At 40.7% G+C, this 107,652-nt stretch overlaps 4 protein-coding genes across 6 annotated transcripts; all 4 read right to left on the reverse strand.

Annotated features, from left to right (window-relative positions):
- Positions 1–14,578: 14,578 nt before the first annotated feature.
- Positions 14,579–68,312, reverse strand: col12a1a (collagen, type XII, alpha 1a). Of its 3 annotated transcripts, none has more exons than XM_029460201.1 (66): positions 68,151–68,312; positions 66,694–66,799; positions 63,060–63,176; positions 62,804–62,947; positions 62,151–62,204; positions 60,615–60,878; positions 60,349–60,513; positions 59,933–60,106; positions 59,464–59,754; positions 58,742–59,344; positions 57,656–57,934; positions 57,296–57,571; positions 56,940–57,212; positions 52,126–52,395; positions 50,299–50,565; positions 49,860–50,052; positions 49,638–49,762; positions 47,900–48,049; positions 47,692–47,811; positions 47,403–47,567; positions 47,150–47,296; positions 46,444–46,583; positions 45,681–45,810; positions 44,742–44,887; positions 44,075–44,204; positions 43,758–43,894; positions 42,567–42,696; positions 42,319–42,458; positions 41,929–42,061; positions 41,717–41,749; positions 40,791–40,930; positions 38,382–38,511; positions 38,088–38,227; positions 37,826–37,955; positions 35,983–36,125; positions 34,465–34,594; positions 34,140–34,282; positions 33,914–34,043; positions 33,301–33,420; positions 33,031–33,177; positions 32,772–32,888; positions 32,520–32,672; positions 32,316–32,390; positions 32,074–32,213; positions 31,828–31,951; positions 31,594–31,737; positions 31,057–31,221; positions 30,794–30,832; positions 30,530–30,668; positions 29,715–29,857; positions 29,152–29,261; positions 24,041–24,199; positions 23,686–23,763; positions 22,687–22,773; positions 22,227–22,280; positions 21,777–21,872; positions 21,378–21,431; positions 20,356–20,409; positions 19,997–20,050; positions 19,452–19,523; positions 19,311–19,346; positions 19,143–19,209; positions 18,866–19,048; positions 18,489–18,566; positions 17,153–17,329; positions 14,579–15,464 (listed from the first exon to the last, which is right to left on the reverse strand). In XM_029460201.1, exons 2-66 carry the CDS (start codon positions 66,761–66,763, stop codon positions 15,316–15,318), a joined length of 9,366 nt encoding a protein of 3,121 aa, XP_029316061.1. In that variant the 5' UTR covers positions 66,764–66,799; positions 68,151–68,312; the 3' UTR covers positions 14,579–15,315. The 3 variants fall into 3 exon arrangements, with proteins under 3 accessions (XP_029316061.1, XP_029316062.1, XP_029316063.1); XM_029460203.1 differs by lacking the exon at positions 14,579–15,464 and adding an exon at positions 15,629–16,344; XM_029460202.1 differs by lacking the exon at positions 41,717–41,749.
- Positions 68,313–69,113: 801 nt separating this feature from the next.
- On the reverse strand, positions 69,114–71,788 carry cox7a2a (cytochrome c oxidase subunit 7A2a). Its single transcript, XM_029460875.1, has 4 exons — positions 71,665–71,788; positions 70,540–70,629; positions 69,600–69,684; positions 69,114–69,359 (listed from the first exon to the last, which is right to left on the reverse strand). Exons 1-4 carry the CDS (start codon positions 71,680–71,682, stop codon positions 69,301–69,303), a joined length of 252 nt encoding a protein of 83 aa, XP_029316735.1. The 5' UTR covers positions 71,683–71,788; the 3' UTR covers positions 69,114–69,300.
- A 185-nt stretch (positions 71,789–71,973) lies between these two features.
- tmem30aa (transmembrane protein 30Aa) lies at positions 71,974–77,354 on the reverse strand. Its single transcript, XM_029461326.1, has 7 exons — positions 76,870–77,354; positions 75,900–76,019; positions 75,051–75,158; positions 74,867–74,954; positions 74,521–74,664; positions 74,220–74,429; positions 71,974–73,161 (listed from the first exon to the last, which is right to left on the reverse strand). The coding sequence occupies exons 1-7, from the start codon at positions 77,116–77,118 to the stop codon at positions 72,968–72,970; spliced, it is 1,113 nt and encodes a 370-aa protein (XP_029317186.1). The 5' UTR covers positions 77,119–77,354; the 3' UTR covers positions 71,974–72,967.
- A 1,091-nt stretch (positions 77,355–78,445) lies between these two features.
- On the reverse strand, positions 78,446–101,467 carry LOC115027393 (filamin-A-interacting protein 1-like). The gene is made up of 6 exons (XM_029460702.1): positions 101,276–101,467; positions 90,536–90,830; positions 89,405–89,569; positions 89,002–89,180; positions 80,306–83,063; positions 78,446–79,082 (listed from the first exon to the last, which is right to left on the reverse strand). The coding sequence occupies exons 2-6, from the start codon at positions 90,821–90,823 to the stop codon at positions 78,876–78,878; spliced, it is 3,597 nt and encodes a 1,198-aa protein (XP_029316562.1). The 5' UTR covers positions 90,824–90,830; positions 101,276–101,467; the 3' UTR covers positions 78,446–78,875.
- Between the last annotated feature and the right edge of the window lie 6,185 nt (positions 101,468–107,652).

A 107,652-nucleotide genomic window follows, 5' to 3' on the forward strand; every position in this document is an offset into this window, starting at 1 on the left:
TCGTCCAGAGGCTGGTCCTGTGTGCAGGTGTTCTTGTAAAATAATACAGGAGGCATCCTGAGGATTAGCCTGGAACTAGCTTGAATCACGTGAAGGCCACAACTTCTCTCGTTACTCTGGGAAGAAATGATCATCATCTAACTGTACAGAGACCTAAGTAAAGCCAGAGGGGGGAGAGATACGGCGTACACTTCCACTGCACTCTTTCCGATTTAATCCAAGCTGTTGTACATGGTAAACCCTCGTGGGGTGTAGGAAATTGAAGAAAACCAAACCAAAGACATCTGCTGAAACCTGGCTTCATTGAAGTACTACAGCTAGCATTGGATAATGGAGTACACATGGGCAGCGGTGTGTTTTCATAGATAGGTGAATAATGAATGGGAGGGGAGATGCCATGTATTTAGAACTGTGCTGCCGTGTACGATGTGACCATGACCAGAGCACCAGCTGAAGGCTCAATCTTTAATATTCTGGCTGTCACCGAACAAACCAAGCCCAAATCTGAGTCATCTTCTCCAAAGCAGAGAAATTCCAACGCACAGCCTTGTTCACTGTATTGGTGTTTTTACGCTGGCAGCATCAACTCCTAAAGCTTGTAGGCCAACATAGAATATCTACAACGCAAGGTAGTTAGAACTATAAAGTGGTATTACACGGCATTATAAACCCGCTAAGTATGAAGCAACATCCAGGAGAGCTTAGCTTGCTCTAAAACTCAGTAAGTAACACTTTACATCACATTTGTTAAAGTGTACGCCTACTATGATTTGTTGTATCAAATGACATATGTGCATTTTGTTACATTTGAAGAGAGCCAGACTAAACTGTTTCCTCATGTTTCCAGTCTTTATGCTAAGCTAAGCTAACCACTTCCTGCCTGTACCTAAATATTTGGCGTACAAGCACCAGAGCGGTATCAATCTCCTCAACTAACTCTTGGAAAGATAGCAAATAAGCATGTAAATTGTCTTTTTGAGTATTATTTCGAATACATAGGCCTATAATATGAGTTTGGCTTAGGCTATAGAAAGACTGGTAGAAAAACTGGACTTGACAGCAATGTTAGCATGCAGCTTTAAAGTTTCCTGGTTGTTCATGTTTTTGTCTTCTTTGGCTCCTGAACAATACAGCAGAAGGTGGTAGCTGCACATTGTATCATACTTCCTCTGAGTAGCAGCAAAACTGGCCTACAAAACCACAAAATAAACTCTGTGGAGGAAGAAGGTCAGACACATGAGACTGCTCAGTCCAAGTTAACAACGGCCTCTTGCTGTTACATGGACGTGAAGACATCTCTACAAAAATAATCAGTGGATACATTTGTTTTCTCCAGGATTTCAAAATGATTACAAAGGTCAAACTAGAGAGGGAAACAAGACAGATTTGAAGGGCACATGATATACTGTAGGCTCAGAGCCAGATTTCATAGGGCGCACATCTTAAACCACAAAGTCACCAGGTCAACTTAAATGAGTCAGGATCAGTTTCAGTGGGCAAGTTGTGTAACAAACCTCTAAAATGGAATCGCAGTGAAAACAGCCCAGAGGGAGCTTTAAACCCATAAGCTCAGCAGAAGAAAATGTGAGGTTTGCAGACAAGAAAATCACCTCCACTGTTGGGAGTCTCTGGTGTCTCCTGCCTGTAACTAAATTCTGCCTGAGCGGAGGAAACTTTGGATCTTTAAGTTACAAAAGTATGAAGACAAAGTCAAAACATTTACAGAAAGCAATGGAAAAGCTCCATGAACCCTGACCAACCCCCAGCTACAGTATAGTTTGGCCCAAAGCTCAAGTCATGATAGACATGCTAAGTGAAAATAGATACATTTTGACAGAATAATTGGAGAGCCTGAGGGGTTTAGAGATGGAAGGCCATCATGTTATCATCTTTCCTGTCACTTATTGCCAGTGAGTGAAGATCTGCTGGAGATATTGAAGATTCACAATTTAAACAAGATTATGCTTCAAGTGGTATTTGGATGAATTGTTTATTCAGTAAATGCCTTCACGCCATATCATAGCCACCTACACACTGGGTATGTGCAGCAAATGTGAAATTGTCCTCCTAAATAGAAAGCCAAATGAATTAACATTGAGGCATTGCAGAGGAGTTTTTATGGTTTCAGAAATGAAGATAATATAATCGAGACAAATGTTTCATATCAGAGAATAATTTACAAAGATAGAGAGATAGAATGTGAATAAGCTATATCAGGCTTAGGCTTCACAGACTTTACCTGGAACACGTCACACAATACTTTTTTTTCTATTCATAGGATATGTTGACTGTAAGTCAAAAAACACACTTAAGACCCTTTAAGTTAGTTGGGGTCAGAGGTGAGGTCAATTGAAAAGTTCAACCACCATTTCATTTAATCTGTAAACAAGTAAAAAAGAATAAAACTGAAATCAGTTTTAATGATATTTTAATCTGGAAGAAATAACTTGTAGATTGGTGCCATTTGAATATATTTGAGGACAAAACCAGAACCACCGAACCGCCAAAACAGTCTTTTAATGACCAGTCATCTGACATCTTGGGCTGAAATTGAGGCCCAAATTACAAATGTCATCAGACATCAAAACCTTCCATTCATGATTCATTCTAAAAGCATCATGAGGTCACACAGTGATTTGACAATTTTATCCAGCAGCGGTGCAAAAAAATAAAACAAAACATTTGATTAACTTTGGCAAAATGGTCAAACAGCCAGTAAAAATGACAGAGGACTCTCAGCCTTAATCACATTAAACCAATGAGTTGGTTTCTGTAAGATTACATGGCTGTGCTTTTCCTAGAATCCTGAAAAAAATGTCAAAATGTGATTTGCCAAAAAACAAAGCACCGTGCTGCGTGAGACAAAGTGAGGGGACGCATCAGGCTACACTTCAAGCAACTGGCTTTGTTCTCTTAAGTCGTAAAAAGACAAGTTGTACATGTTTGTAATTTTTATATTAAACTATAGGCTGATCATATTTTTAAACTCGTTCAATTAATCTTTAGTTTATTAAATCCACAACTGCATTTCATTTTTATGGACTTATGGTTCTGCATCTGGTGTGTGCTTTCCCAGAGCTGGGATGTCTTTTCAAATAGTAAGAAGAAATAGTGAGAAGAAAAGACCTTTGTTGTACAGATGAAGATCTATTAGACCATTGAAGAATGATGAGTCATTTTGTTTGAAAAGGACCTGGCCCTAATTGCAGTAGTTAGACTAAATTACAGGGATAATATGCTGTGTTCTGGTATTACTGTTCACCTCATATTGAAACAAGAAAAGCAAAGAACATCATGAATCAGACTTGTAATGCCTGGGGCCTAACACAACAATATCAGATGACCTATCGGTGGGATTCGCTGATTGACCGTTCACTACACCCTCCCCCAAACATAGATTGTCTAGTCATAGCTTTGCAACCGCAACTATGCACAACCGACGAGCTTTGGCTTTCTCCACATATTGACACAGTACATGGAGCTCGAGTAAAAGTGATATTTGAAAGAAAGAATTTGGAGGGTTGTGTCATTTCTAGCAGGAAACCGGTGGATTGCCTGCTCCGGGTAGGGAATGAGCCTTTACCCCAAGTGAAGGAGTTCAAGTACCTCGGGGTCTTGTTCGTGAGTGAGGGGACGATGGAGCGAGAGATTGGCCGGAGAATCAGAGCAGCGGGGGCGGTATTACAATCACTTTACCGCACCGTTGTGACAAAAAGAGAGCTGAGCCAGAAGGCAAAGCTCTCGATCTACCGGTCGATCTTCGTTCCTAGCCTCACCTATGGTCATGAAGGCTGGGTCATGACCGAAAGAACGAGATTGCGGGTACAAGCGGCCAAAATGGGTTTTCTCAGACGGGTGGCTGGTGTCTCCCTTAGAGATAGGGTGAGAAGCTCAGCCATCCGTGAGAGACTCGGAGTAGAGCCGCCGCTCCTTTACGTTGAAAGGAGCCAGTTGAGTTGAGTCCAGCTGGGAGGAGACCCCAGGAAAGACCCAGGACTCAGTGGAGAGATTATATTTCCTCACTGGCCTGGGAAAACCTCGGGATCCCCCAGTCGGAGCTGGAGGATGTGGCCTGGAGAAGGGAAGATTGGGGTTCCTTACTGGAGCTGCTGCCCCCGCGACCCGACCCCGGATAAGTGGTAGACGATGGATGGATGGATGGTGTCATTTGTAACCCTTTCCCAAAACCAAAATAAAAGAGCAAAAGTGTAAAAATGGTTTAAACAGTGACATTATATTACAGGTCATTATCTGCCCTAACGTAAGCTGCAATTGTTAGCACGTCCGGCTAACTAGCAGTAGTAACGAAGCGTTACTTCCCAGGCCAAGGAGCACATCATTAATGAACTATTTTAAAAAGCCTGTTCCAATTAGCACTGTGTGGTGGCCGGTCCTGGGAGCTGTCAGAGAGTAGGCTAATGCTCTCTAGCAAAACTCAGCTAACGATAGCAGAGCTTGTGCTACATTTGACAGAAACATTGGTTAGTTCTTATTCTAAAAACCTTTTTTAACGTTAAAAGTTAAAACACACTGTTGGAAAATATGTAAAAGTATGCAAGGTAAGCAGCCAAACAGGGTTATGTGAGAATCAAATGACAATCTGATACATTTTTCCTTAGCGTATGCTTTTTACTAGGACGATCTGGCTCGGCCTTGCCCAGCTTTAAGCTGAGTCTTTCAGTATAAGGCTACATCATGTAGCCTATGTAACATATTTAAGACTCTTTTCACAAGATTGTTGTTTAAAACAAGTCCACAGGAAACATTTATAAAACATCTGCGCAGAGACAGTGCTTTCAATCAACTTCTGGAGTTAATTATAGCATGATTACTTAGCTAGCTTCGGCGGATAAAATCTGCCAATCTACTTCAGTGTGCCGTCAACGAGGCATTGTTTAAAAAATGTGGCAGTTGTGTGTTAGGTTGAAGAGCTTGACAAGCATAGCAACAGTAACGAATGGTCAATAGCACATTAATACATTTCACGCTTTATATGTGAATGTTGATAATGTTGTTTATGTATATGCAGCGCATTTAAGTGTAATGTGTTGAAATATTGTCAATATAATAAATTCGAAGCTGGATCACCTGCTGCCATTACACATTATTATTTGGTGAGGACATGTGCTTCATTGGGGAAGAGAGGGGGTGGAAAGGGGAAGACCACAACTCTTCCAGTTTTCATCCGGTTCCTCTGTAACGGCACAGCAGTGAACAGCAGACAGTGATCGTCTGTGAAATCCATCACTGATAGGAACATGATTATAAAACCTCCATTTTCATCCACTAGGAATGTCCCTCCCACACAGATAAGGACCCCAAACCCCAATAGTCTGAGGAAGAAATGACTCATGTCTCTCTGCGGGAAAGTTCAAAAGAGGGAACGATAGAGGATTCATGTATAATTTAAGTTGTTTGATGTATGATAATAACACACAGAAAAACCTTTTCCAAATGCATTTTCATCATTAAAATACAGGCTGTACATTTCATCATGGTGACAACTTTAAAAGCCGCAATGGAAACACCATGTCAACGCACAAAGTCATGATGTACTATATGTTCTGTAACCTCAAACTAACATGTTCCACGAGACGTTCGACAATGACTTCAGTGTGAAGCAGTAAAATGCCCTCAAATGACCAGCGAGGGACACATGTAACGGCTGCTGCGCCTGTAGTTTTATTCCGCTGGCTGTTCACTACTTGTTAACTGCTGCAGTATGGATGGAATTAGGACTGCTTTCTCAGTCTTATAGAAACAACGTGAAGCCTTAATTCAAGTATTCTGCTGTCATTTAGCTGCCATTTCCTTCCTAGCTAGAATCAAAATAAATCCGTTCTCCAATCTGTCACAGTGTCAAGACTCTCTTTGCTGAGCCAGTCCAAATAAGACAATTGGATTTGTCTCAGCTTCTGTTTAAGATGGAGTATATGGACCTATCCGTCAAACTAACAGGAATAATTTAAACAAATAAAAACCTCTTTCCTTAATTAAATTTTGCCAATGGGCCGAGCCTATTGGTGTTTTCACACCAAACGCGGAATTACGTTTTTGCAACGATGCAAAATCGCAATGGTGACGCAAATCAATGTTTTTCAACTCTAGCGACAAATCCACGTCTTGCTGTCTCTCAGCTTCATAGCTTCTTCTGACGACACGGACATTGTTGAATCAGTAATGGAGGAAAAACTATGCATAGCCGTCTGTGTGGACGTGTAATCAATAATAAACATCTTAAATGCCTGTGAGTTTATATAACTTTAAAGTTACACAGTAGATATCTATATATGTGTATTATCAATAATGTCGCTGCCATATTTACTCCTAATTTAGATGACTTTGTTTTGTGTGTTGATGGAGTAGCTAAAATATTAGCAAAGCCCTGATTGATCCAAACTCCATTCAGAAAACAAAGCATTTTAGAAGTTGTTTGCTTGTCAGTTTGTGTGCACACCTGACAAAGCTTGAATTCAGACTTTTTACAAATCAGCATCTCAATGTAGTTATTTTGGCCAGTTTATTGCAATTAAATCACAGAAAAATCTGTTTAATTTGGGTTCCGCTGTAGTAAACCAGATAGCTGTGCAAATAAACACAAATGATCTTGTGAACAAACAAAAGTTCACTTTGCATTTGGCGTGAACACAGTTTAAGGATTACAATGTTGGCATGTAAATTGGTCTATCCAACATTCAGGTCCAAAATCAGATTACCATGAAATTAGGCATGAATAATTTCTGGTTCCAGATGATATTATAATGATTTGAAGGCTCCCCTGTTGTTTCTTCTATACCAAAAGTCTTTTGTATGTCTCCCTAAAGAGAAATCCTTGTTGTGGTGAACTTCTGACCTTACCTTTAACACCAACCATTCATCCATCTATTTTATGATGCTTATCCGAAGTCTGGGTCACGTAAACTACAGGCTCAGCAGAGCAGTCTTTACATCCTTCTCCCTGGCCACATCCTCCAGATCTCCCTGGGGTATCACAAAGCTCACTCTCATCAACTCTTGGGTTTTTAATGACCCCGTGGCCTTTCCTCTGGCAAACTTTAACATTTTTTGCTCACTACATATAAGTTTTATAAACATAAATCCTCTCAGGTCAACTAGTAAAATGGTTTTCATGGACAATTACCAGATCTGTTATCTGTGAACCATGAAACGTGTATACTATATTCACACATGCCTCAGAGATGAAAACATTACTGTCACCTGAAACATAGTAGAGTTAGAAAGTTCATTCTTGATCTCTAAGTAGATTTGTTCTGAGCTTTCAACTACATTTTAAAGAAAGTGTACTTTATCTGTAAATGTAGACCGTCAGATGCATTAAGTTCAAAAATATATATATACATATTTGAAACGTGGTAGTCCAGAATGGGGTTTTCGTAATTAATCTATAACTCTAAAATACCACTTGATTGAACATCGGAACAGTTTTCTTCTTTTTGAAGCAGCTTTATTTATCTTAACAATAATGTATTATTTATACCAATTTCCTTTCAGCTAAAAGAAAAAGGAAAACATAATTGGTGGTGACACATTTTCATTCTTTTCTTTTTTTGGTCTTTCCCAGAACAGCAGGTCCTTTTTCTTTTCTCCTTGACATTCTGAGACACCTCTGGGAGCTGAGTCACAGAGACTCTTCCTCCGTTTGGGGTTCACAGGTCATCATGACGGCTGCTCTGCCAGCTGCTGCGGCCTGGAGGGGAAACTGAGGATGTTCTCCAAGTCGCTGTGCAAGGAAACAGTGACACAGCATTACGTTGACCGTAGGAAGCGTTTTTTCTCACTTCCCTCTGGGGAGCTAAGGTCCTAACTGTCCAAGCCAACACAATCAGACACCCACATCATCACACACAGACACATCTGAATGACCTCAGAGTGTAATGTCTTTAATGTTCACCTCTTCCCCAGCTATTCTGATATTTAGCTTTTTTTATGCCTGTGTTTCCACTGGGTCACATATCATTCACCAATAATATTCCATGACTGATTTTGATTGGTATCCAACCTTAGGGATGGGACCTCCCAAGATAAATCCGAGGGGTCACAAGATGATTAAAGGGATAAAGGAAAAATATCTGGAACAGTAAGTCGTTTATTTTTCTAACTTTTTTACTTTCTTTTGGGGGTTTTTTCTTGTGAAATACCGGATACTTTAAACTCTTCAGGCCCCTAAAAGTCCTTGAAATACATTTGAGTGAAATACTAGTTTCACATCTTAAGGACTGTGAAAATGTCTCCGTTAATTATGAAGTCATACCCACTGGACAAACAGGGGGAAACAGCTAGTCTGGCTCTGTCCGAAGGTAAAAAAGTCTGCCTGCCTACACCGCCAAGTTTTATTGCTCATGATATTGGCAAATAGTCTGATATTAATCCCCCTATAAAACCACAACCTGTTGTTTTTACACTGTTTTCTTACACATTGTGTACCTATTAAACAAAGAATATGTCTTAATAAGTGAGCTTTAGGGCCTGGTCACGCCAGGATTTTAAATAGCTAGCAGATCCTCTGATCGTTGCATTGAATTAAAAGTTCCTTGATCAGAGGATCTGCTCGAGGAGACAAATGTTCTGCACAGATTTCAACTTTGCGCCGTACACAGACATGTCTTCTCTCCTGTTAGGATTTATCCCTCGCAAGTTTTTCATTTTAGTGTGCTCATCTTTGAAGAGAGATGTGGAATGCCTACTAACAGATATCTGACGTCATTTAGTGCTTGTTTATAGGAGCATCCTGTCCCAGCTCAGCCGAACTGTGTTAAGTCTTGTGGCTGTATCGTGAACATACTCTATCCTCCAAAGTATACCGTTGATTTCATCTCATCTTATTTTACATTCAACAACTGATTGCATGAATACATGTGTCCTCCTCTGGACCACCTCAGAGGACTGTTGTTTGGCGTGCCACAAACTTTCCCCTGTCCTGCCATGGAATCACTTTAACAAGTGGTTGCAACGTAATCAATAGAAGATGACACAGATGATATCTTCCCACGATATTTATCACACTTCATTCTCGACTCATGCTAGATCACGCTGACAAGCAGCTGCATGGGGATGTCTGATATCTTTAGTGAGACATGCTAACCAGATGCACTGTGTGCTGCCACAAGACTCTTGATTACTGCATCTTTTGGTTTGTAATACTGTGAAACCTGAAAGCACTGAAAAATAAGGCTGAAATAAGCGAGCTGTAATAGAAGCAGATGGATCGTTTCAGAATTTGAGATGACTTACTTCAATAAAATAGTTCACAGCTGCCTGGGAGCATTAAAGTAACCCCACAAAGGAATGAATAAACATGTAAACTGAGAAACATTTCAAGGAAAATGGCGTTGGAGAAGGTCGAATAAATCAGGTTGTAGACACCTACGCTCTTGGATGAATTGAGGATGTAAAAGATGTTGAATTTTACATTACAATGTGCCGACCTCCAACATCGAACCACTATTATTGTCTTCACAAAGATCCCCTGGATGAGTTTCACCTCATTAGCTTTCCAGTCACAACAACACGACATCTGAGACCACCCTCATCTCTCAATAAATACACCATCAAAGCTCACTTTGTGAAAAGATCAGACTCTTCACAAACATCAGTGCAACCTTTTGTGGGATAGGCAGAGGAATCAAAACACGTATTGGCCTTCAACCAGTGATCTCCACAGCTGTGCTCTCCATGCGCTGCCTCCCGCCACAGAGGGCAGAGCACTGCACTGGGTTGAGGACTTTCAGAGGCTCTCCTGCCTTGCAAAAAAGATGATTTAAACAGGACAGTTTAAAGTTATAGTCCACAAGATTTCCATTTAATCAAACCACGTTTCAGATGTTATTTATGGTCTTCATTGTTTTAGCAATAGCTATTCAACATATTTATATTCTGTAACTAGAAGGGCACTCGGAGAGCACAGAGCTTCACTAAGGCCGAATGCTATATCTCGCAAATTAAAAAATAATTTATGATTTGGAAATGCTCCAATATTTTATATGTCCTTCTTTGGCCAATGCTACACCCTTCCACCACGTTTCATGAAAATCGTGGTTTTTCAGTAATCCTGGTGACAAACAGAAAAACAAACAAACTCAACTGAAGCTCCTTGGCAGAGATAGTTTTTATTGTTCGTGGTGGAATCCATCATTCCGGCGCTGTTTTTTAATTTGATCTCTAACTTTCCCACAGCCGTATCAGAGCTGTATAAAGTTACTTCTAATTCAAACATAACAGTTCCTGCTGCTGTTGCACATTAAAAGCAACAAAAACAGGGTTGCTTATATTGTCAAGCAGCCACAGGAAACACATTGTATGTATCCCAGAGGTTAGCGCTTACGTTCACAAAACAAGACAATTCTTTCATCAGCAAATTATTTTAAGTTTTGCATGGAAGGAGCACCAATGAGCTGTTACATGAAGAGTTGCAGGCTTTTCTGCCAGGTAACTTTACATTGCCCTGTTGTGCAAAACTACTTGTGCCATGTGCAGCATAGAATCTGATAGTGGTTTGGATTATTCTGGACTGACTTTTTTATTGAAACAACGTGTTAGTTTGGCTGCACTGTAAACAAATACAGCAGTTGCTCTTCTTATGCATTTCTGACAAAGTAGCTGCTCAAACAGTGTTTCCTGCACATTCTCTTATCACAGTAATACAAAAAGACTACAAACTCATTATATTATATAACCAGGCTGATTTCTAAACGGAGTGTTTTCTTTTGAGAGTTTTATATCTCATATTAGTGATTTAAGTTATACGATACAACAGGCGGCAGTAAAAGGGACCATTGGAAGGGATCAAGTATTATATTTATCTAGAGAAAGCGCTGCATAGTTGTTTTATTTCCCGTCTGGGGGACGCTTTGGTGACAGGTAACGATGCAAATGAGGACACAGGTTTTTAAGAGGAATAATTCACAATCAAAGCTTAGTTTTTACAAGGTCAGCTGGAGAGCTGTTGGCTCTCCTCTTCCCATATTCAAAGGGGAGTGCTGCTCCGCTGTTGCTTTTGGCGCCTCAGTCTGTGGAAATCTACTGTCTGAATGCTGACTGAATATTTGCCTTCTGAGGAGTCAACCCCCCTTCAAGTTCAAAAGGAATACTTCATTCCTTCCTTAGGTTTTGGTTGGCAAGAATCAAAGCCACTCCGTTCTAATGGGCGGCTGCTTCAGGCGAAGACATCCATATACATTTGTGTCTGGTTCCCTTTGTGCAGTGAGTTCCTCTCTAAACCACATTAAAGCTGAGCTGAGATCAGACACAGTATGATATGATGGCAATGTTTACTGGAATATCATAACTCACTGTAAATTGGTTTTGTTGAGTTTTGAGTTTTCTGATGGGATTCCACAAACATATCCATACTATTAAATTATTAGTAAAACCCATAAATTGTAAAAACCCATATTGGTCAGGCTCTCCTGTTATCCCATTAGTCTGAAGCCTCAGCTCAACGGTATAAAGTATACAGACACGTAATATGCGTAATGCGTAATATGTTATGTTGCATGTGTGATGGAGCCCATGGTGAAGCTCATCTGACAGCATGTGTCCACCCTGCTGATGGGTCTTTCAGCGAAACTTTGGGTTCTTGCATGGGGGAAATTCTTCCTTGCCATGAGTTAGATGAGCAGATTGATACCACTCTCATGTCTGTACTCTAAATATAAAGCTACAGCCAGTTAGCTTAGCTTAGCATAATGAGAGGAAACAGGGGAAATAGCTAGCCTGGCCTTGTCCAAAAAAAAACATTCAGCACCTCGAAAGCAAAAGCCAAAGTATATGTTTTTTTCGGTTTTTGTGCAGATTAAACAAACAAGATATAATGTGTCCATAAGTGAGCTTTGGAGCTGTCCACACTGTAAATGAGGCATGGGTAGATGTTGGCCCGGAGACAACTTCATGACGGTGTTCTCTATCTCCGTAGGGTCTGCATTGTAATGATTAATGTAGTGTAGTGTAGGTTACATTATGAATAAAACTACAACACGTTTTTAGGAAAATAGGAAAACTTTCCACATGTGTCTGTGTTCCGCAGGATGTGATCGCCATCATTTAGCTGTCATCCCACCAGTTCTCATGCTGGTGCTTTCATAGCAGTGCTAAAAGTCCAAATAAAATTCCACTTTTCAATCACTTATGATTGCTTTTCAATACGAGGTTAATTCATCTCATCTGCTGCCCATTGCCCATGCATGGTTCCATTCTATTATGGCACTGAATCATTATAAAACGGCGTGCAAGAATTCAACCGTAAATTTATGCTGCTCGATTAATGTCATGAAATGTATCGTAAATTGTTTAACAAAGATACAAAAAAAAGGTCTTTTTTTCAGTAACGCAGTTCCAAGGTAAATCAACTGCCGTGGTGAGGTTTGCTTCCTTTGAACCTGTGTTTTGACTCTGATATCACATCACATCACGATTGATATGAATTTGTCGTGTGATGTAATGTACTGAAACAGTGTGTAAAAACCTTTGAAAGTTTGATGTTGTCCGACCTTTTATAACAGGATCAACGCTTTTTAAGAAATTACGCAAAACAAGCCTTACACAGATCCATCCTCCCATCCAACATCACCTCTATTGACAACATGGTAAGAGTTCCCAGATTTCACTTTTCTACTGGTGAAGAGCCTCAGCATCAACTGTGTAAAGTAATAGTGATGAGTCCGCACAGGGAATTATCCCCCATCTCAGTTCCCCACAGCTCTGTGGAGCATGTTAGCATCTCTCAGCTCGTTGTTTTGGTTTTAATTCTGGAAACTGTAGTATTTTAATTTAGTGTTATTGTTGTTATCGGTATTGTTTCCAGCAGAAAATCTCTAATAAACCCAACATATGCTACCTGCTAGCACCAAACAGCAGGCAGACACTGTTAGTGATTTGCTGCTGAACATAGTTTAGCATTTAGCAGCTAAAGTAAAGTAAAGTAATTTCCCTCAGGAGTTGATAGAGAGTTAAAATCAGTGTAAATATCAAACTTGCATTTGCCAAGTAAGTGCTAATATCTGGTGGATGTGTAAGTATTGTAGGCAACTGTTGCCGAACGTGTTAGCTAACAAGGGGATTTGTAAGGGGTTAATATGTTACAGTTTGTTTCCGCTGACCCTTAGCGCCAGAAAATCAGTTAATGCAGGTTAAAGGCTTAATTTATAATTTAAATGCCACATTAGGCCACCAATAGTCCGACCAACTGCTGTGGAAGAGACACATTGTCTGCTGTTTGCGAGGGTACAACCGGAGATAAAACAGGTTAGTTAAAATCTGTAACAACCGCAGACTCTGAAACAGCCCACTTGAAACTCTTGCCACAAAGTGAACACAGATGCACACTGGATGGATTGTCAACAAACTCAAATACATCAGCAGACAGAAACCAGACAGGGTTACGGTGAGGATCGTATCAGGCATCACTGAAGACAGATTATTTTATGTGACTATAGAAGGAAACACGGTATGATCGGTTCTGGTAGAAGAAAGGGGACTTAAAGGCTACAGCGGGTCTCGGACAGACAGTGTCGTAAAAATGACGTAAAAAAAAAAATCAGAGCCTGATGGTCAGAGCCAGGTGTGAATGTATTTCATCAAGGCCAGCATGGCTCAGAGAATGTCGCTGTGAGGTCAGTGATGGCGGTATGCCACATCATGAAGTGTGCACTGAGACCATATCTATGGCTTTTTGTTATGTTCTCCCATATATGACAATGTCTTGTTAAAGGGAGATTTAAATGGCAGACTGTCTACATTTATCCTCCTGTAAGCTCTTTTCTGTATGTTAAATGCGTTACAGACTTGTTCCCTCTCCTTGACGTCTAACACGTACCAGCTGTTCAGACACTCGTACTGTACTTTACCGGCAAGAATTCCCAACTGATGATGAAATATAAACTTCTATATAATCTATTTGAGGCGCTTCGTAAATTGCTTGTGCACTTAAAGTAAAAGTAACAAATGAAAGGGTTTCCATAGAGGACTTCTCCCTTGGTGGTAAACTCAACCTTGATACCTCACTCCTCCAGTTTTATCTCTGGCATTTGTGCAAAAACTCCTCCTCGGACATGCTTTCCCTTCATCACGATAAAAAGAAATGGCGTGAGTTGTTCCTTACCTCATACTCTTATGTCACCATTAGATATGTTTAATATGTGGAAATTGTGTGAGTTTTTCCAGCCGGTATCTGCCCAATCTCATGTGCTTTGCTTCCTCACGCAGTCTTTGCATAATCATTACAAAGTGATAGGACAAAAGCCAAATGGTTGCATGTAAAAGACTGTGAAGCAGCACACATGTTGGAAATGTTTGTTTTCTCTCTCTCCTTTCTCTTCGTGTTGCCCTGATATCTTTAGCTGTCAAAATAAATAAAGGTTCAAACTTCAAAGCGTATTTCTCAAGGCCTAATGTTGGTAAGAAACAGTTTTGTCACAGAAGATCAAATAAACTCTGTTTGGTTTGCAGGCGTTTAATATAAAAAGGAAGATGGTTGCATGTTGAGGTTGTAATGTGCAGATAATGTGAGAAGGTAAATAATTAACAGCAAGAGACGAAATGACTGGAAAGCTGAAACAAATGCTACATTTTCAGTAGTTTTATTGAAAAATGCCTCTTCTGTTTCAGAAATAAATAAGAAAATAAGGCTGTGTGGAATTCACAAAGTGTGCAGTTAAAACATGAGAAAAGCAATTCTATGTCCATAGTCTTGCAACCAAGTCCAAACTGCATAGATAGAAAACATCAACTATATTCTGACTTAGAAATCCTTAGTAAATATACAACACAAACATGCAATTCCACCTTTGGTAACAAAATAAAATAAAATAAAAAATACATTTGGTTTGTAGTCAGATTATCATTTGGTTTAAAGGCCTAAACGTCACAATGAACATTTCTTTAGGGATCAAATTAATTGTCCTTTTTTTTTAATATGAAACAGCTTTACATGAAGTTTAACAAAAAACAAGGACAGTCTGGAAGTGTTCAAAAACACACACACTGTCCTTATTTTGAGATATTTTCTGCTGGTTTGTACATGATACGTGCATTACACACTGGAGTCCGATAAACACTTGCAGTTATATTACAAGCAGACACTTAAGGGGAACACTTAGCAAGCACACAGGTTTGTAATGAAAGAACATTTAGGTTTGTATTCATTTTGCTTAACTTTCTCATGTCAAAGAAATATAAGTTCAATATAGCCAGGGGTATCAAACCCATAAGTACTTTTGTTTGGGAAAATCCCTTCATCATCACATACGTGACCACGGAAGTTATTTCAATATTACACTTTCTGAGAACTCCTTATTGTAGCTATGACGCTAGTGTTTCTGTATTGTCTTGTTGTAGTGATCTCTTTCCTCGTTGGTCTCGTGAGTAACCGGGGGACTGTATTGCCTCAAACTCTCCAGCTGGCTCCACAGGTAGAGACTCTACCTCAGGTTCAGGCTGGAAGTTGTTGGCTAGAAAAGTATTTGGGACGGCCAATCAAAATAAAATGTCTTTCACATGCACAATTTAAATTATATTGCACCTTGGAATTCCAAAACAAAATACCTTGTGTCAAACTATCGCTTTCTATAGCACCATAAAAGCTTAATAAAAAATATTTTTTCCAAATTCTGTGATGACATTTACAATAAAATCCATCAAGCTATTGGATAATAAGACGTAGTAAAATAACCAGCTTATACTACAAAGTACACATGGAAATGGCAAGCAGACCAGCACTGATTTGGTTGACGTACGCAAAGAAATATGATGATTAAAAGTACAAATGGAACATGCTTTAGTCTGGACCAGAGCCGTCTAAGTCACTAAAGGCGTCGTAAACAGAGGTTATGCTGATGGTAAGTAAGCAGAGAGTTATGAGGCACGAGCTCAATACAGATGTTAACTTGATTTTTAGTGAAAATGTCCTGGTTCATACAATCATTTACAAGGCACACAAATTAGTTTTATTTACACATATCACCTCTACATTATTGCTTTCAGTTATGAGATCCTCTTTGTTAGTAGTTGTTTTGGGTGGTATTTGTACATGCTCCTTCCTTCGTAGAAATTCTCAGTCTCTGTTTAGTTTTTTTCCCCAACGGTTTGTGGTTCAAGATGCAAACAGGCCAGCAGGTTGCCATCACTGTAGCTTGTAGCTGTGAGATGATGTTAGTGCCAGTCTGCTCCGTTCTGTGATTTTTGGCTTTGGTAATGTTTGTGTTAAGTGTTCAATAATTATGTCCATGGTGATTATCCTTACATGCCCCATAGCAAGCGGGCAAACATCTCAGAAACAGGACTTCAAAGTGTAAGCGGCAAAGGTGACTTAGAACGTTTACTATGCCGCACCTGCAAATAGTTCAAAGAGGGTGTGAGTTTTCTCTGTGGAACAAAGTTATATGCATCCTATTTGATTTAATGTAAGTCATCATACAATATAAGCTAGAATGCTTTACATGCCAGTTTTAAAATGGTACATCAAATGTATGGAGGTATTGGAATATAGTGGCTCCTCACTGACCGTTCACTAAACCCGTTTCCTGTAGCCTACTGTCTAATCCTAGTTTAGCGACAGATTTAGCAACAGTAGGCCTACAGTGTTTAACAGCTCTGCGTGTAGCCATCAATTGAATGTTTGAGACCTTTTTACAGGGTTCTCATGTCAGCCATAGAAAGCATTTTCAACCAACTCATGAAGCTAACATTAGCTTAATTAGCTAGCTAGCTACAGCTGATAAAATCTGCACAGTTGTCATTACAGTCAGAAAAATCAATGGTTTTGGACAAGAAATGAAAAGCCTTCTTTTGTCTACCTCTGTCTAACATGTAAGACCTATTGCTTCAAAAATGACTACGAATTTTGATGGTAAATTTGCCATTGTTATCATTTTAAACTGCATTATGTTCCATGCGAGAACAAAAAGCTTGACGTAGTAAGTGGGGCGGGGCTCCGCAAACGGTCAGTTGAACTTCTTACATAAATAAGTTATAACAGCTTTCTGTTCAAACATTAATACTCTGGAACACTTACATTCATATCTCCATACATTATCAAAGAAAGAAGTAGCGCACTGAGTTGCAAATGTAATTAGTCTGCATACACTTAGTCTTTTATCTAATGTACTACCATGCAGGACCTAGCCAGTGTTAAGTGTACCTGTGTATCCTTGTCCATGTCCATTGTAGGGTATGCCAACGCACTGAGAGGAGTCGCAATATCCAGAGGGTCCTGATGGTCCCCTCACCCCTGAAGTACCCTGGCGACCTGGAGGGCCACGAGGCCCAGCGGAGCCAGAAGTACCTGGGGGTCCTGATCTTGACTCTCCTGCTTGCCCTGCAGAGGAGAGCGAGAGAGTGAGTGAGACCAGTTGGAAAAGTCTCTGGAGCTCTGACACCCCCCCTCACCCCAAATCTTCAGTGGGGGGTTATACGGGGCTGCAGCACGATAATTTGAATTTCTCAATGGCTCAATTAAAAAGCTTGACCAAGAAAAAGAAAAAGTCTGGGGCTGTGTGGAGTTACCCCCCGGCCCCGTATGTCTAGACGGTAAAAACTCATGATGGAATTTTCCCCCTCTCTCTTTTTCTCTTCCCTAAGTGAGCCCATGTGTTGTCAATGAAGCCACCAAAGAAAGCTCATTGTACAACAATCACACGCACACATATACATTACTAACACACACACACACACGCACACACACAAACACACACACACACACACACACACACACACACACACACACACACACACACACACACACAGGTGAGTCATCATGTGGACTTCCTCCTACTGGTTCTCAGTTCATTCTCTCACTTCATTCACAGAAACAGACATAGTAGTGTTTGGTGATGTGGGGTCGACATCAATAGAAGGTTCCTGCTGTTTTGTTTTGCTTCCCTAGGGAAGGGAAATCTTCTGAAGTGGTTTATTTAGACAAAACATGTTGGATTTCATTTGGAGAAGCTCTGGTATTTTTGAAACTCATCAGTCTATTAAGATTTTTGAACAATTGTTTATCAAACTGTATCAGGACCATGGCTGAAGATTGTCTAAACTCAATGCAGATATTCTCACCTTAATGATGAACGTAAATACCTTCCATGTACTGTATAATATTTAAAATGTGCACTGTGTTTGGATAAGCTCAATATACACGAGACATAAATCTGTTTGGGCAATTCATGCAGTGCAGCTGCCCAAACGAAGGTGCCTGAGACACATATACTGTAGGTACATTTTGGTCTCTGGTTGGAATGTGTCGTTTTTATTGGAGCACCGGGAGTACTGTGTCCTGGAAAGGTCCACAAAAAAACTGTCACTGGAACTGTGTTTTAGTGTAAAGTTAAAGTTGTAAGAGAATAGTGAGTCTGCAGCTGCTGGAGAACAATGCTCAACACAAAAATGTGGCCGCTTGTGTTCCCTGCCTCATAGTGATCGAAGATTGAACAAAAATGGGTTATTTTAACAAAAAAGTTGAGAACCATGTGTTTTACCTGGGGGTCCATTTGGACCTCTTTGTCCTCTGATACCAATTCCTTGGGATCCTCTCTCTCCCTTCTCTCCTGACAAACCTACATGAACCAGAGAAAAGAGGAAACATCACTGTCACACCAACAAAGCATGTTTTCAGGAGAAATCACCAATATCTGGAAATGAGTAGAAATCTAAAGGGCAGGTATGAAACACAATGAGATTCAGGATGGAATAATATTTCACAATGCTTGCATCATATGTAGACTACACAAGGTAATGCAGTTTTGTTTTGTTTTCCACTCATGTTAGACCAACACTGCAAACTACAGAGTCAATATCAGCATGACATTAAGTCATTGCTTGCCATTAACAAAAAAAAAGAAGAGAGATAAAGTACCTCTTTCTCCTGAACCTCCAGGTGAACCTGGGTTTCCAGGGAAACCAGTTCGACCAGATTGTCCAGGCTCTCCACGGGCTCCCTGGTCGCCAGCAGGGCCGGGAGGACCGATTGGCCCTGGAGTGTTGCTACGATACCCAGAAGGAATCTGGTTGAGCATCATGTCAATTCTGCTCATCTGACCTGCAAGAGAAGAACAACATCAGTTGGATTTGGATTTGATTTATGCTTTAACGACTTTAGAATATCTGTAAAGATGAAGGAACATTTTGCTCACCATTCACAAGCTGTTCACAAACTTGTCTGGCAATGGAGCGCATCATGCTCTGGGATGCAAAGTCTCCCTGGAAAACAAAGACGTTTTTCATTTAAAGATTGCATTGCTTTTCTCATCAGTGATGCATGATGACTGGTATATGGTCATTTTATAAAATATAATACATACCTTCTCTCCTTTCTCTCCTTTAATGCCAACAGTTCCCTGTTAACGAGAAGAACAGTGTTAGAACAAGCAACAACCTTGTTTTCGACCTCTCCTGAACATTGTCATGTGACCATTATTTGTGTCCTGTCATTCGGTACATACTGGGTTTCCTGTGTCTCCTGATTTCCCTGGTTTTCCAGTTATTCCTTGTACACCTGGATTCCCAGGGCTTCCCTGAAAATAAAATAAATAACACGTGTGGCATAAGCTGCCAAGAACACTAAAAATGAGATGGAAACATACACATGCCCAACAGCCAACCGGGGATAGGATGCACGCACGCACACACACTCACACACATACATACAAAAACCAGCCATCAGGAACTGCTAATGGGTCTTGGAGCACTCAGGATGGTATAGTGCGTGTGAATGCTATACTGGCATGTTGCCTGTTGGCATGATGGCTGGGTTAAGTAGATTCAGACCTCTCCAAACTACAGAAGAAGAAAATTAGATGCATGCACCATCCTAGTAACAGCGGAGGGGCTTACAGACTGCAGTCTTTTTTTATGTGCTGTTCCGCACAGTGCAACTGTGGAGCCGGAGAAGTAATTGTTGCAGATATATCGGGAAGTAAAGCACGCTCCGAGGAATATTTATTTGGCTTTTTCTGCAACACACAGAGAGACAAACACACACACTCACCATGGGGCCTGATGGGCCTCTGGGTCCAGATTGTCCCTCCTTTCCTGGTGGCCCCTATGTAGAAACAACATATAATTACACATGGGTTACAACACTCTGGGGACCCCACTCATGCAATACATCAGTGTCATGCCTTTCAGCCTTGAGTCTGTCTTTTTTAATTATATGTATAAGTTAGTGGCTCAATTATCTTTGGCTGAACATGCAGTGCAAGTGCGAAAACTACACGCCGGTACTTCTGTAGGCGCTGAGCTAAGTGGGTGATCACATTGCATAACATGCGTTTAACTAAGTGTTGGATGCATCTGTCGGCTTTGAATGCAGTGTGTACACTAAGCAGGCATGGAGGTAGATCTTACCCGCACTCCGCTTGGTCCAACGGGGCCCAGAGGACCGCGTGGCCCGGGAGTACCCTGGGAAAAAAAGCACACTTAGTCAAACGCTAATGATCAGGAACAACACGTTTTATACAGCTCCCTATTGCCTAGAAGTAAAGTAGAATTTACAGACAAAAGATCCTGCAGTTTCCCAGTTCTTTAGCCAAAGACAATATATCATCGTGTTACTAAAAACTGGAACAATTTCCCTCTTGTCTGTTGACACATGATGTCTACTAGAGATCTGAATAGAGAGTGCTACTATAACAAGTTTTATTGTGTAAAGACGATGCGGCCAATAAGCTCTGAGTAGGACTTTCTCCCATGTCTGAATTTGCTTATTCAGAGGCCAGAATAACCAGTGGTGATGGTGGGAGTCAGATGACTGATCTCAGCCAGATGAATGAATGAACCCTTGCTAGGTCAAGAAATGGCCATGTAATGCCAGTCCACTTAAAAATACTCCATAAAAAAAATTCCATAAAAAAGTTCATCTCTAATGTGAAATGAGTTTAGCTTGTATTCAAATCTGCTTCTGACTTGACAGAGCAGTAATATTAATAACCTCAAAACACTTCTGAATGTGATGGTAATAGTAAGTCTGGTTTTATTTGATTTCATTTTCATCCATGAAGTCCACAGAATGACAACTACTGTAAGTCAAACATGCTCATACTTCAAAAATCTATACTAAGTCACGATCGCCTTCAATTACATGGCTGGGGAAAAACATTTTCCATTCCCTATTTCCCCTTTGGTAACATGACTCTGCACTCCTTAATAATTTAACTGCATCCCCGGCCTTCTACTGTTTGTCAATCAACGGGCTGATTCAAGAGTGTGGGTCTCCCTGAGGATGGCATGGTAAACCTCCCACTCCAAGTGTGGTTTCAATCTCAGCATGTGGACCGAATCCAGTCCAGGCTCCAGTAGCAACGCTGCTCTCTATGGATTGTCTCCTGTTTCCTGTTCATAAACCACAAAATGAGAGGGGGAGTACATACTTGCATGCCAGACAGGCCTGGGTCTCCAGCATCTCCCTTTGGTCCTGGGCGACCCTGAAGGTGGATAAGGAGGGAAAAGGAAAGGTTTGAGACAAGCTTTAGTCATTGTTTAATCCTTTTTAGTTGGTGATTGTGATTGATTTCATGTTTTGAAAATAAAACATTTGCAAGTAAGAAAATAAATTAGCTGGATGGAAGTAGAGCAGAGTGTAGTGTGTTTTGACTTTAGCTTTAAATCCCACTGGTGGATCAACAACAAAGACACACTAACTGCCCTTTTATATCAGCACGATCACTAACCATTAGGGATAGTGTCTGTCATAGACATTAAACTCTATCTAGCACAAATTCTTAACTATATCTCCCCTGGCTGGACTTTTGTGCTGTAGGTTAACTTACAGGTTCTCCGGGCAGAGACAGTCCGTTGGGGCCCTGTGGACCCGGTGGTCCCATTGAGCCTGGGGATCCTAACTCACCACGTGGACCCATTGGACCCTACAGCAATACCCAGAAAAAAAGAAAAGATGTTTCATAGCCACACTCAAAAGAACAATTTTGTCAACAGTAGAAATGGGCCTTATAAGCCACCTTTAAATCAAGTTGAGGAAAGATACAGTCGATAACTGAATTTAGATGTGTGCGATTTGCTTTGACTAATAGTGCAAGCTAACGTAAGGCCGGAGCAGAGCAGTAATAGCCTCTGAAATACAATGACAGTGTTTGGATTTAGTATTATTGATAATGTCAGCCAGCTTCATTGGCTTTGGACAGGTTCCATTTATTATCTTGCAGAAAAAACAATTACAAAATATTCGAAGCCTGCTTAAAGTGATATAAAGCGTTACTCACAGGGTTGCCGTGTTCTCCTCTATCTCCTCGCGGTCCCTTAGAACCTGGGCCTCCCTGGAAAAGCAAGAGGTCACATACATAGAGTGAGTGTAACAACAGGAGGAGATTCCAAAAGCCCTAAAACAACAAGTCCTACCAAATCCTCATAGGGGCTTAGTGATATTATATTCCAGACTTCTCCTCAAGACTTTTTTACTGTGTGTTTTTCCGACAGGCATTTATCTTTTGACACTTCTTCCTGCGCCCACATGTCATTGCATGCCACTGGTCTCATCCTCATCTGCTCTTTCCGAAGGAAAACAAAATACCAGTCTACTTAAATTCAAACTGTGTAGCCGTACAGTCATTATAACACTAGCAGAGAAACGTATGGCTTTATCATCATCATCACATTTAAACAGACAGAGGTGGAGGAGGTGAAGGCAGAGGACAGAAGACGAGGAGGGATGAGAGTCTTTACCGTAGGTCCAGAAGGCCCCTGTGGGCCGATGCTGTCCTGTGTGCATGTGCAAGAGTGGGGAAGAGATGGACACTTGGCTTCATCTCTCTGAAATGGAAGATTGAGAAATTAGAAAAGAGACAAAAAAGGCACACATACACTCTAGAGAAATATTCATATAGTCCATTTCACACCCGCCCACTGATAATTGAGACCATGTCTTGGCAATCAGAACACAAGGGGTGAAAAAAGGAAAATCCTCGATATAATTTTGTGACAGTATCTGGGCAGACAGAGAGTTTTGATTTGCTTGGAGTTTAAGAAGAAGAGACAGTCAAGAAAAGGTCATGACGGAACAGTGGCTCAGGCAGAGTCAGTGTGGGGCTTTAAGACCAGATGCTCACTGACAGCTGCAAACTTTGTCCACATTTTCGGAAATGAGTCTTTGTCAAAACCAGTTATATAACAATCATTGACCTGATGTATTAATATCTGATGCAAATTATAGATGAATTACACATAATTGGATTAATGTGCATGCGTCCGGTATTTACCATACTTAGTCAAAATAAATGTGATTTACTGTCAGCTCAGTGATTTACTGTAAAGGAGCGCTTGTTTTCATGTCATTTGGAGAACGCACTGGCAACAGTCCGATTAGCACAATTACACAGGAAACAAGGTTCTATTCAGTTGAGCTGAGACGCTCTCTTTTTAAACTGCAATCTAGTTATCAGTCATGCATTTAGCCTAATAACTACATACCAGCATACGTAAACATCTGAGAAGGTACGCATGCATAGGGTTAGAGAACCATTGTATTTAGTGTATATACTATACACTAAATACAATGGTTCTTCTAAGGTCATTCTAAGAACCAACAAAGTCAATTATTCATGATCCTATTTAACTACAAATGCAATTACATCAAAACGTATGAAATAAATCTATCAAATAATCCCTCGAGTGCACCTATAGATGGCTTTTGGAGTTAAATGATTCTAAAATGTCACTTCTTACTGTGGCGGGCAGGTCGCAGCATCTGTCTCGGCTGATCCAGCTCAAGCTGCAAATAATATCGAACATCTGGAGCTGGAACTGCACAACAGAAGAAGAGGGGTGTTACAAATGGCTCTCATTTTTGATGAACATTAATACTATTGAAAGCAACAACAACAACAACGAGACCCTCGGAGAAATAGAAAAGATGCAGGCTTTCATCCTTCCAGCAGTCGCTGGGAGCAGTTAAAACTGAATTGTGCATCTAAGCACAAGAGGATTTGGATATTCATTCTTTGGAAAGCTGTGAGATGCTCTTCCAAAACGTCAAAAACCCAAATGCGTGGAAAAGCACAAGGTTTATTTTTTCGCTTACTGTCGCAGACTGCCTCTTTCCGCCTCCAGACTTGGCCAACTTGCCAAGCACTTCATAGCCGTCCACTGTGATGTTGTTGGCCTCCTTGATGGGCTTCTCTGCCACCTCCTGGCAGTCCACGTTGAGCTTTATTTTCTCCGGAGAGATGCTGATGTGGAGCTGCGGGAGGGAGAGGATGGAGAGAGGGCACAATTAACAAAACACTCTTGTCTTCTTAATACTTCACAGCTGCCAGCTTTGTTGCAACACAATTACTTGGCAAATACTACTAAGAACACTAGAGCTTTTGTAAAGCTGGGTTTGGCATTCATTTGCATTTGGTAAAGCGCCCTGATTGCACTGTTAAAGAGAAGGGAAATTCTTTAAGAAAGTGCAACCATAAGGCCAGGAACAACTTCACTGAACCCTTTTAAACCATGTTGTCTGAAGCTTCTAAAGATGCTGATACTGTATTCCACATAATTGCTAGATCGAGTGAATTGTTTAGTCTTTGCAGAACCATGTTAATTATAGATTCTGATATTACCCCAAAGTGGTTACTGATTTGGCTTGAGACTGCTGTTTGATGCCTCTACAGATGAATGGACCATAAAAAAAAGGAAATATACAAAAGTTGGCATTTCTATGCAGCTTTAAAGTCTGTGATTGTATAACAACACAGAATGACAAAGTGCCAGCTTTTGAAGCTTCCTGTCCAGAGAACCCTGCTCCACATCTTGAAGCAATATCATTTGCGGCGTGCCATCACATGTTCTACACTTTCCATACTTTCCCCCTCACTGTTGCACATTTTCCCGGTTCAACAGTCAGACAAGCTTTCTTTATGTCAGGAAAAGCAAGCTACCATTTCTTTCAACAAAACCATACCAACCACAGACTAGGCCATAGCTCTTGGCAACCAATCACAAAATTACAGTTGACTTCCTTGGCAACATAACAAACTATCTGGTGGACCACAAAGAGAGAGGGGTGTCGTTTATCCCGGGGTCCTGGCATTGGATATATTATACCATGATGCGCCTGAGGGCTAACCAAAACAGCTTTGGATGATATACTGGGACGGTAAATAATGAGCATGTATATATTACCTCACTGACCAATAAGCAAACACAACAAAAACAGTGTAGTTACTGGAAAATAAGGCCTCAGAAAAGCTAGCTTTCTAGTTACCACTGCTCCCCTCAGTTGATGCTATTTGCTGCTAAGTGATCTCTACTGCAGCAAAGTGTTGACATATGAACAGTTTTCATTCATCCATTGTTAACACAGAAGGTTTCACTGCGCTTCGCTGTGTCAACACTCAGTCATATATGGTAAGATTTCAGGCGGACACTGTCTCCGCTCCAATGCACTTGAAATATTTCCTTGATTGCTATCAGACTAGATTTTATTGTTCTTGGCTCGGTCCTGACTTTTCCTTAGTTTTCATAATCCTGGAACTTAATTTCATGCGTGCACTAATAATTAGGTGCGAGTCTTCTCTATAAAAATGCATTAAATTAGCTTTCATTGAGTCATAATCAGTATGAATCTCCATTAGATTGGTGTTTCAATGCAAACAGTCCTGTGACTGATGCTGAAATCCCCAGTTGGGCTGATCCTTTTCATTGTATCATTCGATATGCAAAGCTCCCATGTCTGATCTGGCACCTGCGAACAGACGAGGCACTGTGGATGTCTGTGGTAAGAGAAGTTAATATATAATTTCCTGTATTTCTACTGTGTTTTTCAGGGTCAGTAAGTCTTCTTGTCCAGCTCACAGAAAGAAGACGTCTTCGTGTCAAAAGAAAGTCGTCACAAATGAAGAGTACAATGAGTGCAGTCAGTGGACAATTTGGCTTAATGAGTGAATGCGTATATTGGCATAACCATCCCAACAAAGTCCACGAAAGGAAAGTTTGAGGGACTTGTTCAGGACTTATCAAAGAACAATAAGGTTTGTGTGTTTTTTTTAGCATGGAGGTAAACTATTGTGCACTGTTCAGTGATTACAGCAACACACACACTCAAACTTCTACCAGAGTAGCTCTGATGACATGACTTGTCATTATGGCTTATGGAAAATGTCTTCTTCACTTCAGTCAACAAGAAAGTTCCCTCTACGGGCTCCCACCCTTGGAGTGTGGGAGGGGATTCCCCAGTGGGCTAGTGAGTGGCTAGCATCTGCTATAGTCATCTCTGAGAGCTTTCCCACATGTTCTATTAGCGGTAGACCACGACCTCTCCAGCCTGGGTTACTTTTTATTAACTAGCCTGAGAAGAAAAGCACTCTCTGACCCAGCACTGTGGAATGAATACACATAAAGTGCATCTAACACTGCAGTTCAAGTGGCAGAAATTCTGAATGAAATTGCCGCTAAAAACCATTGCAGCAATTTAGAAATGAGGCCAGGAAATCCATGATTTAAAGTACTGAACATGTAGTATCCAACCCTAGTACTGTCAGACTATGAAAATGTACTGGAATGGTTGGTAATAGAGCTGAAACGATTAGTAGATAATGCGATTGACAGAAAATGAATTTTTCAAACATTTTGATAGTGGATTGAAGTCATTATTTTAGCAACGATGGCAAAATTGCACTTGTTCCAGCTTCTCAAATGTAAACATTTTCCTGTTTCTTAGTTTCATAAGTACCGAATATCTTTGCAAGATGTCACCCTTGGCTTTGGGAACATATTATGGGCATTTTTTTAACCTTTACCAAGGAGGTTATGTTTTCAGATCGGTTTGTTTGAATTACTGTCATGAAATTTGTTGGAAGGGTGTAGCATGGGCCAAGGAAGAACTCATTACATTTTGGAGCAGATCCGAATCACAAGGCAAATGCACAAATAATTGTATCATTTAGTTTAGTTAAGATTGCAAGATAGGGCATGGGCTTGGCGGAGGACTGCGCTCACCGAGTGTCCTTTTAGTTTACCATTTGCTGACATTTTAAAGACTTAAGAATTAATAAAATAATTAAGGAAATAATCTGTAGATTAATCAATAATGAAGAGCATCCTTAGTACTTTGTTAACCTAAAACTTAAATGTCAACATGTTAGTTTATTGGGTTTTGTTTTGGTTATCTTCACACTCCAATAAGTAGCCATTTGTGACAACCCACATCATTGATCACTCTGGTTTCAGCAGAAACACACACACACACACACACACTTTATTACAGAGGTCCCTCTGTAATAGCCACAGACAAAGTGTTGGGAAGCCACTGACAACATGTAAACACACACCACCACAGCTGTTAGAAGTGGCACTTACCTAGCAGGCCAGCAAATAAGCATCTAGTTAGACCGATGCAGACTCACCAGCTCATGGAGCAACAACTACTGCACCGCAAACTAGCCATCCAGTGTACATACATACTACAGTCTCCATCATGGCCACAGACTGAGAGCACACACTCACACACACACACACACACACACACACACACACACACACACACACACACACACACACACACACACACACACACAATGTCCAACGAGACCAGCAGTGATGTCATTTACATTCACGACCCTGATCCAACATTTTCCAGGGTCCCATTCATTCATGAGGTTACCCTTCAATTAGTTGTGTAGATGCTAAGTGGTCAAACTGAAAAGCCATTTACAGTACGCTCTGATCTTGGGGCCAATATATCGCTCTCATCTGTTCCTCAGTTAAAAAAACTGTACTTTGTAATATCAGGAAGTGGGCGAACTTTGATGTTGGATAAGACCCTGGTACATTGTAAAGGCTCATTCATTTTGATTACCTTAGAATTAGGGGGAGGAAAGAAACTTGTGTGCTAAATAAGCGCCACGCTGTCCTTGGGAACAAAGTCAAATGCAATTAGACGTGACTTTTAGTACATTGGAACCAGTCGTTTTCCCTCCAGCATCCTAAGTCATTCAAGGTTGGTATGAAAATATACTGTCCCCCATTGTTCTATTCTCTAGACTCTACTGTGGTGGAACATAATAAAGGATGTTTTATATTCACTGCTGCTTGACTTGGACATAAAGGCAATTTGATGTCTCTTTTTACCTCTTGCTGTGGCCACAAGAGACTCCATACAATACAAATGGCGTTTTGTAAGCTTGGCAGGTGGGCCTACTGTAGTGGTTAAACCACTGAAAAGAAACAGAGAGTTTGCAAAACAATAACACCATTGTGAGTGGTTATTTCAAGTTATCTGAGAGCTTTTGACGGATTGTTTGGCGAGCAGTTAATGAAAGTCTAACGAAAGATGCTATTGAGTTTCATTATGGGAAATGTAGGATCCAGTACTTTTGACGATTGACCAATACTAGGAACTAAACATCAGGATATCTTGGCCTCAGTTGTATCAACTTTATCGATGTGTCTCCCGACTTTCTGTAAACTAAATCTCCAGAGAATGTCTTCAAAGAAATACCATAAAGTCTGCTCATTTAGTGAAACATATGCAGACTTTGGGATCTATTATTGAAATACCTCATGCAATTTTTGAATCCAATGTTGAAATTGATCCAGTTGCCAGACCTGTGCTTTAGTTAGGAGCAGACTGCTTTGGAATTTACTTAACAACTACCAGGATAGTCTCCAGTCTTGATGTGGGCAAACCTACATGGTTAACTGTAACTGTTTGCACATTATGCCGAGTCACTGAGGAATCAGAATTCCCCCCCCAACCTCTCTTTAAATTTATTCATAGCCTTCGCCACCCATTCATCAAATGAACTGCCCGGTCTTAAAAAACAAACAGCTTAATGTCAAATCATAAAAAAAGGCCCAAAGGCCACTTTGACAGCAGACCGACACTCTAAGATGGATTGCAGGGAGCTTTTGACAGATAACATGATACGGCTACATGGCGTTGGCTGTTTGTCAAATCTTCACATTACAAAGTAAACTTAAAAGTAGCATAAAAGTCACACAGAGACATATGAAATGGTATAAAACCAACATGTGTGAAAAGAAGTGAAAACAATATTCTGTATGTAAAAGGATCCGAAAAGGATCGTCAGCCCACAGATGACCACACCAGATTCTCAGTCTGTCCTGTTAAAGCCCAACTTGAATAATATCACTATGTGGTGAGCAGAGTTACTCCTCTCTTTAAGAATCATGCATTATATTTACCTTGTGGAAGCTCCCGTGGAAAACCCGCTTCACTTGTTCCTCATTAAACGAGGCTCTCTGGATCTCTCCTCGGGTGTCCTTGTTGTAGAATGTGATTGTTTTGCTGGAAGCTGAAAAGAGAAGAGTCTTTGATGAATCCCTGACAGTGCGTTACAATGCGGTGGCACGCAAAGCACAGGACTATAGAGAACACATGGTTGTAGAGAGCGGATCAGGATAAAGGGAATGCTTGGAGGGATATAGTGCATGCCCACAACTATTTGCATGCATTTACCACGTGTGTAAGCGCACATTTGTAAAAGATTCTTGTAAAAAAGTTGAGCCAAATCCAAAATCACAATGTAATTGTGGTCAAATTTACTTCAATATGCTTCCACTGCCTTATTTGCTGCCTATCTTATCTGAAAAAAGATTAATTAACTTTGGCTTTCTGTAAATTAGGTAATAGAGAGAAAGAAAGCAGCTTATGTTGTTAATAAAGAGTGTACAGCTGTGTCTATGTTGGGTCAGGTACAGCAGCTTCCCCCTCTAGCTGAGGGGCCACAACAGGATGAGAGGCTTACGGTTGACGGTGACCCCGACCTCGGGGTTGTTGTTTTTGTCGGCAATCTGCCAGATATCAAAAGGTTCAGAGCCTGTGTCGGGCAGCAGGCGGAAGAGCAGGACGATGGTGTAGGCTGGGGGAAGACCCTCTGGATGGATCTCCCTGTTAGCATTAAAAACATACATCGTCATGAGTCATGAGTCAGTGCCCTCATCACCCTAGCAGTCAGAATATCACGTTAGAAATGAAGACAATTAAATCTTGCTACTATGATGGAGCATCCAGTCTGTCACACCAGCTGCAGACCCTGTAAATGATTGCCAGTTTTCCCCCTGGCCTTGCAGAAATTACCCACATATTGAAAGTATTTTATGTCTCCTCTCTTTTGCTGCAGTTCGAAGTGTTTCCATTTGTGCGCCCAGGCACACAAAGTATGCATCATTATTAACATATTAAGAAAGTATGTTGAAGAGGTTTAGAGACTCCCGCAGTCCTGCAATTTCCCAACGCCACTTAAATGAGGTCCAATAAAGGGACAAAGCTCTTGACCCAGGAGTGATTTGTTGGCTCCCAGGTGGGAGGAGGGCTTGGTCCAGGAACTTTTTAATTCTACAACCACATTTTTGTGTTTCTAGCTAGCACCTCATATTCCTCAAGCTGTCTGCTTTTTCCAAATGGCACTGGGGAAACCCCTATTGAACATCATTATGAATAATGGCTGTGGGCTGGGCAGGATTATAGTGCACAGGAGATAAGGCCAACAGGCTGGAAACATGCACATAGTGAGACTCACACTCCCTGTTTGACACACACTAATACTATTGAGGATCTTACTTGGTGGGCTCGTTTAGGAAGGAATCCTTGTGCAGCCTGTAGGCAATGTAGCTGTTGAAGGAGCCTGTCTCCATGGACACGCCGTTCACATCAGCGAATGTCCGGTCTGTGACGTTGAAAGCCTCCAGCATCCTGAAGCCTGGAAGGGATAAATAACAGAAGACATGATGAGAGCATGGAAATAGAATAGTGAAACCTTCTAATAAAAGCATAAAAGCTTGAGGAGGGATTCATTCATGTGTAAGGTGTATGCTGAAAACTTACCAGGTGTTGTGAACCCATTGATGTAGATCAGAGGGCAAGCTGAAACATGATACAATGTTGTTGAGGGTTGGGAAAACAGATTAAGGCTTAAAGAAAGTGATCTGCTTGTACATTTCCTTTCAGTTAAAATGTGAGCTTCCTGTTACCTCTGCAGGCAAACTAATCAACCACAATGGAACTTACAAAACCTCAGTCAAAGGAAATGTTTTCTTCTTGTTTTCAGAATTGCTAAACTATAATGGTGTTTTTGTGATATGCCTTACTGGAAGTGGCCGTTTCGCAGATGAAGGTGATCAGGTTGTCCTGGATCTTGGCAAAAGCGTCATAGTCGTCCACCACGAACACATGTCTCTCACTGGGCTTGCTGCCGATTTGTCTCAGTTCTGTCATGTCCACATCGGCCACTCCAACCACAAACACACTGAAGCCTGCGGGGTGAAACACACACACGCACGCACGCACGCACGCACGCACGCACGCACGCACGCACCACACACACACACACACACACACACACACACACACACACACACACACACACACACACACACACACACACACACACACACACACACACACACAAACAAAGACCATTGTTAAGCTTCCATTAACCACAGGCAAGTTTTATCACTGCAGGGATTGTTACAAGAGTTTATTAAATCAGCCATAAAACTGTGGCTCTGATGAAGGAAATTGAGGTTTGGGTGCTAACAAGAGTATTATTAATTCAAAACAGCTCTGCTAAATACAGTATGGACTGTACATACACACATGGCAATGATTATTAATTACACACATACCAGAATGCTGCAGTTTTTCTGCACTCTTCTTGACGTCATCCTGGGAGCGTCCATCTGTGACAACCACCAGCACCTTCGGGACGTTTTTCCTCATGCCACTGTCTGAGGTGAACACCTTCTCATAGACGTGCTTCAGAGCGACGCCTGAGTGAAGGAGGAAGATGAGAAGGCAGGGATGAAGAATGTATCTTCTTTAGAACAATTTGTTTGCTAAAATGCCACTCAGTTGTGTACCTGTCTTGGTGTTGCCTCCTCTGTAGCGCACATTCTGAATAGCTGATATCACTACACCCTTGTTGTGGTAGGTGTTCAGCTTGAACTCGGTCTTGGCGTCATCACTGTACTGCACAAATGAAACCTGTTTGAAGAGAACAAAAATTATAAGAGGGTGACAATTGACACACACACCCACATTGCATATTGTCAGTTTGTCAGTACAGAGAAATAAACATTAAAGACAGCACTAAGGTTTGTGCTTACCTGCATTCCGCCACTGCTGATATCTTCAAAGGCTCCGGTCATGCTCTGGACAAACTGGATGACCTTGTTGAAGCTATCATCTCCAATACTCCAGGAGCCATCAATGAGGAAGACCACGTCTGCCTTGGCACCTTTGCACACTGTGGCGCAGGTACAACGATGTTAATGTGAAGTCTTATCTCGGCTAAGCCTTAAGAATTAACATTTCAGCACACTGATGAAAATGTCAAAGCTCTCCTCACCATCTAGCGCAGGGGGGAATGTTGCCGGAGCAGGGGGGGTGGGAGGCTCGGTTGGCACCTCTGTGGGTTTGACCACTGCGAGACGAAACAGAAACACGTGCACAACATTTAGAGTGACATACTACGCTGTGGCTGGTGAGGGCATATTTGTGTAACTTGGAGGTTCCAGTAGCTAACATTAAATAGCATAGAAGATCATCTTACATGTCCTCTCCTTTATGCTGACTCCAGGTCCCTCCAGGTTGGGGGTTTGGGTGTACACTGTGGCTTCATAGAGAGAGTCAGGGGTCAAGCCATCAAAGCAGTAGCTACTCTCCGAGCCTCTGACGGTGATCTCCTGAGCTCCACGCTTGGAGGCTAGAAGAGAGGAAAGAGAATCCAGATTCAGGTTGTGGTTATCTTACAAACTAAAAGTCAACAAGGAATTTAAAGTGCGTAACTGAGTAAAGCACTTACCATCAATAGGATTGACTTTGAGTCTGTAGGAGGTGGCTGCTCTGTGAGGGGTCCATCGGATGCAGTAGGACTCATAGCCAATATTGTAGGTGGTCAGGTCTGTCACATTCAGGTACACTAAAGGGAAGCATTATTCTCAGTTCATATTGTTACACAACACTTTCATTTGCAAGACAATGGATTGATTGGCAGTACGAATTAGAATTATCCATTTAATTTTGTGCAGATAAGTGTGTTAACTAATAATTGATCAGCTTACATGTGGTGCCTTGTCCAATGAGAGGCGCACTGAGACCTGTTGCGTACTGTGCCAGCACCTTCACGTCATATGTGGTTCCAGGTTTCAAGTTATGCAGTTGGTGGGAGGTCACGTCTCCGGCAAACACCTCAAAGGACTCATCAGAGCCTGAAAGGAGACATACACGTAAAAAAAAGTCTCCATATGTGTTTGTATTAAAAAAGAATGTTACTTTGAACCATACTATTAAAACGCATATTTTCTTTTATCCCTATGACAACATGTCCATACCCTCAGGCTGGTAGATAAGCTTGTATCCATTAACCCTGGAGGGGGCGGCGTCCCAGGACACCCTGAAGCGGGTGTACCACTCATCAGAAACAAGGAGGTTCCTGGGTCCGAGCATACCCACTGTGGGAAACAAGACAGGGCAGCACAGTCAACACAGGCTTCTTTTCATCACGATTGGATGGAATTCCAGCATATTGTCAGCAGGGTAATTACTGTATTATAGCTTTTTGCTCATGACTTTTGAATTATGGGTGAATTATCTCAACGTGTAATTGAGGGGAAGATAAATTCAACCACATCAAAGAAATTACTAAAATAAATAAATAAATAAGGAGCGGTGTAATAAGGCTTCTTTTGTTTGAAAGGTAAAATTAGGCAAGACCCTGGCCAGCACTGGAAGCATGAGATCTCAGTCAGTTCATAATAACCTGGCAAAGGCTCTTGGTGCATTTGGCCTCCACCAAAAGTTAAGAATTTGACTTTTGCAACAATGATTCATGATCCTAATCAATGCTGTGGATTCCTCACTCGTGCATGTGTGCACTGCATGATATCCTTAATACGTGTCAGTATGCTTAGTTTCATGTCCTCAAATTATCTCTGCAGTTTGTACCTGTGCGTCCATCTCCTTCCAGCTGTCCTCCTGCTCCATCAGCATACATGGCAGTCACTTTGATATTGTAAGGAGTGTCTGGATCCAGGTTCTGCAGGATCACATTGTTTCTGTTTCCTGGTACTACAGTCTGTAATAAAAAAACAAACCAAGAGCATATTAGGAATACATTTTTATTAATATCTGTGATTCATGAGAAATTATGTGGAATTAAAAACATCCTTACAAATTCCTCAATGGGGTCTCCTGTGGTCTGGGCGTAGGTGATGCGGTATTGCGTAACAGGACCTTCGGCATGTTCCCAGCTCACAGAGAGAGTACTGGTGGTGGGATCATATACACGCATGTTCCTTGGGCCACTGCGGGGCACTGAGCGAGGAAGCATGAGAAAAAAAGTGTTTGTGCTGTACATACTTTCAAAACATCTCCAAGATGTCGTCTTTTTGTGTACTAAAAAATGCGGCTGATTGTTGATTATTGAAATACCTATACTAGAGCTGCACTTGGGGTCCTACGTTTTTTTTTCTTTAAACACAGGCCAAGTTTCTTACATGTCTTTCCATCGTCACTGATAGCGGGTCCTTCGCCGTCGCTATAGAGGGCAACCACACCAACACTGTAACCAGTATCTGGGAGCAGCTGCTTCAGCAAGGCCTCGTTGGTGTTCCCTGGTACCAGAACCTGGATAGAGACACCGAGCATGTCAGGAAAAGACACTTTTGAAGAGTTTCTCTGCAGCATGTGTAGACCTAGGTCCTAAATCAGTCAAATCAGACAGAGTTAATAGCAAATGTGTTTATTTTAACAGTTTTAGCAGCTGCTTGTGTTGAACACTCCCTTTGACACCTTCCTTTAAACAGCCCCTTTACTGTCAGCACTAAGTGAAAGGAAGAACCAGAAAATCCTTTGATGTTTGACAGGCGGCATTGCTGTTTAACCCAGCCCGACAGTGAGTCCACCTCCTGCTCCTCACTCTCTCTCTCTGTCTGTGGGTAAGTTCGTTGGACAGAGTAAAGTCAGCATTTCTCGGGCTGGTGATAACCTCTGTGAGTGAGTGAGGAAGGATAAACACTTGTGTAGGTGCTCACAATGTAAATATAGAAAAGTGTGGGGGGGTTGTGTTAGAGAGGGAACACATGTGAGGTTTAGACCGGCAAATGGGTTGGTGAATCTGCTTATTATCATTTCATGGCCCATGTAAATACAACAACAATGTCCTTTTGTCTGCAGACAGCTCCCATCTGTCCTTGTCTATAATTTACTGAAGTGCTTGAGATTCTCAGAATGAAAATAACATCACAGGCGATATCGGTGAAGCTGGGAATTCATGCTACAAATCTCCAGCTGGTGTTAAATTTGATGGTGGCCACATTGGCTCCAGTCATGGAAAAGGCCTGAGCCTGCAATAAATATGCGTAAATGTCTCTATCAATAAACTGGAATATGCCTCCCTCTTCAAAGACCATAGAGTTCAGTGAACAAAACCTTTCTTAATGGTGCAATCTTTTCGGCAGATGCTGGAGAGAGCTAAAGGTGGTAACATGTCAAAAGTTGCTTGTGGATTCTTTAAGCAACCCAGAAATCCTGAAGATGTGGGCACACTGGCTCCAGATGCTACATATCGTGTCAAGAACAGGAGTTGCAATTTAATGAAAGCAGTCTTGGTTCAAATCTTTAGCGGTGAGTAAAAGAGAAGAATTCAGCTGGCAGTAACTGCTCACAAACACACTCACATCGACCATTTGGTGAACAGACTACTGGATGTTTAATTCCTGATCACATAAGGTAAACTATAAATGAGGGTCTAACATTTTAATTGGTTGTTGTTTGGGCGACATGTGCTTACACCTCCAGCTCTCTGCTTTAATTCTCCTCTCTCTATACAAACCATCAGTGTTTGCATGTGTATAATGATGATTTAAGGTCATTAGCAATAAGATGGTCACTGATAGGTTGTGTTAAGACAATAAAGAAGTAGTTACGGGTGCCATTGTGCATAAAAATTGTTCTTTCTTTTGATGCATATGTGCTATGTTACACTTCTTCCCACACAGTGGATGGAAACTCACCGACTCAGAGGGACTGGCGCCATTCAGAGGAGCATAGACCACCCGGTACTGCTGGACTGGGCCCGTGGCAGGCTCCCAGCGAACGTTCAGAGTGTTGGTAGACGGGTTGAAAACCTTGATGTTTTTGACGGGGCTACGCTCCACTGAAGAGCCACGAATGTTGGGTGGATAGAAGTATAGAAGGAGATACCGAAGTGAAAGGTTTAGGTGAGGATCGGGGTGAGGTCAAGTTAAGACAGGGTATCAGTGGACAGAGGAACGATGAGAGGTTAGGTACTCTAAGTGGGGAATGGACAGAGGTCTGCAAACCATCAATAACATACATAATAAGAATACCCATAATATTGATACACAAATGCATGCAGTATGTTAGTATTTGTATTTGACCTTTTGTAGTTTCAAAGGGGTTATTTACAAGTTTGTGTCAGTCTCCTAATTAGTAGAACTACCTATGTCTCATTTATTAGACAAAACAGTCCAATGACTAAATGAGAACATTTCAATGAAATGGGAACAATGCTGGCCAGCAACCAACAGAGACAAGTTTAAGACATTATTTAACAATAGTGCTATCAACATGACGCTTCCTGTCAGTGCCCTGAAGGTTAATGAAAAGGAGATGCAAGGCAAATGTGCAGCACTGTGTGAAACCTGCCTTCTAAAAAATCCAAAACAGATGTTTAGAATCTTTGTGCCGCTCCTCATTACAACCCCATAAATGCATGGGAAAACACAGTGAGTGAGCTTCCGTACTTTAAAGTTACACAAACCAAAGCCTGTTGCCTAGGAACCTGCTTTGAATTTTAAGGCACAATCAACAGTCAGTGGCTTGCAAAGTTAGCTCAAATAGTGAGAGCAGAGCCTTCCTTAAAAAGGGGAGAATACATTGAGTTGAATAGAGATGGCAATATATTCCACAGAGGCATCAAAGTTTCAAGGTTAGCGGTAAATAGTTTTGTCGCCGTATGATCTGATATACTGTACTTACTGTATAAAAGTTTGGTTAACATTTCGAGGAAAAAGCCACAGAACATGAAGGAGCATTGCTCAAGAAGGGAAAATGGGGGTAACAGTAGCAGGCATGGAGCATGACCTTAGCCAAGTGGGTTGAGAGCCATAAAACATATAATGCTCTCCATTCATTTCTAACACCACCCCCCCCCCCCCCCCACACTTTCTTTTTCTTTTTCCCAAAGGAGAGCCAATTACTCAATATACCTCCTCCCCCATTCCCCAGCCCCACCATTATCCTGACCACTCCAACCTATAAATGGACAATATTACGGTAAAGAGAGAGGAGACACCATTATAATGTTGCCAGCATGGAGGAATTCCTTCCTATGCAATCACCCCGCAAAATGCTGACTCATTCCCAGCAGAGATTTATGGTTTGAAATTGTGGGAGAAACTAGAAAATCTGTGTTTTTCAATGAAGTTCAAACTAAGCTGATATTTTATGTTAAGTCTCACGTTACATTTTACACGTAAGGTGTGCAATAATTCACCTCAACAAATGGCATTTGATGGGTTTGGCTTGGAGCTTGTGAAAGGATTTGGATGATATGAAGCAATATAAATGGCAGCCTTATTGAAGGTTCCTGACAGAGAATGACATCAAGCCAGCAATCGAGGCCACTGAATTCATTCTGGAAGAACATGAATGGATTCCTGAAATCCCACTGCTGTCATGCAGTATATCATCCTCAGAGGTCCTCTTCTCACTATGCCTGGGCTATTCTCGACCCTAAAAGCTGTCTTCCAAGGAAGTCAACTGCTTCTGAACGTCCCTGCATGGACCACTATTGTAGCCTGTGAACAATGATTATATGCGTGTAGTGCTTACAGGTTTTGCCATTCTCAGACATGCGCTGTCCCTCTCCAGCGGAGTAGACTGGAACCACAGTTACTGTATAGACAGTATCAGACTGCAGGTTCTTCAGCACAGTGTTGTAGGTGCTGCCTGATACCTGGCTCTGGGTGGAAGTAGAACAAGACATACATCAGGTTGTGCTCTGGCTACTACATGTAAGGCCTAATTGTGATTATAAAACAAAGAACTTTTCACTTCACGTGGTCTAATGCTCTGGAACAATTGTCCAGCTTACCATCTGTTCCTCTCCTCCAGCTGCAGGGACATAGAAGATCCTGTACTGACGCACGTTGCCCTCAGCAGCCTCCCACAAGACATTCAGGGTGCTGGTAGTGGGGTCAGTGACCCGCAGGTTCCTAACACCGCCTAAAGGCTCTGGAGTGAGATAAAAGTAGGATATAGTTGAACTGTCATACCCAAATAGTGTCAGTAAGCTCTCATGCTCTGAGAAAGTGCACAGCTACAACTGTATGCATATATCATGTTATCCCTTGTCATTTGGGAGCACCCAAGGTGGAGGACAACTCACTGGTATTTCCAAGGCCATTGAGCTCCCCGCTGAGTCCTTTGGCGTAGACTGCCACCACGGTGATGGAGTATTCAGTGTCAGGGGTCAGTTTGGGAAGCAGGACAGTAGTTTTCTTCCCTCCAACCTGGGTCTAGTTGGGGAAGAATAAATGTCAGCTTTCTTGACTTAAATATATATATTTTTTATATTTAAATCACTGATGCTGTCACATTTTTGCAAACCCTAGATGATCATCATTTTAGCCGGTAGGCCAGTTCAGTAATCCATCCATGGACATGATGAATCTAACTTCTCGAACAGTTTATCTATTCTCTTAAAAAGCATTTGCATTTTCTACAAAATACATCTGTCTTGCAATTGCTTTCAACAAATTTGAGTAACTCTAGGTTGCACTGAGGGGAAAGATATTTGATCTGTAAATCAGATGGGATGAAGAGAACTCTCCATGGGTGCCTTAAATTGATGTCAATAACCTGATGGAAAGAACTCTACCTGAAAACTACTGGACTGTCAATATCTCAGAGAGGAATGTTTTGAGTATTTTGACATGATTAATACACAGCACACTGGCCAAGGTAAATCTCTACACTGATGGCTGAAACAGTCGGATGTCTTGTCATAACAGTCATGACTGATGATGAATTTAATATATTACTTCTGGCTGTGTTTTGTGTCTTTGCATGTGGATTTGAGTATGATATTGTATGCACAATTTTAATCCTCTATAAATTTCTTTAATCACTGTACAGCTCTGTCTGGCTGAATCTTTTATCAGTAAAAAAGGAAGGAAGTTTTATCATCAGCACTGGAGTAGTTTTCCTGTACACTAGTGCCCAATTTGTGTGAGACATTTCCGTAAGCAGACTTCTTGTCCCAGACGACATAATGCAGAACTCCCCATGGAAGCTATATTTGCTGAAATCAGTGAGCCAAGACGACTTGGCTGAAGCTAGCCTGTTAGCTTCCAGTTTTCCATCAACCTTTCAGTGTGATATCACGAAGGCAATCAGTGCAACTAAATCTTATCAAGAGCTTATGACGAAAACATTCCACCTCACGTCAAAAAGGTAACTAATGGTCAACTAGTCAAAACTTCTGAACTTCGGGTAAGTTATAAGGAGAGAAAATGAGCTTAAACCTTTAGCTGCCCTTTGTAGTATGACACATGTTGGATGTCATCTGGACCTTATTATAACATGTGAAAGAACAGTCAACCTATAGCAAGATTTGTGAGCGCAGCAACTTTGTGCAGACTTTAAACACAATCCACTGTAAAACATATGACACCCGTGGCAGAGTACTCTCTCATTACACAAACATACACTGACCTGACAGGGCAAGTGCATTCCATTTTCCATGGACACATAAACACACACACACACACACACACACATTCTCTGAAGTGTTCACTTTCTCGCAATAGAGCTGTTAAATGATCAGCCCAAAAAATGTGGCATGCAAACTTTTTACGACTTCCAATGTTGATCTCGCAACTTCTCACAACCCATAAATGCAAATTAGTATGGACAAACTATCTTTTTATCAAAGTTGTTTAGAACATCTATCATTGATTGAAGGTTTATTTTCGCAGCTTATTAGTCCTATCAGTCTGTACAGTCTTGTGCACGGGCATGTGCATAAAGCACCATTTGGCTCGCTTGCTTTTAGGTCTTGATTGTGGACGCAATGAGACATGTCTGAAAGCTAATTGAAACCAAATATTCAACTGTTATCCAAAAAGACTTTTTGCACATTCAGCAAGGCAGCCAAAAATGCATGACCAGTGGGAGACAGTCTGCAGGAAATATTTAGAAAAACTAGGAAGGGTTTTGTCCGCATTAATGCTGCCATATCCAAACAACAAATTAAGAGATTTGACCTGAACTAAAATAATGCAATACCAGTGGCAGAGCTTCAGTTGTGCACATATATTTATTGGAGGCAAATAAGCTTGGGATGAAAAAGCAAATCCAGTAATTGAGTCAAAGCTCAAGGAGCCATAAACGGCAGTTGGCCTGGCTAAGTAATGCTGGACTGAAATCCAGTGAAGAAGGCGGGGAGCAGAAGATTAAGGAGTAAGTATCTAATATTTGAAAGCCTAGTACTGCTGCGACTGGTGTATTTTAGAATAATAGGTGTAAAGTAGGTGTAAAGTTTGAATTTAAACTGAATAAACTTTCAGCAATTCTAGTTTGAACTCTAACTTTGTTCCTTCGTCATTACCTACCAGAGCATTTCTGCCTTTGAGTAACGCTTATTTTACTAAAACCTCAATCTCCTCTTTGGTGTTGAGAGTTTCCTTGCATGACAGATAAAAGCACCTTGCAAATAAATACTATATGTCTTATGTTTAATTTTAGGAAATACAATAGTTACACAAAGCAGTGTGTTGGTTTTTATGCGACTTACTGTCTGGCTCCTGCCTCCGGCTGTGGGGACGTAAGTGATCTTGTAGTTCTGGACGCGTCCTGGAGCTGGATTCCACCTGGTGTTCAGAGTAGTAGTGGTTTCGTTGAACACAACCAGGTTGGTGGGAGGTCCATTAGGTACTGGAAAATGCACGCACATATCACAATTACAGCCATGTCAATGTGTCTATCCGTTATATGTAGTAAGAGCACTTTTTCCATGGATTTCCTTGAAAACATCTTTTAAAGACACAGTCCTTGATATCACGTCAGCTCATGGTAAAATGTCTACTCAAATATCAGTTAATTTAGTGCTAGATAATTCACTTTCTTTACTTTATGGTTAAACAAAGCAGGGTTATCACTGGTTTGTATCAAGGATTGCAGCTTTAAAGAAGAAAAGATAATCATCCTCTAGGATTTTGTCTTTTCTGAAGCAGTGATGGATTGATGGAAAGATGATGAGGGATGGACTGATAAATGCATGGATGAATGCAATGGATAGATGGATGGATGGATAGATGGATAGATGGATGGATAGATGGATAGATGGATAGATGATGGATTGATGGAATGTGCTTCAAAAACAAGGATTCAAATCCCTGTTTTGCACGGCATGCATTGGTCAAATACATCTTCAGCCATTTAATGTGTCATTTGACTGAGTAAGAACAGATTCATGAACAGCCATGGGATGAATGGTATGGACAATGGGACAAACACAGGACAAGGACAGACAAACTTGGCCGTGGCAGGTGCATCACAGCACCACTGGAGCGGCGGATGGGTTAAGGGCCTTGCTTGATGATGTAATGATGGTTGTTCAATGAACAAAAGTGAAGATGACGATGATGGTTGAAATAATAAAACATGCGTTTGTCACTTGAAAGAAAAAGCATCCTCTTGCTTTACCACAAATATACTTACGTCTGTTACCACCTTGCGTGGACCCTATAGGCACTAAAGGCAGAAATAAAAAGGTATGATGGGCATACCCTTGCATAACATTTCACTCAGCATATTTCCAATGGGAAAAAAACACCGAAAGGTTCATCATAAGTCTAGCCTTAAATCAAAGATCCAACAAATATTCTTTCAAATTATTCAGTCGTCATCACAGAGTTGCTGGGGTGTCTTACATGTCCTCTCAGTGCCCAGCAGATCCTCACTCTCTGATTCATCTGGATAGATTGCGGTGACAGACACGTCATAGGGTGAGTCTGGATCCAAGTTCTCCAGAACGTGGCTTATCTCATCATTGTTCAGAATGGCCTGATGAGGAAAACATAATCACAGCGTGAGGAAAGGTGCTTGACTGAAATTTAAGCCTAAAAGACGAGCAACACAAGATCCATATTAGAAGGATTATAATTGGATTGGTGCAAAAATCTGTTTTTTAGATGTTCCGCATGCCTCCACAGGAACTCTTTTTCAAAGCATCGCCAAAGCAATTTCTGTGGGATTCGTCAAGAAATCCCTAAATTAATTATTTGGAATTTAAACATAATGGACAGCTGTTTTTCTCTTACATATTGGAAGTTGGTATCTCCCTTCTTGGTCCAGCCAATGCGGTACAGAGCCACATCAGGGGCTCCGTGGTCCCAGGTGGTTCTGAAGCTAGTCTGGGTAACTTCTGAGAACTGCAGGTTCTGTGGGGCAGGAACCACATCTACAGGACAAAGGAGAGAAGTTAAGTGGGATCTCTATCTCAGTGAGAAGCAGGCAAACGGGGACATTGCGATATACATGATGTCATAATCATGATTTTCATTCTTACCAGTGATTGCATCTCCCAACATCGGCTGACCAGGTCCCTCATCATAGATCGGAGTAACAGCCAGGCCATACTCTGTCTGCGAGATCAGGTTGTCCAATATTCTGGTTGTCAGACTTCCATCCACCTCCAGCTATAAAACAATCAAATACGCTTGTTAAGAATTATAACGCAAAATCAATAATGCAGACATATACACTGATGCTTGAAAGCACATAGAACTTGTTTTTCTCATCAGCTGCATTTTGCCAAGTCTTGCAAAACTTTAATTCCGTTCACAGCACGAGTTTCCAGGATCACTGGCAACAGCGAAATGTGCTCCTAATAAGACTCGTAGGAATTTTAACCAGAAGGTATAAAACGGTGCTTGATTCCAGAAGAGAATTGGAACAAACAAACGCAACAAAAACAAAAAAGGCAGCAAACAAAACCACCTGGAATAATTAAAGGAAGCACCACACTGGGTTTACTGCTCTTGATCCCATTAAGTTGTATTTGCTGAATTTTAATTAATTGAACTAAAGGGATTCATTCTAAACACGCATTAACTTGCATTTTTATTTTGAGTAAGAAGTCTGAACGCACCATATTTGTCTCTCTGGACCATAAAACCATGCATAATGCGTAACCTGGAGGGAATATGTACTGTGGTCAAATTGTGAGTCACTGTCACTTATTGTGCTCTATCACACAATCCATTAGGTCAAACATGACATTCTGCTACTTTCTAGGCAGTAAACTTTTCCTTCCCACGCACTGCATTTTTGACAATCGCATCCTCCTCCCGTGAGTCACTTTCACATGTGTGTTTCCATCAGAGGGGCTTTGAGGATCACCTCCACCTGATTTATAGCTGAGGAAGTAGCAAAACGCAGAACACAGAGTTTGCTGCTGTGGCCCAAGAACTCCTAAAAGGGGGACATGCAACCATAAAGTAGCAGTCCAATCCGCCCTTTAACTCGCGCAAAACCACATCTTCATAGTTTCATAATGTTTTCATTGGACTCCAAAACATCCCCTAATGTCCATCCAAGCAGCTGCAGTCTCCATTATGTGGTCTCAACCAATATACAAAGGGATCAGTGATACATAGCTATATAAATTCATCACCATCAAACCTAATGGCTCAAACAGACAAAAGGTAGCGAAAGTTCATAAGCAAAACATGAGAGCTAAACAGAATTGGAAACTCACTTCCTTCGCATCTCCTTCCTCGGACTTGTAGGTGATGAGGTACTTGCGAACAAGACCAGGAGCAGCATCCCAAATGAGCCTCATGGTGCTGTGGGTGACGTCACGGACCGTAAGTTTGCCCGCAGGAGGCAGGGGCACTGAACAAAGGGGGCAGGATGTTAGTGTAAGTTTCAGTATTATCATTAAGCATTCATGAAGACAATGTTGAGTCCACAGTGGCCCCCATGGACCTACTGTCAGATATCACCAATAAACACTATAAGCCATATCAGCTTCATGAATTACTGTACATGGTACATTAATGATTCAGTACATACTGGTGACTCCCTGCTGGGTTAGTGGTTCACTGGCTGACTCCCCATGCAGGGCGAAGAGGGAGAGTGAGTAGGCTGTGTTAGGGAGTAACTTCACCAGCTGGACCTCAGTTGTATCTCCTCCCACTCTGATCTGCAAGGGGGCCAGACCAAACCAACAACATGAGGTCAGAGGGGAAGTGGATGACAGAGACTGCTCAGTGACACAGATGAAGACATTTGGATGAGAACAGTGGGAGAAATATTATGGTGGCGGCACATCTGCCGATTCCGGTTTTGACCCACTGAGGTTTGACACCTCATGAGCAAATGATGATGTTCCCTTGGCAGAGTGAGCTCATGGTTCACCCACCCCTTAGTGACGAACAATGTTCCTCTGTATTTACCCTTTTGCCTTGTCTGCTGAACAACGAGGCAAACACTGGTGGCTTTGTAAAACATTATTTCAGTGTGTGACGTCTGTATTTGGTCAAGAACTGCTGACAGAAGTGTTTGGTCACTTCCAGTGTTTGTGTGTGTTTTGGTGCATGTGAATATTTTCTTATATCCATAATAATAATACATTTAATTAACATTTCTAGCTACACAAAGATGCTTAAAGTATCCACAGCTGATTGGCTGTATGCCCTTTTTTTGAAAATTAAAACTGTGTTCCGATGATGTCTCTTACCTCCTGCTCGAGGGTGGGCTGAGAGGCATTGATGGCGCTGTAGAGCAGCATGTAGCCAGTAGCACCCGCAGCCTCCTCCCATCTCACCCGCATGGTGGTGGTCTGCTCGTCAAAAATGTTCATTCTCCTCACGGCACTCAGGGGCACTAGATAACCAGACAAGGATGTTAAGGGCAGATTATTGGCAGAGGTTATAACAATTGCCTGTACTTTTGAATACACACACAGACTGCATATAGTCAAAGTTAGCAAACTTACATCTATGCTCACAGGGACACATACGTACATTTTTTGTTCTTTGTCAGACCTTGTTGTATCACATTCACACTGCGCAAACTCAACAATCAGTGCTGTTTTATATTAGCTTTTATAGATACTATATAACTCTATTGAATCCCCTCCACTCTTGAGAGCACCAGTAAAACAGAAATTAACAACATCTTAAAAGAAAAGTCAAATTTGCGCTTGAAACCCAGTGTAATCATGTAAATTGCCTTTTAATTGGCATGTAATTAAGATTTACTATTGCTATCTTTTTGCAGCCACATATGGTATTATAAACAAGACCAAGATATTACCTTTGACCGTGTATTAATGGGGACCACGCAGTGAGTGCATATAATTTGTGTTATGGAACTGAGCCAGAGAGATTCAGTGATGGGCGCTGACTGAAAGGGGAACTGCTGTTGATAGAAGGCAGGGGGTTCATAAGTGCTCAAAAGCCTGCTGAAGTTATTTTAACAAGCTCATTTATCTGGGTTTTCTTTAGTGGAAAATGGTCATATCTACGACTAAAGACCAGTCAGACCATTTTTGTTAGTTTAGTGAAGGTGGTTTACATTCCCACTGACAAGTTTTACCATACATAGATTTTTTAAAGTGGATCTCTTTAAATCAAATGATATGGGCCGAGATTAAAGCCAAAAAGAAAAGACATACGTGTGGTCTCGACTCCTTTGAGAGGCTCGCTGCTCTCCTCTTCCACCACTGAGTAGACGTTGACCAGGTACTCTGTTAGAGGGATGAGGCTCTGGAGAACCACCGTGGTCTCAGTGCCATCCACAAACACCTAATGCAGACGGGATAGTTAGAAGATTGCACCTGAAGGAGTACTCATACGGTACAGTGGTAATGGGCAATTATCAATTTAGAAGCATAACAATCAAAAGTTATATCTCCAGCTAAAGCTCTCCAATCAAAACCAGAAATACATCTGATAAGTTTTTACGGGACAAAAACTGAACATGTGCTTCAATTCCAGATTCATAAACAACAATGAAACCTCATTCACTATTTAACAAAATCATGGGAACTTGACGAAAATAAACATCTTCTACATGCAATTAGATTCAGACACAAACAAATGAATCTATTCCACACATTGTGGAGCCAAGACCCTGCTGGCTAATGGAGCCATCACTTGTGAAGTCATTATTTGCTTTCTAATCCTCTGAACTTAGAGCTGTGTGTTTTTGTTTCCTAGCCCAGTGTCAGATCATTTTGTAATTAGACTCCCAAACAGCGAGAGGCCAACACAAACAGGAGGCTGGAAATAGACATTTTGAGTGGAGTTTTCCATTAGTTTCACAAACAGAACAAATTAAAGCCAATATTCCCCTCAACACCTGCACAGGGAGATGCGCTACACTCATTTTTAGCGTTGTTGTGCATTATTGTACTGTTCTGTATGTGGCAGGTATACCTGTTGTGGCCGTCCAGACACAGTCATGTACTCCACACGGTACTTCTCCGCCGGGCTTTCTGGGGCGGTCCAGGTGGCTCGGAAGGAATGGTGAGTCACCTCTGATGTCACCAGGTCAGTGGGAGCATCGGGTGCACCTCCTATTCAGGTGTAAGCATAAAAAGACGAAAACTGCAATCTGGGCCATCACAGTAAACATTATAACATTAAGGAGCGGGTGACAAACTAAATGTGGCAACAGATAAAAGCATGTGCATTTAGCAACAAGTCCCAACAGAACTGTATACATGCCACAGTACTTATTGAGACTATAAAGCCACATCCTCTCCAAGGAGTTCCCCTACAGTATCCAATAGCAGCTCTTTAATTTGATTAACGAGCTGACAATTTCCTATTCCAGGGAGTCAGAGAGAATATTAGAGGAAAAAGAAAATAATAGATCTGCTATCGTTTCAAGAGCTTGGATGGTTCTTTGTTTCTAGTGTTGCTTTCCATGGTGGGCCAGACATGTAGCTGTCTGTGGGTGTGGGATGCTATACACTATATTTATACAGCGTCTTAAATGTCTGGGAATGAAGCAGTTGGTGAAGTTATATGTGGTTATTATTTTTTAGTACAAGGTGTCTGTCCTTGCAAAACCAATGTACTGTTCCTCAGTGATTCCTTTGCGTGATCAGTCAGTTGTTTTGCTATAACTCATACATACCTGGCCCCTTGACACTGTTACAGAGGTTATCAGTAAGGTTGTCAACGATGTCCAACAGGAAGGAGAAGTCAGCCACGTTGTACATGTGAATACTATCTGGATCAGTGGCAATGGACCTCAACTCGTTCTCATCAGCATTCTTCACACCTAAAGAGCAATAAGGAAGACAGTAGTGATTAGCACTTTGATACATGTGACAGCTGCACTTCATACATTGAGTGTGTGCACGCAAACAAAAATGATTTTCCCTTACCGATGGCGTAGAGCTCAATGCCCTGATCGCGCAAGCTCTGAGAGTTGAAGATGACATCGTCCTGGGATTTGCCATCAGTGATCAACACACCGATCTTTCTGGATTTGGGTCGCATCCCAACGTTCTCTTTGAAATTGTTCTGAAGGAGGTAGTTCAAAGCCAGACCTGCAATGAAGACATGGATGTTTATTTTTCATCCTGATATTCACACAATAAAAAATTTACTACTCTGTTTATTGAAGTAGAACCGCTCCCACAAGCAAAACATGGAATAAATAGATCAAAGTACCAGTCAAGGTGTTTCCTCCTTTGTAGGGCAGGTTAGACACAGCATCCAGGAGAGAGTCCCGGGTTGCATGAGCATCCAAGTGCCATTCAGTCTTTGGATCTCCACTGTACTGAGCAAGACCTGAAGACACCAAAAAAGGTTATACCTATGTCGAGTGACCTCTTAGTAATAACCAGTCAAATGTAATGTGTATTCTGAGGAGACCCACCAATTTGGACCCTTTCAGGGCCAATGTCAAAGACTCCCACCATACGGGAGATGAAGGCACGAATGGTCTTGAAGTTGAGACGTCCAATACTCCAGGAGCCATCCACCAGCAGCACAATGTCAGCCTGTGCTTTGGTCTTACACATCACACCTGAGAGGGTAATATTTCAGTGTCACAATTGGACCGAAGTTGAAAGTATAAAATGACTTGACACAAGTCCATGTCCAACTGTTATGTATACACAATAGTATGTGTCGTGAATTGTAATAAAAGAGGTGCTCATAGAGGTGTGAGAATAAAAGGAAAGAAGGAGAGGTGACAAACAAACAACATATTCACAAGCAAGTAATAAAACATTTCATCTTTTCAGTTATTTTATCAGACAACTTTTATTTTCCAGGTGTTGTAATTATTATCTTCTTGTCTTGTGGCGTGTCGAGGCAGTATTTCTCTTGTTTGTTCTTTTCAGATCCACGGGATCCAGGGGCAAATCAGGAGAGCACACCCATAGTGGCCCTTGACATATCAAAGGCCTCCATTGGATAGATTACTGTGCCCTCCAGAGCAGCAAGGTAATATTCAGATTTTCCAAACACCTGTGTGATGACAAGGAAGGCATCCAATCCTTGGTACCTAAAAGAAGGCTGCAGATGTTGCACTAACTGCCACTGTCTGCAACTGAAAACAGGTTACATGTTTGATTTACAGATTGTTTTGTTCACACAGAAACCCCAAACCCAGGCCCCATGACTGACAACCAGCTGTCAAGCGTATACCAACAGCAATGTAGAGAATACAGAGAAAGAATGCAGAGGTGCAAAAACATGGCTGCTCATACTGTATCTCCAACAAGTAGGTACTCGAAAGGTATATCGACAAAAAGAAGAAGGAATAATATCTGAGCCTGCTGACTATCTGTTGGCTGGGATAAAAAGGCCAAAGTGGGGAAATTATGTAAAGGTAAATTGCGGTAATAATTTATGTTCTACTGTGATTTTAAAATAATTTTTGGTTACTTACTTTCGCCACACCTAAAACTTTCTTTGCCCTCAAGCTCCAGAGGCTTGTTGAGAACTGGCCCGTTGTCAATACATGGTTCAGTGGAGAGCGTGATTCTCTCACCTGTTCAAATCTTCTGTAGCTGTCACTGAACTTGCGTCTGCCTCCTTATTAGTACCCAGCCTGCAGACACAACATTTTTCCTTCTTCTCACTCTTACTGCCTGCCTCGCTCTGACTCAAGAGGTAGTAAAAACATGTTATAACTGCAAACAGATCATACGCGTATGGCTCGAATCTACACTGGCCTGTACTTGGACTGGAAATAAAAAAGCGGAAGCCCAAAGTGTCACAATGAAGAAAGCGAGGAACGGGCCGACAGATGGAGTAGCCATTACATCTGTTATTTCGTGAAACAATTAGCTTTGAGGAAAGGCATTTAGGGAAACTCTTCAGCTTTTATGGGGCATGGGTTTAGAGCGTATTTTTCCTAAGCAAAAATGTACTATGTGATACAGTCTCCAATGTTTGACTGTTGCTGCCCAGAGACATAACATACTGGAGACACTGCCTTCAAGGTGATGACAGGCTTAGTAACAGAATGACTTAAACCATTTCAGTTGTTCGTGTTCTACTTAGTTTAAGCCTAAAACATGTGTTTAATGTTATTCCTTTGATGATAAGGGACAGTTTTATTATTATTGATATGTTGTTTAGGAGTGAATGATTGATTACTTTACCTGATGCCTCATAAGGAGGAGGCTCAGGTGCATCCATGAGAGTGGTTCTCTCCTCTCCAGCCAATGGCATACTCTCACCTCCATCAAACATACCAAACACATTCACTGTGTATTTGGTACCCGCTCTGGAGAATAAAAAATACATATAATTTCAGATTTCTTTCTACATGCTATACTGGAGAATATTGTTCCATGAGATTGAAAATGAGAAATCAGCCATACCTCAGCTCCTCTAGCACCACAGTGTTGTCATAGGGACCAACCAGAAGTTGTCCCAGGTCAATGTCTTCGCCTATAGGGTGGAAAGTGACTTTGTAGCCCTTCACAGCGCCAGGAGCATGGTCCCAGGTCACACGGAAACTGGTCTTGGCAGGCTCTGAAGTCTGGAGGTTCCTAGGACCTTTATAAGGTGACACTAGGGAGAAAAGAGAAATACGTACATTTGCTAAATGAGAAACTGAAAGATGAAATATTCTAAACTAAGTAATGTAAGTGCTTTATAATGATGATGATGATGAAGAACAAAAGGGTACTGTTATTTTGCTTTAGTCATTTAGTATGAGACGGTTATGATTAGTTTTTAATGGATAATCAAGCTTTTCCTAAACATGGCAATAGAAAGAGCAACATTTGTGGTTTAGTGAATGATAAACCAACGTACGTGTTGTTCCTTCCCCTTGCCTTGCTTTGCCTTCTCCGGAACGGTACACCGGCAGAACAGTGATGTCGTAGGTGGTGAGGGGGGTAAGGCGTCTCAAGACAGTAAAGGTGGTGCCACCGGGCACCTTGGCTGCAAGCTGGCGCCCTCCTGACTTCGGTTTGTAGGTAACGCGGTAGTTGAGTACGTTTCCAGGTGCCGGTTGCCAATCCACCTTCATACTCTTCTCCGTCTCCTCAGAGACAACAATCGTTCTGCCAGCGGTCGAGACTGCAAGGAAGGGAAAAGAGAAACAAAGGTTAAAAGAGGAGAGATGATGAATGGATGGTCTGAGGGAAAATGTAGACTTTGGGCCTTGTTCAGGTGGGAATCTGTGCTAAATGTGTGTTTAACCACGTATTTTCTCCAGCTATACCTTTGGAAATATAAGCAGCATGGCTTTCCTGCTGGTAAGTAAACTAAACAGTGACACGCTTGGCTACCACACAGTCTTTCATCTGGATATCTGCTCAGTTTCCACAGGCGTGTGGACACAAACCTACCCAAATATTTCATTTTTAGAAGTATACATTAAACAGGCCCGAATTTACATGATTGATCATGTTTAGTTGCCGGCTTGGGCAGCCAAACATAGATGTCTTTGAGAATTTGAGCAAAACCATAGTTCTCATTTTCCATTGTGCTCCATGGAGTGTTATTTATTTCCAGAGCAGAAAGGGCAAGTGTGAATTGTCAGCGGCCTCGAAACGAGCTGAGGAAAATATTTAGAATGCTCTACTTCAGAGGGAGGACTTTTATTAACGGAAAAAAAAGAGCCCAAAGAGTCCGTTGATTTGTGTAGCACGAGAAAATGGAGAAACAGATAGTGGGTGCGGAGCGAAGGAAGGAATGAGCAAAAGTGAACATTTTAGTTTACAAAGGTTGTATTCGGTGTGTAATGCCACGTTTCTTGCTTGCCAGAATCAATAAACAGTAATGATGGTTGGAAATATTTTTTCCTTGAGCACATTCCATTTCACTAACTGGCAGACAAATTCCCTCCCAACTGGTGCGATTTTCCGCTCAATGTGCTTTTCTCATCCAAGCGTGAGTGTAGTCTAACAAGGGAGAGGCCAGTGTCTCTCTGTACTGCATCTCCCATGAAAACCGGGTGCAGGTGTCCTGGACATTACGTCACCTCAGTACGAACATATAACACACACGCACAGTCTTAAAGATGTGCATGTGAATGCTCTATATTCTTGATGGCCCGGCGAATGCCAATAGCTATGACGGTATCTCTTAGCTCAATAGAATGAGCACAACAGTAAGTAAAGTATTCCTACATAGCACCCAAAAATGGAGCGTACAGTCAAACTGTATTTCCTGGATCTTTTGTTTTTAAAACCCGCATTGCTGCCCCATATTTTTAAGTGATCATCTGAATTATATCTCTAACTTTACAGGCGTTTGAAACTATAAAGCTTAAAATGTGTTTATGACAAGAACAGCTAGACCTGCATTCATGACTTTAAAAATGATCTTCTTAACAGTTACACATGGGGAGAAAAATGTACGACTGTCCCTTTGTGGTCATTGAGCTTTTATGGCTTATAAGGTCATCAAGTTAAATCACAATCGCCTTAGCATCACACTCTCTAGGTAATCCTAAAACGAAAGGTTCAGAAACTCAGAAGAGGGAAAAACAAAAGAGAGAGGGAAAGCATTGGAAAAATACCCCAGAAAAAGAAAGAAACATAAAAAGAAGCGAGCAGATGTAGAAAAGAGGAGAGAAGAGAAGGATATAAGTGGTTGGTGAAAAAGTTCATGCTTGTAAAGTAATCAACTTACTATCCGTGGTTTCCTCTCCAACCAATGGCTGCCCCTCTCCATGGCCATAGCGAGCAAACACAGAGACCTGATAGCGTGTCTCTGGGGTGAGACCCTCCAGGACTGTGGCTGTGGTGTCTCCTGGTATCGTCTTTTCCCCAGCCTCTTCAGTGAACAGGGACTTCCACCTGATCCGGTACTGACGAACATTACCGGGGGCCGCGGCCCAAGACACAGCGAAACTGGTGTCAGTGACGTCTTTGGTCACCAAGTCTCTGGGTGAACCAAGCTCTGTGGATGAATGAAGAGGAACAGCATTAGAAAAAAAGCCTGTGCGTAATGGATATGGAAATGGAAAATAAGTAGCACTCCAGCTTTACTTTTGTTTACCTAAAGAATTTCCTCAGATTTTTCTTTGTTTTGAGTTGCTCCGATGCATAATAATTGAACTAAGATGGCAGTGTTAGTGCTAAGGTACAAAAAGGCTTTAGGGAGTTCCAGCCCAGTGATGGCTTTGTTCAGGTGGTGTTGATTTCTAATGCATATATACGGATATTGAGGAAGTGAGCAAGACACAAAATGGACAAAACTAAGAACCCTAGCGATAAACCATGAACAATAACTCATCTGTCTCTGCTTTAACCCCTGAACAACCTGATTTTCTCCCTTCATAATCAGAAACTGCTGGAAAAATCTCTGCAAAACTAATCATAAATCACATTTCCTCAGCGCCTCTCCAGGCTGCACTTTAATTTTCCATCGAAACAGAGGAAACCCGATCCACAAAAGTGTGTTTGCTAAAATTGCAGATGTTACGCTCTCCCTTTCGCCCCTCCACTCACTTTTCTTGAGAGACCATCATGAAAGGAGAAAGGCACAGAAATACAGAGGAGGGAATTTTGTGGTGGCGTTTTGTATTGGGCAGCCAGCACATGCTTGGCTGAGAGGGATGCCCATATTGACATGGACTCAACACTCAGGTCTGGCTGCCATAGAAAGGAGCTGTATCAACCACATGAGGATACGCTGCCACATATAGCCACCCACACAACCTCCGGGATCCTGATCTTGAATCAAGCCCCTAAGCCCCTACATGCCAGCACCTAATAGCATTATAATCACAGGCAGAGCAGTGCAGCTGGGTGGTCTCTCTCAAACCCCATTCATCAAACAAAAAAAGCCGAATGCAAAGAACGAGATGCAAGTGTAATGCATGATAATGTGGAAATGTTAAGCAACTGTATAGCAGAAAAAGGCAGCCACTATATCTATCACCCTATAAGTCCTTCTCAGCATCCATCTATTTCAGATGAATTGGAAACTGATCTGAACAGAAATAACAGCAGCAGCCCTGCCTGCCAAGAAGAGTGATCTTCAATTTAAAAGCGGAGGCCAGATATGAAGAGTAATGGCAACGACCACAAACTAATGAAGAGTTCCAGATTTTGGAGGACCATGAAAACAGTGTGGGCCACTTATAAATACTTGGATCATTCCATCAAAAGGGTTATCCTTGCCAAAGGCAAAGGATGAACGTGAACTTTTCCGGCTGTGTGTGAACCAAGGGCAAAAGAATCACAAGATAATGACTTCTGCAGACAGTGGCTCACTTTTCATCAGTACTCGAAGACAAGCTAAAGAGAAGGGGCCACTCCTGGGAGCAAAGCCCACATACATGAAAGACATGGTCCACAGACCTAGAAAAAAAACTTTGGCTTGCATGTAATATATACATTTACACAATATCAATGTATTATTTGTCAATTATTTTATTTTATGTTCAGTTACAACCAGTATTTTTAGATATAGCTACATGGTTGGTTAAAAAGAAGAATTACAGAGTCTTCTATCTATATAAACAACTAAATATAATGGAAATACAATAAAAAAACAAAAACAATATTGTTTAATACTAATGAAAACATTCTGGATCTTTCTCAACCCCTCATACTGCATCCCACCTTTCAAGAAGAAGAGAACTCTCAAATTACAACCTTAGACAAAGACCAGATCACAAATGCAAATTAAAGCCTCACCCACTTCTCTGGGCAACCACATATGACACAATTGACGAACATGTAAGAGATTTCCTGCAGGGCATGTGCTGACATAACCTTCACATCTGCAGCCAAAGATGTCTAAAACTTGAAAATATAAATGACAGCACTTGAAACAAATGCCAGCAGGCAAACAAAATGTACGAGAAACACTACTGGCTTATGCTTTTATATAATTATACAAAATAAATGTTTTTATGGCTGTTGGATCCCTTAATCCATGAGGCCAATAAACATCTTGATTCACAACCATTGCATTGGGTAGTCAGACACTGAGTTAAAAGCCCCAGCTAGATCAGATTTAGTATTCTCTCCAACATCACTGCAGGAAACAAATCGTTCTTTCAAAGTGCCATCTCAGCACTGGGACCTCAATTCAAACATCCCTTACTCCCTTGTTGCTCTTGGTTCACTAAAACATACATCTGAGCCACCAACCTGAAGCCTTCAGTGTCTATGTGCCAACGGTTAGCTGTCTCTGGCTTATTACCTCAAAAGGACCTTTAGAGTGTTGGAGAAAAACAGTCTGGAGGCATCACTGAAAGAGTTTGGCACTGCCTAAACGTTCCCAAAGGCATCAATGTAAGAGGAAATCAAACCAAGATGCTACCATTTCATATGCTATTGTGCTGAGCTCCAAGTTAAAGATAGTAAAAAAAAGAATCCACATGTGAAAACATTTGCTTTGTCATGCAAGAGGTTAATTATTAAGGTATTGGTACAATGGCTGCTTCAGGGGCTGAACTTACAGTATGACCCCTTAGGAATGGGCTGAGCTTTTTATAATTTTTCACTAATCCTCTCTCTCTGTCTCTGCCTGTCTATTGCTCCACCCTGGGGGAAGAAGAACAGACAATTCACACAACTTTCAAGGTCCTCTTAGGTAACGTCTTCCACATGCTGGATAAAACTCCCTCTTCTTAAGTAAATAATTTAACCATGTTTGTGTATAATATCCACATTTGGGATGTTCATCTAAGCATTTCTATGACACCTTCTTTGTCCTCCTTCTGAGTCATTTCAGGATGTTTTAATTCTGTCCTACTCAAGGCTTCTGTATTGGCTACCATTCACAGTTAGCCACAAGGGATGACTTTGTGCAAGCCACTCTCTTCCAGTTCTCGCCTACATGGACTTCACAGAGGGTCACTCAAAGTGAGTGGCACTCCAAACAATGAGATCAGTGTTGAGGTCTCCTGACGTCATGACAGCTTAATAAAGCTGTCTAAACAAATGGCTTTGTCATGGAACTTTTTCCTGTGGGGGTGTATGGTTGATGACAGCACATATTTGACATGTAGAAACTAACTGTATGATCAAAACCAAGCCCTTTGGTCAATGTGGGAATAGAGGAAAACACAGCAAAACAAACATGTCTTCCATCCAAATGTACACAAACATGCATTATTTAAATTCATGGTTAAAAAACTTCTATAGGACACAGTATGAGCCAAAGACCTTTTACTCAACCTAGTGCACAGATTCATGTGGTCTGCAATAAATGTCCCTGTTAAGTAGGGACACGCCAGGCACTGAGGACCTCACTACTGCCAAGAGTATAAGGAGGGAACATCAAGGAACAAGAACTCCACTCTTGCTGTTATGATTATTAGGATAGCTTTGATGTGTCCGTGGGCTGAAAGTGTTTTCAAAGAGGAGTCCATTTGAGGTTGAGCTATGTATGGACATGATAAAAGACAGACACTGTGCTGTTTTCATTTTCGAACACAAAAAATAACTATAAAACAAAGTAACAGTTCTTTAGTATTGGTGCTTTCGGATTATCATTCCAATGCACAGCCCAGGCTACGAAGGACCATTCCATACAGTACAGCATAGTGGGGCTAACTCCTCACTATAATTGAATACATGGCCAGGTATGCTCTTCTGATTTCATACAGTTTGCCGGTTAAGCAGCCATAATGGGAACTAACTGAAAGCCAGAGATATTCTCCTCTGTGGGATACAGTACCTTGATTGTTGTTTTGTCCCCCCAGAGCTAGGACCTCCCCCCATCTCTCTTAAAAAAAAATCCTTTGGACTGCCTTTCCTGTGTTGTGACATTAAAACAATCTCTCTTCCTACTCTGCATCAACAGAAGACCTGCCCGCTGTTGTGTCTTCTACAGATCTTCTATAGATCTAAGATGCACCAACACAGGTTTGTATCATCTTCAGTTAAGAGTATGATGAACCTTGTCAGATGTACTGAATTTAAGATGGCCAATCCTTAATTCCACATAAAAAAGATGACATAATGATCAAATATTCCACATATACATTATATGTATGAGCCAGGTCAAGATGTAAAGGTATTACCCAGCAGGCATATGACTGTCAGAGTCTGTTCCAAGCCATTTCATAAATTCTCTAGGTTTACAAGCTTCCCCCACCCATTTCCATCTCAATGTCTTCATGGGCGGCAAAGCCACCCTAACCTAGACTCTATATGCCAAAAGAATTACATCAAGTGCCACATTCCTGTCTTTTCCCCTTTAACCACGGCCCATATACTCAACCAACCTTGTAAAGTAAAAGTTCCTTAACTCTGATGTGAGAAATGATGTAAGAAATACCAGATGGTGGATTCTTGGCGGTACTTGGAGGTAGACAACTGAACTAATTTCAGTAGTTTTACATCATGCAGAATGTCATAAATTTAGCACTACCAACTTGCTGAGACCACAGCCACAAAGCACGCTTCACATTTCTGTCACACATTTGCTGTAGAAATAATTCTACCATCTACCTACATTAGCAATGGGACATTCTCTCTTACCTTCTAAGGTGGTTCCTGTGCCCAGAAGAGGATCACCCGAACCAGAAGAGTAGCGAGCACTAACAAACAGCTCATATTCAGTGGCTGGTTGGAGGTTCTTCAGAAGAGCCTGGGTAGTATCTCCCTTGACGGATATCTCCTTCCTGTCACCGCCCTCGGCAGGTTTGAAGGCAATGCGGTACTGAAGGACATTTCCTGGAGCAGCTTCCCATGCCAGTTTCATTGTAGATATGGTCTCGTTAAAGACGCGAAGGTCACGAGGAGATCCACGGACTGAAAGCAAAGAAAAATGGATCAGACACTAAATCAAACCAAAGTTTCTGTTTGCAAAAATAAACATAGTTTTCCTGACTCACCTTCTTTAGTGGTTCCATCCACTTGCATCTCGTTCCCTACGCCTGTAGCATACTCAGCAGACACTGACACACGGTAGGTGGTAATGGGGAAAAGCTCATGGAGAACTATGGTAGTGTCCGGTCCATTGGTTTGGGTCTCCAGTATTTCCCCAGTGCCACTCATTGGGACATAGGACAGATGATACCTGATCACCGAACCTGGAGCAGATTGCCATGAGACCCTGAAACTGTTGGTTGTCTCCTCAGTAACTCGTAGATTCCGTACACTCCCTTGCTCTGAAAAGGAAAGAATATTTTAGATAAAAAATATTCTCATTTTGACTATCACAGCATTGGGTGAGGTCCAAGTAAATCTTTTACCTTCTAGAGTGGTCTCTTCGTCAGTTAAAGGGAAACTGTCTCCTTTCTCATACTGAGCAAAGACGTTGACCTCGTAGGCGGTGAGGGGGAATAGGTGAGGCAGAACGGCAGTGGTGGTATCACCAGGCACTGCCATGGAAATGTAGTCTCCAGTGACGTCTTCAGCCTTGCGGAAACGCACCAGGTAAGACATGACAATGGCAGAAGGAGCTTCCCAGGTTGCACGGAAGCTTCTGGAATTAATCTCAGAAAACGCCAAGTCTCTGGGTGGAAGCAGACCTGAAAATAAAAGGTTACTTGTTATGAATGTTTGTCATTAAAAGGCAGTGCACAGGAGTAAATCATGTAAAGGTTTCAAATTAGTACTACCATTAACATATTATACCATAACCATAAATAAAGATTTATGGGGCTACTATATATTTTATTCCTTTCTCCTCTCTGCACATGACTCAGCCATGGGCATTACCTTTAATTACTGGCAGCAATGAAAATCAAAGCGTTGTTGTAACCCTGTTCAGCTAACAAGGTTAGAAATAATGTAAAGTTGCCAAGCGTTGAATGCTATACAAACTAAGTTTTGTGAGTTTAAGGACTACAGGCTTCAGTATCAATAAGCAAAGTGTGCGGTGTGGTGTCATTCTACCACTGGGTGGAACAGCCAAAGCTATACTGGGGTAGCCTTTTGCATTGGTCAAGTCGAAATAGCGCTGTTGTAAGTGTTGTAAACAGTAAGTGATACAAATGGTGTGATAGCACTCATTCAATAAGTATGTATGTGGTTTTGTGGTTTTATTGGCAGACTTTGGTCAAATGAATTGATTAAATTCACAGCAATTTAAACAGTATTATACTGCAATGGTTCACCTTTTCTCTCTGGCTATATTGCATTGGCTCCTTGCCATTACCCTAACTCTTGAAGACTGGGACAACTGACAGTCAGATGTTACATTGTCTAATAAGGACAGTATGGACCAACATGGTAGGTTCTACCATACTGAAGTGAACAAATAGTAGTCATCCAAAAATGTAGCTAAACTCATGGGCATAGTTATTGGGTTATAGATATTCTACCCTCCTACTTACTTCTCTTTTTGATGTTAAGCAGTTCCTGTTCAATCCTTAGACAGATGGACTGAGTCAGCTCCTTTGAGATCCTCTGGAAGGCATCAAAGTCCTCCACCTCATAGACATGAGTGTCTGATGGTTGATTAGCAATGGCCTCCAGCTCTGACCTCACTGCATCCTTGACACCAACTGCAAAGATCTCTGCATCAATATTCCTCAGGCCTGTGGCCGCATCCTTAAACGAGTCTGATGACTTTCCATCTGTGATCAGGACCACGACGCGGGGGACATTCTGTCTCGCTCCACGGTTAGGGATATAGATCTTCTCTCTCACATATGTCATAGCCCTGCCAGTGTTAGTAGAGCCTCCACGGTAGGGGAAAGTGCGCACAGCTTTGACAACTGTACTGATGTCATGGTGGGTGTTGAGGGCAAACTCAGTGTGTGGATCGCGACTGTACTGGACCAAGCTAAGCTGAACCTTGCTGGGTCCAATGTCAAATGAATTGACCAGAACCTCCAAGAAAGCACGGACTTTGGCAAAGTTTTGTAATCCGATACTGTAAGAGCCGTCAACCAGTATGACCACATCAGCCTGCACATCCACTCCCAGAGAGCACTCTGCCAAAAGACAGAAAATAATGGGTTTATTAAAGGCCTTGTATGGCTTCCACGATGAAACAAGGTAACTATTCAAGGAATAGTCAAGGAAGGATGACATGCACAACAAATAATCTTACCAGTTGACACCTTGACAGGCTGGGTCTTCTCCATTGCCATGATGGCTTCACTGGGAGTAAGACCTTTGAGGGCAAACAGGCTGATCTCATACTCAGTCTCAGGGGAAAGGTCACGGACATTGATGGATGTCTGGGTGGGCCCAATGTACAGCTCTTGGCGTTTCATTCCAGATAGCATGGGGTTTAGGTTGAGCTTGTAGCCTGTGATTTCCCCCAGGGAGGAATCCCATGTTACTCTCATTGATTTAGATGCAATTTCTGTGACCTGCAGGTTAGAAGCTGGCTCCACCACTAAGGGGAAGAAATGCAGGAAATGTATTATTAAATGAGCTTTCTAGATGTATTCAGCATCAAAATGTTTGTTGGGCTGTGAATTAACAATGACAAAACTTCCTATTAGGACATTTTCATGTCAAAATTATAGAACCCAATATAATGTAACACATTTGATGAAGATATTTTAACTTACTTTCTTCCCCGCTGACGAGAGAGCCGAGCTGCTCGTCAACACCGGAGCACACCTCTGTGATAATACTTTTCTGTACCTCTTGGATCATGTCAAAGTTGGGAACATTGTACACATGTTTGTTGTGAGGTGTGGAGGCCATTTCCTTGAGTTCATCCTCATCTGCTCCTTTGATACCTGAGGGGGAACATGTGAACGACATCAGCTCATATGTTCTTTACTCAGGGCTGCAATACAGATGTGAAAGAATGTTGACGGTTTTAGAGTATTGCATATGTTAGAAAGATCAACAGTACTTGGTTTTTACCAAGTCAAAAATGGAAATGACAAATCAATGGAAAATCATACGGTTTCCAAGAACAGACAGACTTTCACATGGGAGAGCACTATTTAACAAAACACTGAATAATAAACCATACCTAGGACAAATACTTCCACTCCAATGTTCCTAAGCCTTTTAGCATACTCCTCCACTGGGTCCTGGGATTTTCCATCAGTGATGATCATGGCTACCTTAGGAAAACCTTTCCTGGATCCAGCTGCTTCCGTAAAGACGTTTTGCAGCAGGTAATCTATGGCATCACCTTAAGATAGAAATGTGTATGTTTAACTTTAATTTAAGTAAAAAAATTAAGAAATGCACACCTTTACATCTCTGTACCTCCTTCTGGAATAAACACCTTACCTGTCATAGTATTTCCCCCTTTGTATGGCAGGGAGTTGATGGCTTGGAGCAGGTCTCCTCTTCTCTCATATCGGGTGAGGGGGAACTCTGTGCGAGTGTCTGTACTGTACTGAACCACGGCCACCCGGGTCTTTTCTGCGCCAATGTCAAAGGCCCCTGCCAAGGCGGCGATGAAACTACGGATGTGTTTAAAGTTTTCTCTGCCCACACTCCATGAACCGTCCACCAGAAAAACCAAATCCGCTAATGCACTGACCGAACACTCTGGGGAAAGAGAGTGGAGAAATATAAGTCAGTCAGGAATAGGACCATTAAAAAAGAATATAGCAGGTTTTGATTGTGTCAGATTAGGAAAGTAAAAACTTGTAAAAACTTAAAATGCAGAAAAATCACATCCTTTACTGTATGTCTCAAATTTAACCAATATCTAGGCCAGACGTGCCAATAACGGTATGGCAGCCTCAGCTGGGCCTTGGAACAATATTCTTACACTGGCTCATTTCTTCTCCTGTCTGTCTAAGCAAAATCAAATCCATGACAGTTAGTTGGATGGCTCAGAGATATGCATTCTGACATCAAAGGAAATATTAGCCAGTGCCAAACAGTGGGCTGGTATAGTCATTCCGGCAGACAGAGGCAAAAATGGGGCTTTATAGACTAAACATTTAGCAGAGGTTCCACCAGAAATATTCACTTTATACTTTCAAATCCTACGGGGCTTTAAATCATTGATGGAATTCACTGGAACACTTGAGATGTCTCTATTGATACAATTGGCAGGGCTTATGTAGATAGACTTTAATCCTCATTTCTCTAAGGTCTCGTTGACTCTGAAGTATGTTCGTCATATCTCATGAGAATCATTCTTAAAAGGGCATGTTTTCTCAAAACTCCCTGTCCCAATTTTGAAAATGATGGCATCAAAGTAGGGTCTAGTCAAACTCTTTGGGTGGTTGAGAAAGAGCTATTTCTGAGTGCTTAACCATGATCAAGGGTTTAGGAGAATCTGGAAGTGTGGGTATAGTTTCCAGAAGAATCAACAGGTGGGGGTGGAAAGTGAGCATGTCCTTCTGTAAATTCACACAGATTGGTCTCACAATATGAGCAGAAGACAGTTTGACAAGGGGATATCATATTAAGAACTGCCATATATTGTAACAGTTTAAGGGACAGCACTGGCCTCCATGTGGCACAATGAATACGTCATTGCTTGACAACCCCCTCCTGCTCCCCTCCACTCACTGACTCATAACAGAACCCATGTCTCCTAGCGTCAAGCCTTTTCTTTCCTTTGTTCTTGATGTGTTGACTGGTTTCAATTATAGGAATCAATGTGTGCCCTCCCAGTCCCTGTCTGCTTACCCAGTGACAACCCCAACAGAAGGTAAAATGTACGCCTGACCAAATTATTCCTTGGGAAAAAATATTTTGATGACAGTCATGAAGAGAAGAAAATATATTTTTTTAAATCTGGAAAGCCTCATGAAGGACAAGCCCTATTTAGATTTTGGTTGACACTGCAGTAAACATACTCACTGATTGCATTTGACTGTGGCTTCCTGACTCGTCCGGTGGTGTTACTGGACTGGACTGAAACACAGAAACACTAGGTGAGTTAGCACCGCATAGTGCCTACCTCACTGTGGGCTTTTTCACAGGCAAGAGAATCAACACATCATATAAGCTGGTCAAAACCACATTTACACAAACACACAGCGTTATGCTGCATTAACTATAAACAGAGAGCAATTCAAGAGTCAGTAAACAGATGTGATTTCTCCCTACTTTCTTAGGTCTCAATTAGCTAGATGAAAATGCTACATGGAATAAGTTATACTCTTATTAAAGGGAAATATCTACTTCTATTCCTTTGTTGTCTGTCTGTCTGGATAGTCTGATATTAGTGAACATCCCTCTCATCTTTTATTCTTAATGTCACACAAGTGAAAATCTGCATATACAGTATAATGAATAAGAAGGCAATGGAAACGTTTATTGACAGTATTTAAAGAGAAATCTCTAGATACAAGCGTACCTTTTGTGCTTACAATGACTGTAACATTGCACTCATGCTAGTGCTTGTGTCTTGTGGTAAGAGTAATTGTTCACTTCCATTTTTCAATTGAACATTTTAAGTTGTACATTTTTCCAAACTATCTAAATGAACCCTCTGTGAAGAATGTTCTTACTAGTCAGTTGTCCAAAGATGGGAATACTCTCATCTGGCCCATAATAGGAGTTTATGGACACCGAATAGTCCAAGTCAGGAGTCAGGTCAGTGATTTTGGTCACCGTGGCATATGCATCAAGCGTAAAGTCTCTGGATGGTTCATCTAGGAGAGGGAATTAAAGAGTAAATCAACTGTTGTGTGTGTATAGACTGTGTGTATACACAGTCAGGGTTCAGATCTCCAACGTACTGCAAGTCCTGACTCCCATACTGACCTGCATCTGATATAACTTGTAGTCTGAAGCCCTCTATGCTTGACGAGGGTCTTGTCCATGACATTTCCACTGTATTCTCATTGAGAATTTTAAATTTCAAGTCTGAGGGGGGTTCCACTGCAAATAAGAGGTGACACAATGTTAAATCTCAACAAATAAAACATATGTAAATATGATTATATTTATGATCAAATCAAAGTTAGACGTTTTTTAAAAAGCATTCACATTGATCCCAACGACAAACACTTCATGACTGAAGTGGGCTTGTTCGTTGTTGGGGACAGACACATAGCACTGACGTCCATTTGTGAGGATGACAAGTAAAGAATATGTGACAACATTGAAAAAAGTGTGAGAAGCCATTTTGGAGTAAAATGGCATTTGTTTGAGTTGCTCAACCGAGGAGGCCAGCAACTCAAGCACTGGCATACGCAACATGTGCACGACTCCACGCAGACTCTACCAAAGTGCAAACATTGAGTGAACCATCCAACACATGCTGAGTGCAGTCAATACAACGCATGCCTCAACCTCATACTAAACTGCTTTTACGATGGAGTTGATCCCAGCATTACAAAAATACAACAGTTACTGATTATACAATGGAATTAAGGTTGCCATATAGTTGTTGAAGTAACTCTTGACAAAATTAAACACCATATGTTATATATACACATTGTATATAAACATATTTCAAAGAGGTAAAGTGGTTTGATTCGGTTAAAACTCTTTGCACAAGTGAGTGGCACACATCCATTGCAAACCTTTTAAAAAGAATACACAATTCGTCGCCGGAGACCGTTGTGTACTTTTTCATTGGCAGCGTAATGCATTCGTCAAGAGAGAACACAATTACTGTAGACAATCTAGAGACGGATCAGATGTACTGTAATAGAGAAAGTGTGTACATCAAAATAAATATAGGAAAACATATACAGTGGGACAAGGCCACAAGGCTCACAAGGCTCTTTACATCGAGCTGACTTGATCACAGCTTCATGCATGATGTACATGAGAAAGTTGTTTGGCTCAACAACTTTGATTGACTGGACGGTAGTTTCCACGTACAGTTGGGACCACACAGACAGAGATGACAAACATATTTTAAAATGATATTCTTTTTTACAGCTTCTACGTAAGTACCCAGTCAAAGAACTGTGTGCTAACATTTAGTATGTGTTATTTACATGCATAAAAGTTTGAGTTGTTTCCATTTTTATTAACAAAGTTATCCATTGTCATTTAAAAAATGTTAGTTTTAAATGTGTGTCTTAACTACTTCATTCATTAGATAATAAGCTAAGCTAAATTCTTGCTTCATGCGACTCAGCTCAATTAGTGAAGTTAACAAATGACTTTTCAAAGACAAATAATCTTCATATTTACACAATGACTAATGATCAATAGAAATTAATATTGTGAGATGTTAATGAGGTTAGTGTGACGTAAATTGCACTGACTTGTGCTAAGCCAAGCCTTCATTTATCCACAGTGGTAGCATACCATGATGGGGTGATGTTAGGTAAGTGAGCATGCATTGGACTGTAAGGCATCAGCAAAGAGCTTTGCCTTGTGAGTTCATGCTAGCTGTAAAGTAAAGTAAGAGTGCCATGAGAGGCAAGAATATCATTGTAAAATACACTGTGAGGAGGAAGTCATAGCTTGGGACACACTGAATGCACAGGCAGATGACAAACAGGAGCCCACCAAATAATTAAAAACTGGGATTTGAGGATCACCAACCTGACTTATCAACTCAAGGGACCCCGATGGGCCGCGTTCCACCTGTTTTCTCCGTGAGTACTCATCTCCAACACCGCATGGTAAGGGTTATGGAAGTGTGTGTGGGTGTGGGTGTAGGAGTGGGGGGTAGGTAGCAAGTAGCGATGGCTTGTAGATTGAAAAATGTGGATATGTGGATTGTTTTAGGCGGGGGGATCCCACGTTTGTTCGTTGCATGAGCATGTCATTTCAATTTGTTACAATTTCTTCGACCATATGTTTTGTCAAACTAACAACCTCTGGTTATTTGGAACTTGTGGTTGCTTTTGTTATATGGATCTCTGTCCCATCAGCTCCTAATAAAGGACACCTCTGGCTCCCAGGGGCCGGAGTCTGGCTACTGTTCTGTTAGTAACCTCAGTCTCCAGCCAGCTATCCTGGCCTGAGCTACTGCCAGGAGGAGAGACCAAGAAGAGGAGGAAAGAACACCGACTCTCCCAAAGAGGCAGGACAGATGCCAAAGTAATTCCACAACATGTGCTAACATTAAACATTACTGCATATTAACTTTCCATATGTATTGCAACGCAGCGTTTTTGCGAATGCCCGCAAAGAAGCCCTAGAAAGGCTCTTTGTCTTTGTGCTGTCTGAGGATTAATTTGCTATTCTCGTATTTCATCTTTCCATTCCGTTGGTGGAGATATGTGAGAGTCGACGTTAGACTCCTCTCACGCTGCCAGAGTGCTTTCAAGGGAAAAAAATCAGAGGGTTTCCATACCATATTTCCATATTTGCCATTATGTTGGATTGAAATGTTTGCATTTGAAATTACTTTGAGTCATTTTCTGTCAAAACTCCTGACAGATTGTTAACAGTCTATGACATGTTGGCTCTTGTGACATGTACAGCAAAACGTATTTAATAACTACTTAAACAGCAATATAAGCACAAAATCAAACATGGAAAGTAACAAAGATATAAGTACAGTTTCGAAGCATTTGCTGTTTCCTTATATATTTCCATTTATTATACTTTCTACCAACCAAACTATCTTACATTGCGCTACTTTTACGCTTCTTGCAGTTTAAACCTTTCAATGTATTTTCAATTATTGTACTGTGTTTCAACTATTGTACTATTATGAGGTTGCAAGAGTAGCTTAATTACTTAAAACACTGTATTTACTTGCTGCTTAAAGACGAGAATTATACAGGTTTACAAGATCTTACTACAACCTCAGCATAATTATAAATATGTGATTTAGCATTTTAATGCCTAATTACCAAGGACTTGGCAATCTTCCATATTTTGCTTTGTAAAAAGTGCAGAGGCTTGCTACTATAAAACTGAAACGGCAACAGCCCTGCTAAGACATTAATGGGGAAACATATAACCATAAAATGACTTGTGCTTTACTCTGTGGCCTGCTGTTAAATGCATTCAATTAGAAATTGGAAATTAAATAAACCTACTAGCGTGCTTGTTTTTTACATTTGCCAAATCTGAATGAGAAAATTGCTCAAAAAGTATTGGTTTAAACCATCTAAATTGCAGCCTTAATACGAGTAAATCAGATCTGGATTTGGATTTTACATCAAAGCCTGTAATGAGTCCAGACAGATAAATCTGCCAAAAATATGCTACAAATGAGGGATAAAAGCATCAAGGAATAAGTCAGCAGTCCAAAAGTCACATAGTCATATAACATACACATGAAATAAGAAAATCTTTATTCAGTTTATCAATACAAAGAGTTCAGTGTCCATGTGATGACTCTATAAAGTAAAAGACTAATTCCTATAACACAGAGAACCAATATAGATGTACAGGAGAAAGAAGAGAAGCAGGAGATAAAGAGACAGAGTGGGATAGTGTGTGTGTGAGTGCATTGAGGCCAAGAGCTTTCGTTTACCTTGAGCATCTATGGAGGACAGCAGGGCTGCAAAGAAGGCAGCCGTGGCCAGTGACAGCCCTATTTTCATGTTTGGTCCTGAAGGGTCGGCAGAGCCTCAATCAGTCTGAGGACAAAGAGAGAAAGTGTGATTAGGATGCAGGTTTATAACAACGTTCACGTGTGACAAGGCACCACAGGCGATACATTTATGTGTAATTTAACAGATTCAGCTCGAGCTGAAGAATGCCAAGTTTCCCTTTCACTTAAAGTCCATGATGCATTCATAATTATGTTTTTTTAACGGAATTATAATTTATAGCTCTTATCATTTAATCATTACTCTCCTTTATGACAGTCTGCAAGATCCATCTAGACTCCTTTACAAAACAAGGGCCACACCTGGCTGCTTCTAGTGGATTCCCACCCCCTGAGGAGGGTACTTATTGTAGGTATTTGGTAATGAGGGACTGAAACGATTTTTAACACATGTTCATCCGTTTGATTTTCTTCAGCATGATCGGGAAATATATTGCCCTCCAGCTGTCCTGATCATTTTAGTGGATCGCTATGCAGCTCACTACATATGGTATAGTCTTACCTGTGGTTCTCACTCACTTTAACCCCACTTGGATGGTGTCTGGTTGAAACTCACCATATCATAGGATACTTATTGGTATTTTTAATGTATTTGAATGTATAAAATATTATGGAGCGTCTTGATTGCAGTCTCTTTTGTACAAATCATTTATTTAGTGTCTCAAATTTGAAAATTGCCTCTCGTTTCCTTGGACCAGATCTATTTATTTACGGTTAAATTACAGAAATCACTGAAGGACTATAGCTTTTGCATGGAATCACATAAAATCATTTAAATAGAATAATACAATGTATTCATCTCATGCCATGGGGTAACCCTTTTTACTGAAATATAAGTAGACCACATCCACACAGTACAGTCTGAACTCTTCTGTAAGTTTCTGTCTATATTTACCACAGGCTGTGTGCCCCGCCTGGTGCACGAGCACGAAAACTGCAACTACAAGGGGCCGAAATGTCTGTTGGCCCCTCGGACACAATTGAGTCTCAATCATCTAATTAAAATTACAAGTAAAGCACAATAGCTATGAAAAGTGCTATGAAACGCTGCATGGTTATATCTCACATTGACTTTGCTTTACTTCCAGATTTCAGTTGCATTTTCATTCAATTCAGTTCAACAACGTGATTGAAAATAATCTTTAAAAACAGTCATTTATATATTTAAAAAAAAGTTAAAGTTATTTTGCTTATCTTAATGGAGTTCATCTAAAAACAAAATTGCATCCAGCCGACATGTGGTCAAAGTGTTGTTAAAAACACTGTCCTAAAGTAGCCTACAAAACTTCGACAAAAATGACGATAAGATAAATAGTTATTTATATTCTTAAAAGTGCCGAAAAAGCATTTTATAAATAAATAAAAGCTAGTCAACTCACCAATTCAACCCCCCCAAAAAATGGACCGACCAAATTGCAGAGCAGCCTGCTTGAAGCCTCCCCCTCTAGAAGGTAAAGTAATAATGTCAGGAGCTGCGGCTGGACCCCTCTCTCTTCTCTCTGGCTACTGGAAGCTCCGCCAGCAGATGTCCAAGAAGGAAAAGCCTCTTTCCAAGTGGGAAGAATCTTTCCACCATCGGCTACTTAATAGGTGGGCAGTTCCCAACTCAGTTTACCATCATATGGGTATCTTACGAAATCTCAGCCTGTCAGTTGATGTATGTCCCCCACTAAGACCGATCCAATGTTTGGAAATTTAAAAAAAATGTCCTGCATTCTTTTGGTTTGGTGATTTAATGAGTTTCCAGTGCCAATGTGACTTCACAGCAGGGTAACAGTTGGCCAGACAGCACTGAGAAGGGAAGTGTTTATATGCGCAACAGGAAACTTTTCCAATATATTTACTCAGAAGTCGACTGAAATAAAAGTGTTTCGCTTTAAAAACAACAACCTCTCGGCTGATTGTATCATAACGTGTATTTTTTTCTCACAACGCAAGATGCTCAAATAAACAAAAACAAGTGTAAAAATGTCTGTATATATATGTCACAAGTGTATTAATAATGTAGGAATCAATGAAAAATTGACTTTTCTTGGGAAAAGCGAAGTATTTCAGAAACAGCTGCTACTCACTGCCACGATGAGGCTTCGGACTGGCTTATGGTGCCCTCTAGTGCTCAAACCAGAGACCTACAAGAGATACAGGTTTGGATTGGTGAAGATAATCCACTCGTCTGATTAAAAATCCACCAGTTACAAACAAACTGCAATATCCTGCTAAAATCAAATTCTGGGTGAAGAATGAAAATGTATTTCCTGAAGCACTTAGGCTCAATGGAAGCTTGTAGCAGAATTGACCAAACATCTACAGCATCAAGTTTAACAAAGTGATACAATTTCACAACATAAATATCTTTATTACAATTAAGAGCTCATGATTTGTACAATCAATACATATTTCAAACATGACACTTACTGATATTATTGATAAGACAAATTATTTTCCAGATTACATATCTGAGCAATGCGGACTTGATGAATTACATGCAGCATGTGCATGATTGTTTTTGGCAGATAGTCCAATCCTGTTTCACTGTGCCTTCTTGGGCATTGCAGCACTAAACAGCTCAAACACGACATATCCAAAGCCTGTGAAGAGAGCAGACACGTATCACAGATGTGCCGGAGATACAACACAACTAATTATCCTGACTTCAAACGACCCTTCATGATTCATCTTGAAATTACAGTAATTTGACTTTGGAAATCAGTTTCAGTAATAACATTGGGGTCAGGCATATGGCAAGAGATGTGTCTATATACAATTGACAGACTGAGACATGTGGAGTGAGCCTGACTCATGAAATCTCAATACAAATGCTGACATACCAAACACAGTGAGAGTCATTGTGGCTCTGTAAAGCAGAGCGTCCCTCGTCCCGCCCTTCAGATGGATTGGCATACCGCTATCCTCCTGTTCAAAGAGCCAAAATTGAAGGCGTATAGTTATTTAAAAAGAGACATCAATACCTCAAGGGTATGTTAGGGACTTTGTTTCTGTTTCTATGGTATTGAAATTTTTGTAGAGCTCATCTCTGGTTAACCATAGCAATTAAGTGGTGGCTTACAGTACACTATGCAACGAAGCAGTGCTTGCTCTGGGATTTAGAAGCAACGGTAGGCTATTTGTCAACTATGACTACAGTAATTTCTAGCGCTATGCATGGATCAGCAAAGCCCGCCACACTGGAACGTTGATTTTGCAATGGCTTCTAATTAATTGGCAGCTTGCAAGCATAATTAGTATAACTCCAGCCCCAGCTACAGGCGTAGGTCATTTAAACATTGTAAGGGGGGAAACCCACTGATACTTATCTGTCAGGCTACAACAGGATAAAACTAGATTCTGTCTCCAGAACCTGGGAATAAAGTAGAAGCTTTAACATGATCAGTATAAGAACAAACGAGTTTTCACATTACAAGTCAAACAGGCACATACTTACCTTAAAAGCATGACAAAAGGTACCTAAATTAAGATTGGGATTTTACCTCACACTGTTAAAAACTGTCTTGTACAAACAATGCTTCATAAATCAGACGTTTACTATTTAGGGTAAGTGAATGCATTAATTTCACTTCACATATATAACCTTTCATCAGATATGTCATTCAAAATGTCAGAAAGATATTTCTTTACAAGACTCGACTAAACGTGTGGATTACAGGACTCACATTGCTTCTGATACACTGTTACAAAGATCAGATGGGATATTGATGTGATCATAATGTTTACAGATGTCATCCTTGTCCTCAAAAGCAATAACCCTACCTGAAACAGCTTTTGTTTTTCCTTAACAGAGTTATCAATCTGTCTGCGGGCACTGCTTGTGATGGTCCGCCTGGATAGCTGCTGAAGTCCCTGGTGGCACAAACACTTAACTGAAGATTTTAAAGTTCAAACAGTTATAATCTAGGCATGACAAACAGGGGGAAATGGTGTTAACTATCAAGTGACACAAAGTTAGCATGGTTTAAATGACTTGTGATGATGGAAATGTCTGTAACACTAAACCACTTTGAAGCAAGTGTGCTAAAAATAGTGTATTGTTTCAAAGCTTTTAACAGTCAAAATGGTGACACCTGATGGCCAACTTTATGTATTGCATTTGTATGAAGGATTAAATGCAAGACAGTGAGTCAAAACAGAGGTCAACTATATATATATATATTCATGTCCAAAAATATGTGATGATAGGTCTTGGTTTGGTAATATGTTATAAATTGCACGTTATAGCAATAATCGTGGATGGATTGATGGTGACCCCAATGAAAAGTGTTCGTCTACCTACATAAACATATTTAAAAGTTACCTGAAATCTCAAACTTTACCTTGTTTTCCTCAAAATGCTGGTGGCTGCCTGTCTTCTCAATTTACTGTATACAGCTAAAGGTAAACCTTCAGTGTGTGGGAGGGATTCTGAGTTTCACACGCTGTGACAGATTGACAACATCCCCGATACACGTCTGTAGTGGTCAAGCAATCGATACACATACAGGTCGGTACCTGGAGTATTTAGCTTCAAGCGTATCATCCCTAACTTCAACCTGACTGGATTTAATGCTCGACTTGTTGCTTAACCTGCCAGGTAGCCGGCGTCCTGACAAAAGGGCAAATGCAAAACACATATTATATAACGAGAATGACATATGTAACGTTATATCTTTAATTAAATAACTTAATTTCTAATGATTTGCTCTCAACTGCTAGCTTGGTAAATTAGAACAGTTAAATTAAACGTTTGAAGTTACGCCAGTTATGGACCGTTACTCGTCATTAGGAACGAACCAAGCAAAACTTTACGAAATAATTACACATAATAACCCAAATTAAACACTTAAATGACAAAAACTGGAACTTGTTATGGTGAATACATAGTTTAAACGTTTGTCTTACCATAAGTTGTCTGTACATTTTGGCAATCTTCTGTTGTGTGAAGCTAAGAGGTTAAGGTACAGCACAAGGACGAGCACTGGCAGACTTCCCACAATCCCTTGGTGGCCTGTAACATCCGGTTTCGTGAGATTGTTTATTAATTAACTAGTTTTATTTACTAATAAATAATAATAATAATCATAATCATAATGATGAATTATATTTAAACAAAAAGGTCAGAATACACCCACACAAAAACAGTAGTGGTAGTGCTATGGTAACAGTTATGGCTGTGATAGTGATCTGCAATAAAATCACAAAGTACACCAATACATTCACCAAGTTGTTTAATTGGACCCTAAAAACCTTATAAAAACCCATAAATTTCAAATTTAAACAATTTACTTAATAAATCAAGAATGCAATATTGTAACAGAAGATGAAGTGAAACAAGGAGGGAAACTAACAAATGTGACACTTTTAAAGTGCATATCATTTGGTCAACATTGAAGAACGCAAGATAATCTAACACTCAGGCCAAACTTTAGAAATTAAATAGTTGTTGTGCTCTAATCAGCCTGAGACACTGCCCAGAGTCTTAGAATTACAAATACTGACTATAGTTGTGTAGAATAATGTTCCAATCACTATTACGCATCAGATTGTACATTTAAAAGATGCCTTATGACTGGCTGAGTCTCTCTATACAAGCAGTCACAGGGTAAATGACCACACTTTTTGTACTACTCGTCATGAGTATTCTATGACTCTGCAAGGATAACATACTTCTTGTTAAATATCAGTGGTGCTTTCGATAATTAACAGCACACAAGCAATGATTTCCCCATCTTATATTCAAGGTAATCTCAAAATCCACGGAGGTATGTTAATGAAATATAATGGTACATTCATCAGCAGGACATACTACAGTACATAATACAGACAAAAACTTGCATTAAAAATACATACATCCTTCAGTAATTAGCCATTCGCAAAGCACTGCTAAAATAAAAACAGATACTTTGATATTTTATAGATAAATAGAAGATAAATACATTTTTTTGAAGACAGGAAATGACATTCTCAGAAGCTGACTTGTAGCTTTATGCACAGAGACGCAGACTCTAGCATCCTTCTTTTGCCTTAGTGGCCCTACACAAAAACACAGCTTTTGATGAGACACTGAAGACAATGCTGTCATTACACAAACATACAACAATTACAGAGACCAGTGTATTCACGCTAAAGTCAACAAGCAGCCCAAAAGGGACCCGTTGGGGTCACCCATGCATGCATAGACAAGAAAACGTGATAAAAGAACAGTTTAGTTTGGAATATCTGCACTGTTGTTGCGGGTGTCATATTTATGGTGGATGATGAGCAGTACCACACCCAGGAAGAAGCAGATGGAGCCCACAGTGATGTAGGCAATGCCAAGGAAGGGGTTCTTCCCTCCCATCCAGGAGATGGTGCTCAGGATCATCCGCTTGCGACCATCAAAGCTGAGCACGGGGTAATCTGATGGTCACATGGTTAAAAGAAAAATGATTGGAGCTTCTGGCTTCATTTATGTTTTTAAAAACACAGCTTGCATAGAATCATTCATTTCTACAAATAATTGTAAAACACTAATAAAATAATCATATCACCATATGTATCCACTGGAAGTCAATAAGCAATTAATTTAACCCCCAATCATTGGTTAGGCGTTTTTAATGGTCATCAATGTCACATGACGTAATGTGAGCCACACATTTTCCATTTAGCTCTGAGGAGTTACACTAGTTTTAATATAACTTGTTAACGTGTTGGTTTTAGGAACTTGCAGGATGTGTCTGCACATGACTGACAAGCATCTACAGCGGGGGTCTCTTTCCAGAAGCTGGTTTACTGAGATACATGGATCATTTTGCTGAGTAAAACCCAGATCTCGCTCTAATCTGGAAAATGTGTCAATATAAAATGACCTGTTTTGGGTTTTAGTACTCAGCATAGTCTTCCAGAAACCAGTTTCTTCAAAAAAGAACAGAACTGAAATCAGCACAGTACACAAAACAGACAAAAAGCTCAATTCAATTTGTTCAAATATTAATGTTGTTGTAAGCCAGGGGTGCACAAAAGGTAGATCGCACACCGCTAAAAAGATAAATATATATTCCCCCAACGGAACCCCTCGCCCCCTGAAATTGAAGTCTTTTGTTTTTTTCTTGCCTTGCGCGTTCACATTCCCTCCGCTCGCTCCCACCCACACACACCTACAGTCAAAGACATAGCGGAGGAAAGGAGAAGAGTGAACTCTCCCCCCCTTGCAGCATTTTTAATACAGGTAGATCACTTGGACCTGGTCATTTTCAAAGTAGCTCACAAGCCATAAAAGTGTGGGCACCCCTGTTGTAGGCCTTTGGTTGTTTGAAGTATTTAAGATGATCTCAGATTAATGTGTTTCTACATTATAATCCTACCCTGTGAAGCTTTATATAAAAGGAAATACAAATCATACAAGCCAACCCTGCAGACTAAGACTAGCTCTAGTTTTGATTGTGCAGTACAGCTTTTGGCTGTAATTCAAAGGATACTGTAAGTGATGTTCAAGACGTATTTGCCACTGGGTAGAGTGGGGGTCGTGCTAGACTTCTTTTGGATGATGCGATAGAGCTTGCGAAAGGTAGGCAACGCAGCCGTGCGCATCCACACAATGAAGTCCTCGTTGATAAAGCCGTTGTTGTCAGGATCTTCTGGGTCCAAGTCGAACACTGGCTTCCTCCAGTTCACCGGCTTAGATGTGCCTGAGAAAGAGAAAGGCAAAACCAAGCAAGTGAATGCAACTTCAGTTTTTATGAGCCGAAAAGAATCTGTGCACAGTTTGCTAAAAATCACCTTGGAAAGCTACAGTAAGGTTGTCGTTTCCTCCAGGGTTCCTGAATTTCACATGTTTGTCCGTCCACCACGCAATTCCTTTCTTTACCAGAGGAATTTCATTTCTGCTACCATTGGAATCAATATGATACAGCTCCAGAGTGTCTGAAACAAAAAAACATTACATTCAATATTGTTCCATTAAGTAAGTGCAGATAATGAGGTAAACTTCTGCAAACTGATGTATGAGTTTTGTTATGTAAAAAAGCTTTTAGCAGAAGTGAAACCTTTGCTGAACACAAGAGTAGCAATAATCCTTACACTGCCGAGGAGAAAAATGTGAGGTTGATCACGGTGTCTCACTTACCATTGAAAAGGCTGTTAGCTATCGCCCCGCATGGAGCAATAGGCTGTCCTTCACTTGTACGGTACGGTTCACATTCCTTGCTGGGGCTCTGTAAAAAAAAAAGCAGCTAATGTTAAACTGATGCAAAGGGCATTTATTGAAATTCCTGCAAGTTATAATGGTACAACATTTCCAAAGATTATACCTTTAAAGCAGACCGGTCACCATTCAGCTGGCTGTCATCCCTGGACTTCACATAGCGTCTGTGGTTCTGATAGAAGTTGGATAAGCCATAGTACATAAAGACATTGCTCTGCAGGGGAGGAGAGATAATGTTATAGACGGAGTGCATCAGTAAAGGCTAGTCGGAAGTACTTCAGTAAGCTGGCCCTTGATTTAGTCTTTGGATCATCAGCTCTATCTGTATAGATCTGTTTACTATACGCAGAACTTAATTTGTTAATGCTAATGTTCTCAGATGAGATGGATGTAATTTTACCTCCATTTGATTTTAGTTGCACCTAAACAATGCAATTATGCTAAATTATACATTCAACCTTTATTTTGACTCTGAAATACATTGAGGCCTCCTGTACAATATAGCCGAGTTGAAAAAACAAAGACAAGAAAACAACTATAACAAGAAACCCAATTAAGAAACTTAATAATAAATAAAGCAGTTTAACAACAAGAACAACTTGAAGTAAAATAGATCGACTGCCCTCAAGATAAAAATGATAACCTAAATCAAAGCTGTACGTTGTGACACTGGTTTGTCTTACACAGAAACTGGTTGAGAGCTTTTAGAAGTAATCAATAGAAGCCTTCCGGAAGTTGCTGGAAGGGTTATTATCAGAGTAGAATAATCAATGATAATAACGACTCCAAACAAACCTTGAGTGTGTCTATCGTTGGGCTTAAAATAGATCTTAATGGACATTTAGTGTCAGGAGGGCAGGTTCTATATTTTATTGCACTTCAAGCAACACTACCAGTTTTGAAGCTGAATGCATGTATTATTCATTGGGTGCGCATACTGCAAGCTGGTGCTCACCTCAAATGGCTGTTCCAATGTGAAGGGCACAGAGCAGACACACTGTGTTGTGCTGTTCCAGCTGAAGTTCTTAGCACAGTTGTAGCATGGATTGTTAATGTCCGCACCAGTGTAATCAATCTGAAAAGGAAGAGCAGATTATTATTATCTTTTTAGAGCAGGATTGAACATAATAAATACACCTAAAGATGCATTCTGTTTCATACGGTTCCATATCCATGTACGCTTAGTATCCAGTTGAGTCAGTACAAGTAGATAACACCTAATTCAGTCTAATACAACTATCCTACAATAAATTCCACTTTTATGAAGTTCATAATTTCCCATTTTGGTTGAAACTGTGTTTAAGAGGTGACTCAGTTTATAGGTCATTTTGGTGGTGTTTCTAATATGCGTGTTACCCTATTGATAAAAGGTGTTATTACTAAAAAGGGGTTCTAAAATGTGTTCTAGCCTCATTCATATAAATTGGGTGTTTTACTATTGAGGGGTTTCTAACATTTTGATATCAATATGTGGACAAAATACTAAGAACACTATCTATTATAATGCAATACAACTCAGCAGCACCACTAATTCTAGCCTCCGAATAACCATACACTTCACTTAACATCTTAGAAAAACTGTTTCCATAAAAGGTAACATTATCATCTTCCATTACAGTGTTGTATTAGTTTTAGCTAGTTGGGTGCTAGCTAATAAACTAACGACCGAGTATAATACGGTAATGACAAAGGCTAACAGTATTAGCCGGCTATTAAGGTGTCACATGTTATTTGTGTTATTGGTTGTTGTAACACAACAGGTTTACATGTTAATAGGTTAAAAATTGCATTAATAACATGGGTTGCTGGCGCCTCTACGTTAATAGTAGTCTGACTGGACTGAACTGTGTAGAAACCCCTGGACTAACCTAGGCAGGGGCCGCTATAAAGTTAGCTAGTTAAAAGACAGGCAGACATTACTGTACCTCGAACTCTTTGATGTTGTTTGAAGTGACATACAGGCCGATGCCAATGGGGATAAAGATAAGACCGATAACGAAGAAAGCAGGCAGCACGGTGCCTGCTGTCAGGATGGGCTGCCAGGCTGGTAGTCTTTGCTGTTTAAACGCTGTGTTGTCCGGCTTTTTACTTTTTACAACCCCAGCCCCTGCGTGATTCGCAGCACCCGGGTGGTTTCCGTCCTCTTCCTTAGCGTTGTAGCTTGACGCCATCATGGCTGCAATCCGCTTCGAGCTAAATAATCTACTGGAGTTGACTGTCGGCAGTTCCTAATTAATCCCACACGGTAAATACGAGACGACACGTTAAGGCAAAGAGTAAGAGTGTCTAAGAAGGGAAATGTACCTTCTATCTAATCCAAATATATACTCATGGTAGTATTGATTTGAGCTGTCTCGCTAATCTCATCCAAGAGGAAGAAGCCGGAAGCTTCCGAGCCAATAGGATGATGAAACGTGGTTGTTACATCACAGCAGAAAATGAAGACGCCCCTTTCTCACACTGTATGTTGTGCTTAAACAGCTGATGGTAAATGGTAAGATCTGTGTTAGTGACAGTTTTAAAACTGAATTCCTAGTAAAATTGTTAATTTAATTTTAAATTAATTACTAATTTTGGGAAATTTAATCACCCCTTAATACTTAATATTGAATTTATTGCATTCAAAATGAACTTTGAGAACCATTTGCCTGTCTGAATTTATGTGGTTTGAATCCCCCTAGTGCAAGTGTAAAACTTGACTTAACATGATAACTATTATGTTTAAGTGTTCACAAATTTAGACAGAAGATGTAAGTGTCCATTACTAAAAAAGTTCATTCAGGTAACAGAATTTAAGATAAAAATGTCAAATTTAAAAATGTTGGCTACCAAGGAGATAGCAATTAAATATAAATGGAATTAATCAGACCTTGTCATATAATCCAAGACAGAGACATTCAAATAAGAGCTTGGAAACTGAAAACGTTAAAATAATAATAATTTAGTTGTTTGATTTTGTACAACTTTAGATTACATTATTTTAACTTTAAATAGCTGTATTTAAATAACATAAATGCAAACAGATTACAAAAATATTTGAATGCTATAAATTAAATGGTATTTAAATACAACTTTCTTTGAGATGCCTTAATTATTAATATAATGATGAAAATTGTTTTATATTGTCTGTTACAGTGACTGATATATATTTTGTTTTTATTGTGGACTTGTTTTGCTTCCATATAAAAGCATAACAGTTTCACTTTGTCAGAAATCGTATTGACATTTGGTAAAGATCATGAAATTAATACATTGAGCTCATGCTTTAATACATTTAAAATAACGCGTTGAAGAACCTGGGGCTCACATTTAACAGTTCCCTAGTCCATGACTACATTGTCCAGTGTAGCACCTGGGTGTAGGCCCTTTGAAAAGTACTGACTGTGTGATGTTGTGATTTGGCTTGTTTGCAAAGTTGAACACAATTCACTCTCTGTCTTTGCTGCATATTTGTGTTTCTTATTTGCCTACATAAATAGGCATGCCACACTAGCCTTTGAAAACAAATTTATTTAAAATACTTTTAGTACAAATCCTATACAGAAAAAAATAAACATAATTTACATGAAAACAAGTATTTTGACTTATGTGTCCTTATAAAATATTATCAACAAACTCTTTATATGTGAGACAACCACTCAAAGCAAGAAGCAGTTAGTAGCAGCATGGTCTGATACAATATGTAACCTAAATGTCCATCACAATACACACTGTAAATGCAGACAATATGCTTCAATGCAGAAATGGAGATGAGACAGACAAGTACAAAAGACTTTACAAAAATGGCTTATTTAATTACAAAAAGCCTCTGTGCCTTGTAATGTCTAGCTGAGTTGTATAGGGACATCAGAGCGTTTTCTGTGGGTATTGTTTTAATCTCTCTAAAGCACCATAGATATGTTTGAGTATTTTGTTGGTACTATTATGTCAATCAGGCTTTTCCTCCATTTTGTAAACTATTACTATTCACAGGGGATTTTTTAACTTCTATCCTCATAGACTGACTCTCAGCTCGTGACTCCAGCTTCACTCCACCCGAGATCCCCAGGGATCCCAGCACAGCCTTCCCCGTCTTCAGGCTCTTGGACATTGGGATGCGGGTCAGCCCAGTGCGAGATGACTGGGCATCATGCCCAGTCTGTTAGGGAGAACAATAGGGAGAGAGAGTACAGTTTCTCAGACAAGAATAAAGACAGGGGAGCACTTGAGGGTAACATAAAGAGTAAATACTGGAAAATAGGCAAACCCCATTATAGGAAAAATTCATTCTGAATTTCTAAACAGGGTAACTGATCACATGTGCTATAAGAAAGGTGAGAATATAAAATGTTAATATTTATTCATTTTCATGTACTCCCAGTGGGTGAGGCAAAGGTTTCAGTGTGTTGTTACTGGTGCAAGGCAGTTTATTGTCCCACCACAGGGCACTGAGCCCGGCTGTTTGTGAATGTAAACACTGTGTAACAACTATAAATTACAGCATGACTGTAGCAGAGTGGCAAGATGCCACATCATTAGTTCTGCTGTTCTGAGGCCTGCCCATAGGGCCATTTCTGTCACGCTATCTGATCCACAAAGAGCATATGATAAGGTCCACTGAAATACCAACAGTGTTACTTCATCTCCCATTTCTAGAGATGAAGCAGTTAGTGAACAGATTCACCCTACAAAACATTACATTTGTAATATAGATCCAAAATCAAGACTTGTTGCATATTAAAGAAATAGTTTAATAACTAATTTTGAAAATAAATGTATTCAATTTCTGTCTGAGCGTTAGATGAGAAAATCAATACATCTTATATATCTGTACGTTAAATATAAACCTCCAGCCAGCAACAGGTTAGTTTAGCTTAACCTAGAACCAGGTTGGAACAGCTAGCCTGGCTCTGTCCAAAGGGTACCACAACCCTACCGTCACCGCTAAGGCTAAATATAACATATCAACATATCTTTTCTGTTTAATCTGTACAACAAACGGAAAAAACGACTATTTCACATTTTACAGGGGAGTTGTAGCCTGGTTCATACCCGACCGTTAAACACCTAATTGTCATTTTTATACTTTGGTTTTTGTAAGGACCAAAAAAATAAGAGATCATGTTCAGATGTACTTCCGAGTCACTGCAATTAAAGTGAATGGTATTTTCATCTGTTCTATTTCTTACCCAAACTACTTTTTACCGATTTCTTTGGTAGCAAGTAATTCCAATCAACTGTTAGTAGTAATATATGTGGATTATCCAGAATAAATTGTTGTTGGGCAAGGATCTCAAAGAATGGACAAAGCAATTCAAGTTATTTACAGGAAAACATGTTATTCCATAATTTGGATGAAGGGAACATTTAAGCGAAACTTACCATGCTTTGTGTGGGTCTAGACGTGGTGGATGAAACCGGGGAAATTGTGATAGTGCTCATCACTTTGCTCTGTGTGCTCCTGGTAGTGGTGGTGGTGATTTGACGAGGGGAGCGTAAAACTGTTCCAGTTGATAAAGTCATCTCCTTGCTCTCTGGCCTGACTACCATCTTTGAGGTCATGCTGTTGCCTAGATGAATATGTATCTTGTTGTCGTCAGTGGTGGTGATGATGCTAGTGTTGGTGTGGCCCTTCCTGATAGCCATTGGGACCATCTGCTTCTCGGGGGTAACCTTGAACACAGCTCGGCCCATGGTCATCTCCTGGGGTTCTGGAGAGGCAGATGCTTCAGGCACTATAGCAGTGCTCACTGTCATAATAGAGACAGGAGACAAGGGCCTTCCTGAAGCAGAGGAGGGGACTCGGCTGCTTTCTGGAGACTTGGCTCTAGATATTGTTGTGATGGTAACTGGAGACTTGGCTCTTTCAGGCCCTGTTATGGACTTTCTCTTATGGGTTGGAGCAGAGTAGGTGGGAATGATTGTGATTCTGGATTTAGGTTGAGATGGGTTGGGGCTGAGTGGGGCTGAGCTGGAGAAAGCGTCCTCAGCAGTGGGGCTGCGGATCTCAAGAGTGGCCATGTTGTTTTGATGGTCTGGTGTTACACGGATATGTAAAGGCTGCCCTTGCTTCAGTTCAGAATGCAAATGATCTCCATTGAGGTGGAGATGCTTCCCCAAGTTTGACTCTTGAGGAGTGTGTTCCTTTTTCCTCATCCAGGGAATCCAGGATTTTTTCACACTCAGGTCACTGCTGGATGAAGGGCAACGCTCAACACCACTCTTTTCTGTTGGCTTCTTCAGGCACTTTTGTCTGAAGTTGTTCATGATATGATTCTCTTCTTGAACAGACTTCCTGATAAAAACAGCTGGGGTATCCTCCTCGGCTGGCCCAGCTGACGATGCCTCTGTCTGTACTCCAGTGGATGTCACAGCAACGTCAACCATTCTCCTCCCGTTCAAACTGGGCCTTAGTGCTCGACTATGACGCTTTGCTGTCTCCAATTCTTTGGTCAGATGGAAAACTTCAGTCCCCATGTTCTTGGCTCTCTCCTCCTCTTCCAAGAACCTCTGCTGCAGGACAGAGTAATCAACTTGGAGCTGAGAAAGTTGGTCTTCCTTATGCATCAGTTCATGGATCTTCTCCTTGAGGGCTACGACGTCCGCCTGCAGTTCCCTGGTTTTGACCTCCTCTCGCTTGCATCGTTGTCGGAGGTCTACTTCCTGGCTTTCCTCCTCTCCTTTCTCAATTGCTTTGTTTCGTGCTATCTGACCCCTCATTTCCTCCACCTGTTGGGAAAGAATGTTGGCTTTGTCTTGTTCAGTCATGAACCTTTTCTCCAACATGTCGTACTGATCCTCTGTCTTGATCAAATCTCCCTCAACTACTTCAAGTTGTTTGAGACGATTTTTCAGGCGTTCAATTTCAAATGTCAGCTCCTTAACTTTGTTGTCTTCACCTTTGACTGAGTCAGGCATTCTTCCCAGTTCACATTTAACTGAATTCTTCAATGATAGCTTTTCTGCTTGCTCAAACCCATCCAACCCCTTTTTCATTTGACTGACCTTGGAACTAAGATCCTTAGTTTTATCGATTTCATAGGCTAGCTTAGTGCTAACCTCCCCCTTTTCTATGGTTAGAATCTCTACTTTGGTTTCCATCTCTGATTTAAACTTCAAGAGCTTTTTGCTTTCCTCTATCAATTTCTCAGTCACCTCCATAACTTTGCACTGCTCAATGTTGACCATCTTACTCAAGTCGTCCTTTTTCTTCTCGTCTGACTTCATCCTTTCCATCAGGTTCTTTCGTTCTTCCATCAAAGCAACAGTCAATGATTTCAGCTTATTCAAGTCATCCTTAAGGCTCAGCTCAGACTTTTCTAACTTCAGTTCAGAAGACTCAATCTCTTTCATACGGATCCTGAGAGCTACAACTTCATCTGAGAGCTCTTTGGCAAGGCCCTTCTCTGTCTCTAAAGCAGAGTTTAACTGTGCACACTCAGCCTTGTTAATGCTGAAGGCATCCTCAAATTTCTCTATCTCCACCATCCTTTTCTGGAGCTTCTCCACTTCCAGCCTGAGGTCTTTGCTCTTACTATCCTCCTCTTGTAGCCTCTTTCTGAGCTCTTTACACTGATTTTCAGTTTTGTTAATCTCTTCATCCTTTCCTTCCATCTCTCGCACCCGTTTTCGCAAGTTCTCCAACTCAGTTATCAAGTTGGAGTTGCCACACTCCCCTTTGCCGATCTTCTCTCTCAGCTCCTGAAGCTCCTCCTCAGATTTCCGCAATGCCCTGTTGCTCTCCTCTAGCTCCTCCACTTTATGCGTAAGCCCTAAAAGTTTGGCATTAAGTTGATGGTTGTGGATCTCCTGACTGGCCAGCTTGGCACTCATCTCCTCGTGTTGTTGGGTGAGCTTGGCAGATTTCTCTTTAAGCTCAGACTCCAGGCTCAGCACTCTGTGGCTATCCTCCTGGGCTTCACTCAGTGACTGCTCCCACTGCTGGAGCTGCTGGCTGTGTTCCTCGGTCCGCTGGCTCTGTTGGTCAATTTGCTCCAGGTGCTGCTGCCGCTCATTGACCAACATCAGGGCAAAGGACTTGAGCTTGACCAGCTCATCTCGCACCTTTGCCAGGCGTTTAGAGTGCTCCTTCTCCTTTCTTACCTGGTAGGCCCTCTCGTTCTCAAGCAACCTCTTCAGTCTAAAACGTTAAGAGAAAAAACAAAGACATGGCATTAGTGTGGTGTTTTATACATTTTAAATCCAGTAATTGTTTCTGTGTTTGCCATCTTGTCATGGAAATATGAATAACTTGTACCCAGGATGAAATGTTTTATCCCTGTTATGTTTCAATGATAGTGAATGATAATCCTGATTCTTTGCAGACATTTCATAAGACTGGTTAGAGTGTCAAAGTGTTCTGTCTTTATGGACATTATGATCTCAAAATACAAAACCCCAAGATACAATTTTCACATTAAACTTATTTAAACTATCACTCACAGAAATCCAGTAATTTTACCACACAACATTTTATATTTGGTTGCTTAAACTGAGTCCAACACTTGAAGTAATTTGTTTCTATCTTAGACAAAAACTGAATTTGATAGAACTGATCATTATACACAGTATATTACAGATAATACATGCTATGCTACTATGCAGAACAAGAAATAGAATCAAGAAGGAAAACTGGAAAAGATGAACATTACAATGCCCAAATACTCCTGCTATTTCCATTCCTGTTGTTGAGATAGAAACTAAGAACACAAACTGCTAGTGAAAGTTTAACTTACACCCCCTCTCCAAGTGGTCTTATTTCCTCTAAACTTCTTGCTATGCTGCTCATGCCCATTTTCATCTCTGGCTCCAAAATTCATGCAAAGCAGATTAAATGCAAAGCTGCATCTTCTCCTTTTACACTCCCAGGGACATACAATATTCAGCCTGAACATTTTTGCATTGCAAAAGTAACCACATTAATGTAGGCACCAGCACAACAAGGAAGATTGTGCATCTACATCTTAAACAACTTCTAAATGCTCAATATACATTTTGTGGACGTAGTCATAACACCTCAGACACTTAATTTAAAACTTACCCACTATGGATGCTCTACAATCAGCACATAAACAGTTTTGCCATTATACAAAATCCACTGAGAACACATAAGAAGTTGCAGGAGCTTCCTTTTCCACAGATCCTCCACCGTCACATTCCAGGCATGTTATCAAGACAATGAAAGGTGAATGAATACAGTGGAGCAGCACCGGACCTCTAGTGAATGATGTCACCTCATCCATATAAGGCAGTGATGTGTGTATGAGAGTGTGTGTGCTGTTCTGCTTTGGACACTGTGAAGGGGGTGGGACCCTTGCCACAAGAGGAGTGTTCTGCAAAAAACTCCCCCCAATTTCCATACTTTCATTAAACATGTTTGAGGCAAAACAATTATAGACCGTTTTTGTAAGGTATTACAAAGAATGAAGAAATGTTAACATTTTTCTCAGACATCAGGTTTTGTGCAGGTTTGGTGATTAGGGTTAGGAGACAGGAGAGAACGTCTGCTGTAGTTCCACTTGAGTGGAAACTTGATTTAAACTGGGTTCCTTGCAAAGTCTACATGTGATGAGGAAAGCAGATATGGTTGAGTTGAATGTCTCCCTTGAGGTGAAGAAGATCTGGCAGGATATGCAACCATGACAATAGGTTTATGAAGTGCTTTGCATGTATAGATACAGTTCATCTTAATTAATCCTAATTCTTCATTGCCAAATTGGATCAGTGGGTCTAGCTACTGTAAAAATGAGCCATCCAGATCTCAGAATGCAGCTCTTAAAATCCATACTCAAACAGTCAGATGTCACTGATACCGTAGAAATTGGCACTCTAAAATGACTGTCATGCAAATGTAAAAGTCATGATGTTATATGAAGTGGTATTTGGCTCCAGTTGTCAGTGGCTCTGTTTCTAAGGAAGAAATAACTATGGCTGAATTGGCTGTGTACAGTATATAAAGTCCTCCAAGTGCCTTGTAGGTTTAAGAAAGTTGTTTGAATGAGGGTTGTTAACTTCTTAGGCAACTAACATGTGCATGCAAGAAATAAAAACACATGTCTTAAGCAAATACACAGGTGCAATCCATAAGCCAACATCCACGAGAGAAGATTATTTTCAATATGCCATGTTTCCTGTGGAATTTGCTCAGAGGCACTGCAGCCCCTCTAAGTCAGGAGGCCGAGGATTGAAGCAGATATGAACTGCCAAAAAGCTGTCATAACACTGTGTACACTAATGACCTCTCTTGACAGACAAAGAGCAGCATTAAGCATTAAGCAAGAGCGCCTGTGGTAAAGTACAGTACACAAGACTGATGTGGTGTTAAAAGAGCAAAATCAGAAGCAAAGTGGACATCTAACTACTTAAAGACAACCACAATACGTCAACACATGTATGTACACTATCTGCTGACAGATGGCGGAATATTGTGAAGATTTTGTCTCTAGGCTGAAGGCTTAAAAATGACAACAAAACAACAATTTTAGTTTTCAATTTCAGGTCCGCATTTTCATTTTTTGTGCGTGACTTCACATGTGAGCGTTTCTTCTGTTAATTATTTGCGCATACCGGCATGCCACTTAAATATTTTTACTTCTTGACATGTAAATTGCTGTGTTGTCTGAGAGGGTGTTAATGGCTGATGGCTACCAGTCAGAAACTACTCCTCCTGTGCCCATCCTCTGCATTCCTGCAGGTGTTTGGCACAAGACCTTTGACTTTTCTCTCTTCACTGTCACCCAGATGGCGGGAGGAGATCACATTGATAAAGACAAGATGATGACACGCTTCCAACTCGCCTGACAGAGTGAATGTCAAAGCAGATACCAGACATGTGCAGATATGTGCATGCTTCTGTGTAGGCGTTGGCGCTGATATGTTCGTGCAAAGGAACTAATGTTTTTGTGCGTTTTCAAATCTGTTATTACACAGTATTTGCTTGTCTGTGTTTTGTGTATTGGCATCAGCTAATCCATGAATCCTATGTCAGTTTTGTGTTCTTCTACAGCAACAAATAGAAGAATCTGGGCTCTGCAGGTGCTGACAGATCCAGACCCATTAGAGCTCAACCCCTACACTCGCTCTGTGAGGTGAGAGAGGCCGACTTGTGCATGTGCCAAGGAACACGCTGGAAACTACCTGGCATAAGAAGGAGGTCATTGCATGCAAACCAAGGATCAAGTGAAAGTTAAGAGGTAGTTCACTTGTGATTTGTGCCATATGCTTCAACTGAAGCATCGACTTACTATTCCCAATGTTTAAAAGTTTTGATCATGTTATATTCAATGTTTTTTTTAATCAGCCATGGTAGCAGCTTTGCTCTATATGGCAATGTCAGTCTGTCAAGTGGTCCACTACTTTAGTCCAGATTGAAGGCAGCTGGAGTGCCATGAAACTTTGTAAAGACATACTTGCTTAGCATCAGTGTATTAGCATTGTCATTGTGAGCATGTTAGCAGAGCTGCTTGAAAGGCTGTTGACTATTCTATTCACTACATTAAATGCAAACCTGTACTGTCACAACTACTTTTGTTAGGATGGTTGAATGCACACATTTGCCTGTACATCAAAGTGAAAACCAAAAACACGACTTTCATCTCGTGATTTCTATCTCTGCTCTACGTCTGTACTCATTCATGCATTTATTTAGCTTCAGGTTAGATATGTGTTGGAGTCAAGTTCAGTCTAATGTCGGTCAACAGACTAAGGATTAAGGAGGCTCAATAGGCTCAATACATACTATGGTATGTATTGAGCCTATTGAGCCTCCTTAATCAATTTGGTTGGAATCATAAAACACCAACTTCACTCTGGATAATTTAATTTCAGCATGTGTGCACACTGATTTACAATCAAGAACAAATTCTTCATTGATATTTTTTGAATAATAACTACACCCTTCCCCTTGTCTCATGAAACCAGCCAAAGGGGTAGCTCCAAGCTAAACGTCTACGGCTCATTTCTAAGCCCTCTCCTCGATGTGTGATGGAAGCTCTGATGTCAGGACTGTGATTTAGCCTCCATGGTCTGTTTCCTGTGTCCTGTAGTAAAAGCTCAAGGAGGAAAGGTAGTCAGTACCTCCACTGTTTGAAGTTTCGACAGTTCATGAAATGCAGCATACATAAGTGTTCTCTAGTCTGCTCTACAGATGACTGACTTTATACAGTACATTATAGATGCTCTCTCTTACTCTGTAGCCTATACAATTAAAGCAACATTATGTAACAATTTTACTTTAAAATACCAGCTTCAAAATCATTATGATGCTACTCTAACTTGTAATAGGGAGAATGGCGCCTCTTTCCGTCCCACTTTGCACCCTGAACGCCACTAAGTGGATTTTGGTGAAACTGGATCATATTTTATGGAGAAAATGTTTTCTTGTTTTCCTTCTGATGTCCTCCGACTGCTCTACATCTACTGATTTACAGAGGTACCCTGTTGTGAATACCCCCCTTCAACTTAGAATTTATTTTAGTAAATGTTGAGCTAGTGTATTAAAAAGAAGTAAGAAGTAGCTTCTTTTTTTCTTCTTCTTTTTTTTTTACTGCTAACTGCTGTTAATAACGGTAGCTGCTGTCAGCTGTTAGCTCAATTAGCCGTGCTGCCAGGACTGGGAGCTCGTAGCAGCGGGGGAGTGTTGGTGTTTGCACAGCTAGCACAGGAGCTTTGGACCACTGGAAGGAGGAGGTTGTTCAGGCCTGGGTCTTTGGGGACAGCTGGCAGGAAGCGATGCCAGAACCAGAGCAGGGCTGGTAATATTAGCTGGTTTGCTATGTCTTGTGTTTTTGCACTTGCCTTTTTGGTTGTGTTAGCAAAGTTATCAACTCAACAAAGTTTTTGATCATTCATAGGTAATGTAATTATAGAAAATGCACGGTCAATCTTACAGCTATCTATATTTACGACAGCGGTGTGTATAAGGGAATTGGTCTCTAAATCACAAAATTACTGAATCCTACATTATGTTGCTTTAATGCATCCCCATCTCTCAGGGTTATTGTGCGAGAATGGACAGGCATGTGTTATGGGAACTTCATCTGTAAATATTATAATTAGTAGGGCCTCCTCTCTCATAGCTATTCAGTGCACATCTACACAACCAGGCGTGTTCGATCTCTGTGGGGCCCTCCACACACATGTGATGCAACCATCCCCTCTCTGATGTTGGAGAGTGTGTACGTCCCCCTTCTCTCTCCCACTCAACCCTCTCATCCCTTGTCTCCTCTTGACCAACAAGCCAGGTCGTAACCTCGGCGATGACTTCATTTCACAGATAATGTCATGGGAGATTCTCCCCTGTCAGAGCCCTTTTATTTCTTCACTTGTTTTTCCTCCTGTCCCTCAACCCAGTGGCCTCGTCTCCTCCCCTCTCTACCCCTGACCTCCCGCTTTCCCACAGCAAAGAGTGTGACCTCCTCCCCGCCTCCCCCCTGCCTCCCCCCTCCTCCCCGCCTCCCCCCTCCTTTCCACACACTCTGTACCTCTCCCTGTCAAACAAAGGTATGCAAGGTTATCACTTTAGTAACCAGCTCCACCCTCTTCCCTCTCTAGTATTCACTTGGTTGATGAGGCCATCTTTCACACACTCTACAATCTTGAGGCATTCCTTCCCCCGCTCTTCCTCTCTGGATTCTCTCACCACTTGAATTTTATATGCTCCACACTGGGTTTATAAGCCATGACGGCTCTCTAATTGTGTTCTCTCTCTCTCTCTCTCTCTCTCTCTCTCGCCACTCTTCTCTTCCCACACTGCTTTCAACCATTTCACCATTACTCCATCCACTGTTTGTTTTAGTATATCAAATATTGCCCTACAGTACCACTTATACTGTATATAAAATAAGCGTTATCATCTTTCCTTTCCTTACAATTTGTGATGAAAATGTATGTCAGTATTACACAAACTGTTATTTTTTTGTAATTTTATGTATTGAACATCTAAGTAATTAGATATTACTTTATATGTCCACAGAAATGTCGTTGATGAGTAAGTTGGTACATTTTAGGAATTACATTTGATGTGTTAATGGTGTGACAATTTCATGGCCTAGCTCCCTCATTCCGCTCCTCCTCCTCACCTTTCTCTCTCCTGCTCCAGAAGGTTGGTGAAGTCGTCACTCTTGTTCATGTAGTCTGAGTGTTTGCGTTTCTCTGAGTCCAGCTCGTGGACGGTGCGGCGGTGGGACTTTTCAGCTAGCAGCAACTGACCCAGCATCCTCCGGTATGTCTCCTTGTGCTTCTCCTGCAGACGCTCCAGCTGAGAGAGAGCAAAGACACACAATCACAGCCAAACAGAGAAACACGTGCAAGGACCAAGGACACATAAAAACTGAACTTTATTTTCTCTAACTTGCCACTTTTGTAACCACTATCGTAACCTCTTGCGAGGTGTTCAGGAATGTACCACTAAACTGAGCCCTGAAATGTTTATAGAGCTGATTTTCAACATGTAACTGCTGTGACTGACAGTTGTTAACTGACCTCAACCATAGGCTTTTGGTAGACGTTGTGCTCGGTGCCAGTGATGGAGCCGTCCCTCTGCAGGGCCTGGAGGGCCGAACCAGGGGCCGCAGATCCATAACGTGATTCAAGGCCCTCTGGGACAGTCTGTTTGGACTTTAGTATGCAGATAACATCTTCTCTGGCCTGAAATCACATAGACATATAAAGATATACAAATGATACAACATATTATGACCTGAGGAGGAGGAGTGTGTGTTCACTCCATTTGGACACCTGTTTGGAGAGACAAGGATTTCTTTGCACCAGACATGCAAATGTAGGGAAATGATGCGTTAAACCTCAAACGTGTTGTGAATGTGCCATTTTGTTGAAATGTCTCTGGATACAGTTTTTCACACCCCTGTAGTGTATGGCAAGCCACTTTCACATTTACTAGCTAAACTGGATATATATTGTCGATATCTGTCATTCAATTCTTCCTAGTCAAAAAGAAAATTTCAGATATCCACAACATCATTCTTCCTAGGAACAAAGCTGTCACTTTTGCCATTCATGTGTTTTGGCCTTTCAATTTCAGATATCCACAATTGCATTTTTGATATCTATAATGAACATTTGGGATATCTGCAATATAATGTTTTGCCATTTCAGATACCTACAATCCAATTGTTACTATTCATAATTGGAATTCCAGATATCCAAAATGTACAAATGTCATAACAGAAATCCATAGTTTGCATTATGACTATATCCTGTCTAGATTTTCCTATATGAAGAATGACGTTGTGGATATCTGGAATAGTTTTACTAAGAAGAATTGAATTACAGATATCTGCAATATTTCTGCAGTTTAGCTATTAAATGTTAAAATTACCACTTGTACTTTTTAAAGATAACTTAAAATTAGTTTGGACAATTGGCAGCATTTGTGTCGTGGATTCCAGATTTATCCAAAATAATAACTTATGGCACATTTATTTCTGCCATGTTAAACTGCCATTTTCAACCACAAGATAGAGCTATTGTGCATAAAATTGCAGTCACACTCAATCCAATGAAAGCATGTGCGCTTTCCATACAAAACTGACCTTGTGTTCATCTGCAATGCCTTTCACAGGTATGTTTTCTCTGTCAAAGAGAACAACCCACCTGAACTTCTCCTTCCATGATCCCCAGCAGTTTCAGCAGACCCTCTTTGGACAGATCCATGACGTCTCCTCTTTTCTCTCCCGTCTCAGGGGAATCAAACAGTAGCTTCTCTTTGTCAGAGATCACCTCGACCTCCAAATGATCCTCACCCTCCTTCTGCTGAACTTTGGCCTTCAGGCTCTTCACGGGCAGACCCACTTCCTGTTCTTGGCTGGTGTCATGGTCACCCTGTGGAACCCCAAGCACCCCATTGGCCGGGCTCTCCACCCCGCCACTTTTGGACCTCATCTTCTAGCTGCACAAGGAACAGAAGTAACACAATTTAATTTTTAGAGCAAATAGTACCATTCTTGTGTTGTTGTTTTTGGACACAATTTGTCATATGTTTTGTTACTTTACCTTTCATACCAATAATGTTTTGTTATCCCATTTTAGTTTCAACTGACAAATACAAACATACTGTGCACATTCACAGGATTAAAACTCGAGGACGGATGTAACATTCGTAATCTGGAATAAATATACACAATTACCCAGCAGAATGTGTGTGTGTGTGTGTGTGTGTGTGTGTGTGTGTGTGTGTGTGTGTGTGTGTGTGCGTGTGTGTGTGTGTGTGTGTGTGTGTGTGTGTGCGTGTGTGTGTGTGTGTGTGTGTGTGTGTGTGTGTGTGTGTTCTCTTGTGCATCTCATGTTGAGTGTTGATGGTTGGGAGAACATTTGTGGCACTCCTGGGTGCCTTAACCTTATCTGCTGACATTAGAAGTCTGAGTCAAACATTTTATCCAGATCCTGATAATAAATCTCCTGATGACAGACTCTAAATGTAATTTTACTGCATTAATCATTTATAACGACACAAGACATGTTCAGGTGGCCTGTAGCGTGCTTGATTACTTAAACATTCACGGAGCTAGTAGAATAACATTCAGGAGTCGGCATATATGTATTTTTCACTCATACAGTGCGCTTCAGTGGTTCACAACCTTTTTTGTCTGAAGTACCCCCACAGCCCTGTCAAGTTCTTATTACCTCCACCAAGGAGGTTATGTTTTCAGTTCGGTTTGTTTCCTTGTCTGTTTGTCAGCAGGATTTCGGAAAAACTGTCAAAAAATACTGGTCCGGTCTTCATGTAACTTGGTGGGAGGTTGTAGCATCGACCAGGAAAGAACCCATTACATTTAGAAACGAAACAGAACCACGGGGCAGATACAGACATTGTTTTTAACTTTTGTTAACATTGTGAGATAGGGCATTTGGCCCTGGTGGAGATCTGCGCTCTACGAGGTAACTCTAGTGTAATAAATGTGTTCATATGAAATGACTTTTAAGTGGATATCATTTAATACTATTACAACAGTGGATATTGTTACAGTATGTTTTCATAAATTTGCTTTGGTCAAGCTTTCTTGTCGTTTGTCCAATACTTTTAGCTAACTTTTTAAACAAACTAAATAATTTACTTTCACCAATTTCAACTATTATGTTAATCCATAACATTTAGCTAGCTTGTCATAGCCTCCTGGTTATTGTGCTCAGCATCACACGCTTATCCTATTTTGTTGTTTTTCCTTCTTAACTTAACGTATGGATAAATGTTTTAAATATTTTTTCAAATTAGCTGAACACGTACCCCTGCTTGGGAATCATTGTAATTAATGTTGATAGACGCACTGTTGGTCAAAGGGATAGAGGTGCATTTGCCTCGTAAATGTGTTTAAGTTTATTCTTTTGTGTGCATACATGTGTGTATCTAAGCTCTTTTAAAAAAAAAAAACAGCCTTTAGACATTGAGCAAGTGCATTCTGATTTCAGATATGACATCAACAGCTTTTTAATTACTAACAGTAAACGCCCCCGGCCCTCAAAATCCCCACCACCGAACTCTGGTGATGTCATCGCACCCTGACCTCTGAATCATGCATGGAGACAATCTCATGAATTCTCTCTTAAACACCGGATTGGATGCATGCAATAGCAGACACAAAACACAACAACTGTGTATGCACAATATCGTACAATAAATATACACACTCAATGACCATTTAAATCAGTCTAACTAGACTAAAACAAGGTGATAAAAGTGAACGTGCACTAATTCATTCAAGAGATATTAGACTTTCAATATGCAATGTCAAAAGGTTTGAAAGCGATTCTATCAGGTTTCGCTTCACATCAAAAAAAATGTTTATCTTCTTCTGTAATGGTCAGCGATGTTAAGACTGCAGTGAATTCTAATGATGCTTGAAACTAATCTTTTCTGTTTCCAGGAAAGACCCAAGCACATGAGAGGTAGGCGTGCAAGATAACAGGGAATGCATCTCTCAGTTCAAACCAACACGTTAAGAACATTCCTTATCTTAGTTCTGGAAGTTCAGAGAGTGCACATTGGCTCCAATAAGAGCTGGTTCTTAACTGGAGATTAATCTGTGCCTTCTTTTCTGTTCATAACTATTAGTTTCAGCTGTGGGATCACTATCATTGAGTCAAATTGAGTCTACAGCACATGCTTACAGTGTTCATCCCACCATTAAAGCAGTGCCAGGGAGTCATGACCAGAGAAAAGCCCAGTGATGAGGGCATTAAAGCACCATTGGGCGTGAGTGTGATGAAACATAGAAACATAGAAACATGTGCAGTACTGTAAATTACTCGGGCAGAAATACCGGCGACAAAATGGTTGACACTGAGCTAGGCACTCAAATGTTTATTTATATTTATGGGCTGACGCCATGAACGATAGAGAACCTACTGTACCCACTTGGCTTAAATTATGGTGCCACTCCAGTTCAACAGAGCAAGCAGAAGAGTGAGTGTGTGTGTGTGTGTGTGTGTGTGTGTGTGTGTGTGTGTGTGTGTGTGTGTGTGTGTGTGTGTGTTATAGCTGAGAGCGTAATGAGGGTACACAGTTATTATTAAATAGCAATTCAATACAATAAAATAAACTTGGCATCTACATTCCTTAAGGCCCTGTCACACATATCTGTATGGCAGAAACATGCCGGCGTATATGAAAAGTAGCTCAAAATTTGTCCAAATACGTCCAACTTTTCCACAGTGGTGTTGTAGCTGACGTATACATAACAAATTATTATACGTATGTCAAACATTGATATCGTATCACTTACTTATTTAAAACGTATCAGAGCGTCTGGACAACAGAGCTGGAAAAGTGCCATCTGGTTCACGTCATGCTGATGCTGGAGAACGACTAACATGCTGAACGCTAGCTGTACTGTAGAAACACGTTTAATAAATTATTCTGTCGTCAGGCATCATCTTAACATAGGGTAGGAATAGGGTATCCACTCGTTATCAATACATTAACATTTTCATATGCGCCGGCATACGTTTTTGTCATACGGATATATGTGTGTGTGTGTGTGTGTGTGTGTGTGTGTGTGTGTGTGTGTGTGTGATTGCAATAGGCTCGGAATACACAAGATGCAGTCACAAAACTTTACAGATGTGTGGTTGAGATTTAAATGAAGATCATGTTTGAAGATTGGCGTGGTCCGAGCAAGGAGTGCGTGTCTGTGTGCGTGTCTGTGTGCGTGAATGTCTTTGGACAGATTTGGACACACACACACACACACACACACACACACACACACACACACACACACACACACACACACACACACACACACACACACACACACACACACACACTTTACACCTCTGGCCTGCTTTGTGATTGTGATCACATCGCAGGATGGTCTCTAGTTCTCTGTGGGTTTGTTACTATGAGCAACATCATTTTATCATTTGATAATATAAAGTATTGATTATAGCAGCTTTAAGTTTAATTAAATTGACACAATTATCTATTTGTCTTTAAAGCATATTGATGACAAGTCTTTGTCATTCGTACGATATATTCGCAGTTTGATCCACCTTGACCGGTCACTGCACTCTTGATTGTGGAGAATTCTGCAGAGCAACAAATGGGGATTCCAAAGGCACGTGGCCTGCATTCCAGTCTGACATGCAACATTCCCAGTTGTCTTTATGGAAAATAAAGGAGAGCTGGCAGACAATAAGACTTTACTCTGAGGTCTGCGCCAACCTGCCACAATGCTCACTCACATTCATGGCATCTAAACCATCGGCACAATGTTACTGATTGCCTGGCATCCAATTCCATAGTGCCTTCTAATATGAAAGGGTGGCCTAATACTCAGCGAGGCCCCAGTCAAGGCCTGAGCCTAAATTTAAAGTGGGATCCCAAATCTATCCCATGGTTTGGGCAAGTCCAGCTGTCACATATATGAGTATTTATAGGGCCAAACGGACCACATGCCTCCATTCCAAAGTGGGAAAATAAGCTATATAATGTTGTCAGTGGTCAGCAAGTTAGTGAATACCACTGACATTCACTGTATGACTTTTATCTTTGGTCTGAAATTCCATTTACTCAAAAACTAGACACAATGCACTTTAATAGCCACTACATTTGGGAAGCTATCAGTTGATTGGTCAATAAATAGAAGATCAATCAGCAACACTTTTGACATCAATTAAATGTTTCAGTTGTTTAACTAAAGCAAAAACATTACAAATATTCACTGGTTTCAGCTTTTTTGTGTTTTATTATTGGATGTTTTTATAACTGGTCATGGGCATCTACTGTAAAGATAACTTTTTGACACAATTGATTAATCAAAAAAAGATTAACGGATAAATAATTGTTAGTTTTACTTAAGTAGCTTTTGTGATACTTCAATGGAACAAAAGCTGGGTACATGTTCCAGTAACAGAGCTGGAACAATGTACACACTTTATCTGAAATTAGGAAAAAGTGTTGATCATCTCTGATATTCACATAGAGAGCAAATGTGAGGAAGGGGAGAGGTGATAAAAGTCTGACTTGTAGCCAAATTAATTTGCCACGGATGAGGGATGAGGACAGCAGCTGCAAATATTGCCACCACATGTTATAGGAAAAAGGACTTGATTGAGTTTGTTACGTTCACACCACAAACCCAATGTGACTAAATAAGGAGTGGGAAATGTTCTTTGCATGAGAGCGTTTGGCAACTTGTTTTGTCAGAGGACACTGATAAAATGCAGCACACTCGAGAAGCTCTTCCGTCCTGACAAGAAAAACACACCGGCCCGCCAAGATATAGAAATTTCAATCAAAACTGTAGCTGTGGATGAGATTCAAAGCTACAACTCAATCCATCTGATATTGAAAGTTTTGTGAGTGCCTAGTTCCCTGCAAGGGTACAAAGCTGCAGTCTGTCCTGCAGATTTTGATGGACAGTGCTTCCAGCCTAGACAGCCAGTGACCTCTGGGGTCAGATTTGACATAACAGCCATGTTCTAGGAAAATGAAGACTCATAGGCAGAGAAGGATGACAAACGTTTTCTGTCTAGATAGCACCATTGTCTGAGACATGTTCACATTCCCTTAAGATTCTACTTTTCAGAAGACTTTTCCAATATACTAAATTGAACAAAGCTCAAGCATTTACACCATTTGTCTTAGTGTAGTGATGGCTTCTATTAATACCTCTCATAGCTACAATAACTCTTAGCATGACATACTGGAGCAAAATGTCAGCATAGGTGGCGGGTTTCATCTTGTAGTGTTCTCCTGAAGTCACATTAACCTGATCCTCTCACTGGAGCCTACTGTAACTTCAACAGTTAAGGTTTCACTGATGTGCAAACTGAGAGGAATTCTTCTCTACATCTAATTTATTACATTAAGGGCTTACTGCTACTCAGCACAGGTCATTCCTGAATTGGATATTAAAATATGACATATTTATGAGTTGAGCTGTGGGCAGTTTGTTAAATATTGATGCGTATGGTAGACTTTGACACAACATGCCAACCCCACTGTTCTCTATAACATAAACATATGGATAGATGCAGCTGCTGGAATACATGACTCACCTCCATCTGTCATAATTAGTTTAATATACATGATGTGGAAAAATAGAGTTAAGTTAATGTTCATAGCAACAGCATTTATTCAGTCTATTGAAAGTGTCTGTAAACAGAAACCGACTTATCAAGCACCAGATTCTTCTAGACCAATGGCATGAGTGGGTATCAGCTTCATGGCATGTAGATCAAGGATGAGTTCAAGTTCTGGCTGTTCTATGAATAGAAACAGCAAGACAACATATGGATGAAGCAGGCTCAGATATGGTACAATGTCATGGGGTCGGCCATGTGTCTTGAGGTCTCGTCTAAATGCCTAGATCAGAATTCTACAGACTTTCCTGTCTTGGCTAGTGGTCCCACAACTAATCAGTTGTTAGAGTCCTTGTATAGAAGAAAGAAATATTGGGCCTTTTGGCATGCCATTGATAAGGTTTTCATCAATTAACTGCATTGTCTTGATTGGACAGCCTCTTTGTTTTTATTTAACTTCTTTAGTATACTAGCAATACTATAGTAATATAGTGATTACTGAGCAAGTTTTAGAAATATTGCTCAAAGTTATGCTGATGACACGCCTATATTAGAGGCATTTGCAGTTCATATATTTAAAGCAGCACAGCAGCTACATTGACAGCTTTACAGCACTGAATTTTTAGAAGTGTAATTGTCACATACTCATGATGCTCATGTCACTTAATGTCACTGACATGGCATGCCCATAGACTGTACATTAAAAGACTATGGGAACTCCACAGTCCCATGTTCTTAGTGGCTGGATAGAGGCAAAAAGCATACAAAAAAAAACAGTGGTTGGATTTCCATGAATTTCTTTACAAAAAGAGGATGAAGAGTTTAGCATTAGCCAGCGTTAGCATTTCACTTTAAAGCAGTATTGTGGCTAATTACGGCCGCAGCGAGCTGCTAGCATGGATGTAGACTCTTCGTCTTGTTATCAAACAAACCCTGTAAAGCCAACTGCAAACCAAAACCAGCACCACATGATAGACAAAGTTAGCAACCAGCTGGTGAAGAAATACAACATTTTACAGCTAAAGACCCAGGTATATACTCAGGCTAAAGACTCAAGAGATGGGGGAGACCAAAACAACGAAAAAAGGAAGCCCTTGTCAGGTACATACATCTCCAGTGCAACAGTAATGTCTGCTGCTGATGTCTAAGAGGGCAAATGCTTGCTCAACCTTAAGAACTTTGTAAAGTTGTGTGTTTGGTAGCTTGTGGTGAACCCTTGAGGCCAGAAGATTAATCCCTAAAGTAAGCTGTTCAAGTCAGCTAGTAAACACGTCACACTCTGGAGTGCATGGAATGATGATGTAAACCTTGGCTAACCACACCATTCCAAATCTCTCCCACCACTACCCATCTAAGTGTCGTATTTGAGCATTTGTATTGTTTCGTGTTGCTATTGTGACTCTGCTCTATTGTCTGTTGTTTACTTTTTTCATAGAGAAAAAAATACCCAGCTATCATACAAATAATGAAAAGCATTGTTGCAGGTAAGACAAAAAAAAACTAGAGAATAAAGTGGCATTGGGCTGATGAACTCTGTCTCACTAACAGATGTTTGAAATTACAGTGTGATATTTGTTCTTTACTGCTCAGGGACAATCAACCACAAAGACCAGTCATCCTTATCTCAGTGTTTCAGGACATATTCACATTTGTTTTCCCTGGATAGATGAGTTCTTTGGGTGGCTGTCATCATCACACACCAGTTCACTGAAAGAGTCATTATCGTGTCACTTACCCTCAAAAAACATGGATGAGAGATGTAAAAGCATGAGATTAGGAGAGAGGGTGGGAGTATCTTTCTATTCTGTGAAGTTTTGAATGTCTTTCCCGTCAAACCAAAGTTCATTATTTTCCTGCTGAGTAAAATTCAACAGGTCCATGCATGATTTATGCACTGAAAGAAAGAATAGTTAGCTGAGATGATCCTGAAACATTTTCAACACCTGGGATATTCCTACTGTATGTGAACTTTATAAATGACCTCACTAGTTCTAATATTACTACATGTCAAGAACTAATTAACAACCGATCTGCAAGTATACTTTGCCCTCTTTCACGCTACATATCAAATGATCTTAAGAAGATCTTGGGTTGCTATGGCGTTTTGGGATTTATTTTTAAACCAAGGCAACATGAGTTATAGGTACCACTGTTCTGCGAAATATCCAAATGTGTCTAAACTGCATTTTTGGAATTCAAGACCAGAGGCCCTTATACGATTGGAGCTGTGCATGTGTTAGTGACAGCTGTTGTTGAGGCCCACCAGACGTCATGGGGAAGACACAGACTACTGGCAGCAAGGAGCTCCACCTCACACTATATTGTGTTTATGTTCATGCACATAGACATTTCTTCAAACCATTTTGCTTATAAGCACACACAGACAACACACATGCACAGCAAGGAAGGAATGGGGTCACTGAGTTGATAATGTGCAGAAAACAATAAAGGTGTCAAAGCATAAAGAAAAAAATGCATTTGAAACATTTAAAGGGACAAGTCTTCTTCTTCAATGCATGTTGATCTGGCAACTCTTACTTATTATTATTTTATTTCATTATTTTAATATGTATTTACAACTCAATGTTTGCCATTCAAAATATTTTGAATATCCTTTAGCATGAAGCAGTTTCCGTGAGTCAAGTGGCAAGCAATTGTTTGAGAACATGCTGCACATGCCACATACAGAAACACAACATTATATTAGGTTGTAATTTAGTAAAGTTGGTAGGCAATAGTAACCAAGAACATTAATAGCATAATCTCATTATATTTAAGCACATCGGTCAATATTATTTTTAACACACACACACACACACACACACACACACACACACACACACACACGCACACACACACACACACACACACACAGTACAACTTCAGAGGTTTGAATTTTACACTACTTTAGTTTACTTTATGAATAAATAAAAAGGAATGGAAAATGCATAAATATTATAAGTATATAGATATATCTTTGTTTTTGTTTTTTGTTTTGTCTTCTTACTTTTTGTATAATTGGGAGTATGTGGGTGGAGGGAAGGGACGTAGGATATGATGATACTCAGGGTACTGTTATGTTTGTATGCTCACCCATTGGTGTTTGCTAATTATTGTACAGCCTTCAGAAAAAAAAAGATGATGGAATAAAACACACTTAAAATACATTATGCTGACCGTCCATTTCCAGCGAGCTACTCTGTCAGTTGAACACTCGATCTGCTAAATGTTACGACAACATAAAAAGGCCTTCCTTCTCACAATCTCATGCACAAGCTAACACTACACCTCACAGTTAAACTCAGTATGTCCATAACAACCTGTCACTCAAGTTCTTTATATCACTCAAGTGACATAGAGCTAAATAGTAATGTCATGAGGTAAGCTTGTGACACATTTAGTGCATCTCGAATCAATGCTGCTTTGGCAAACACCCAACCTCGGCCAGCTTGGTTTCAGTTCAAACAGGGACCACTATTATTGATTTACAGTAAGACTGATTCATTTACAAGCTGGGACTGATAAGTGCCCAGTCAACATTCACAAATCTGTCTTTCGCAAGAGGCCATTTGGCTGATTGAGCTCCACGGAATTGTGCCGAGCTAGAGAGGATGAGCTTAGATGAAGCTGGAACGAGTGCAAAAATGTTAATGAGTAATATCTGGCCACTAGTTCTCTTTGTCTGGTGTCAGTGGTGATATCACTGAGTGCACAGAGGCCACATCAGCTGGAGAGGGTGGGAGGCAGTGGGGTGGAGAGGAAGGGTGAGGTTGCATAGAGCCCCTGGACACTGACAGAAAGGATCTTTTGACAGCAGCGTTACCCACACCTGCGTTAGATTCCCTTGCTGAGATACATTTCATATTTTCTTTTTGTTTACTGACGCAAGGTGATGTGTTCCTTGACAAATGGACATGGGTCTAGCAGGAGCCATGTGTCTCTTCCGAAAGGCCGATGACTTCATGCGGATGAAATGGAATTCGTTTTGGCGTCATTATGATCCATAAATATTCAGGATGAAAGATGTCATCCTGTTGCAGCTCGTGAAGGCCTCGGATGCTTCGCAATGTTAAGCAGTGGTGGGGGTGTTTGGACTTTGTGTGTTATATTTGGTAGTGTGTACAGTCGGTGCAATAGTGAGGTGTTGGGGTTGGCGGCTGTGGGAGAAGTTGAGTGAAAAGCTTTACAGACAATGAGATAGATTACTTCTCTTTCTCCCACATTCTCAATATCTCAATATCATCCCCTGTTGTCTGGTGAAGTTGTGGGCTTCTCTTCCCACGTGCTAAGCACAAAAGCCTTCACACTAAATGGTCTCATTCATAAAGCAATATACGAAGTAGTTCATTGAGAAACGTTTGATTCATGACTCTCTCTTCTGTGTGCGTTGTCACAATGCCAAATCTTTATTGCCATTCACTGCACCAAGAGTAGTCCCTTGTCTTCTCATGGTCGAGTAATTAATGCAACATGGCAATATCCATATTAGTTGAAAGTATAAAAAATGAGCTGAATTAAGTACGTGCTTCAGGGAAGAGTTGTTTCATTCATACAATGCAAAGCAGCTCTAACCACAGCTCAAGTGAATCCAAGAGGATTTCTATCAGTCAACGCTCTTTATTAGCTTCATATATTGATGTCAGCTAAGCAGCAGCACCTGTATCTGAGATTTTCCTGTATATCAGTCTGAAAGCAGAACTACTGATAAGCTCTACTTTGCCAGAAGCACATGGCTGACCTTGGCTTTTTTCCCACACAAGGGGCAGGGAGAACAAGAGAAACTCTTCATTAGGAGAAACTTAAAAGACTTACCTGCTGTTGTGTTGTCCCCAGGTTTTAGCAGTGAGTAGTCACACCAAGGGTAATCCTAGAGAAAAGGGACTGAAGCAGTAAAGTATCCACTAATATCCTCTGGCTCGTGTGGTCCACTTGTGGTGTCCGCTTGTTCTGGCTACTGAGTTGTGCCAAGAGCCATCACAAACTCTGCTCTCTCTCTCTCTCTCTCTCTCTCTCTCTCTCTCTCTCTCTCTCTCTCTCTCTCTCTCTCTCTCTCTCTCTCTCTCTCTTTCTCTCTCCTTTCGGTTCTTCGGGTCTGAGAGGGAATAGTAGAGAGCAATAACTGTAACTTCCCTCTCCCTCTCTCTCACCCTCCCTCTCTCTTTCACTCCCACTATCCAGATCTGCTCTGCATAGCGGTCTAAAACACACCTCTCATTTTCTCTCCCTCCTATCCTTTCGAGAAGTCAGTTGAAGAGTGTGTGAGAATAAAAGACAGAAGGGGGGTGAGGGAGGTAGGCAGGCACTATTCTCCACTCTTTCAGTGGTTGAAAGGGGTCGTTGCCGGGTGAAGAGAAAGGCAGAGGTGCAGTGATGTTCTTTGTCACAGGGCCAGATCTTGTCACTCAGCAATATCCTCCATTGTCTCTCTATACTCTTTTTGACTTGAGTCACTGACCCTAAAAGTATAGTTCTATATTTAACTTGTCCACTGTTGCCAACACGGGCACTGTTAGCAGCTGAGGCTAGCTGAATGCTAGATGTTTTGGCTGGCCAGCTTGAGAGTTAACTCTCCCCGCTGACCCTAGGTGACAGCTGAGCTATACCATTTTCTCATGCTGGGAAAGTCCGGTGACAGCAGCCACCAAAGCTCTAACAGTGGTCCAAGGAACCACCAATTGCTGACTTATGAGGGCTGAGTGAGGCCAAACTCTTCAGGGCTTTGGCAGCTATACTGTCTTTTTGGCCCTGCTTGCAGAAAACAAGGCCAAGGAGCTAAATCTGAGGTACAGTAATTGTCCTCTGCATCAATGGGAGTAGTTCACTTTGCTGCCAGGGTATCGTTGGGTTAGGTATGTGCACGGAAGCAGTAAAAAGTAAACACACCTAAATTTGGTTCCAATACTTTTTTATTTGTGGTATAGCGTTTACCAAATTTCAAGGTAAACAGTTGCAGTTTTGTGACTTCTACATATGTGGAGATCTTAATGTAAGCAGTGAAGTCAAAAGACTTGGTCACCATGAGCTATAGAATATGTCATCAATATCCAACCCTGTCTCCTAGAAAATTACGTTCCCATACAACCCAGCTGCCTTCACAATTACGTTTAGAGAAAAACACATTTTCTGACAGATTACGGTCGCATTTTTAAACACATGGTTATGTTCGTAAATTCATCAAAACAAAACAAAAACACAACAAAACTCATTGGTTAGGTTTAGTAAAAGATCACGTTTTGGCTTAAAATAAGAGAGGTTATAGAGGTCCATTTAATTTAGTGAATGTTGACCCACCCATCCACCCCGACCTCCTACCTACGCAGACTTCCACGGATTAGAAAAGTATTTTGTGATGCGTCAAAAAAATTCAAAACATATTCGACAATGCAGTTTTGTTGTATGAGAAGGTAAGTTTTAGGAGACTAAGCTGTCACAAATGATATGCTCAGGGTAAAATGGTTCTTCATTTCTTCGTCAACATGGACAAAAGACCCAATGCAATAGTTTGCTTGTCTGCCAAAGGTGAGCTTCTCTGAGCAATTCTTTGCAGCAATGTGGTTGGTTGTTGGTGTTTCCTGAATATTTTTAAATCTGGCCGCATTGACAGGGCGGAACAACGACTCTTCTCCACATCTCTTTGTTTCCAACCTGACGCTGTTATCTGTTACAGGTTAATGTTTATCTTGTTTGTAGCTCATGATAATAACTCGCAGTTTATTAGTTACCTCTACATTGTTGGGTAGTTGACACGGTATTGAATCTTGACCATAGTTTAACCATGACAGGTAAAAGTAATGCCCCACAGCATCTTTTCCTTAAAGTGAAAGTCTTGTCTGGTCACCAGAGGGAAACGGGAACATAAAGACACTCTTATCTGTCGGTGGAAACCAAAGCAAACAAAAGACACGGCAGCTAACCAACAGTTAAACTCACAAAGGAATTATGTCAGACGGACACATTCACTCCCTCTTTGTCAGTTGTTCTGTGTTGCAATGCAGATCTGACCCAAGAGTAGTTTTGTTCACATGTAACCATTGCAGGATTATATGGGCGTGGGGGGCTGATGTAATGCTTTGTTCAATGAAATTAAACACACTCCAGCGGAGCCAAATGAATAGACAGAAGCACTCTTTCTCTGGTTGTTAACTCCCTTACATTCCTTTAATCTGCTAAATGCCACTAGATACCTGGAGATGCAAGGTCACCTGAGAGTTCACCAGCTCTGGAGCAACATCAAAGCCATTTCTCACCTTTTTGATGTCCTGTATGTGACTGTGAATTAAAGCAAAGAAAAACTCAAAAAACAAAGCACATTTGTTTGACGGACACTTCCCTCCTTGCATATGAAGTCATCCCCCTCCATGTGGTATCGAAGAGGAAGATCTATCCAAACTGAGGTCATGAGAAGTGTATTTTGATTGAATGCCATACTTCCCACACCCAAAATGATGTCATGTGGTGGGATCCAGTGAGGAAGAGGTTTGTTATGATTTCAATCTGTATGCCCACAGGACGGTGGTCCTGTCTAGGCCCACTGGGGTTGTTATGAATCATGGTAAAAATGCAGCCTGGTTGTAACTGCCATTCCCACACTTATATGATGTGATCAGAATGAGTAGCACTCTGATTTAATTCATGCAAGATGGGTGATAAAATGTTGCTGTGAGAATGTAGGCCTATCGCCCAGCTGCAAGGAAGCTTCAACATGAATCTTTGTTGACAGTTTTATCAAAGGAAACATAGGAAAAGAAGAAAATATCATGTCGAGCTAAATAATCTATAAAGTCATAAACCAGTCTAGTCAACGGATGATGTAATCCACATCACCTTTGCCCTCTTTGTGTCTGCAAGAACACACATGCACACACCTTAATCTTTCACACAGGTCCCTTGCTGTATCTTGTTGTCACATGCTCCCCGCAGCAAAGTAATGACTGGTCCCCTCCAACAGTTGTGTCACTCATGCATTATTAGCAACTCTCTGTTCACTTCCACTTAATCTGCTCAGACATCACCTCAGCTCTCCTGGGCCATTTTTAGTTTTGGGCGCGCTGACAGATACTAATGAGCTGTCCATGCAGAGTGAGATTGGACTAGGCCAAGACAACGGGGAACATGGTGTTCCTGGCCTGACGCCATGAACGAACTAAAAAGTTTTTTTTTGGTAAATGGACGAAAGCCAAAAAAAATGAAGAAGAAATCTGGAGGTAAACTGCAGTGATAAGACATAAGTAGATCTTTATAGCCGTAATAATGCTTGCGGCCACCTGTATACAGTGTTTTGTTTTAAAGGAATTCTTTCACATTTTGTGTAAGACGCTTATTTGCTTTTTTGCACAGAGTTGGATAAGAAGTTTGATACCACTCTCCTGGCTGTACGTTAAATATGAAGCTAGAGCAAGCAGCCAGCTGGGAACAGAAGGATAGTCTAGCACGAAACTATCCGTTAAAACGACAAATCTTCGTCTTTACACTTCAGTTTTTGTGCGGATTAAACAAACCACATACCACGAATGAGTGAGCTCTAAAGGTGCAGGTAGGTGGATTTTGTTACCTTCAGACAGTACCAGGCCAGCTGTTTTCCTCTGTTTCCAGTCTTTATGCTAATATAAGATAACTGGGCTCTGTCTCCAGCTACATATTTACCATACAGACATTGTAAGAGAGTGCAATCAATCTTCTCATCTACTGTAGCTTTTGGCAAGAAAGCCACTAAGCGCATTTCCCAAAATGTTGAACTGTCAAATGTTGCAGACCACCCTCAAATTTGCCTCTAAAAGAGCCATGAGTGACAGGATCTGCTCATTTGGTTTTATTGGTCAAACCACAAACAGCACACACAGGAAATATATTTGCATATTTTTTGCTACATACTTCACAATAAGAAATTACAATGACAGACTTGGACTCATATAAAGCACAAGTGCCACAGAACACCAAACGTCTTAGAGTAAGTTCTCCTAAAATGGCCATCAAATTTAAGTAAAGTACCACAAAAATACCACAACACATGTATCACAGGAAGACGATGAATACCACAAGAATTCCAACGTTGAAGTATACCACAACTTCTTTTATGTGGGGCTGCACCATAGGATTTTTTGTTAAGGTTGACAGACAAGTACGTCTAATCAGGGTTTGGATTTTCCACTTTGAAACAGTAAAAGTGTCCCGTCCAAAGTGATACATAATTTTGTATCTATAAAAACATTAGTACACTAGTACACTAGTTTAACTCGTACTATTCTTAACAAACACTTTTTGTATTCATCCTAAAAAGCTCTTGAACCAGCTTCAACAGATTTTTTATTTAGTGCTGTCTCTCTCTAAACTGCAATTTGATTAAGACATATTAAAAAGACATATTAAAAAATATGGTTTATTTGGCCAGTTTTTAAATTAGTTTGTGTTCAGATGAATACACTATTGCTATAGTAAATTCTTAAACCAAGTAATCCAAATAAACTGTTCATAATAGTATACATCTGGTTTCACTTTTTGGGCAGTTAACATTGTTGAACTTGTTACAGCATCAATAACACATCCAGTCAAATACCAGAACATAATACTCAACTTTGAATTATCATCATGACTGAAGTTATTGTTGAACATACTCATCGCTTGTGGTTTCTGTGTTTATTGATGCTAGCCTGTTCTTTTAAATTGGCTTGGAAATTATATACTCTTAAGTATTTCTGTCCTTTGTTTTTCTTCTGATGTTTGACTTAAAGAGGTGACTTACCATCTCAGAAATGTTAATTACTTATGTTTCATTTCCTGTCTTTGCTGATCACACACTATTGCGTTGCATGGAGGAAGAGACTCTCTAACGCCCTCCTGTGTAAGCCTCCGACTTAAGACTTTGAAATAACAGTTCCTTTGATAATGTTATTATAAAAATTACTTTTACCACCTGTGTCTAATATATTTAAATGTAGGAAAATAATTTAACATGCTAAAATGTTTATATCATGCACGCTTACTTTAAACGTTTAGTTTAAAGTAGTATCTTTGGGTGCTTTCTTGTCTTTTTCAAATGATATGGTTCTGTCGCTCTAAGGGTCATAGCTTTAACTTCAGCTGGAATAACATCACACTCACATGCTGGAGGCAGGATTTCATGTACTGCAGTCACTAATAGATTTAAGTTCTTTATATCATATGCACAACAAGTAGATAGAAGTAGTTGATCCATCTATCTATCTATCTATCTATCTATCTATCTATCTATCTATCTATCTATCTATCTATCTATCTATCTATCTATCTATCTATCTATCTATATATATATACTGTATGTATGTGTATATATATACTGTATGTATGTATGTATGTATGTATGTATGTATGTATGTATGTATGTATGTATGTATGTATGTATGTATATATATACTGTATGTATGTATGTATGTATGCTGGCTGTTTTATAAAAGCCATAACTATACATTTTTAATTAATGTTGAGATGATCATGGCCGGAATGATAATCAGAAAGGCATTGTGTGCACTACAACCTTTTGGCTATTTTGCACAGGCTATCATTGGTTGGTATTACCACTCAAAGCCCCAGGTGATGAATCTTGTAATTCTAATAAGCTATTCATGATTCTCTAGGCTACATCAACTGCCTGGTCTCATTGCTGTCTTTCATACAAATACAGTAAACTGTCAAGAAGATGAATTTGCAGAAATAAATCCATAACAGCAGACCGTCTTTAGGGCCTGAAGCTCACTCTCAAGGTCAGCCACAGCAGGACACAGAGCTGCCCCTCACCCAAACCCTGGAGGAGAAGGATATTTCCATCTCAAGCTCTGACACCCGTGACCCAGTGTGGTTGTGAGTAGAGACGGGAGACCACAGGGCCCAAACAACAGCTGTGCATCATCCAGCATGACAAAACACTTAGACAGTCAATTTCTGCCCTGCAGCGGACAAGAGGCATGTGGGCTGCTTATCAGTTTAAACTGAGAGGTTTCAAGGAGTGATATGGAGATGTCAAAAGCTGAATTTATAGCCTAATAATGACTGTAGAATCAGTGAGTTTACAAGCCTGAGAGGACTTCAGGCTTAATCATGATGTGTCTCTTTTTTTGAATAAATGTCTGAATTTGATAATATAAAGTAATTGCTGTATACTTGTTAATTGTGTGCATGTAGTATGAATACATAGCATAATTTAAAATGTGTTTTTT

The sequence above is a fragment of the Cottoperca gobio genome, chromosome 22, assembly GCF_900634415.1.
Source record: "Cottoperca gobio chromosome 22, fCotGob3.1, whole genome shotgun sequence".
In the NCBI taxonomy this organism is placed as follows: Eukaryota; Metazoa; Chordata; class Actinopteri; order Perciformes; family Bovichtidae; genus Cottoperca; species Cottoperca gobio.

Excerpts from the sequence above, each read along its gene's own strand:
- tmem30aa (XM_029461326.1), bottom strand. The coding sequence starts at position 77,118 with ATGATGGCGTCAAGCTACAACGCTAAGGAAGAGGACGGAAACCACCCG. Across the intron at positions 75,159-75,899 it reads CATTGGAACAGCCATTTGAG|AGCAATGTCTTTATGTACTA; the intron begins GTGAGCACCAGC and ends CCTCCCCTGCAG. Across the intron at positions 73,162-74,219 it reads CGTCTTGAACATCACTTACA|ATTACCCCGTGCTCAGCTTT; the intron begins GTATCCTTTGAA and ends TGTGACCATCAG.
- cox7a2a (XM_029460875.1), bottom strand. Across the intron at positions 69,685-70,539 it reads AAAAACAAAAGCTGTTTCAG|GAGGATAGCGGTATGCCAAT; the intron begins GTAGGGTTATTG and ends CTCTTTGAACAG. Across the intron at positions 69,360-69,599 it reads AATGACTCTCACTGTGTTTG|GCTTTGGATATGTCGTGTTT; the intron begins GTATGTCAGCAT and ends CTCTCTTCACAG.
- col12a1a (XM_029460201.1), bottom strand. The coding sequence starts at position 66,763 with ATGAAAATAGGGCTGTCACTGGCCACGGCTGCCTTCTTTGCAGCCCTG. Across the intron at positions 38,512-40,790 it reads CCGGAGGCAGGAGCCAGACA|ACCCAGGTTGGAGGGAAGAA; the intron begins GTAAGTCGCATA and ends TTCCCCAACTAG. Across the intron at positions 30,833-31,056 it reads CTGCGAAACGGCCACTTCCA|CTTGCCCTCTGATCTACATC; the intron begins GTAAGGCATATC and ends ATCATGTTTCAG.
- LOC115027393 (XM_029460702.1), bottom strand. The coding sequence starts at position 90,823 with ATGAGGTCCAAAAGTGGCGGGGTGGAGAGCCCGGCCAATGGGGTGCTT. Across the intron at positions 89,570-90,535 it reads TCATGGAAGGAGAAGTTCAG|GCCAGAGAAGATGTTATCTG; the intron begins GTGGGTTGTTCT and ends ATGTGATTTCAG. Across the intron at positions 89,181-89,404 it reads ACCAAAAGCCTATGGTTGAG|CTGGAGCGTCTGCAGGAGAA; the intron begins GTCAGTTAACAA and ends GCTCTCTCTCAG.